At 42.8% G+C, this 144,179-nt stretch overlaps 2 protein-coding genes across 5 annotated transcripts in view; both read right to left on the bottom strand.

Annotated features, from left to right (window-relative positions):
• Window positions 1–1,526, bottom strand: part of EDN1 (endothelin 1) — a 5,009-nt gene extending 3,483 nt beyond the window's left edge. The window contains exons 1-2 of the mRNA XM_072329612.1: window positions 1,197–1,526; window positions 965–1,112 (exon numbers count right to left, since the gene is read on the bottom strand). Coding sequence (XP_072185713.1) covers window positions 965–1,112; window positions 1,197–1,260 — 212 coding nt within the window. The 5' untranslated portion in view covers window positions 1,261–1,526. The remainder of the gene's footprint in view (window positions 1–964; window positions 1,113–1,196) is intronic.
• Window positions 1,527–24,572: 23,046 nt separating this feature from the next.
• On the bottom strand, window positions 24,573–140,697 carry HIVEP1 (HIVEP zinc finger 1). 4 transcript variants are annotated; one of them, XM_072328686.1, is made up of 11 exons: window positions 139,851–140,100; window positions 138,253–138,399; window positions 78,062–78,115; window positions 54,345–60,277; window positions 48,017–48,150; window positions 46,552–46,727; window positions 44,039–44,143; window positions 34,968–35,488; window positions 31,121–32,194; window positions 28,333–28,441; window positions 24,573–25,404 (listed from the first exon to the last, which is right to left on the bottom strand). In XM_072328686.1, exons 2-10 carry the CDS (start codon window positions 138,290–138,292, stop codon window positions 28,433–28,435), a joined length of 8,046 nt encoding a protein of 2,681 aa, XP_072184787.1. In that variant the 5' UTR covers window positions 138,293–138,399; window positions 139,851–140,100; the 3' UTR covers window positions 24,573–25,404; window positions 28,333–28,432. The 4 variants fall into 4 exon arrangements, with proteins under 4 accessions (XP_072184787.1, XP_072184784.1, XP_072184783.1 ...); XM_072328683.1 differs by lacking the exons at window positions 24,573–25,404; window positions 28,333–28,441; window positions 139,851–140,100 and adding an exon at window positions 140,597–140,697 and having other exon boundaries at window positions 30,468–32,194; XM_072328682.1 differs by lacking the exons at window positions 24,573–25,404; window positions 28,333–28,441 and having other exon boundaries at window positions 30,468–32,194.
• Between the last annotated feature and the right edge of the window lie 3,482 nt (window positions 140,698–144,179).

Below are 144,179 nucleotides of genomic sequence, written 5' to 3'. Positions count from 1 at the left end.
CAAAGAGACAACATGAAAGTCAATTCAATTATTCTGTGGGTTTGGAACAGCAGGGTATATTGGGCAATCTTATCAATGGGATTGATTGCATGAGTAAAGGTTGTGGAATTGGGAATGCCTTGTTAGTCATAATTCCCATGCAAATACTTCTGATGATCCTGCAACATAGTAATTAGAGTGGCTACTAGCACAGCTAATGACCTTCTAATTGTGATTTCATAAGGCTGTTATCCCTGCCTGTGTGATAGAAAGCAATAAAGCCTCATCTCTTTGAACTTTGGTAACTGCCAATGCTGAAAGAAGCAATAAAAACACAGATCCTCTCCACTCAGAGTGGTAGTGCAGATCACCAAAGCCAACATTACAGAGGCTCTGGCTCCCCAGGTTTTTCTGGGGGGGAGATCACAGAATCATAGAATGGCCCGGGTTGAAAAGGTCCACAGGGACAATCTAGTTTCAACTCCCCTGCTACTGCTATGTACAGGGTCACCAATCACTAGACCAGGCTGCCCAGAACCACATCCATCCTGGAGATGACAGAAGAGAACACAGTTCATAATGCTGTGAGCACACTGCTCTGCAGCAAAGCGCTGCAGGAGATAGTGAGGAGCCACCTCGTGTACAAGCAAGCTTTCAGCCTGAGAAAGTGCTCATGCAAAGGCAGGCAGAACCACTCCGTAGGCTGTGAGGAGCATCCTGCACCCAGAGCTCTGGGGAGCGCAGGTGCATTGGGGCAACGAGAATTGCTTTGCTCAGCCTGGGTCCCCAGATCCCCTCTTTGTTCTCCTAGCGAACCGGCTCGCTGCTGAACTCAGCAGGAAAGCAGCAGGTGGGATGCAGAACCAGGAGAGTCCGTGCACAGAAATATCGCTTTCCCCTTTCTGCTGCGTTTCCAAACCCCCATCCCACTACCACAACCACCACCACCACCACCCCCTTTCCCCCAGCCCAGCAAGGCACTCACTCGGGGGTGTTGATCCAGATGATGTCCAGGTGGCAGAAGTACACGCACTCCTCGTCCAGCAGCGACGAACAGGAGCAGCGCCGGGCGCGGCGGTGCGAAGCGGCTGCGGGGGGCGGCGGGGATGCGGCGCTCACTTCGGCTCCGGGTGCTGCGGAGGGAGCGGTAGCGGCTCAGCACCCGGCTCGGTCCCACCGCCCGGCCCCGGTCCCCCGTGCGAGGTTACGGCACCTACCTGCCGGCAGCAGCGCCGGGCACAGCGCGACGAGCAGCGGGAGGAGCAGGCGGCTGCAATCCATAGCGGGCGACGGGAACGGGAGGCGAGACGGGTTTAAGAGAGAGCCGAGGAGCTGGAAGGGAGGAGGGACGAGGCTTCTCCTGTGGCCGGCTGGGCGCTGGCTCCCGCTGGCGGCGGGGCGCGGGGGCAGGCGGCGGCTCGGGGCGGCACGGCGCGTCTGGCTGGCGCGGCGGTCCCCGACGCCCTTTTATAGCGAACCCCCATGGAGCGGGTAAACAGCCCCGGCGCTATTTTATCCCGAGACAATGTTGTGCCGCTATTAGTCACCGCGCGGCAACGTGCGGCTCGAGATAAGGCCGGCCCGGGGAGGAAATCGCTTGCGAACTTCAGAGCGCCGGCCGCGGGCGGCGGGGGGGTGGGGTGGGGGACTGAGGGGGGAACCGGGCCGGGCAGGGGGCGGCAGAGGGCGCACGGCCGCCCCGCACTTCACATCCCATCTCACATCTCACACCTGCGGGCGAGAGCCGCCCCGCCCCAACGTGTGCTGCAGCGCGGAGGTACCGCGTGGATGCCCGTCGGACCCAGCTGTGGCACAGCTGTGATACCGCGCTGTCCGGGGTCTGTGTGCCTAACACCAGGGATGTGGGTCAGGAGGGGACGAAGCTTGGGTGCACGCCGCCGGGACCCGGCTTTATCAACAACTTCAAACCCACTGCCTCCTCGTCGGTGCAATGTCACTGTGAACGCACACGCGTGTGGAGCACGCCGAGCGCTGTGCGGGCTCCAAAGCCAGGCTCTGAGGAGCAGCTCGAGCTGCTGAGCGGAGCTGCAGCCTCGGAGAGCGTGCCAGTTCCACCTCTGATAAACAGATAAGGCCCTCTCGGTATTTGTGGTATTTCCTCGCACTGTGCTGCAAGAATAGGAGTGACCTTGGGTATCACAAAGAGCGAGGCTGCGAGCTGCCAGTCGCATTGTTTGACCTCAGGTGAATGCCCGTGGGTTTTTTTTTTCGGTTATGGTGTTGTTCTGTGCCGCTGTATCGTAGCGGACGGAGCGTCGGCAGCTGTGCTGAGTCAGAAGAAAGCCTGCGTTGCTGCTGAGCTTTCTCCAGCAGAAGCTGTTGGCACGTGGGACAAGAGCAAGAAAGGAACGCAAGTGGAGACGAGTCCTCCCATTGCCATAACCTCCGGGGATGAAATCTGGGGGCCTTCTGAGTAATACTTGACATTTCTGTCATGACATCGAATAAACTGAAACGTTAGCCAAACCCTCAGCTGAAACGCTTGTATGCAGCTCTCTAAAAACTGCTCTCTAAAGCTTCCGTGAGTGGAGGAATCTGAGCTATATGGTTGCTTACACCTTTCTGGTGTGGGAGTCTGTTTTTCAGAGGTGGGATTGTATCTGCTTATGTATTGTGTCGTCTTGTCCACACAGGGCAGTGCTTACCCGGTGGGATATCACTGTATCCGTGCCTGAATGTGCGAACTATTACAGTAATGATAAGAATCTACCAGCAGAGGTCACCTAGCTACAAATAAAAAACTAATCCTAGCCAACTGAAATAATGAACTTTATCAGTATTTGCAAGTTGGGAAAGAAATCAGGTGGGTTTTTGTTCTCTTCTGTTTGCTTGGTGTTAAGAGAGAAAAAAAAAATGCAATGCAGTTATGTGGGTTGAAAGATAGCAATCGTTTCTGTATAAAATAGGCATGGCCTTTCCAGGCCTGTCACTTAGGAACCGTGTTTCATGCCAGCTCTTATTTAGGAACTTATTTATTTACTTATTTTCCTGAGGTTTCTCTCTCTAAGTTGTGCACATAAAGCCAAAGTGACTCATGTCGCTGTCAGATATTTGCTTCTTGGTCAGAGTGCCTTGTTCGAAAGCATCTTGATAGGTGTTAAAAATGACACACGTTTGTTTCCTTTGAGTAACAGAGCACAAACATGGTATCCCGGGGAGCTCCAAAGGTGCTTGCTTTCTTTCTTTGAGAAAACAAAAACATCTCTGAGCACTTTCTTGGTAAGGATTCATAAATATTATTGTTGTCGGAGCTCCACATCCTCTGTTGCAGTGATTTCTGCTCTGCTTTCGGGTCTTGAAACTAACTGGAATCAAGCAAACCCGTTGCTTGTTAGAGGAATGCAAGAACTAATTTACATGCAGTTGTCAGTAGTGCAGAAGAGGGTTACCAGGGGAAATATGGCAGGAGATGGGCTTCCCCTGGAAGGGGTAACCCCGAGCCCTCCTTGGATGCAGGGAATTACCAGCTGTGTACCACACAGAAACACTGGAAGTTTTGCCAAAAAAAAAAGGAAGATCTGCTCATTTTGTAGCTATTTACAGTGTGAATCCTTATGAGTCACAGCAGGGATCTTACAAAATAAGCAGGGTAGGACTGAACTTCGACTAGCAGTCAGTGTTAGCAAAATGGAAGTGCAGAGTCACGCACAATAGTACAAAGTTGTGCTCAACGGCTTGTTCTGCTGCATGCCAAGCCAGTTTGTCCCAAAGCTCTGAACGTTTGCTCTGTGTTTGCGCTGCCGTCCATTTGGAAGCTACCTTTTCCCTTTCTAGTGCAAGTACCTGCCACAGCTCTGACACTTTGTAATGGTGTGAAAACTTAGCTAGCCTGCCAGGATCTGGCTTAATGTTCCAGCTGGAAAGGCCATCGCGCTGCCTGAGATTTCTGAAGGACATTTTGTATAGTGTCAGAAATGTGAAATGCCTGCTTATCAGTGAAACAATGAAAGGAGATTGTAAAACTGTGCCTTTCTGTCCAGAGAACAAGGGAAGCAACGTGCTGTTTTCTGCAGATTTGAAACACAATTCTAAATGAAGTGAAAGTTGCCTTAGCTGTCCCTTTACTTCACTGACTCATTCTCTCATAGTATTTTTCCCCTTAGCAGTCTCATCTTACACAAGAGGAAGGGGAAGAGTCCCCTCCCTCCCTAACATAACATGCAAATTAAAGAGCTAACCTAATGTCACCTTCTGGGAAATGGCCTTATTCTCATTTGTCACTACCAAACTTACAGAGTATCTAATTCCCTTCACCAGATACTTCTGCTGTTTGGGCCCCTTAGAGTGACATGTAATCTTCCTGAGTCACAGAATCATAGGGGCTGGAAGGGACCTCTGGAGATCATCAAATGCAACCCTCATCTAAAGCAGGTTCCTTGCAGCAGGTTGCACAGGAAAGCATCCAGGCTTGAATGTCTACAGAGAAGGAGACTCCGCAACCTCTCTGGGCAACCTGATCCAGTGCTCTGTCAATCACAGTAAAAAAGGTATTCCTTGTGTTAGCATGGAACTTCTCATGTTCCAGTTTGTGTCTTGTCCTGTTGCTACACACATCTGAAAAGAGCCTGGCCTCATCTGTTTGACTGCTGCATTTCAGACATTTATAAACAGTGATAAGATCCCCCCTTGGTCTTCTCCAAGCTGAACAGTCCCAGTTATCTCAACCAACTTTTCTTGTTTCCTCTCATCTGCAATTAGCAAGGTTCCTCAAAAGATGCAGATGCCCATCTTACATTATGGTTGTGGACTTCATAAAGCACTGCCACTAACCCAGCAGCTGCAGCCTCCCTGTTTAAAACACGCATCAGGACCCTCTCCTGTCACCAGTCCCACTCGTGGTCCTGTTCCTTTCCAAATTCACTCTTCATACTAAACCCCACTTAAGCTATATGACTTTTGATGCAGAAGGGCTATCAGCAGCTGGGAAAAGCAAGCTCTTCTTGACTATATATATCCTAGCAATAGGAGTCAGTACGAGATACAGATGTACCAGTTGCTAGATTCATGCCGCTAGAGCCCCAGCTTATAAGAAAGAGTTTTCCTCTATGCACTCCCCCTCTCCCCCATTGAGCCATTTCTGCGACAGGCTTTTCCCTGTTCTGCACACCTTTTGGATATCAACTGCTATATCTCCACGAGTGAGACTGCTGGCAAGCTGTTGTGAAGGTGAGGCTGAGGACAGGCTGTCAGACTTGTCCAAGTTTTGCTTCCCACCCTGGTTATGTTTATTTAAAATCAGAGGAGGTCGGCCCCTATGATTCTGTGACTCAGGAAAATTACATGTCATTCTAAGGGCCCCAAACAGTAGAAGTATCTGGTGAAGGGAATTAAATACTCTGTAGGTTGGGTAGTGAAGGGGCTTGAAATGACTTGATAAATTTAATTACAACAGTTATAATTATTGCAAAGCGCTGTAAAAGAAAGCAAGCAGCCCAAACGTGGTCAAAACAGCATAGAGCTCAAACAGGGGAGAAAATCAACTTTACTGAGCAAAGGTCACATTTTCTCCCAGGGCTTAAATTGCTGTTACTAGAAACACAAAAAGGATGTTTTACAAAGATTCAGGTGTCAGAGACACCCTTGTGAAACCATCCTCCTGCCTGTCATTTCCACAACAAAGAACTGGAAGTGTTGGGGAAACCTGTCACTGGAAGCCAGGCCAAGTTTTAGATAGTAGAGAAAAAGGATTCTTTTAGGTGAGAGTTCACAGGGACTTGCCCCTATTTTAGCCACCTGCCTCTGGATGTCATGGAAAGAAGTATGTCTACTTGCCACTGAAGTGAGCTGTGGGTATGGAGTGTGCTGGGCTGTCCCCTGTCCCAGCAAGCCGTAGGAGCTCCTCTTGCTCTGGACCTGTACTGAATCCTTTTGCTCTTGGGCAGGAGTAGCAAGTATAGTAGCAGGAGGCAGGCACAAGGTTAAGCCCTGTGGGTATAACATGGGGCAGGCAACCAAAGCTATTTCTCTCAGACTTTGGGTGTGATTGCATGCAGAGGCCCCAGAGGATATGGAGTCCTAGCTCTTTTCCATTATAAACTGGATCTGCCAGGGAGCTTAACTTGGATTTCATTTTCTGATCTGATGTACATTTTGCTCTTGCAGACATGCCTCACACTGTCTGTGTTGGACACAGTGTGCTGGGATGAATAGTCCAATCCAGTAGGACAGATACATATTTTCATAGCCATGCTTGGACTGTGTTTTGAGACAAAAAGAGATGCATTTCTATATAGTCTGGAGGTCCATCGCAAGTCAAAATACCAGCAGTATGACTTTTATTTTCTAAGTGTGAAAAGATGCAAAAAGTTACATGTTTTGATAACCAGCCTGTTAAGAATGGGCATGCAAGCAAGGATTTAACTACAGTAAGGATTGTCATCGGTAAATAAAAGAGATTTGTTCGAAGACTGCAACAGAAGGACTTGGTGAAGTAAAGGAAAATAACAGAAATTGTCATTTGTTCAAAACCAGATCTGGTTCTATATACAGCCTCTTCTGTGAATGCAGCAACATATGACAGAGTACTTATTTGCAAATAATGGTTAGAAGAAAATGTGCTTTTATAAGGTTTATTTACTTATGTCTTGGCACGTCTGGCTTGCGAGGAAGTCAAAAACAAAGCATCAATTATGAAAATCTTCCGAAGCAAATCACAGCAGTGCCCAACTATCCAATGGATCATCTTCGTCAGAGCATTTCAGGGTCTTTAATACATTCACATTCCTCCTCTTCTTGGCAAGAATTCGTCCCCATATTCAGAGCTGGGATTTGAAACAAGAAGACCAGCGCTCACTAGCAACAGGTATTCTGCTGCAGTTTCTGAAGTGGATGAATACCTTAGCTCACCTGAATTGCCCTCTAAAAAACTACTGGCTTTCCTTTGATGATAGAAAGGGGCCTAAGGTGCAGATGTCCTAAATTTAGGCATCATTCTTTAAAGGTCTAGAGTTAGCTGGGGGTGAGTGTGAGTCAGTGATCTGTCCGTGATCACTAATAAATCACTGGAAGGGTGGAGAAATCAACCAAGCTCCCCAGACTTGTATCCTGCCCTCTCCAGTAGTCAGAGGTTTGCTTGTCAAAACTCAGCTTTTAGCTCTTTTGATTTTATGCCTCTTGGATTTTATGTTGCTTTGCTTAGGAAGCATTTGCAAGATCTTCATTTCATGCAACTCACTCAAAGACACTTGTTTGGATCTGTGAGTTTAATTGGCTGTTTGTGGTTCTTTTCACATGCCTGGTGTTTTTCCACCTATTATGTAGCTTTGCTCCACCTTTGCATGGGACTGTCTCCAAAGACTCGACTCAGTAGAATTTTGAGATCTAGATGGCTCTACTCTTTCCTTTGTGTCTAAAAGCCTTGCTGAAATTAAGGCAATTAGCAAATGTATTGTTCCAAGAATGATGTTGGACTTCCTTAACAGTGCAGCCCTCTTGCCACAGCCCCTCTGGGGCTCTTTTTACACCTCCATTTTGAGTGGAGTTAGGTGTGCAACCTTGCCAATTCCATTGCTTGGTGAGACAACAAGCATGTATCAGGAAACACCCAGATACAGCCTGAGCCATAGGTATGGTCTTGTTTTTATTTTCTTACATATTCCAAATGTTTGCCTTACTCCCAGATCTGTTAACTCTATTGCTTGCAAGGTGAGTAGGAAAGTAGCCTCGTATACATACATACATACATACAGTACCAGAGTTCCAAGCACTAAAGCTTTACGCTGTCTATATGGGCAGATGCTTATGTCTGTCATTTTTTATTTGACCAGGGCCTACATTGCTGGTTAAAGAAATGCTGACTGCATCTTTCCAGCTGCCAGTTCCTAGTCTTTATCTGACCCTGTCTCTCCCAGAGAAGGCAGCTTTGCAAGGAAATATTACATTCAACACACTCCAGCTGTTTCTTGCACCCGGTTTCAGCTTGAATAAATTATATCAAAAGCTGTCTGAGGAGAAAAGCTGTAGATAAAGTAAGATAAACAAAAATGAATACAATTCAGAAGCTCTCCTGTTGTCTTGGACACTCTTACATTTAAAGAGACTGTACATATTAAAATATCTACTCCTTGTTTGTGGTAAAACATGGATTACACAGATCCAATGAGTTGTTATAGCAATTACTCAGGGGTGTCACTGGCCAAGGGAAGATTTGGTTACCTGACAGGGCCAGGAAAGCAGAAAAGGCAGCTTTTAAATTGCCAGTGCCATACCTCTGAGCTATGATCACTTTACATACACCACCCCACGTCTCCAGTTGCAGAAATGAGCCTGTTCTCAAGTTTGCATGCAGCCAGCAGCATTGGCACATCCACCAGCACAGAGCAAAGTGCCTGGGAAATGTAAGGGGGTGAGATACCTCTGGCAGGGGAGGGGCCATATGTAACTTCAGGTTCCTGCAACAACATTTGCTGTGCTTGACATACATGTACAGTGAGGCCAGCTGCCTTCATTCAGCATCCTCGAGGCACATCTCTATTAGGAGCTTTTCACCAGTGGACCCTGACATGGTAGTGCCAGGAACACCTCTGCAGGCTTGATGGCTGTGGCCAGACCTTCCTGCTGTTGCAGAATCTGCCCCAAGCAGATTTAATTGCCTTTACAAAAGGAAGCGATGCAGCTTCTTCAGTTTCCTATAGGTGTTCAGCTATTGCCTTAAAATTGCACCCTAGTGCCATCCTCACAACATTAATCAACCCTCCCCAGTTTTCACTGACATCTTTTTCTTATTTAAGGACAAATGTATTCCACCTTCTGTAGCAGAATTACCCTGTAGAACTGTAGTGCTGGTTCTGGTTTCAACAGAGATAGCCAGGAACAGCTGTATCCTACACAGGTTTAGGATGAGTCTTGTGAAAACAAGGGCTGTATAAATCACAGGATGGGGTTCTTGCCACCAGCTGACAAAGCAGTGCAGCTTTGCTCAAGTTCTTGCAAATGTATTTCTTTCTTTTCTTTCTCCCAGTGAAAACGCTTTCTGAAAAGCGAAGCTAGTTTTAAACCAGCTGAAACCAAGCGGGAACAGTTAGTTAGATTTTACTTTAGGAGGACAGAACAGTAAGGAAGGCCCAAACCTCAAAGCAAAACCTTCAAGCAAAACTTGAAATTTTATTCTTGATATATAACGGCAGTGACTTAACCGTGCAGTCTTGTTCCTGGCTTTAAAATCATGCTTTCCTCTCAAACAAGGAAATTCAATCTAGAGAAAGTCCAAGCCAAACAAAAGGAACGGCAGAGGTAAGGATTCAGAGGCCTCATATTTCAAGATTTTCTCTTGTCATCAAGTTCTGTTAAGTTTCTCCAGCCACCAGTGACCAGAACTGCTGTTTCCCAGAAGAGGAGCTGGCACTATATATTAAAATGTATTGTTTCACATGATGGAAGAAAGAAATAGAATTCCTTGCTTCCCTTTTTGATAGTTGCTCTTTGAACTGGGCCATATTAAGGCTTTGCATATTTATTTCTATCTGGCTTCTCTGGCGAAATGGATACCAAAAGCAGCAAGGCAAAGCGAGCCTCGTCAGAACCCACTTATCTTCACGGGAAGCCAGTTCTGAATTGGGTAAAACAGAAATCCTCACTTCCCTTTTCTAGGAAAGTTGTGCTATATATTAATTAGCAGATGGATGTTTCATTTTCTTCTTCTGCCCTTGTTGTAGGAAAAGGACAAGGCAGGGCACCTAAGGGCCCTTTTGCTGTAGTCGCTATTCACAGTTTTTCCTACCGCCACTCCTCTTTCTCCATAAACATCTCTCCAAACTTTAATGGAGGCAACATCCTGTTTTCCCTGCGGTGCTTTCAGGATTGTGTAAGATATCTTTTACAATAAGAAAGTAGAATTTCCAGCACTAGTAGTTGAGAGACTTCTTTTACTGGAAACAAGCCCCAAGCATGAGTTTGCTCTTCACGTGCCACTGAACGCATGTGGAAAAGAGAAAAGAGTGGAAACAAACTTGCACTAAATCAGGTGGCACCTGGGACCTTGCACATGTCACCGTGCAAATGAGATATTCTTGGAAAAGAGCAAAGACAGACAGCATTGCCCATCTCCAAGAACTGCTGCTGATGAGGAGCACCTTTCTATGAGAGGCCACTTGTGGAGCCTCCCAAAAGGGAGCTTAAAATGAAACACAGGAAGAAATATTAATTGCTGGGGCTTTCGAGAGAGACAATTCCTACAGTAAATCCATGCAGCTGCCAAAATTGCTAGGTGGGCTCACTTGAACTCCTAACCTGTGCTCAGCAGCGTTAACTGCAAGCCCAGTTCCATTGACACGAATGTCTTTAAGCACACACTCAAGTGGTTTGCAGAGCAAGGCTCTGACGTGCCTCTTGTTTTGTGGTGCCAGTATATGGCAGAGTGCAAGGGACAGAGCTGTTTCAAACTTCTTTATGAACACCAAGGAAGGAGGTTCATCTTTGTGGGCTTACATGTCTATATGGCCACCCTACTGTGACCTCTTATGAAGTACATCCCTGGGAAAAACTGAATAGCAACTAAAGCAAAAAGGTCCTTCGATGAAGGGGCATCAGGAATGTTATTCAGTTCTGTCAGAGGTGTGGTTTTCTCACTGCAAGGACGCAGTGATATTTTCAGCATGCCTGGAGATATTAGAAATACTACACAGGCCACTATTCTGGGTATTAAAGCGGGCACTGGAGTTTATTCTCAAGTGCGCGACTGTACAAAGAGACTAAGCATAAGAAAATACCAACTCGGAGGTGGAAATAGATCCAGGGATGGACTCTAGTTGTGATAATTACTGTTATGGAGAGCTACTGCATACTAGTAATGAGCTACTGCATACTAGTAACAGTTTTCAGAGGTGAAATAAACTTCATGATGCATACTCCAGGGCACAAAACAAACAAATGGAACTCTGCTTTCCCAAGCTTGGCAATTATTTCTTAACCTCTCTCTTGGGAGAGGCCAGTAACAGGTTTACAATGGAAAAAGAGGTTGTAAAAAGGAAAAGAAGAAAATGAGGAGGGAGAAAGCTAAGGCATACATATGTGTTTTCAGGAGGCATTTGCTCACCAGGTATTGGGTGGTGGATCTCGACAGGGAATTGATAGCTCAGTACCAAAGTGCCAAAGGAAATGGCTCGTGTGAGGAAAATGGCTCTTTGCCTCAGCAGTGCTATGATTCGTGTCCTCTCTGCTCTGTAGAGACTGCTCCAGCTATTCAAGAGGAAAAGGTTGTGTTATGCTGGGTGATGAGAACCAGCAACTGCAAAAATGGCATTTGTTTAATGCATAAACTTTGAGTCTGGGACTTTCACAAAGAGCCTCGGGTAAGCCTCCAGCAACATGAGCACTTGCCTGGATTATACTCCTGTTAAAGATTCCCTCTGGACTCCATGATGCTGGCTCACCTTCCCCTCCCAGCACATACAGAACACAGCTCAATCTCTCAGGTGATTCCAGGTTTGCATTTATTTTTCAAACTAATCACCTTGTTCGGACAAAATAAGAAATAGGAAAACGGGAACGCTGAGGCTTTTAGTTTTTGATTAGGCACTGTGCTACATCGTTGTTTTGGCAGGAAAGAGATGGAGCCTGCCTGTGCTTCTCTTCCAGCCTTACTGCAGAGCATATGCCTCTAGGTGGTGCCTTGCTCTCAGGTTTAATGCCGGGACTGAGTAGCAGCAGCCTCAGGCTGGCTTCTGCTGGGCAGCTCTGCTTACCTCTCTTCGCCAAAGGTCTGCTAGGAAAACATGCGTGCTTTAGACAAGGATCCACTGTGGGAACTAGAGGGATCCCACACAGCATCAGATATTGGGGTCTGCCAGTTCAGGGCATTATCCTGAGCCCACTGAGGCTCCTTCCTTTAAGGCAAACTGCAGCACAGGCCCCTAAACCCCAAGAGTAATATCAGCTGCTTTGCTTTGGTCTTGCTGAAAAGCCCTGGTGTCTGTAAGGAGGGGTAACAAAGATGTTGCCTTTCAGGATGAAGTGTTGGAGAAGTTAAATAGGCAGCCTTGTAGGTCATGAATGTATGTGGATGCCATTTTTCTTTCCTGCTCTGCTGTTTATTTTGGAACCCGGTCTGTGTTAAAACTGTGGGACAGGAGCAACTCCTGGAAGCAGCCGTGGAAAAGAAAGCCTGTAGATAGCGTAGAGCTGTTCTCTATCCTTGACTGTGAGGAAGGGCTGTGTAAGGTACTGGAAATGGAAGGGAGGCCTCACGGAGGCTGCAGCTTCTCACAGGGAGCGGAGGGGCAGCTCTGAGCTCTGCTCTCTGTGATAGTGAGGGCCCAAGGGAACAACATGGGGCTGTGTCAGGGGAAGGTGGGAAAAGATGCTTCACAAGAGAGTGGACAAGCCCTGGAACAGGCTCCCCAGGGCAGCAGTCATGGCCCCAAGCTGATGAAGGTCAAGGAGTCAAGGAGGAAAATGATGGCTTCCTTAAATTCATATGGGGCTTTAGATACCTTTAAAGGCATAAACGCTGCCTTTAAAGTTAGGGATACACTCGAATTTTTCTCTCAAGAAAGGTGGCTTAAGCATATTTGAATTGCAAAAGTCTTTTCCGCCCATCTTTCACAGTTGCTGTATTCAAAACCAAGTGAGGAGCAGTGTCATTGCCACAGCTCATCCCACACCCCTCTGCAAAGACACCCCTGCCAGACTTGAAAAGGCACAGTTATTTCCCTTAGCAGCCCAGAAAGCTTGTCCATTGTCTTTCTATAAATAAAAATGCCAGGGTCACAGTTTCTGAACAGATTATGCTCTCACAAAGTGTCTGTCCATGTGAGCAAATGCAATGACCACTTCTCACATTCATTTGCAAACCTATGAAGAAAGGTGGCACAGATCTACAGCAATTATATTGCACATCTGCTGTAGGACCGTGGAAGGGGCTTAATGAAACATCACACATGGTAGGTAGGGAAATGAGTTGCATCTGGATGAGCAGTGTGAAGGAAACTGTCTGCATAAGTCGTGCTGCCCAGTGACTTGTCTAATAGAAAATTAAGACCAAATTTATAATGGAACAATGTGCACCAGGTGGTCCTGGTGGAAGGCAGGATGCTTTCTTCTCTTTCCAGGCAGGAAGGGAAATAGACTGATTAATACCTGGGAATGTCTGTGTATGAAAAAAATTATGCTGCAGCCTCTCTACCAATTTCACATTAATGAAGCGTAGTAAATGCTATCCTGTGTGGTTTATATATATATAAGAAAAGAGGGACTGATATGCCATGAGCAACTCAGTGGCATCCCAGAGGGTTTGTGTCAGCCAGCAGTCAGGAAAGCTGAGGAGCAAAAGACACATGAGACTTTGGACCCAGTCCTGCCCAAGAAGATCAGCTCCCCTTGTTCATTCTTTCCCAAGGTCCAGGCGTACACTGCATCCCCATGTGCATCCATTCAGTTCCCTTGCTCATCCCATTGTGGCTCATGTTACTTGTCATTTAGTGGTCCTCCATGTGTTCTTATTCCTAAGAGTTACCTAGTTTTTGAAAACAGAAAGATTTTAGTGTGCGTAAATTTTCACGGTAAATTCCTATGGTTCAGTTGTGTTCTGTGAAGAAAATATTTCCTTTAGTTCGTTTCAAATCTGCTGCATGGTAATTTCATTATGACCCTCAGTTTCCAGCATGGGAGGTCCTTATGCACTATACAAACTCCCACCACAGCCTTGCCGTCATCCCTCATACTGGAACAGGTTTCCTTTACCTTTACACTGGGGTAAGCCAGCAGCAATTCAGTGACATCCACAGAGGCCAGGCAGGAAGCACAGGACAGAATGTGATCTTGAGGCTTCTTAATGTGAGCTCGGGCTTACCCCCGCAGTCTGACTCTATATCTAACACAAAACGTTTGCCAGCATCACATATAAGGTTAATTTGCTGCCATTAATAGCACAGCAATAAACCAGTAAGCCTTTCCCTCCTGCCCAGAGGGAAGAGAAAACAGGGACCCGACTGCTAAATTCAGCTTTCAGCTTTATCAGGATACTGTTTCTGGCCTGGATGTTTTCTGAGCATCTGTTTTAGCAGTGTTCAGATTTATATCCCAAGTGTCCATGCTCACCCAGAAACTCAATGAATTCAGAGGAAACAACTGGTCTCTGAACAGCTGTTAGTTTGGTTTTGAGAACTTCAGAGGATCTTATTAAAATAATAAATTTCCATAGGAACTGCTACTACAGCACTTTTATTGCTTTATTTATTTATTTATTCGAGAGGGAAGTTATGCAAGGCCTGCTGGATGATATCAGCACATCTGGACAGTGTGGAGACTGGGAAGCTTCAAGGGAAGGGGAGACAACCAGAGGAGAGCCTTTGGGTTTTCTCAGCTTGGGCAGGTAGGGGAATCCTGGAGGGAGAGCTTCAGCCTCTGCCACGCTGGGAGGACCCTGTGCAGCTCTGCTCTGAAGGTCACTGCCTTTGGCATCCATCACAGACAGCAAATAACTACTGATTACTGCAGTGGGAAATGCAAGTCCAAGCGATTTTGTTTGTTTCCAGCCCTAAATGTTTACGCCATCACTACGGATTGTATGTATGCTCTTAGGGATCTGCAGAAGGAGGTTTCCTCCCTGCTCTTGCCTAAGAAGTATTGCACAACAGGAAGGTGCTGGATGCCTTGGAGCAGCTTTTCTCAGTCCTGCTGATAGGAAAGAGGTAGCTTTGCAGGGCTGCCAGATCCAGGCTGCTCTGGGGCTCCCCAGAACCTTGCGGTTGCTGCACCTCACAGACACCTCTATGCAATCACATCCTTTTAGTGTCTCCAGATGTGAGACAGGGCCGCAGTTACTCGCTTTTTAATTGAGACACTCGTTCCTGAAAGTGCTGAAGAAGAAAAAAATATTGCTTTGGTTTAAGCTTCTGCACACATCGTCATGATATAACTGGTTTTCGATAGAGCCACCTCTTAAAAACATAATTAAAGGTCAAATATTAATGGACAGTACATGTCTTCAAATGTAATTAAAAGCACTGATACAAAGCTGCTTCTCTCCGGAAAGTTCCTGTGCTTGGCTCAACTTTCAGGGCTGGCCATTATTCTTAGTTGTTTAAATCAGGTTGATTCATAATCCTCTACAAGAGAAAAATCAATGCTGGAGTGCTTTGCTTGTGTAACAATGTACATTAGTGAGGCTGGAGTGCCTCCTCAGTGAGATAAAGCAGTTAAAATATGTAGAGAGAACCTCCTGAATTCATTATGAATTGATTTTCATCCTTTTAATATTCTTGCTTACAAAGAGATTCCTATATAACACGCTGGCCTTTTTCTCTGCCTGTTCATCTCCTCCTTGGTTTGGGGTTTGGTTCTGTCTTTAAAGACATGATCTGTCTTTAAAGGCTTAATCACATAACTTGGGCCATGTCTATGTTAGCTTGGTCTTCTTGGTCTGGTCTATCTATCTCTGGAGTTGGCTTCTAGCAGTCACACGGTTTTGTGTTTTATTTGTTGTTGCTGTTGCTTTGGTTTATTTGCTTGTTTGTTTTTGCCAGTCTAACATCTCAGCAGAATAATCAGTAACTGCAGGCTGTAGCTGCAACTGCAGTCACTTCAGGTTACTTTTCTAGTGCAGCTGTATCCTTCACCAGCTGGGCTGCTCTCAAGGATTTCTTCTCCCAGACTGTACAGGTATCTGGGATTGCCCCAGTCCAAGTGCAACACCTTGTACTTGGCCTTGTTAAACCTCATTGGGTTCACATAAGCCCTCTTTTCAAGCTTATCCAGATCTCTTTGGATGGTATTCCTTCCTTCTATCCCATCAACTGCACCACTCAGCGTGGTGTCAAGTACAAAACTGCTGGTAAGTTTCCTAAGATCTGGTTAGTAAGAAATGGGACTGAGACAGAGTGCAGTCATAGTGATTTATGGAAAACAGAACAGAAATTCACGCTTTTGTTGCATATTTTTCCCAACAGAGTTGTGAAGGACAGAGATTACAAGGAGATATTGCTGGTACCATGGTAGCACAGGAACAGCGAATCATCGCCAGAAACACCAACACAACTGGCTTAGTTTTCATAGATTCACTGAATTCCATAATCGTTAGAGTTGGAAGAGACTTTTAAAGACCATCTAGTCCAATTCCCCTGCAATGAACAGGGATATCTACAGCTAGATCTTCACCTGACCACTGTGACTTCAAATACATCCGAGAGTGGCTTGATGACTACATCAGTGAATTCCCTCAGGGCTCTCATTAGGACCCATAGACTTTCAGGTGGTTGTGAAGTTGATCTTCCCTTGCTCCCCCAGTCCCCACCTTACAACTCATCCACTTAAGGGGTCTATGAAAACCTTTAAATGTGTTGTGTTCCCTTGTGCTATTCCATCTTACTCTCTCTCCCATTTTCTTCCTCCCTGACCTGGGCGATCAGCTTGAGGCTTACCTTCAGGCCGTGGCTGCCCAGGTACACCCATCCTCTGAGGAGGTATCACCAAGTGTCCTGCCAAAGGCTCTGCTTCTTCCCGGAAGATGAATCACTGTGGAAGTAAGCCTTCATGACTGTGCTTTGATAAATACTGAAGCTAGATAAGGTTTCCAGCTGGAGGGGGAGGAATGCTTTTCCCACCAGAAAACCCTTCTGTCTAAAGTCCGTTTCTGCTGACGCTGTCTAACAGCCAGGATGCAGCTGGAGGAAGAATCTTGACACTTGCTTCTCTCCTACACTCACAGGTAATTCTTAGAAAAGCCATACAACTCCAGGCATAGCACACAAGCTCCTCAAAGCATGAAGTCTCATCTGACATCAGTTATTAGCAAGGCAAACAACATGCTGCAGCTACCTGCATGTGAAAGTTGTTACTCAGGGAGACCTCCCCTTTCCTCAGTCAATTTAATGCAGCATTAAAAGATGGCATTTATGCAAGCAGTCATCCTAGTGTATAGGATTTATTATTTTTTTTTTCTAAGTAAGATATGGAGATGCATCGTTTTGAGCCTCAGTTCATTGGAAACTGCTCATGTACTTCACCCTTAATGAGCAGGCTAGGGAGTTTTTCCCTGCTTCTTTCTTAATATAAAGAAAATGTTTAAGGCAGCCTTTTCCTTTTTGGCGATCCATAAAGCACTGTGTTTGCATTTGTGAACTCATGCCCACATCAGATTATTTTTATCATTACATTGTTCTCCCTATGGAATTTGTTAGCATGTTGCTGGCTATTTTCATCCTTCAGATGAAAATGAATCTACTGGGTAGAACAGAGCTCAGTCATTATGAGGTTTTTTGATGAAAGACTTAAATTGCATCTGAGAAATACAAATTACAAGGCCTAATGTTCCCCCAGAGATTTTAATTTAATACACAAAAGGAGCTGCTCACTCCCTGCTGAGGTCATTACGTGAAAATTCTTTTTCTACCGAACGGAGTAATTGGGACCACTGGAGCTTGTTTCCCCTCCACCCGCTCGCTCAAAAAAAAGATGGGTCAATTTTGGCTGCCTCAGAAGGCTTATGAGTGATCATGCTTAAGATGAGTTTTGTTGTTGTTTCTTTGCAGAACAAAGAGCGTGTGTGAGCTCCTGTCCGTGCTGCAGGCATTGCACATGGTGCTGGCTTCTTTCACCACTACAGTACGGGGCTTGTGGAAACTGCAGAGGTCCAGATCTCCAGGAACCCAAATACCCCAAATATGGAGCCAGTCTCCCATTGTGCCACATAACCCCTTCAGGAGGCAAAAAACCCTCAGAAAATGTAGCATGTCAGCAAGAAGGAGGAAGTTGTCCACGTCAAAGATCCCTCAAGGGGTTCCTAGCCAGCTGACGTTGGACAAAATCCTGGAGTCAATTCCATCCATATTTGCTTTTTTTTCCAGTGATTCCTCTGTGTAGGTGTCAACTTTTGGGCCAGGCCACCTAAGGTGGAGTCATAGAAGTCCCCGATATACTCGTTTGACTCCACGACAAACAAACGTGCTGAGGTCACACTCAAGTTATAGCATCATTGGGATGTCAGCAGGTCAGGCTGAGGGTCAGGGAAGATGATCCCACCACAGTCCCTGCTGCAGCCCCATTAACCTTTGTGGCTCAGCTCCTCTGCCTGGTTAAAATTTAAACACTTGCATAAGTGGTTTGCTGAACCGATGCCAGCAAGATCAATGTCTTGCAGGACTGAACACATTAATTCTTGCTCTCGGAGAAGTGGTGGGGAAATACAGACGAGCCAGAACACTAAACAATTTGGGAGTATTTGATCCAACGAGAAGGGCAAATCCCAAAGCTTAGGAATCCTCATGCACTTTGTAAGAAAAAGAGAAAGGGAGTTCAAGGTTCCCCCGCCTCAACTGAGCCTGGCACTGTGGTAGCCATGACTTTTGCTCGGATGAAGGATATTATTGCACACCGGAGAGAGCCAAGACGCTATTTGTCATGCTGGTTTGCAGGAACAGATTATGTATTCACCAGCCTCTTGTTCCTAACTTCAGAATAAAAAGTTTCCAAATATTCTTTTCTTCTGCTCGATCTTGTATTGAAGAACAAAGCTCTCGGGAGAATGGGCAGCTAGGAAGCACGTTTGTTCCTGGAGTGATACTAAATTCCTTCAACAGAAACAGATGATAACAAGTACACTGAAAGCAAAAATAAAAGATGCCTCAAACAAAAGCAATATACTTCCAAAACAAGGCTCCCAAGCACACTGGTTTCTCCCTTTGGGAAGAGGATGTGAGAATGAACACACGACACCTGTTAGTCACGTCACTTAACTGCATGCCTGGAAAGTACTCAGATCTCATGTTGATGATGATGACACTGAAAGACCCTATGCAGAACATAAATGCTGAGCTACAATAAAGGCTTTCAAAACAGCGTAGATGGAGCCATTATTTCCCCCCAGGGTTTTAGACACTGAATTCTTTCAGGAGCTATTTAATTATTTTGTTTTATTTTTGCTCAATCTTTATGGAAAAGCTTAGTAAAAGGACTGTTCATTTTGACAAGGTTCCTCGGGGAAACCTCCAGACAAAATAGCAGTAATTTCATCCTCACATAACTCACCAAGAAAAGTAGCAGAGGAAATAAAGGGGTAATAACAGAAAGGGGAAGATAATCATTTAAAAGCAATTGCTTGATACCAACACACAGTAAATGTATTTAATGTCATAAGCACAGGCTTACTTAGGGAAGACATGAATGAAGAAACATCAGGAGCAAAGAGACACAGCTAAAGCAACTGTAAGAAGAGAAGGGAGGGATGTGGGGGAGAGAATCCCGTTAGGGATGGTCTCATGGCTCTGATGAAGGCTTAGCGGTTGGATGCCAGCCTTATGTTTCTTCCAGAGATTGGGCTGCCGAAGCACTCAGTAATCTAATCTGGAGGCCTGCCGAGCCTTCCTTCTCCTTAGGGGGAGATGGTTGTGGTGGAGATCCATATATGTAAATATATGTGTATCTCTGGTGTGACCTGGTTTTCAGTGAGGAGAAAGGTCAGGAAGCCCCACTTCTCTGAAGATATGAGGGCTTTAGTCTGAAATGCATGGGCCTGCCAACCTGTGCTTTTCTTGCCCCACATGATCCTGCCTTTCCTCCTAGCCACGGGTTGTACTCCTGGCTCTGAGGACATCATCCATCCTCCGCCCAGGCAAAAGGTGGATGGTGTGTCAGCCCTCAGCCTCCCGCTGGTAGTAGTCTAATAGCAGTAGTTTAATATGCTGTTGTTGGTTTTTTAGTTTCTCCTGTTTGTTTGTTGTTTTTTTTATAAATTTTCAACAGCTCTTCCCTCACTCCTCCAGCACCAGGGTATAATCTAGATTTATAACTTTATTAAGAGACTGCAGCACCAGTGACTGCCCAGGTCCAACAGGGCCTGACAGTATCTTTATCCCCTGTACTTGTTCTCATCCTTCTAGGCCTTGAAACTTCATAACCTTACTCATGTTGCTGAGTTTTGATCATAACAGCAGTGACTTGCCCCTTTGACCTGACATACATTTGATTTTATGGCTTGGTGATCATCCCCCAGTCTCTTAGTGACATTTGTAGTGTGTCAAGGACATAAATCAGTGCAGGTTTCAGGCTTTAGGATGCAAAATATCCCCTTTAAAGCGTGTTGAAAATACTCAGCCAGGGATGCTTTTGACAGGAGGAGTGCAATGAGAGCAGTAACAACTTGGTGTCCAATATATCCACCTCTAGGTGGTACCCGTCCTTCTCCCAGGACAGGCAACCAACTGTGGTCTTACTATGAAAGGAAGCTCCAGTCCCATTAAGTCGTATGAACATCAATTTTGCAGCTAAGGGGGCAATTCAGACTCTCTCCTTTCTTTTGTTTAATACAGACCAGAAAGTCTCACTCAACAAATTCTGTGTTGGGCTCAAATGTACTGACTGAGCCATGGAGAAAAACATCAAAGCACTGACATAAAAGGAACGGGGAACATCCCACATGAAACTGTTCACGTATCGGCTATAGATCCTCATTTGCCTTCTATCTTTACAACAACGCGCATGTCTAACAAGCTTCCAGCTTTTGCATTTTGCTTCTTTGCTTAATGAAATAGCCCTTTCCTTTCTGAGACTCTCATATGATTTATTCATACAGTGAGCTAGTCACCTCTTAAGCATCTCCTGGAAAAACAACAAGCTGATCCTCCCTCATCTGGGTTCTTCTAAATCATTTTAATAATTGTTCAGTATTCCGAACTATGAACAGGTGTATTATATTTCCCTTTACTCTTCCTTGGGCTGGTTAATATTTTACTGCTGAAACCTTTTTTCTTTTCTATTTATTTCTTACTATTTTGTTTGACCATGAAAAACCCATGAGAGCCTCATGAAAAGGACAGCAGCCACTTAGGCTGTATGGGAAGGTATGTGACAGTTTCTGTAGATGAGATTGGCACACAAGGTGCACAAGTGCTTAGTTAGAACATTCATCTTCAGCAAAGGCTCTGGTCCTCAGCCCTACCTATGATAGTCACAGTTGTGCTCCTGCCTGGACATGGACCATCACTGACTCAGGCTCCAGTGTGTGGGCCATTGTCTTGGCTTGAGCTTGGACCTGCCTAGCTGCTGTGGACTTGCCCAGAGAGCTGAACTCTGGACTATCCCTTCTTATGTATGTCCCTGCCCTCCCTGCTTGGGGCTGTGGCTCTGTGCTCCTTGTCCATCAGTGAGGCTCCAGCACTCAGCCTTGACGTCATGCTTGCCTTGCTGTCCCTTGCTGCTAGACCTGTAGAACAGAGAGGTATCTAACTTTAAATGGAGTGACAGCAGGGACACAAAGTACATTGTGAGCACTATGCTGAGACATTGCCATTGCTAAAACAATAATAAAGAAATAATAAAGAAATAAATGAACAAAACAAAGGGAAAACAAACAAACAAGAAAAGCGATGAACTTCCTTTATAAACATTCTGATCCTTAATTTCAGAACAGAAAGAAAGTGGCAGTGAAACAATGAGTGAAATAGCTGGCAGATTTATTGTGGGTTGGTTATAGTTCATCCCGTGTGTTAGGAAAGTTCTGGCAGATCTGCTTAGAAGACTAGAGGCACCCCAGAAATCAAGGCTGGGGTCTTGCCGTTGCAATTGATGCCTTTGAAGACGAAAAATAAAGGGCTGGATTTATTTAGAGAAAATGCAGATCCCTGAGTCAGGCCATACTGATGGATGGACAAGAGCCCTACCTTGGCGCTTAAGGTGAGATCATCCCTACTTGACATTAATACTCTGCATTGTATTGCTATCTGTCATGTTTCACAGGGTAGAAATCTTTGGGAAGAAGAGAGAAAAAAGTTCTGAGGGAGGAATGTCCTGTATGGAAAGGGACAGAAGAAAATCCAGAGGCACCATTGCCTATTTGACAGGCAGCTGTGGGATCCTCTAATGAGGTAACAGCAGCAGGAGGGTCCTCTCCTTGAGATGCAGCTGGTCTGGCTAGCAAACACTGTGAGGAAGAGTAAGCAACATGGTAGGTGTCATAGCCATCAGGGAATATCCCGGGCAGCCCCAAGTTTACCTATATCTACCAACAGAGGTAGAAATCTCATTTGTGGATAGTACTTTCAATCTCCAGAATAAGGAACAGAGAGCTAACCTGACATAGATGGCCACTACGTATTGAATGTGAAACTGAAGGTATAAAGCAAGCAGCTGGAGTCAGGATGGTGCACCTGAGCTCCTGAGCATCACTACATGTTGTGCCAAAGCAGCATGGCTGCGTGAGCCTCTCTCCTGACTCTTCCTCCCACAGCTCTGTGCTATCAGGGCTTGCCCAAGAAAGAGCAGCCTGCTGTCTCCCTCCCCATAGTGTGCCTTGGTGCATAATACCCTGTCACACAGTCCACTCATTTCCAGACCTCTGAGCCCATCTCAGATCCGATTTCCAGGCTCCTTGCCTTTTGCAGGCTGCAGCCCATCAACACGGGTAAATCCTCTCCACGCTTTTCACACCTCCCACTGCTCCTCTCAGGGATGAGGTGACAAGCGTGACAAGCCTGCCATCCCTGCTGCCAGCCCCTCCTCCCCTTGCAGACATGGCTCACTCCACACGGTGCTGCACTCTGCAGGCCTGAGATTCTCTCTCCAATGACCAGAGAAGAAGCCTCTGCAGACTCCTTCTGACTCACATAAACCAAAAGGACAGCCTGCTGGTTTTTAAAATAGAGCTATCAGTTTTGCATGCAGTCACCCTGCCTGACTTAATGAGCCGTTCCCTCCAAATATCTCGTGTTAATGCCTTTCTGTGTCTGCCTGCCTGGGCTCCCTCGGGAGCTGCTGTGGGTTCGGGTGCTCACAGCAGACCACGCTCTGCCAGCTTGCAGGAAGGAAGCCCTCTGCTCCTTGCAGCTGTGTCCCCACAGCGAGTCAACCTTGTCTTACCACAAAAGAGACGTCCCATCTCGTTTCTCGACTCTTTGATGAAGCCTCTTTCTAGTTGATGATGCCTTCCTCTTCATCAAAGAACCATAGAAAATAATGAAAATCTTAAAGACTTCTAAGCCCATTTAGTCCAAGTGCCAACCCATCCCTTCCATGCCCACTAATGACATCCTCGCTGCCACATCCACATGGTTCCTGAGCACCTCAGGGATGACGACTCCACCAGCTCCTTGGGCAGCCCATTATAGTGCCTCCAGTGCCATCAGGCTCATCTCTGAGACTGCTGCTGGGAGATCTGCACATGCACATGCTCTTCCTCCCTCTTTTGCCCTTGTGCCAGGTAAACTTGAGTTTCAACTGCATGAGCAGCCACAGATAGGCAGGCGGGGAAAGTCTGCCCATCTCCTGTACCTTTAGTATTGGAAGCTTCCCGTGAAATTGGATTAGCACTTAAACATTGTGTGACGAAGCTTCATGTCCCAGGCTTTGTAAATGCTCTCAAGTAAAAAAAGAAACACTTGTCAAACTCTTTCTGTATCATTTGGGGACAATTATGGTGTTGCCGGATTAATTACAGTGCTTCTAACACTGCACTCCTCTGATTCTACTATTAAAACACAGCAGAAATCAGAGTCTGTTTTGACCTTTATTCAGAGCCTCCTGTTAAAGTGACTTTCACAACAGAACCCAATTTGTCACATTTTATTTGTACTTTAATTTTATTATTAACAGATTAATGAAGCTAGTAATGGGTTTCCCGATGCTCCCTTTGGAAACGTGAACTGTGTCCCTTCCTTACATCAATCTGCTGTCAGCAGATGAAGCGCCTTTGCAGAACGCTATTAACTGTTACCAGAAGCAATTAGTCAAAATAGCAAGTCAGCTGCAAACGGAGAGACTCCAAATTCCCTCAGTGTGTTAGGAACGTGAGAGAGCGGGATTTAGCCTTGCCAGCAGACACAAGCTTGTAGGGCCTGCAGTGTGCATCTGGGTTAATGACACGTAGAAATGCAAATGTATCAGACGGTTATTTGCTTGAAGGAGCAATGCCAGGCTTAAAAAATAAAAATAAAAAATCACTTTCCCGTGTCATTAACAGCAATCCCCATTGTGCCAGAAATTGCCATGTTCTGTGCTTGGATACCCTCCCTGTTTCAGCCTTATTGATCCGTGAGAGAAATCCTGGCCACCCTGCAGGCAGAAGGATGCTGCTCCCCACCACACCAATGTCAGGCTCTGAAAATATATTATTTCTAAAGTATTCAGCTTGAAGTATTCAACTCCATCTCCAAAGTACTGAAGTCCAACCTCATCCCAGATCTCATCCTGTTTTTGTTGGTACCAGAAGCTCAAAAGGTACTCAACAGGGATACGGACAAAGCTCAACTCCCCATGTTTGGCACCACAATTGTGCAGACAGCCTTACTGGAAAAACAGCTATTGCCCCTCTTTCTCTTCAGCGCTGTAAAGCGACGTGATGAGGCATTACTTCTGATGCACTGATAATTGGAGCAAGTTACTTAACTGGAGTAAGACTGACACAGCCTTTGGTCCGCCATTTGGCTATTTGCACTCACTGGAGGAACGGCTTCTAGAAAAAACAGCATGGATTGCCCAACACTCCCACAGAAATGGGCTCTCTCATTATCCAAACGCATCACCCGCTGTCCCAAATCACACGCGGCTCTTGTTCTTATAATAAGAAGGACCAAAAGGCAGATGTTAAAAGGGGAGCTTAAAATTCTATTGAAAAAATAAAAAAACACCCCAAAAACAGCAACCACGGTTCAGAATGTTAGAATTATTATTTGTGCAGACTGCAAGATCAAACACTGCTTGAAATAAAGACTTCACTGACTTAGCCCAGACCTGTGTTCAGACTGCAAGGGGAGGAGGGGCGATTAAGATAATCTATGTTGACTTGGTGACCCCAAGTTTTGGCGTTTCACAGGTACAGCATTTTCTCAGTCGTTCATATCATTAAATGGACCATAGAATAAAACCGCCATGAACGCAACAGGATGCATAAACTTCAGGACGCATAAACTTGAAAGAGACAGACGACGTGCTTTCATCTCCCTTTAATCTGTGGGTTTGCAGGCAAGGCCCAACACTGAGACTGGCACCATCAAGGCTTGTGCTGATGCGGTGCTCTCTGCTGGCACTCACAGGTGACATCCTCCATCAGAAGGAGCTCCCAAGTGCAAGGAAGAGCCAAGTACAAAATGCAAATACTTAGAAAGGGTGATTTGTAGAAGGCTCTGTGTAAACTAACATCATTTCCAAAGTGTCTCCTTTCTCTTGTTTTTCTCTTTGCTTCCCCCCCACCCCCCCCATCCCCGTCTACTGTTTCTATATCGCAAATGCTTTGCGTCGTGCCCATTTTCAGCAGGACACAAGGGAGAAGCTGGGATGCGTTTCTTTGCGTGTGCCTTTTCTAATCCGCTTGAGCTGTCTGATGTCTTCATACCGAATATATCCTGCGCCTTTGATCTGAGCTGGAGAATGTACTGAGGAGGAACAGTGATTCACAGGAGAACAGGATATCCACAGGGAAGCCAGGTAACCAGTGCAGCAGAATTCATCAGCGCCAGGTGTGGGAGCTCTTGCTCTGAAACACTGTAAATAAGAGAGAGTCAGAGGTTATTACAGGGATGGAAATAAACAAAGAAACACGATTTAAACCTCCATGTGTCAAAAAACGGTTTCTGAACGCCCACTGGCTCTGTTGGCAAAGCAAAACTCTGACGTCCAGAAGAAAAAAAGCAATATCTACATGGCAAAGAGCAGCTGTTTCAGCATTTGCTTCTGTTTTGGCTTCTGGATTGCTGTTCCAAACTGGGGACATGCCTGGCACTGACCAACGGGGCCAAAGCACAGGATGCTGCCTTCCTGTGCTCAAACACCCCAGCAACCTGGTCATCCCCAGCCCTCAGCATGGTGCATTGCCTGCAGAGTGCCTGGCAGCCCTGTGCTCCTGGCAGGTGGGTGGATGTGAGCAGCGACACTCCCTGCCATGTACATCCTTCTAATAAACATTAGAGAGCTGTTATCTATTGGATGCAACCGGCACCTCTGCGAAGTAGGCTTTTGTTTTTCCAGAGGAGGTACTTGGTGTTGATGCTGAAGAACCTTGCTCACAAATGCCTGCAGTTGGTTTAGGTGAAACTCCTAAAGCACAAGAAGGATGTTTTAAGCACCTAACTTAACAAAAAGAGGACATGGTAGATATATTGAAACTCACAAACAGCTTTCTGCAGGCCTATTTCCAGCATCAATGCCTCGTGCGTGGTAATGGATTTCAAATTCACTAAAGAACACAGCTACAAAACCAAACAGGCCTTAACATTTGACCTTCTTTGGGAAAACAAGCCTCCTGTTACCAAAGAAAACTAAGCATGCCTGGCTAATTTACTGATCTTAGGGCAAGCTTTCTTTCCATGACAGAACCTGAGGAATGTAAAGCCTGCTCATCTTTCAGCTAGCATGGTTTCCTTTGGTCTCTCATGGAGTATCTGCAAATCACCATTCATTGACCTGCCTGTGTGGAGGGGAGAAGCGGAGGGGCAAACATAACAACAGCAACATGTTTGCCATAAGGCTTTTTTTTATGATTCAGCATTTCTGGAACAAAACATGAACATCAAATCAAATAATTGCATGCTGTTACATCCTCGTTGCTGTTTGCTCATCCACCCACGGCCATTCCACTTAAGATTATCTAATAAACCATCTGAAGTATTTTAGAGTAGCCTGTTTTTATCCTCAGCCAAGAACAGAGTTAGCAATCCAGTGCTGTGCTAGCAATTCCAAGTCTATGACAGCAATCTGACCCTCGACACAAAAGCCATTCATGGTTTCTATTTGACCTAAGGCTCTCATATTTTATATATCATTAAAGATGGCCATCCATAGGTGTGCAGAGCCGCACTAGGCAAAGGAGAATCCCTCAAGGGTGTGGAAGGACTATTTTAGCCACATGTTTTTTTAAGACATTCCTGATTTAACATTCACAACTAGAGACTGACCATAACACTTGGTCTATGATGGCTGACACCTGGTGTTCATTTTATAAAGCCTGACAGCAAGGTAAGGACTCCCTGCTAGGGGATTAAAGGAACTTTCTTAAAGGAACTTAACCTTTGTCTTAAAGGAACTTTCAAATGCAACAGAAGTAGGGGCCCTGCCGATGAGTCTGCTGAAGGCTGTCTCAAGCAAGCACTCTTCATTGTAGATTATATGGTTTCCCTGGCTTTTGGCAAGTCAGTCACACTAAAACTGATCTTTTTAGGTTTTGATTTTGAGGAAACATCCCCATGCTAAGAGCATCTTTGAAAGGCTATTCATGGGTTTAAATTGAAGTGCTGATAAAACTCAGTGAGGATTATCGTCCAAAACTGAGGGCTTCTGGAAAAAGTATCATGAAATACAGCATATAGTCTTATTATTTTAATAGAATCCCAGTCCCAAAAGCAATATTGTCACATGGACTGCAAGGGAACAAGTTGTCTTCAAAATCTGATATCCACCTTACCAGCAGACATCACGTCCTGCAACGAGAAATCAATTGCGGTCCAAGCTGAAAGGAGAGCTCCAGGCAACTGCTCGATTCTTTTTCCAGGGAGAGCCCCTGGCACTTAACAGGGAAGCATCTGCATGTCTCTCACAGAAGCTGACTGTGTCATGTCCTTACTGTAGCTGTACTCGTGCCCAGTCTTTAGCCAGCACCTGTTTGCACCCTGTTTATACGAATAGGTTGTGTGAAGATGCCAGACTGTGCCTGGGTGCGCAGAGGAGAAACACTCACCCTGGCCTTTTAATGTTTGAACAGCTGTCCTGGATTTGCCAGAGGATGTCTGACAGAGTCGTTAAAAATTGATCCCTGAGTAAACAACCCAATGCTATTTACTCCAATTCAGCTGTGATAATTTACACCATCCGAAGACTGACAGTGCCTAATCCTGAACTGGCAAATCTCTGTGATGTTTGCTGCTAACTTGAACAGAAAGGATCCCTGTGGCAAGGGGAGTGCAACTGCACACTACCATTACTGTGCACTAGCATTGATCTGAAGGAGGAAAACGAAGACATCATGCAATTCAGACTGAAAACATAATTGCTAGCAGCATTCCCAGGCTCATGCAAATGATGGACAGCTGTGTGCAGGTGTACAGTATAGATACTGGTTACATGTGTGATTGAAATGGAACCGATGGGCACTGACAGAAGATATGCAGCAAGTGTAACCTTCCCTCTGCTCTGGTTATTTTCCTAGGATTTTTTTCCCTGTTGCCCAGTGCTACAGAAGTACCTCAATGAAAACTCATTTTGAAACATTTTAGAGGGAAGGAAAACAGTACAGTCGTCAAGGTGGCAAATGCCTATGTTCTAGGAAAGTGTGATGTTCTCCCAACCCCACTTGAGCCAAGTCAGATATATGAGATCTTGCTTCAAATGAGTACTTCCTCATCTGCTTTATATGGTGAAGTGTGGTGACTGCTCGCTGTCTCTTGGTCCATTTCCCCTGTTTTACTGCTGTTGACTTACCAAATGACAGACATCTGAACTTTCCTCATTACGACACTATCTGTTGTCTTGTCATTCCTGCTTTTCAAGATACAGCTTCCATCTCTTGACCTTGTCGTATTCAAAACACCTGGAACAGAAAAGAGACGCATGTAGATGGTCTGATTCACCAGGCTGAGTTTTCTGTTCAATTGGTGGCTGCCTCTCTGCACCAGTACGGTTTTTCCTGTCATTAATCCTCAGAACACGAATAATTGCTAGCTAAATAAATATTGAATATGTGTATATGGTAAATCTCTGGAGTTTCTAAATGGTTAGTAGAATGAGGACTTCAGGGCATGTGGAACAGCTACTTCTTAATCCTTCCTGATAAAATTCAGGGAAGTACTATCACTTGCAATTGCATTCAAAATGCTGGCGACAGGCTTAGACTGCTGTAAACCTGCGTGATCCAGCCATCTTTATGTCACGCTGTAGGTAAACGGCCTCAAATTAAACAGCATAGTTCTAGTTTTTTGGTAAGTGCTCATTCGAAGATGTCAAAACTAACACAAAGTTTCTAGGATTGATTAACAACAAACCCTCCCCTGGTTCCTGTAGCAAGGCTATCAAATTATGCGTAATGCAGCAATGGTTTTCTTTAACTTGGGTTGGTTATTTCACCTTTGGTATAAATGATGATGATGTAAGACACACTGACATCACCACACGCTTATAAAAAGCACATACAAAAAGCACAGTGACGCTTTACACAGTGGCTGCACGCAAGACGCTCACAACTTTGAAGTCCGATGCTGCAGAGCGCTGAGAACTCTGAACTCTCATTAACTTCAAAGCAAGTTGAGAGTGCTTCATGGTTTGGGTGCTCAGCCCTCAATGGAGGCTCCACACAATCAAAAACGTCACCAACGTTCAGGTCTGATCTGAGAGCAATTTCTCATTTCTCGTACATGCATTTCTAATAGCTGGATTAGTAAAACTGGCAGATGATCACAGTAATAGAAGTGATTTTCTGGTCCTGAAGTGCTCTGAAAGCTAATAAAGCTCACTCAACATTGCCTACGGAATCACAACACACCTTCATGGGATGAGTACAACGCAAGTACAGTACAAGAGCTGAGAAAAGGTTAAAAAGGGATCTTAAACACTGCCGTTCCTAAATACAGGCATTACAAGGTGCAAATTACTTCTCTGGGCCAGATACAGGAGTTGGTCTGTGAACTACACAGCTCAGCTCACATTCAGCTTCGCTCCTCATGTTTTTATACTTTGCTTCCCACCCTTATTTTCATTTAGGCAATGCTGCTTCTAATTGACATCTTCCAGTTTTTGACTGGAATTAGTTTCTTCGAATAGCTTTATAGCCTTTGTAATCACTGCAAGAATGTGAGGTAAGTGCCCGGTGTAAAAACCAGCTCTATGAAAATCACAGGTCAGCAGGAAACTTCCACAAATGCGTTTCCTTGCAGCATGCGAGGCTTCTCTCTTCAAGCAGCTTAACACACGGACATTTTCATGGCACCTTGGACCGTATTCGCTGTGCGCAAACACCATTTTATGCAGCTGCGTGACTCTGGGATCCACCCATGTCTTGTATGCCTGTAACGAGTTTGTCAACGCAAGGGCACACGAATCGTATGTGTAAAGCCTGTTTGTTTTTTAAATCCTCACTAAGACAAAGTCAAATTTAGGGAACAATTAGCTTGGTTGAGTTTTGCCACCTGCTAGGCAGATTTCCGCAATTACAAACAGACATAGAAGTATTCCTTTCTTGTTTAACAGCACTTTAATTTCGATAAAAAGTGGCTTTATTGTTCAACATTACAAAAATATGCCATCTTGACCCTTTTCCCTTGGGGAAGCTTTCAAATTTAAGGGATGAAGAGGAAAAAAATTGGGGCTGGTGGATGCTCACTGTAAAAGATAGCTGAAGGATTCCCTCCCTGCTTCATCATCGCCAGGTGTTTTGCAGCGGAAGCTTCTGTTCCAAATGCCTAAAGAAGGCTCCCTTTCTCTTACAGCAGGTGAAACCATGTGGGCACATGCCACAGCCAACTCCTTTTAAGCTGAAAGCAATTGGAACGATGCTAGAATGACTGAGTCGAGCGCTTCTACAACTAGTGGGTTGTATCAAGAAGGTACAACGTAAGCAATGATAAAGTCAGTAAACAAAATTTTACTGTAATATTTCATAACACAGATACTGTATTTCTCTTTGAAGTGTAAAGCTACCGTCTTACACAAGAAAGATGGACAGACCCTTTTCCAAGACTAATATGGATACAATAAATATGGAGTTTTACATACTAGATCTGTACACAGAAACTTTGTCCCACAGCCATAAAAATTTACATTTAACAGTGCAACATATAATTTAATCATTTATTTATCTGACATAAGATGTTTACTTACTAAACACAAGCAACTACCTGGGTTTAATATACATATTTTATATATATATATTTTATATATATATATATTCAACAATCTGTACAGGTTTCTAAACATAAAACTCCAAAAAGGCACAATCGTCTATACAACATGTACAAAAATGGCTGGAGCTGACAAGAAACAACAATTATTGGTCAAGAGTTCATGATTGCACAAAGATTAGTAATGGGTTTGTGTCAGAAAAATGTGCTTTAAGGAAAGGAAGGTTTGCAAAGAAACCTGTAAGTGTTATAAAAAAATAAACACGATGGAAAAACAAAATCTAGGTTGCTATTACGAGTCTATCCTCATCGTCACTGCTGCCATCGCTAAACTGCACCGTATTTTGCCTCCGGGGCAATGCTGCTGGCCTGTGTACCTGTCTATCCGGAGAGACAGTTCGATGGACCGGGGACTTGGTTGAAACGTCAGAATTCACTTTCGAGTGGGGCTGTACCGGGGAAGCTCTTTTGACCTGAACCAAAGAGATGTCGCCCTTTGGCTTATTGTGGTTGGCGAGGTCAGTCCTGTCAGCATCACCTTTCCCCAGCCCATTGAGTCTTTCATAGTCACTCGCAGGGGCAGGCTCCGCAAGGCTCTTCACGCTGTACTGCTGGCCAATGGCAACCACCTGAGGAGAAGCAGCCCTGGCCACATGGCCGACGTCGGAGAAGCTGGCAGGAGCTGGTTCTTGCTGGACATCACCAGCTTTGCTGCCTGCAGCTGGTGGCTCAGAGGCTCCTTGCCCATCAGTGCTGACAGGGCTGATGGAGGGGATGAGGGTGGGCAAGGCAATGTTCAGTATCTGCAAGCCTGGGATGTGCGCCTGAGGGCTGGGCTTGCCCTGGTGGGTAGCGCTGGCAGTCAGGACCTGGAGGCCCACAGCATTCAGAGTGATTCCAGGTGGGCGCATCTGCGGGGCTATGTTTGTGTTTGTGAGGCCTAAGATGTTCACCGTCTCCATGCCGAGGGGTGGGAGAGGCTGCAAGCTGGGCGCGCTGAGACCCTGGATGCCTGGCACATTGATCTGGCCAATAGGAATACACGGCACAACGCTGTTCACTTCGGCAACCCCGACGGGATTCGTGGTGGCACCCGAGGCGGTGCAACCCACCTCGCCGAGGCCGCTTGTAGTTCTGTGGATGACGCCAACAGCAGGAATGGTGAGTTGCACCGGCCCCGCTTGAATGGGTACAAAGGTAGAGTAGGTGGCCAGGCCGGCGGGGACCACCTGAAGCCCCCCTACTGGCACCATGCTGTAGGGCGCCTTGGCCTGCTGCTGTGAATGCAGCGGAAGGTGGCTGAAGAGGTGTGTCTGGCTAGGCCTCAACTCAGCAGAACGCAGTAGGGTGCTGGGCGGCTTTTCCTCCTGGATTTCAGTGTAGGGTGATGCCGTCGTGGTCCGCAGGCTCTGGTCCGCGGGTGATGAGGGAGAGCTGGCAGAGGGCGTGCTCTGGGAGAGAATGAGAGGGGATGTGTTAACAGGATGGCTGCTGTTGCCCCCAGGTTACATGGAATCGCGAGGCTGCCTGGCATGCTGCCCACCCTCTCACACTTCATTTTAGACAAAAACAACAACAAACTGGTTCACAGTAAATGCTGCCCAGCTTGAACAATGAACCGATTTCCTTCCTTTCTTTTTCCAACTCCTTCCTCTCCCACTAATTGAATTTTCCTCTCAGGATTATCCTTGCTCATTTCTCTTGAGCACCAGTACTCACAAACATTGCTGCATATCCTCTGTACATGGTTGGGTGTTTTTTTCCTTAAGGAGGAAGGCAGCTTTAGAGAGCTGTTTATTGTGAAAATCACCTCAGGCAAGAATGTTAAATAAGCTAGCACTTCTGATACACCAGGTCCGCTTACCAGAGGCACTGCAGCCTCTGGAAGGCAGGGATAGCATCACAATCTATTTGTCCATTTATTAACCTAACTGAGAAAAATGGGTGACAAGAGAAGGATGGTAACTGCAGCACTCACTGAGGCTGAGGTGATGGATGGACAATGGAGTGAGATGTGAGACCCACATCCCATGGCCACCCCATCTTTCCTTGGTTTGGTGCACAGACCTGGACAAACAATTATATCACATACTCTCTTTTCTTCTCATGTAGACTCTAGTACTGGCCAAGGTTGGTCCCTCCTTTCCTAAAAACACCTAAATCAAGGAGTCCTAAAGTGCAGTTGAAGTTAATTTATAATTTTAGGCCTGCCCATAATACACAAAGAACAGCACAACTTAACTTGCTTTACAGAGTCCTAGACTGCAACCCAGCGGATTTGACCAAACTCTCAAAAAAAAACTCCAGAGCAGGCTCAAAAACAAATTACTAACAGAAATATGTTTGAAAACAGCTAGTAGGAAATGTGCTGGTTAAAGGTGAATAGGATTTATTGACCACGCAGTGTCATCTATTCTAAATGGGTAGATGTGTGTCAGAAGGAAGTGAAAGTCTTTCTCAGGAATAAGTGCTGTCTGATGCTTCACAAGAAATCTTGTTAAGCTGGTACAGATACTTCTGAAGGAACACACAGCCTTCCTAAGATTGCTCTATGCTTTGTCTCAATGGCAAGAAGTTGGATCCACAAACATGCATTATGGGAACAGACTGCAGGTTAAACATCAGACCCACAGCCACCACCTCCTCAGTCTGGGAAAGGAGGAGGCAGTCTGGTATGGAATTAGTGCCTTGTACTACTTACATGGCTTTTTTATATTAATGTGGAGAATTGTAGGAGCTGTATAAGTATAAAACATTTTCACAATGTTATCTGTGTGAATATTTTCTTGAGCCTTTAGCAGTTCTGTTTATTAGAGAGTAAAATCAGTCAAATGGTCTTCTTGGTATCTATGCATAACAGCTGATACACAACACAAACATTATGGTCCTACCTTTTGTGACAGATGTCTGCAGTGACCACGATCACTACATCTTTATTCCCTGTCATACTACAAAATTGATCCAACTCATACTTGCCACATGGACTCACAGTTCTTACAAGCAGGAATGACGGCACGTCAAACAATGAAACGTGGCAACCATTTTCACTGGTCTTCCCTGCCAACAGTTCATTATCTTAACTCTTTTAAAAAGGAAATTCACAGTAGTATAGAGTTTCAAAGCACAAGCCGCTAAGTACCTAAACTACAATCAAATCTTTACTTACTGTTCATGATTTTGAAAACTTCCTGCCGCTTATCTTTCTGTAACTGAATCCATCTATGGGTTGTAAATGCTGAAGTCATCACAGAGAGGGAGGTTAATTCTCCTCTACTTAAACTATACAATATTTTGCATCATATTTTTTCTGGGCATTACTCTGGGAAGCCCTACTGCTCTCACGGTCTAAATAACAATTCAAACCTTTCAAGAGATATCATTAGGGTCAATGAAATATATGATTTATGCTGCCCCCGTTGAACTCCATTAAAATACGGCTGGACTATAAAATGCTCAACACCTGCTGGCTCCCTGTAGCTTTACAAGCACTGGCTGCAAACGTTACTGAACACACCTGCCGTCTTGCACATAGACCGACTTCATCTTTCCACATTCTTTCTACCTGTAATAGGCATGGACAAAACTGATCCTTTTCCTATCAAAATGCTCCTTCATTTGGAGAAAAACTGAGAGCAGTGGGAACTCAGGTCTCAGATCTGTGCTTCAGTCTCCTTTTGTTATTCTGCAAAGGCAATCCCTAGATTCCTTGAACATATGGTGCTCATTCTAAATCTACTGCTAAACATATTTGGGGAGAGATAAGCAACTGCACAATTTTTTTACAGCAATAAGGCAAAAACCTTTGGGACTAGCTTAGTCTTCCCTGGAAGATACCAATGATTCCATTGCCGTATTTCAGAGTAAAATGACTTCTGAATTTTATCACTTTCCACGGAAAACTTCATGACCCCCATCATACGTTCATTCTACATATCTCTAATATCCAGTCTCATTTGCAATATGTTCTACTGGCTCCAAACTTAACCTGAAGCGACCACATCCCAATTAATACTTTCAGAAATGATGCAGACGGAATAAAAGAATTTTAAAAAGCAGTGCCACTACAACACTGTTCTCTCTACAGTCCTACACATTCGTGCTTCAGCTATTTTCAACTCTTTTTAAAGCATGAGCCAACAACTCTAAAAATGAAGGGCAAGACCTATGAAAAATCACCAATGTGATCTTTAAATAACACTGTCAACCCCAGAGCTGGACTCCTACCTTTGTAAGAACTGTGGTTGCTGCTGAGGAGTGGGCCACAGTTGTTTCTGGATCGGGGTAATCCACGGACATATGGCGACCTGGAGATGCAGGAGCAGAGTCCACCAGCGCAGTACCTGCACTGTGGGGACCAGCTCCTCTCTCTTGGCCTTTGTCCTCATTTTCTTCCTGGTGGGTGAACTCTGCTGGTGGTGACCTGGAGGTCCTGCTTACTGACTGCGCAGCACTAAGGACAGTCATCTTTGTGAGCAGCGCTTTTGGGAGACCATCCATAGAGTCCGTGTGAATCCCACCAAAGCAGTCCGGTAGTCTGCTGTCCTCATCAGCACTTGTGGCATCCTGCAGGCCATGTCGAGAGGGGTGATGCTGAGGGCTGGCTGTCACCGAGGGGGTTGTGGATAGGACTGACTCAGCTTGGCTGTCTTCATCATCATCTTCGTTGTCATTTTCATCTTCATCTGCACCATCAGATTCCTCTGCATCAAACCCTGACCGATCACAGCCCAACCTTTGTTTCTCTCCTGCAAAAGCAAGAATCAGAAGTTAAGCCAATGAAGGTTTCAGATCGATTAGGAAAGAGGTAGGAGGGAGTGATTAGGAACACCAAAAAAATACAATGCCATGTGCATTTTTCAGTTTCTTCCCATGTCATCAAAGCAACAAGGAAGATTTTCACTTTTGTTTTTCAATGTACATATTAAATTATGCATTTACATAATCTTTCATCTCCGGTTTCCCCGTTGTTTTCCACCTTCTGGATTTGGTTGTTCTTTTAAGCCATTTATAGCCTTTCGCTCAAAGTCACCCTTCTCCCTTTCGCTTGGGGATAAGTGAGCAGATTCCTGCTTCATTAAGTTCCTAGTGACGACATGCAAAGCTCGTCTGCCAACCTTCGCAGTGGGATACTCTCTAGCTGGTTCTGACTCATAAGTGGGTGTCCTTGTACCCAATATGAATCACTGCTGCAAAAGGTTTTGAAAGATACAAACAGAAAGACTGGAGGCTGTTAGTCAGGAATCTGTCTCGTTAGCAGGCAAAAGAGACCAAAATTAGACCTTACCAGATTTCTCACTTTGTTCACGTTTTGAAAGAATTATGAGCATGTCACCCGAGATGTCCTAGGAGACAAGAAAGCCCTAATCCTATAAAAACTTACTTATGCATGAAATTTTACCCCAAAGAAGAAGCCTTCCTGACTTCAGCTCTTACAGTCAAACTGGCACAGATAACTTTGTGCTGTCTATTGGTAAATTTTTCTACATTAAACAGCTCTACTGAAGCTTTTCCCCTTCTTTTATATCACATCTTGGAAAGAAAGAATCTTCTTTAGTAAAGAGACAAAATCCCATCTGCTGTATCTGATTCCAAGCCAGACTGTCTGGGATCACATTTTATAAAAAGACAAAATGCTTTGGATGCACTAATATTTCATACTTGATTAAAGGTCTGTCTGCTGAGCTCCCAAAAAAAATATCAGCATAAAAATCATTTGGCTCTGCAAAAGCAGGGAGGGCTGGTTAGCTAAAAATGTATGAGATTCTGTTCTGGGGGGGGGGAAGGGGGGAGATCTGCACAGCAACTTACTATTGAAATAAACGACTGTGAAAAAGAATGAAACCTTTTCAAGAAGTAGAATGCATTACAAATACATTAGGCTGCTAAGTTACCAAAACGAAAATAAGCATCTTGAGCTGTAGGTAAAATAAATGGGTTTAATTGAGCTACCTCTCAACAAGCTACCTACCATTATAAGCCTTTATGGTTTCAAATGAGCAGTGCAATTAGGAACGAGACTAATAGCTTCTTTGAAAAAATCCCTCTGTAATGATTTTGCCCCTCTCTTGCCTACACAGTAATTTGTACATTAACTAAATATGGAAAATATAGATTTTCTACATTTTCTACAGCAGGCATGAAAACGAAATGTTATTAAAAAATACGTTAAACCCTCCAGATCACTGGAATAACACTAATATGCAATAACAAAAATATGGCTTAGGATTTTATCCAGTCTTCATTTATGATTCTCATCTACAAAGTCGTTCAAAGAAGAAAATACATAATTTGTTCAACTGCATTTTCTCCTCATTTCTGTCATTTCCGTTCCTCGTTTCTCGTTATTTAATACTTCTTGATAATTAATATGCAAAGCAAAACAATCTATGAACTTAGAATGCTCACATATGTTTGAGTTTTGAACGGAAACAAATTCCCTTGATGCCTCTGTGACAGCTGTCACAAATTTCTCTGTGTTTTACATCTAAAGGGTGACCTACGCATTTCTTGTACCTTTTTAAATACTGCATGGGACATCACAAAGGATTGGGTTTCATGCTGTAGTTTTTATTGGATCTCTCTGTAGGTTACTCTTCTCCTTACCAACAATACACATCCACCTCCTCTGAGAAACCGTACTGCTTCTTTTCCTTTTCCCCTTCTCTCTAAACAAATCACCTTTGCTATCAGGTTGGATGGCCATCACAAATGACTTTTTCCACTGGCAAAAGAAACTACTTGAAGTAATCAGACCGACACCCCATTTTTACAACAGGCAAAATATATGCTCAAACATGCCCCGATTTAAAGTAAGAAACCGTATTTCCAAAGCAGCACTTAGAAACACTACGAGATTTACTATAAAGCCCTGCTTATGCAGAGCATTTTCCGCATTCTAGAAGCCTTCTGGAAGGTAAACATGGAAAGGGAGAAGGGGAACTATGCGTGGGACACAGCAGTGCTCTGTGGGATATAATTTCCCTCTATTGTTTCTCTGTTTACCTCCACCCCTTATGAGTTTGCCAGCTTCTATTTAAAAGTAGTTACCTGGGGCCAGAGCCTGCAATGTAGGCGAGGTGACAGCAATGAATACAGCTCCCTTACTCCCACACTGCTTTGAAACATCAGATGTAAAAAAAAAACAAAGCATTCCTGACTTGCTTGCTTCGGCAATGTGAAAAGGACTGCTCTGCCTTCCATAACTGTGTGTGGGTCCACTGAAACAAGAGGTGCCCAAGCTTCTGTAACCAGTCATTCCTTTAAGCATCACTGTACATCAGCGGAGGTGTGGGAGGACCTGAATCTAGAGTTTAAGGAGGTGGCAGAACCAAGCATGGTCTACCTGAAAGTGGTATCAAGGCTGCGACCACTCATGGTTAAAGATTCTTCCTAAGTACCATCTTGTTAACCTAGGAGGGGTGGACCAGCTTCATTTTTATAATTCCACTCTGCCTGCAAGTTACCTTGCAGTTTTAATTAGGAAAAAAATAATCCTTTGCTTCCTGTCTTAAAACTATGTACAATTACAACCGTATGATTATGTAGCTAAAACATACAACTAGAACTCAGTTTTCAAATGGAACTACTGCTGTGTTCAGCTTTGTATGAGGTTGTGGGATATGTCATGAATTCAAGGGCCACTAGCATGTGAGGAAATGGCTTTTGGTGTGAAAAGTCACAGCCTTTCCTGAAACCAAAAGCAAAACCAAACAATAGCAACAATAATTAAAAACAGGAAAAAAAAAATAAAAAAGGTAGGAAAAACACTTAATAAGGAAGAATACCTTCCCTGTCTTCGGTGCATGCCTGATCCAAAGCCTCTTCAAGTCATTCTGCACATACCCTTCAGCATAGATGAAGCAGCTGCCATCAGTAAAGCATGCTCCCAGTGGGGCTCCCAAAACACCTTCCTGGCTGTGCTGTACTTCTCTCATTTCCACCCTTTGCTTTGAGAGCTTGCAAATATTACTGAAAATGCATATCCGAAGTCCTACGTGATCTCAACCTGTAATTCTCAAGTCTCAAGAACACCCAGAAGCTGTTATGCTCTGTTACACTTTTTATACTGATATCTTACCCCAAAGCAGGAAAGAAAAATATTGAAGTTCTTTAGCACAAAAGCATTAGTCGGAATGATCAGCATCCTAACATGTACATTAGTAAACTGCACTTTAAGTCCATGCACTGCTTTTTCTGTGATGCTATTAGGTAACTGATACAGGGATCTCTATACAATTCAAAGCTCTTCATTTTTTTTTTTTCTACAGGAATCTGTATTGCATATGGTTTTAACAGCAGGCATCTAGTCCCTGCTATACCACAAAGTACCAATTAGACAGGCTCTTCAGAATCTAAACTTACAACCTGCCATTTATATATATATATATATATATATATTAGTCCATCATATGACCTGGTTTATCAGGTCCTACAGACAAGCCATTTCTGCACTAGTTACAATGACAGTAAGTTCAATGGCTTGTAACTTGATCACAATCAGGTAGATCTTCTGGAGAAAAGTAAAATGTGCATTCTTGTTCTTTCATTGCCTGGAAGACCTGGAAACACACATCCAGATTCCTTATGATGTTTTACAAGATTATAAGGAAATGGAAGCAAGTATACAGACTAACTATAGGTATCACTATTAGCTCTGCTTATCAAGTTTAAAGACATGTCCTATTAAGTATCTGTTTGTTTGCCCGCTAGCTATTTCCATAATTGATTGTACTACATTAAATGGCTTTTAGCACCAGAGTAATTCAAAGCAACGCTTATCAAATCAAATTGTGTAGTTATCTTCAGTTAGGGATTAAAACAAAATGTATATACTCTATAAGCATATATAGTACCTAACAATGCATGCACTTGTTTTCTATGTACGTTCTTCATCAGACGTAATAAAATATACATACACTAGAGCAATGAAGGCAGAAATATTTGGAGTATGGCATCATATTACTGTTAACTTGAAAACCAAGGTCTGTATGTCTTCAACACACGCCTTGTTTTGCTAAAGAAATACAAGCTCAGACTTGCCTTTTGCTTACTGTATTAGTCTTGTAGTGGACCATTTCAGAAGCATACAAACAAATTAAAAAGAAAAGGGTAAACAAAGTACTGTTGGGTGAAACACCATTAGCACCCACATTTAATGCTACATCTCCTTGACTTTTCAACTGTGCTCATTGGTTTTCGCTGACTGATTTCAGTCTTGCATCAGCTACTGTCCACTGCCCATCACCACCACGCAGGACTCACAGTGACATCTACTGGGTTAAATTCAGACTGGTAATAGCCACGACTTCTCAGAGAAGAGGGAAAAAAAATAAAAAAGTGAGCTTTTGACTTTAATTCCTAAGAGTAAAGAAAGTAACTAGGCAAAACTCAACAAAAATAAATAAATAAGAGCAATCTCCTTTGCTTTAAAGAGATGATTTATACCTAAGTCCTCCTGGGTATCCTATGTATCGTAAAGCCACCCTAGCATTAGCTAGTCTATTCACAGGCTGTAGGTGTAAGGCTCCAGCATACTTAACATATATCTAGCTGAAGACAAGTCAGTGCTATTAAAAATTAAAGCAAATTAGTCATGTGAGTTCCGCAGACCCAGCCTTCCATTCTACTTGCAAGGGGAGGATATCACTGTAACAATTTCCATTTATTTTTACTTCTTATACGCAGGTGCAGTGAAAACACAGACTGAGTCATGATTAAGCTAATGAAGAGCCGTGGAAACTAATTTAAGATCTGCTATGAGAAGTAAGATATAGCTAATTAACTTAAGAAACACCGTATCTCTAGAAGGATCTATTTAATATTGCAGAAAATGAAAGTTTAAATATATACGTAGTTGTATATATGTAATATATATACGCACACACATATGATATGTACCTGAAACTTAAAATTAGGATTTTCTGCAGGTAGATTAGTGACTATTTCTAGACCATTCACATATTAGCTTACATGTGAAACATAATGGGCTCAAAGTTAATAACTATTTTAATTTGAAGACAAATTGTTGTTTTTAAGACTGAATAGCAACACGTCCAGTCACCATGGCAGAAGAGGATATCCCCAGTTGCAGTCCGTCACACTAAATAGTTCACCTCGCCTGACAGTTTAATTCAGATATTAACATTCCTTACATAGTAACCCTGTATTTTGGTGACAAGAACATTCCACAGAACAGAAGATGAAAGATAAATGGATGAGGAAATGGTTTTGAATACAAAAACCCAGGCCAGAAAGTATTTACCAATACCCAAATGATGACAAGTCCAAACACAAAGAACGCTATGTTAAAAGCTCTGATCACATGTATTCTCAGTTAGAGAGCATCTCTTTATTCTTCCCTAGATGTGACAGCACAACAAAATTTCAGCTTCTCAAATTACTGAAAAAGCAGGCTCTGTGTTCACACGCCCGCGTTCAGGATCGTGCACTATTCTGTACTCCTTACTCAATATGCATATGTTATTAATCTGAACTACGATCAGGTCAAAGCTATCTTCTGATGTCAATCATCATGACAGCCTGTGCTTAAAAAGCACGCGCAAAACACTCACAGAAATGCCAGATTCCTTAGCAAATAAAAGCCTGGTGGCTTTGTTAAATTTAAGGCCAACTCTCTGAAATTAATTATTTAATTCAATGTCTGCCGAAAGAAATACAGCTTAGCTATTTGAAGGAAGGTTGCTGACACTGCTACTGCCATGAGAATAACCACTATCTGGGTAAAAAAACAAAGAGACATTCTGTGGGTCAGGAAACCAGACAGTCTTGCACAGCTTATGGGAAAGAAGAAATTTTTATTTCTGAGGTCATTATTATTTCCTATTACATCTTCTGACCTTCCTCCACATTATCTCACATTGCCTTTCAACTAGGGAAAGACCCAGCAGACCTCTGGCTCCCAGGATAAGCTCCTTTCCCAAGCCCAGCCCTGCCAGAGTGGGGCTGCCTGGATAAGGGGAGCCAAGGGATGGTGAAAGGTACTCTATGCAAGGAGATTGCCTACACACCTCAAAAAAACCCCACTCGCTTGCATTTCAAATGTGGCCAATAAAATTAGTACGTACAGCATTTCAGAGAGCGCAGCAGAACCACCTACATTTAAAAAGCTCGCGTGGAAATAATTCACACTTCTTTTCTTCCTCTTCTTTGCCTTAAAGACAGGCCAACAAGCAAGTTTCTGAGTTACCCAGAGAAACACCCTCCAGCATGGCTAGGTAAGGTGAAATATTCAATCATATGTTTGAAATGTTGAGCTACTCATTGAATGTCCATGGATAATTGTAAATGCACTGTGTTGTGTGGCAGCTGGAGAGGCTGGACTGGTCTAGCTGGGATAGACATGTGTTTACCATGGACTTAATTACCCTGCCTCTTGGATGGGACTTTTTTATGCCAAGTTTTGTCCTGAACAGCTGGTTTTCCTGTGGGTATCATTTACAGAAGACAGGGACTTTACCATCAAGTTGTTTTTTGTTTCTGAGTTCTTAGTTTAAAAAAAAAAAAAGACAAAAAAGGAAGTGTTACCTGTTTTGTTCTGATAAAAAAAATGCACTGCAGCCTTACAATTCAATATCTGGAAGAACTTCGTGGATTCATATGGCAAATCCTGGTGATGGTTTGCCTTGTTTTGTGGCTTTTGTTTATTTCTCCCCAAAAGAGAATACTAACTTCTTAATTTCTGCACTGAAATAAAAATTATTTCTCAAGGAAAAAAGGTTTGTTTATGGAATAGTTACACACACCTGTAATAAACCATTATACTATATGTAAGGACTCCATGTCTTTCAGTTATGTAGTCCTACAGCCAAAGAAAATCCATCTTTCGACAACTGCTTGAAGTGTTTTTTTTTCTATAGGGTATTACAGATAATCTGTTAACATTTGGAGCGTTTACCATTATACTAAATAGCAAACGTGTGTTAACTTGGAATATCAACTTATTAATCAATACAATGTTTTCATTTCCTAGGAAACAGATACACCTGGTGTTATTCAAAACCCAATTAAACAAACCTACAGAACAGTGCTTAAAGGAGTCACGATAATTTTTCCCTCATGTGAAGGCTGAAAATGTTAATGAACACTGTCTGTGTCTGAGCTAAGGACCGCAAGCTGTACTGTTGCTTACCTTCTGTGTTATTCTTTTTGGTACCTCAATTGCAAAGGAGGATACCAAAAAGGAATATATCTAACAATGCTAAAAAAGGAAAAAGCAGATTTCTTGGTACCTAGTGCACTACTGAATCACACTAGTTGAGTCATATTCCCAGAATTATTTAGAATTAGATTCAAGCCAACTCGCTTATTCTGCTAGCAGTTGTCATATGGGAGCAAGTGCATTCATCTTTCTTGCCCTTTATTGTTTAAATGAAGATCGCCACTGCTTTCTCTTCTCAAAACCTCACCCGGCAATCTAATAAACTATTTCACTTAAAGAAGAAAAATTCAATGCAAAGCTCACACTGCTGCTGAAAAGCAGGAGCATGAAGAAAAATCCACCGCTGCACCGAGACGTGCCAAGACCCCCAAGGAAAGCGCTAGCACACAGTCCTGACATACATCTCACTGCATCTGGTACAGATACATTTCTTAACGTGCTGAGCAAAACCCACGTGAACACAGTGCGGCCCTCCTCAGCTCTCCTCAATCTCACCTCCATTTCAGCAGAGCTGTTTTGGTATGTAGGACTTACACAATTTCAGTTACTAGCAAATGATTTTGATAATGCTCTTGGTGCTAATGGAAGGGTAGAACAGATCCAGATGAAAAACTCCTGTTTCTTCTTATTGATTTATGCCCATTCATATTTGTGAGGCAGGTCAGCACTCTACACCAGGAGATCATCAGCCTCCCTAAAAAGCCTATGCAAAGCACTCAGCAAATATTTATAGTTCTGGGTAGTGAATTAGTGATACAATTTACAAAACATGTATTCAAAGATTTGACAATTTTATGCAAAACTATTTTACATTTTACTATTTTTTTCCTAGCCAAACAGCTGTTTTTCTGGTATTTTCAATCTTCTCAGATTTATCTGTGAAACGGGTAAAGTTAAACTGCATAACACTTTGTGAAAAATTCAGCAGCAACATATCTTTAGCATATGCTCATCATTTCTTTTGGGGAAGGTTTTTCCAGTATTTCTTGCTCCCTTTGGCTACATTCTAAGACTTTCCTCTCTGTATCTTTTTCCTGCACTCTAGAAAAAAAGGGTAATAAAGGGCGACAATGAAATAAATCCAACAATGCAGCAAAGAAAAGATTTAAATTCTTACCAAATTCTTCTTCTCCATCCTGGTCATCTATTAAGCCTACCGAGACTCCCAAATCCATGCACTTCTTGCTATGTGCCTTTGACTTCATATGTTTTGTCAAATTTCCTTAAGAAACAAATAAAAGCAAAAATGAACTGCTCTTTGCCTACACAAATGTATGGTGATATAAACACAGCATGTCCATACATCATTCAGCTACATTTACAACCATGTGTATAATTTGAGTTCACATCTGGCAGAGCCTTGCCCTTCAATGTAAGTTGACAAGGGCTATGGCAGGTTCATCATCCTCAGTGCTACTGAGCCTCTGGCTCAGTTCTTCACCAAGATAAGATAGAATAAAATGGAAATTATGGAAGATTATGCATTTTGCATATGTGTAAAAAAAGTCATTTGTTTCTGGCAAATGTGAAAGACTAATCTAGTCTTCAAAATAATACTGACAGAAAACGACTATGTGGAACTAAAGTTCATATCTTGCAGTTCTTTTTGTACTGTATGGATTCTATTTCAGCATACTTATTTCCACTGACAACTTAAACAAACACAATAATGTTATTCAAAATGTGAGCCCAAAAATGTTTGCTCTGAATTTCAGAGGTGAACTCATAATGCTTGGGGAGCTTCATGAGCTGCTATTCCCTCTTCCTTAAGAAGAAGAGACAAAGTATGGCAACATCATCAAGAAAAAGATAGAAGTTAAAAACAGAGTTTTAAATGATGAATATGTGAAACGTATGAGGCCCACTCCAAAAGCAATGCCTCCTATTTTATCCTGTTGGGCCACAACACCCTAGACAGATATTGGTGGTATGGCAGTAGAATTTGAACCAGAATTCCCACTGATATCCCATTGCATCTTCCTGCTATGGGACAGGTGGCAGCAAAGGGGCAGCCTGACAAAATGACAACTGACATGGAAGTGCAGATGAAGCAGAAGTGTGTCAATGAATTCCTCTAAGAGGAAGAAATCCATTGACATTCTTCAATGCTTGGCAAACCTTTATGTTACGAGCAGATTGTTACAAGCGCAACATGCAGGCTCTTGTTGGTCACTGGCCAAAACGCATAGCCAATGGTGGTGACTTGAAAAGTAGTGTTTTGTAGCTGAGAATTTGCTCTATAAAATATTGTGGCTGTGCTCTTTGTATCTGTTGTAGTTTCCATGGAAATGAATAGGAGGCAGTACTTTTGGGGCAATCTACGTATATTATCATAACTAACAGTCTACTTCAGACTTTACATTATCTTAAAGAAATCCAGTTTATCTGAGGTATTTAAATGGAAGAAATTATAGCAGGCGAAATGCTTCTATGGCTGTGGAATATTTAATTCCTACTTTGAAAGAAGACTAGGATTTCACTCCAGATTTTGAAATGATCGTTATGAAGCTATGTGGCATTGCTACTGGCTCACAAATAGCAAAATTCTTGGCCTTACTTGCTGTGTGAAATTATTGCCTACACTGTCTTTTCATGAGAGGTAGTATACCAAATGTCAAGCATCCAGATCCAGGTCCAACTTTGCTAGCAGTGGCAACAGTCATGGTTAGCAAAGGCAGAACATGTAGCAAGTACAAGTACCTTCTACAAATGAAGCATGTGAGAATTTTAAAAGGGCACTGCTTAATTAATGTAATAGGGCCAGCAAGCCTACTATGCAAAAATCCTCATCAGGATTTATTGGGTTCACAATCCTGCATTTAATTTTAAAGACAGTGCAACAAAGCAACATGATGCCCTAAGGTGTAAGGAGGCAATGTTAGTTCATCACACATCTGAAGACTATCAATCCTATTTTCTGCAGTCCTGTGAAGTTTTCTACCTAAATGCTGAGTAGTCTCAAACCCTGTAAATACGAATGTTACCGAGGTTAGAGCTGGGGAGAGCATACCTGAATGATGTTCAAAGCTGAAAAAAATGTGACCGCTTAGAACTTTTCACTAAGTCTTTTGGCTGTGTACATACCTCAGCTCTTCTATTTATTACAAGTCCTGGATCTACCATTGTTTAATATCCATATTTAAATTGGGATGTGTTTAAGTACTGTTGTAAACAGACTTTAAACACCATCTTTGGGTCTCAGAAGATTAAGGAGGAAAATAAACTCCATTCTTCCAGGGTCTAAAAACCATTTTAATACAATACAATAATTTGTTGAGTGCTAAATAGGAGCATAAAATATGCCCACGTCATATGTCCAAATAATCAGTGGGGAATTAAAATTGTGTTCCTATCTTTGCTTAGGATGAGACCTAGCTTTCACCATACTCCCGTATTTTCCTTTTCCATTTAAGTTTCTAACCTACCACAAATTGCCTCACAGTTTGTTCATATAAACAACATGATTATCTGAACAGGCAGACAAGGGACTGCAAACACTGGTAAACATTAGACAATAAAACTCCACAGCAAGATAACTTCTTTAGAGCATTGGCAGCCAGATTTGAGAAGAACTGGGCTGTAACACAGAAGGAAAAGAGGGGAAAAATGTACACAGAGAAGTGCCTCTACCTTTAGTTTTGAAGGAGAAGTTGCAGTAATTGCAGTGATAAGGACGGACATCTGTATGTGTGCGAATATGCTTCTTCAGCATACTGGGTTTCTTGCAACGTATTCCACATTCTTCACAAATATATTTCCCTCTTCCTCTCCCCCGAACATACACATAGTCTTCATTTGATTTGTACCTAGTAACAGCACCACAAGAATAAGGCAATTGTAGTTGGGGAAAAAAAAATGTAGTTAGAAACCATAATCTATCAAATTAAAGAAACTATAAAAAAAAAACAACATAAAAACAACCCATGCATTTATTTGTTAAACTTAACAATCATGAACTTGCTTAGAATCAATGGTGTATCTTTTGAAATAAAGGCACCATTTGAGACTAACCATTTCAAGATTTCAAATTCACAACACAGGATCGTACTTCTATAGAGTCAGCTCTTGGAAGTGAGTTTGAGGACCACAAGAGAGCCTTAAAGGAGTATATTTGAGGCTTCATGATGGATACAGAGAAGGAACAACATCAGTTGTGACTGTGGGAAAGTCTTTCAAAATCTCCGTTAATGCACTTCATGCTCAGCCGACTGGGACCATCTCTTGATGGAAAAAGTCCCTGATGCAATCCCAACGTTTCATCTCTCTGCTCAAGGATGCCAAATGTTTAGCTTTTGTAACCTGGTCCCTGTAACATTTGGGGCTGTGCAGAGGCATGGGGTGGCTGGCAATAGCCTACCTGCTGACCCAGACTGGGCTCAAACTATAAACCTGTAAATGGAAAGCCTTACAGACTGTTACCAATTACCAGAACAATAAAATATGCTCCATTTGTGCCCAAACTTTTACCAGTGTTATTGGCACGCCCTTCTACAATAAATCTCATTTTATAAGACGTTGTACATGGTACAACATTGCCGTTAAATCTAAAGCAACTATTATTCAGACCAGGCAACTGATTTAAAACTATTGCAGTGCATGGACTAGGACTCAGTAAATATTCCCATGGCACTTTTCAAATCAGGACTTCTGCAGCCTTCATATACCACAGCAAACTGCCAGACAGCAACTGAACTGCAGCCTGCTGCTGAGCCCCTGGACTGTGTCCTCTCTGGCTACAATTTCACTAGCTTACTGTAGAATACACATTATTTGTCACAGAAGAGAAATACAGGAAAAGAATTTACATCTACGGCTGTATCTAGCTGCCTTTACTGCTGATTAATGTTTGCCCTTTGGAAAAAAATGAATCACGCCGCCTATTGTTCTCTATTTCATTACTCTTTCCCAACTCTCATGGCTCCATGCTTCTGATGAATTTCCATTTTTCACAGAAGCATAAACCAACTTTCACAGACCACAGAATGGGAACTGCTGTTTAAAATAAATCTTAACAGGAAGCAACATCTCTGCAAGGTCTAAAATCACAATAAAGTATCTTCCCAGCAATATCTAGTATATAAAGTACAATACTTGCCCTCCATCAAAGATTTTCACCCTTCTTGGTTCGCTTTTGATAAAGGAATTTTCTTTATCATGCTCAGTGCTCGATTCGGAGCTTTCCTTATTGCTGAATTCAGATGCAGTTATTTTTTTCCTATTTAACGCTCGCTGAAAGAAAATGAGATATTCATACATTTATCATTAAAATTAGTATCTTTCATGCACCATTCAAATATGTAAAGCATTAGGAATAAATGCATAACTCCCTTCACAAAACACCATTATAATAACTGATTATTTTAACATATTTTAAGATACAAGAATCAAAAAACATCTTTCACTAAAATTCTTTTCTACTACACGCTGACTCTGTTAATGGAGTGGCAAATCTATATGGAGATTATGTACTGCTGGAAAACTGAAATGCTTTGAATCAACAGCAGGAGTTGCCTCTTCTGTCCTTTGGGATGGTACAGGTGACCTTTTTTTAGCTCACAGACAATTAGTGATGTTTTCTCCTCAAGGCTCAAGTTCCATGACATCTCAGTAGCACCCTCACAGCTCCAGCTGCCCATTGCCTACAAGGGACATGGATAGAGAAGGAAGCCCACCACTGAGGAACTCATTTCCCGTGGCCCAGCAATAAAGAAAAAGGGAATACTAATGGGAGGTACTAACTAGTAACATATTTGCTTTCAAGTATCTTTTACAATATATTCCCGTTGTGGTGTGGGTATTGTCTGTTTTGTTTGGCAAGGTTATTAATGAACAACCAGAACCCTTCCAGAGCAGGACTCCATGGCTAATCCTCACTGCCAGACCAAATTATAAGAGAAAGCATAAGAGTGGTCTAGCAGAACAAAAACATGTTTCTTAATTTTCTCTGATTATTAATGAAAATTTCCCCCCTTAAATATATATAAAAAAATAAAAATTGCCAAATAACATCTACTCCTTCCAGAGTCTAGGATATTTATAAAATGGGCAACAATGAAGGAAAGATCCAATTAGCCAGCAATTATTACTGCTGTATTTATAAACTGTTCTACCCACATAGCTGGCATACTTGCCACGTTTGCTCATATTGATAAGTGAATAAAATGATGGGAGAAAAAAGACTGGCCTTATGTTTTCTACTCATTATAAAGTCTAATGCTGCAAGCTTGAGAATTCTTGCCAAGAGGAATGGCTTCGTTGGCTGACTCGAAATGACTGATGCATTACAAGCACTGAAGTTCTGGGACCTGGTCCCTGCTCATCATCTACCCCAAGATCTCAGCATCCATCTTCCCCTCTGAGGTGCAACGTGGCTGATGAGGAATTAACACCAACTAAAGGAAAAGTGACTGCCTATCAGATTCAAAGACCTAGGAATATGCACAGGCTTGCATGTACAGCTCCAAGCCATATGCGTTCACATGGTTCTGACATTGATTTGGGCTGGATTTTCAAGCATATGAGCAGTCCTACCAAGGCATAAGTGACAACCAGGCTTGTGTGTAGGAAGAAAGAAATTTCACCCTACGTGTTTTAACAGTATTCATACAAAGTGGAAGGAGGTGATGTTTAGGATAAGAAATACCAGAAGATGAGCTTGCTCTAGCAGTTGAAACTCAACTATGTCATAGTTCCTGTAATACTATCTAGAACATGAATTGCTTTAGTTTCCACTGCAAACGAAGAGTAAACAGGTGATATTTATAGTTTAACAAGGAAAAGAGTAGTGTAAAAAACAGAACATACGCAATAAATCCAATACCACATAAATATTCCCTGAAGCTGGAATAATGCGATCATTAAGCAACTGATCAAGGCTAAATGCTAAACATTTTTTCCACATTTCAATTTCAATAATAAAAAGACAAAGAAAAAAATAATAATAATAAAGATTTCAAATGTATTGGGTTCGTGTCATTATATAATCTGAGGTGAAATACTGTTATAATATATTATGTATTCACAAAAGTACTTAGAGTGCAAAAGCTAACACCAGGCTAAATACCTCCAGGATTCTCTCCTCCCCTCCACCCACTTCTTTTTTTTTTTTAATACACACAATTATGTACAGAGATAAGACAAGCTAACATGTTCAAATTACTATCTACCTCCCACTGATGTACTTTAATTTACTGGTTATATGCTACTTTTAGCAGCCGTTTCAGTGTCTTCAACATGAAAAATACTGCCTTCCCAGAAACACTCCGATAGAAACACTGAGTTAACCAAAGAAATCTACAGAGGTGCTCACAGGTAACGAAGAACAACATGCTTAATTTTTCAGAAGATTTCCACATTGAAGAGGATTTTGTTCCCCTGTCAATCTCTAGGCGCAATCAGTTTCTAAGCAGCATGGGTTTCCTGCTTGAACATTCTTTATCATACCTCACCTAAAACCTAGGAACACCCCACACATGCCAGTGGGAAGGGCAGAAAAACGGCTGTGTTTTAAAATGTTCCTCTCCTCTCCACAACTGCTTACAGCTTCCATTTCTAGCACAGTTTTCTCTCTCCTACCATAGGGACAAAGACCATGATTCACTTCTACTTTATTCGTTTTGATCCAATTTCACAGTCTCCAAATACTGGTATAAAACTGGAAAAAACCTGCAGTTAGGGCTGCCCAGAGACCAGAGTTCAGTAGATACTTCTGGTACTTTAAAACATCCCTTGGAAAAAAAATAAATAAATAACAACACCAGAAAAGCCAAACATGCTTGGAGCCTGAATCACTGAAGTTAGAAATTTCAGATTATAGTATTTACTCAACATATATATATATTTTCCCACTGGCACAAAGCCACTTGAGGGAAATGTTTTTAATATCTTTAAACTTTTACGAGTTCACACATAAAAATCTTCTGCATTTAACTACTTTCCAGCGGTGAGCTGGACTGCTGCGGCTCATTATCCAAGAAAGGAAAGCTTTCCAGTCAGTAGAAACTTTCCATTCTTCAGCCTGTTTACACTGGGAGATCTTCATACTGGCATACTCCAAACTTTACTCACTCATCTCAGAGAGAGAAGCCAGAACCAATGCAGAGGCTAGAGAAAGAGCCCCTGATACCACGCCAATGATTTCAGGCAACAAAAACATTTGGGAAAGGGGAAAAAGAACAAGGAGATAAAACAAGCCTTTTCCATCCAGGTGAACCCCATGTTACAATTTATCATGCTGCATTCATTCCAGAAACTTCTTTCACCGAACCATTTTGTGCTTTGTTCTATGAATCACTGGAACGTGGCAACTTCACCTATTGCCTCTGAGCAGTGAATTGTGAAGAGCAAACAACATGCTGGGGTTCCTTCTTGTTTGCATTTTGCTCACATGTCTCTTCGTTTCCCACTGTTGAAAGAACTGCCTTGTTTGTGGCAGTGATTAGTAGTGGTTATGCAACAACGTGAGCTCTCAGTAAACACAACTAGGTTCTGGGGGCAAAACTGCTCATGAAGTCACTTTATCTTTGTGAGATCTGCAGACACAGTCACCCCAGAAGAATGTTGCACGGCGCACCGGAAAGGGTTGTGATTGTGTGAGAAGAGGTGAGGGCCAACAGCACCACTTTTCTGTTATTATTTATATACTGTATGATAACAGTATTTGGATCTGTCTGTCCAGTCAGGGTTAAAACTGAAAATCATTTGAAAAAACATCCGAACAATGGTCGCAAACCCCAGAAAACTGGCAGCCCAAACTGCGGTTCTCCAAGGATCTTGGTGCTCTGCCAAGCTTTTAAGCAAGAAATCAATCACATTTTTCTCTCGTTCTTCCTTTTCTTTTTTGGAGATAACAAGAGAATTACTTCGTTAATTTGTTTTCTTTTCTCATTGTCTTTTTAAAACGGAATATTAACTTCCCAAAGGACTGCCCATGTTGTCTATTAGAAAAGCCACAGAGAGAATTAACGGGCAGGAACAGGATAGGGAAGTTAGTTTTTGTTTTCATCCAGGTCAGCTTCTATGATGACACTAACTAGACACTTCCATGAGGGCACCTGCCATTCCATTGCCAGGTCTAGCTGGAGATTAGTAATACAGAGCTGCCTTCTAACAGCATATTCATCATCCTGGCAAACGGCTGAAATACTGCTGAATGAGTCACTGAAATAAAACGAGGCAAACTCTGGAGGTCTTAGGTCATAGTGCCTATCAAGCCTTTGATTTCTTTTCTTCCTGCCATTCTAAACCTTGCTCATACAATCTGAGATGCCATTTAAACTTTAATTGGTCATTTCTTCCTATGTAATGGGACTGAGGGAAACCTGCAAATCAGCCCCAAGCAGAGCTTCAAAACTCTTCATCTTCACCGTGCCAGCATGCTTCATTCAAAATGTCAGCAAGAAAGACTGAAGAAAGATTAATAACTATGGTTCTTTTGTGGAAGAAGCAGTATAAATGTACCTGACAGCTGCCTATTACAGCACTTAAGAACTCCTAAAGTGTTTAAAAGGCTGCTGTCAAAATATTTTTCAGAATATTGTTATCCATTATTTATATTCTAAACAGAATTTGTTTGTTGACAAAATTTATTCTTTGTGAAGCACGCAACAGCTTTGTTACATGAGAATTTCTACTAATAGACCATTCTTTAAAAATAAATGTGAGTCAATGACAAAACTAAAGAGAGCCTTGCCTTCCTTAGAATAAAATGCTCAACTATACATAAGGATTTGTTTTTTAATTAAGCACTATTTAAGTACATCTCACAGAACATACAAGGAAGTAAGCCGAAAAAGCTGATATGAGTTCAGGCAAAAGGAGACATGCTAATAGGGAACCAGTACTTCAGGTCACTAGCACCAAGTCAGCAGTCTATTTAATGTGTCATACAGAAAATAAAAGTTTGGACCTCCAGTATGAACGTTAGTGAAATCTCTCACTGATATCAAGATGTCCCAGATTTAACCCTAATGTTCTTTTGGCCACAAGGGTTTCTGGATATCATCTCAAATCTTCCTGTAATTCTGAAACTATTTCTTCTTCTTACACACAGTTTCCCATCTTGCAGCTCTTTTCCTCACTGACAACTCTATTTTAGCAAAGCATTTAGCAAACACAGGAACATTCTGCTGTGACCTGTAACAACATTGGCCTTCATCACTGAACATCATCAGGAACATACATCTTTTCCCAAGGCTCTGGTATGCTTCCTCTAGAGTGACTGCATGCCCTATGGGTCTTGATTCCCAGCCCGATGCCCAGAAAGACTTTCTGACAGCAGACTGCAAGCAATAATTACAATTGCTCTTACCTCCCAAATGGTTTATACATGGTTTATATGCCCTAGGCAGCCTCCGAGTGATTCTGAAGAAACAGTGCTCTGTGGCCTACCCTCAATTTTTGCAGGTTTAGAAGAGAAGCATAGAAACAAGCAAACCCAATGCATAGCAGAGGAGAAAGAAGAGCACAAAACCACTCTGTACACCAAGGCTCTCCTCAGTAAGCTGTATGGCTTCAACAGGTGAGCCACTGCAAGCTAGCACTTGATCCATTAGACACTGACACCCACTGCCATACTACAGGGCCAAGTTACCAATTCACAGAGGCATATCAATTATGCAAGAAAGCCAAATTCAACACAAATCACCACATGGCTCAGTAATGAAATCGTGCTGATATTCTTGCAGCCCTAAGGTGGTGAACTAAATAAAACCACATTTGACTGTGGAATTACATAATGTTTTATGTACATCACGAACATTACCCTGAGTATATTCCAATGCGCAAGACTTAATAGCATTTTTGGATTCATATTGATCTAAGAAGTTGTCAGTGTTTAAATGGAAGCTGCAATTTTGTTTTAAACTTAATTATTTTTGGCAACATTTCACACTGTCAGCTAACCTAGGTGGGAGAAAGGGAAGTGGTACACTGTTCTTCCCACACTAAATGATCAGCAATGGTGAAAAATATCTTTACTACGTATCCATGGACACCTGTTCACTCTAAGCACTCTCTTGTAACAGAAAATACCAGCAGATTTTTAAGGCAAAATATGCAAGTAACATCTGAAATTAACCTTTTTAAAATTGTGTTTAAAAAAATACTTATACCATAACTACTTTTGTTATATACCCTGTACTTAAAAAATAGCCAAATGCATTCCTGCCATAATAAATACTTCGTATACAGATTTATTTAAATCCAGGAACTAATTTCCATGAAAAGAGATAAATGTTTATGAAGAGGTTTCTTAATGGAATTACTTTGGATCTCCTTAGCGGTTTGATCCAGCATAACTGAAATAAATAAGCACATATATTATACATGTCAGGCATATTGCATTCTCCAAAATATGAAGAAGCATGATTTCCAAAGCAAATCCTCTGTAGATGATAAATAGACATTGAGCATAGATTAAGTACCTTGGTTAAGCCGTTCTTCCACTTGCTTGAGTAGACCAGTATATCTGACCTGGGATGAGTAGTTCTTGCTTGAGTGTATAGCGGTTTTTCCACTTTCTGTTTTGAGTTGAGGAGAGAAAGAGCTACCTTTGTTGACAAGCCTAGTGGATTGGGATTGCTAGGACTAATGGTCCACGTAGAGTAGGCTGAAATCTTCTGATCATTTTGCAGCAGGTGTAGTGGTTTCCTTTTCAAGAGATAACACCAGGTAAAACTTGTTGAGGTCTTGAGGCTTGGAAATGACAACCGCTGTATTTCTCCTGCATTCACCACAGCTAGTGTAGTCAGTAGCTTTGCTTGGCCCTGGCTATTGACTACCTCACTCTCATGACTATGACCTGGGGACCTTCTTTCTTGACTGCTGTTCACTGCCTTTAGGATAGAACTCTGGCTACTCGCTGGAGATGGTTCAGACGGTTTTCTAACAACAAACACTGGTGGTGCTGAAGATTTAAGGTCTTCTGATTCTGATGATTCCTTCAGAGTTTCTGAAGCTCCAGTTTCAGATGAATGACGGTTAGGCAACAGCAGGTCTGAAGTACTGGCTTTGCTGCTTTTTTCATGCTGTGCAACACCATCAGGATCTAAGGGGTGATTTTCAAGAGGTTCTGTGGTGCAAACCTGTCTCACCAAAACAGGTTTCTTTTGCTTACCAGCAGGGTCATTAGATCGAACATTCAGTGGATGCAGTGGCCTAGCTTCTGTCATGCAGGCAGCTCCATTCTCATCTTTAACACGTTTCTGTTGTTTTTCCATGGCAATATCTAAACTGTTGGCCGGGGAAAGCATTCGTTTACTTGAAGCCGTAGCTTCTTGTTGAGGGAAGAGTCCACTTACTGGCACTTTCTGAATAATATTCAAAGAGTTTGACAAAGGTGAGATTCTGGTTCCACTTTCTGGTAGTGGATTTTCAAATTCAAATGAATTTGGCAAAGTCCTTTTATGATCTTTGTGAGATTTTGGCAGCTGAGCTTTGCCCTCAAGCGTTGGCACGCTCACAGCATTTGTTTTGGAAGCAGACTGGCTCACCTGATCCTGAGTCACCAAAATGTGAGGAAGGGGTGTAACAGTTGCAAAGCCGTATGATGGCATACTACTGTGAATACGGACAGGAACTACGAAAGGAGGAATCTGATGTAACTGACTGTTGCAGTTGTTCGGGATAATTTGTTTTAGAGGAGGCACAGAGTATGGGTTAGACATGCTGTCAGACAGTTTAGCCTGCAGCTCAAAAGAGGGAATGTTCTGGTCTACCCCAACGTGGCTTGAGACAGACTGAGTTGATAGATTATTTTTTAGTAATTTTGAAGAGTATGTCTGACCTATATGTAATGTTTTAACTTGGAGTTGATATTTTGGAGCAAAGCAATCTCTCTTCTCATCAGGATGACAAGAAAGTGTGTTCGTGTTCACTAGTTCCCCCTGGGCTGATTTTTTGGTAGAGGTCTGGGAAAGCTGATGCACTGAAGATGTTTGTCCTTGATTATTCAAAACATGATCTAGAGGCTGCTGAACCAAAGACATATTACCTGGATTACAATTTTGAATTGCTGAGTGAGGCCTCGAGGGTGTCTGTGAATGCTGAGTACTTGAAGGAAACTTCACCAAGGATTTGCTGGAGGTCTGCAGCCTATGAAATGGCACATCAGTAGCCTGGGCTGTCTGAAATGAAGAAGTTGATTTAACCGGATTACTTTCTGGAGCAATATTTAAAGATATTTGTCTTACAAATGGCCCCCTCCTTCTTTCTAGCAGAGGCACGTGTCCAGTAACTCCATTTCCAGATGACAGTTTTGGAGCAGCTATCTCTGCAAGTGAAGCGGGTTTTGATGGAGATATGCTTCCACAGTCAAAAGACTTACTCCTGTAGTCTACCTCCATTGAGGGCTGCGTGCAGCTGATCTGCTCTGATGCAGCGCGCCTCATTTCTCTATAATGAGGGCCAGGCACACCCAGAACGTGAGAGCCTGCTGGGATCATAAGGAATTCTGCTGACTTACTAACATGCTCTGATTTGGAAGGATTCTCCACCTTTGAAATTTCGTCTTTGTCGAGTGAAGCTGAAAAACTGGAGGCATGAGACAAACTACTTTCTCGACTTAGACTTCTCGAAAGCGTGGAGTCAACACTGGATTCAGCAGATGAGTGCTCCATTTCAGCCAAGCGAATTCTTTTCTTCTTCGGTGGGAGTTTTTCTGTTGGCAGCTTGGACAGTGTTTCACTGCGCTGTGGCCAATTAAATCTTTCTGTCTTTTCTTGATCACTGCACTGGTTTTCTTGGTCCCTGTCCGGTTCTTCTGTGACCAGTATTTCAGGAACCTGGATGTTATGCTGGCGAACAAGTCTTGATGGCTGCACTGGGATGCTTCTCTCATTTGAAACTATTTGGCTTCCCTGCGCTTCCCCTCTAGCTGCTTCTGATGACAGTGGCTGCTGATGCTGGGAAGCATTCAGATGCGAGTGCCTATCCTCTTGGACTGCAAGTGTGTTCAAAGAGAGGTGTTTTGCAACCTTGTTGGGCTCTTGAGATGAAACCGGTGATACTCTCTCAAAGGACTCAGATTTCTCAAACGAGCTATTTCTGCTCAGAGAATTGGTGTGCTGTATTACTGAAATGCCAGTCCCTTGTCTTTTCAATTCCACCTTTTCTTGCAAAACTGAACTTGTCTGCTTTTCACCAAGTGGAGACACTTTTGTCTCGGCAGGCAGTTCTGTGCCTTGAGCCACAAGCTGAATTTGTGAACTCTGAAGTAAAAGGTTGCTTGGTTGTTGCGAAGTTAGTCCTACTGCTCCATGTTTTGACAGACTGGAAGAATTTGCTGGCTTACTTTGGCTTTCAGCATTCTTTGATGGCATACTCGTGTCATTCTGCTGCGGGTCATCATCATCTCCAACACTTTTCATTTTCCTTCTTTTCCTTATTTGGGGCGTCTGCTCCCAGACACCGGTTGAAGTAGTGACTCTGTAGTGCAGAATTTGAGGTTGTGTACTATTCGGAACAGTTTTATGCTCAGGCTCTCGGATTGCTGCTTTAGTTTTAGGTCCATGCAACTCTGAACAGTAAAATTTCTTGTGGTTTTCAAAATTTTCCAGTTTCCTATACCTGTTTCTGCAGGTTTCACACTCAAACATCGTTCCTCGTACCTGAGGGGTCTTCTTTGTTTTTTCTAAGCTTGATGCCTGTGCCAGGGACTTGCTCCTCTGCAATAAAGGGTCGTTTGATAAATTACATCCCAGGTAACTCTCTTCTACAGATCGCGCTGGTCCAAGAACTTGGCTTTCACCAGTAGAAGAATCTTCTATTGCTGCCTGTCTAACAAGAGTCCGAGGATGTCCACCCTGGTTCAGTGGGGTAGCAGGTCCAGATACAAAAACATCATCGTATAAAGAGCCTATTTTATCATCAAATGACTGACTTCCTCGAAGTGGATGAGAAGGTGGTATTACATTTGGAGGTACTGCTGAATAACTGGTGGTAGGCATGGAATTACTCCGTGTAATAGGCAAACAGTCGAGAGACGGTACAGAGAGAAGAAAAACTTGTTTTGATTTTTCAGTAGGCGTGAAAGGGGACTTTGGTATATCAGAGCTTGAACTAGTTCTTCTTCCCATGGGCTTCAAATCAAACTGGAAAGAATCCTTAAAAATGTAGGATTTTGGTGAATCTATGCTTCCTCTTCTTGAAAGAGACGTTCTTCTTGGTTTCACGCTATCTAACTGTTTGTCATCCACAACGGCTTCGTTATCAGAAATCAACTTCGAGATACGCTCTTCGAGGGTTTTTGTTGCCATGGGAGGTCGCATTTGGCCAGAAAGAATTAAATTTTTCTCAGCGCAAACGGTTTGCACCACTGAAGCTACCACTCCACTTGTTCGTGGCACAGAAGGCAAACTCTTATTTGAATCCTTCTCAGAGGTCAGCAGCCCTCTTACAAAAGGAGCAGGTGGGCTCATTGTTTGATCAGCACTTTCAGAACGAGAGAAATAACCAGAATCAGTACTACCTAAACTTCTAGGGCTCAAAAGACATTTTCCTTGCTGCTCTTGGGAACAATCCGTTGCCTGCTGTCTCTGAAGCTGAGCATGCACTGCTCCCACTGCAGATCCCAGCTGCTCCTCTAATGAGCCCGTTTCTGTTTTCTGATGTTGCTTTATGTCATTGTCTTTGAGTGACGCTGTATGTGTTAAATTTGACTGAAGATTAGTTGCCTTAAAATCTCCTTTTCTCTGTGCTGCTGCAAGCTCAGGTGCTGGATCTTTTACTTTGGGGCTATCAGCCCTTAATGGAGAAACACTTACAGGGTGAACTACTACTTTCGGTAAAGCTGCCCTTACTTGCGGTTCTGTATCACGTAACGAAGAATCACCCGGTATGCAGTCTGGATTGCGTAGTGGAATAGGGCTTTCTTTCTGTAACGTTTCTGCACTTGAAACGACTTTCACTATTTGTGCAGGTTCCAATTCCTGATCGTCTTGTCTTTCATCAGCAGTGCCTTCATCTTCACTTTCACCACTTCCTTCCACATCTGAATTAATGCTAAGTGCTTTGTCTGAGTCATGAGATAAGAAGAGACCACCAGAATCTGGCTGTAGGACAAGTCCAAGTTTGATAGCATGTGCATGAGATTTTTTGTGCTTGTACAGATTGCTTTTGGTTTTAAATGAAAATCCACATGTCACACAAGGATAAGGTCGCTCTCCAGTATGGGATCGGATGTGCTTTTGGAGAACACTGGGCTTGGCACAGGCCCGATTGCAATACTCACAGACATACTTCCCTAGCTTTTTAGGCTTCTGGTCTTTCAGGAGGTTACATATTTGTTCCACGCCATGGTTTACAACTGATGCTATCTGGGCTGAATTATACATGGGACCTATAGACAAATGTGTTGAACTAGACGTGTTAATCGACAAAGGTGAAGACGAACTTGTTACTAACTGGTTTTGAGGAAAAACCTGAGTTACTGTGGAAGATGAGGTGTGAACACCAGACGAAGTAACTGCTATGCTGTATATCTGCTGCAGCTTGGGGTTTTCTTGGCTCTGCTGTTGCACCACAGATCCAGTGAAACTTGGACACACAACAACCTGGTGATTTTGTTGACTGGTTTTAGTAACAAGATCCTGTGAAGGAGAAATGGTCTGGACCTGTGCCTGTCCACTCTTGGCTGCTGTTGCTATGCGCACGTTGTTTAATGTACATGGGAAATAGTGAGGTCCAGCTGCAAACTCATTCTGTGACAAAGCGGAGTGACTCTGGACGCTCACGGTATTGGACACGAGACTCACAGAGGTGCTTACAGTTTTATTTGGTCTCAGTTTCTCTACCTGCATCCCGTAAGGGGGACACTCTTGTGCTAAGGTGTTCAGTTCAGGCTCCATAGCTTTTAATAAGACATCAAAAGCAGTACGTGTACACGGGGATGATGTACTATCAACAAAAGTAATACATTCATTACTGTCAGTCTTTGCTTTACTTGATAAGGACTTGGAGAGAGATGACTTCTCTGGCAAGCCTAACTGGTTCACGTCAGAATCCTCCACTGTCTTCTTACTCGAGTTTAAGGACTGATGTGTTGATGTAAGCTTTGTCTGCATTGGTATCTCAGATTTGGTTGTTTCAGTGCTTATCTCACTACTAAGCACTCCCCCATTTTGTTTGGTACACTGATTTCCATTTTGCACAGGTAAGTGATCCTGTGCTGTGGCATGTTCTGAGGCATCCTGAAGAACTTTCAGCGGTGAAGGGTCTGCATTTTGTTTAACCTTGGCTTCCGTAGGGTTTCTCAAAGGCGATTTTGGTATTTTTTTTAGATGGTTTTCAGTCACAATCTTTTTTCTTTTCACACCCTTAATTGTATCTGGGTTTCCTCTAGTACCAGAATCTGTGATTTCTGTTAAAACACAAAGACAGTAAGAAAGAATATTAAAACGGAATAATGCAGTTACATTTTCATTTATGCCATTTTATTATCTCTAAGCTTCAACTGTAAGAGCAGTTCACGGAGTAAGCCCTGGGGCAACAGGATTGTTCAAATATCCTGCCTCCAATACTTCTTTAATTGTAAATGTATCTTACCAAAGGTCTATTTTGTTTTCATCTAGCAAGTGTAATGCTTTTTGATGCCATAAGACATTACAAAGGTAATTCACTATAGGAAAGGCTTCAAAAATGTATAAAAGAGAGGCTACTGAAGGAATATTTTAGTATTCATAGCAATTCATTTTTAAGATGAAGTAAAAAGAAATCTCTCTTCCGCGCTTGCTCAAAAATTGAAACCACTGCAGAAGGAAAATGAAGAACCAAGACACAAATCCATTTTCATGTTGTTTTTGTCACCTTTTCTGTCTATATCTTGCACTAGTCAAGCACTGCAGACGTCTTCCTCATAGTTATATTTGTAAGTAGATTTATCATGGAAATGACACAAACCACCCACACCATCTGTCAGATACTGTATTTCAGACCTCCAGTTACTGAACTTCAATAGCATTTCAGATGAGCAACTACAGCAGATAAATAAAATCAGTCACACTTCAATGATTTTTCTATTTGTGCATCGTGAAACAAAATAAACTAGATTTGAATTATTTCATTACTTGCTGCACTTGTTGCTGAACCTAATCAGGTATGCACAAGGGACTTCAGGAACGCAGTGAAGAGCAAACAATTTGAAATATTATTCAGCAGAATAATTTTGTAGCAAGCAGATGTATTTCTCAAGAGCCCAAACTCCCTATAACAAAAAATACATTTAGACTCAATTTCAGAGTTGATTCTTACAAACTTATTTTTCAGTAGCTACCTGGCATTACGTACCTTTAAATACGATGCTGCCGAGATAAACAATCTGTCAGTTGATTATGTTTAACCTACTTCCTAGCACACAAACACTTGATCACAGCCACTGTCTTAGCTAGCATCACTGGCAGTTACTGCAGAGAAAGCTAAATATTAAATGTGTGTAAATCCATTTTCTCAAGCTTTTATAACTGTTTGGCTGATAGTCAAAAAACATATTTGTCTGATTGTCGGAGTTCAACGCAAAGTAAAGATCTGATGGGACAAGAGGTCTGATACCTCTGAAATATTCATCTGCACACATAGTTTGGGAAGCAGTACTAACTCCACGTAGCATGGTTACTTGTGCACAGAGGTACTCAGGTACAGAGATTTACGTACACTCCTAGGTAAGAAAAGCCTTATGACTATATGCAAGTGGACAGATTCTCACAGTTAACTTCACAAGCAGATTCATGGAGAAAACTCACATTTCCCAATACTGATCCACCCTACAACTCCCTTTCAGTGGCACAGAGTATCCTCTTGCAGAAACACCAGCTGGCTTCTATACATGGTGGGAGGAAAGCCAACACACAATGCGTATCTGACAAGAGATACTGGTGCTGACAAATCCAGCATGAAATTCCTGCTCCATTTAAAGAGAATTCAGGCCATGCCCAAAGCCTGTCTAGGAATGAGAAAACAAAGTGACCAGTGAGAAAAGAAGGATAAGAAGATGACATGGCTACCTGGTGCAAAAACATAACACAACTGGACTGTGTGTTAAGGCCAGAGCTTGGGAAACTCAAAATCCTATTTTCAACTCACTGCCTACTTAATGTACACATACATTCAGGTAGACCAAATGGCTACTGAGAAGATTTCCCAGCAAACAGGAAGATTACTAAATAAACATTATACGTAATGGAGTGCGCATGTGGAAGTCCTTTGGAACCTGACCTATTGTTCTCCCAGCCCTACCAGAGGAAATTTAACTGTGAAGAGGAGTAAAACAGGGCTTTATAGCATTTTGCCATTATGTAACAGAGGTGCTAGAATCCCTTTTGAGAAATACTACCTCTGAAATGCTGGCTGTGGGGAATTCATGCTCATCTTGTGCACCCAGGAAGAAATTTCTGTACTGATTGTTCATTTGACCATTGAATGAACTTTGCAGTCATTGCTTTAACTTATGTGTATTAGTCTGGATTTAGCAAATTCAAAGCAGAGCTGTCTTCTATCACAATGTTTTGTACTTTCTACCACTTCCCACCTAAACGTGCATCTTACACTAATATTATTAGTGGCAATTTCTTTGAAATTGATGATACTCTACTGTGTATGTTTTTACAACAACAACAAAAACAATTTTACATGAATCAGAGAGAAAATAGCAAGATAATTATATAAAAAAGGTGCTTTTAGCCATGGTTTGGTGATCTCTTAGAAGCATGACCGCGTTAATTGACTGTAAGTAATTTGGTTCCTTTTATGCACATGCTGCAGCTTTTTATCCTGTCACATTCACGCCCCCACACCCATCACATTGCCAGTGTTGGTGCTGGACGGAGCACTAGGGAGAAAGCTGGGCGGATTACATACAACTAGGAAGATAAAAGTGCCACAAACAGACATATGCAGACAGACTAGGGTGTTTTATAATGAATTAATTGAACAATCAAATGATGTGCTTCTCCTCAGTGCCTCCGGCTCTTAAATAACTATCATGCCTGGGCTTCAGTGCTACAGTGCAGAGGAAAAAGCATACTTTAAAGCACCATGATGGAGACTGGAAGCCAACAACACGGCTGAAGGATGTGGTGTGGCTTGAAAACGCCTTAAAGACAGTATTAAAAAACAAAACAAAGCAAAACAAAACAAACAACGACCTTCTATCTTCAATCTACCAAGTGAGTAATTAAAAACATGAAGTCATCATGAAAATAACACCAGCATTTTCGATAACCTGATTTCTAGTTAAGTCTTCTTTTTGTACTCCCCATTTAAGCTGAAGATATTCCACTACGCGGTCATTAACCTGCAGCTAGATGGCTGCAGAGAGATCAGCTGCATCAGTATTTCTACAGGATTAGATAAAAGGTGCAGCAGAAAGCACGGGATCCCACAATGCTGAATGTTCCTGTGCCTTTGGGAGCCACAGGAGGCTAATATCTTACCAGGGCCACAAACCAACAAGGTGAAACTAAACAAAGGGAATGCAAAACAACCTGAAATGGAAGGTGGGGGGAGGAAAGCTGATTTCCTTTTCTTACTCCTTCCCACTCCACGCTCTGCCCTGCTCACCTCCCCGCGCATTCACAAAGCCCTTCAACTGGTGGTGAAGCTGCTACAGAAATTCTTCCTTTTAGGTGGTGAAGTAGTTTTGTTGCCAAGTGCAGTCACTTCAATCAGATGTCTAAAATGCACTTTATTCAGGTCATCAAACAGGATCAGGTCACCCAATCTAAGAGGAGAGGTAATAATGCCACTGTGCATAACATATCACTTTTCAGATACCAAAGCATCTCTTTCTCACACTACCTGGTTTTGCTTTGTTCTGCTTTGCTCTCAGGACTCTCTTCTAATTATTTTCCTTCAATATCAATTCCGCTCTCAAAACATTTCGTATTTCTAAACATGACTTTATTCAACTATAATTTCTTCACTGAACTTTGCTCTGCGCACAGTAAATAGAGCAAAAGAACACAAGTGTGATGGTGTCGATAGCAATTTAGAGAAGTAACTCATGCAGCAAACAAAGGAGAGGCACAATAAAGATCTGAGAGTTTCTTCTCTACCATTCGCTGGCAAACTAGGCATTGTCTTGACAAAACAATCTCAGTGGCTTTGTTTAAATAACTTTCAGAACTGCCTGTCTTAAAGCCTGTAAGTTATTATAACACACACTCTCTTTCTCTCCCTTCCAGTAGAGTTATGCGCTAGTACTTAAAGAACTGAAGCAAACCACCGAACTCCCTTTTTTTCCCAGTAGAACCCTGTGAAGCATTTAGCCAGCAACCACGACATATCCCTACAGTCCAATGAATGCCATAATTTCCGCCCTCTTTTGTGTTTACGTAATATTGCAGATTTTTTTAGATCACTGCATACAAAGACCAGACTTCCAAAATACGTACCTAAACTTCAGAGCCTAAACCTGAACTCCAGCCCCCAGGGAACCGCAAGCAGAATCAACCTCTTCTGAATGTGTTTAAATATTAATGAATTAATATTGTATCTTAAACACACGGCCAAAAGGTTACTGACAATTACCAACAGCAGACATTCAAAGATGGAAGGTTCTTCAAAAGAGAGAGACCGTAACCAAGGATCTTATTCTGATTAAAGCTAAGCTTCCCGGTGCTTTAAAATATTCAAAGTATTCTTGTATTTGACGCCTGATGCTTATTTAATTTTGATTTCAGTGAAACTATTGCAAAGCAGTCATAAATCACCACACTGCGCCTGTTTCCATGAATAAGTAAAAGAACATGGTTATGAGATAAAGAAATAAGTCTAACCAGCAAATTTAAGGCCACCAGAACTTACATTAAACGCAGCAGGGCATAACTAAGCTCTCATTATTATTATTATTATTATTATTTTTTATTAAATGACCTCCTTAGCTTCATACAAGCTAAGTACTGCCACAAGTATTTTTCCTGAAATTACAGTTTGTCCAAAGTGTTTTAAAAAAAAACAAAACAATAGCAAACCACAATGTGATTACATGTACTGCCCATATAACTATAAAAACATTCTCAGTCAACAGTAAAACGTGAACAAAATTAAGCCTAGTGCAATGTTTCGTTTTAAGCACAAACAGAGAGGATCTTAGAGTTAATTTTAAAGCCAATCACAGTTTGTATTTCAGGTGGTGTACTTCATACTTTCTGGGACAGTCACAAGGCAGTTACTCACCATTTCAGAGGTTAGGGTTCAAGTCAATGAACTTGGGGCACTCCAAGTCGGCAGTGACATCTGTGAATCTGCCAGCAGGCTTAACCTATGCTTAAGTGCTTTTATGGCTGGGGACAACAGTTCAAGCACATACAGTGCAGAATCTCAAAATCCATTTATTCTGTATGTAAATCACAACTTGACATTAATTCATTTCAAAAATGGGGGAGAAGAGCTGACATTCAAACACTAAAGCAGTCCGATAGGGATTGGATCAAAGGTTCGCCTATGCTGATGGCTGTCCTTTTGATCACATCAGCAAATACTGGATCATTCCATACAGAGTAGATGGGTAAAAGTGAATTTCTGGTTTTGTAATGTTTGTAAATATATGTGTTGTTTTTGTTTCTTGGTGTTTTTAAGAGACAACACTAAGCTCTGGGTTGAATTGTGACCCACCAAAGTTATCACACTGGCTCTCAGCAAGGAAAAGGCTTCCCAGCCTTCTTTTAAAAGTCATTTCAATCCAAGCTTTCATGCAGAAATAAGTCTCTCATTATCATATTTTTCCTTTGTTAACTCAAACAGTGAACATCCTGCCAACACAAGATTCAAGGAGGGTGCAGCTATGCTAATACAGCATCAGCAATCATTTGAATAGTTCCCTTAAGAACAGTGACAGTATTAATTTCTGCAAAGTCAAATTAAATTTTAGTGCTCCTTTCCATCACAGACTGATAAACCTGTAATATCAGTGTAGCTCAAGTTACACTCAAGAAACCTAGTGCTTCTACCACAAAAAATTTCCTCGAATATAAGAACTAGTATTTCAGACTATAATTCAGGTGGGAAGGGACCTCAACAGGTCTCTTATCCAACTTCTTGCTCACAGCAAGGCCAGCTCTAGGAGCCAGTCGGTTTGCTCAGGGCTTTGTCCAACTGGACCTTGGAAAACTGCAAGGACAGCACTAGCACAACATCTGACAGTAACCTTCAATTGCCTGGGGGAAAAAGTCAGTTATATTCCATGAAATACTCACAGTGTTGGCTACCAAAAGTAAGCAGTTGTTAAGAACGGGAAAATCTTGTTTAACAATGTTTAGCATAAATTGTAGTATTTCAGCTATCCAATCTACTGTTCCCAGTAAATCTATATTAATATAAAACATTAATATAGGACAGTAATTATATTAATATTTAATATTAATACAGAATTGATAATGTTACTATAGAATTAATTATATTAATATAATACACTAAGCAAATTGTAACTTTGAAGGTAACATCAGAGAAAAGGAGACACTTTTCTCACCTTGGAGTAACATCTTCCTGAAATACAAGCCCTGCAATACCTTAAAATTGCATGATGGAGAGAAGAGCTGGTGTGGGAGTGCTGAAAAAACTGACCAAATCTAAGCTACACAGACACAAATATTCCAATGGGTAACTGAAAACATGAGCATTTTTTCCATAAAAATCAAGAACATATACCAACCACGCAAAGTAAAGTGAATGACGGGTTTAAATGTGCAGCCACAGAGGAAGGTGTACTGTGGGCTTCTCTGCACACACTAAATGAAACACTGTGCAACCATTAGCAAGTGCAGAGTGGATTAGGTTTAGACATTGAGCAATAATACCTCAGCATAAAGAAAGCAAGACACCTTTGCCTCAGGCACACAACTTGGACTTATCAGGAAGCTCTGCTGTGATATAGTTTCATCCAGACCTGAGAGCCTGCCAACTTTTTTTTCTCTTTCCCCCTTGGGATAGGTAGAAAGTAAATAACATGCTGCAATCCAGGGCTGCCTGTATGACAGCATCTTTTCAAGTCCTGTGGCTACTCACATCAAGTTAGCCTTGACAGAGGTAGATCTCAGGAGTGTAAGGGCGCTATACTAACCAAGGTCATCTTCAAAACTATTGTGCAATTAACTTCTTGGCTTGGGTGAAGAAATTTAACAGCCAGCATATATGCTGGATATTAGGAAAGAATTCTTCTCAGAAAGAACAGTAATGCATTTGAATAGGCTGCCCAGGGAGGTGGTGGAATCACCATCCCTGGGAGCTGTCAAGAAACATGCAGACGTGGCCCTGAAGGTTATAGTTCAGTGGGCATGGTGGTGATGGGTTGGCAGTTGGACTAGATGATCTTAGTGGTCCTTTTCAACCTAATGATTCTACAACACCAGACAGTGCCCAGTGGAGGGCCAACCAGGTGATGAAGGGACTGGAGCACCTCCCCTATGAGGAAAACTACCAAGAACAAATAGCAATAAACATCTGATCGCTGAGGCAACGCAAGAGCTTCAGCTGAGAAAGGCCAACACCCATAAGGGAACAGGAATGAAATGTAATGTATCAATGCATCTGTGCTGACCTGACTCTGACCAATAATCAAAGTGAAAGCACATTGCTTATTTTCCCAAAAAAGTTAATTTCCTGCCCAGCATGAAATACATTAAATTAAACATGCTGCCTGATATTAGTCAAGATTTTACAGAATCACAGAACCACAGGGGTTAGAAGGGACCTCCAGAGATCATTGAGTCTAACCCTCCTGCCAAAGCAGGTTCCCTACACCAGATCGCACAGGTAGGCATCCAGGAGGGTCTTGAATATCTCCAGAGAAGGAGACTCCACAGCCTCCCCTAGGCAGCCTGTTCCAGTACTCATTTCCTAACATTATACATGTTAATAAAAAATAAAAAGGGCAGTGACTGAATCGCTGTAAAATGTCAGAGGATTTCAGCCTTAAAAGACAGACAAAAAGTAACACAGGAACAGCAATCCCCAACCATATAACCAATGGTCAACATGTAGCTATGCACAAAAGATGTCAACACATGAACAGTGTAGAAGGATATGCACTAGTTTTCAAATAAACATGCTGAAAAATTTAAAGAATACATGCTGTATTTTTTAGCCCCATGGAGTTCATGTATTGCTCTGCATTTCAGCTATCTGACAATTAGACTGCTTTCTAAACAAAAGACTTAATTAACGGTGAACTATGAAAACTAATCACCACTCAAATGCTGTTAAGGTAAAACAGATCAACTAGCAGGTGGAGAGGCAGTGCTGTGATAGGTAATGCTACCTGCAATCCCAGTCTGAGAAGTTCTTTGCTGGATAATCTGAAGACATGAAAAAAGACAGAATACCTGCCCCCATAGGCAAGTGAGTGGGCTCTCAAAGTCTAAGAAGAAGTCAGTTTCACCCAGTTATCCACAGAATAATAAAGATGTTTAAACGTAACTAGTCAGAGAAAGCATGCTTTTAGAAATGCCTGGGGGATAGGTATATGCTGGGGGAATATGGAATTTCCTGAGGGACACACAGAAATCTTCCCAGAATGTTATTCAATGTTACGAACAGCTTTACATATAATTTATGTTTGCAATTTAAGGATTATCAGTTATTACTGATAAGGTCGGTTTGGCTAATAAATCATTAGAGCAACTCCTACCCTAGCACATAAAGGCCATTAAAACAGAATTACAGACCAATGTATGGGTTATCAGCAAGCAGCCACTGTTAGCTGGTCAGATGAGATATTGAATATAAACTCCCCAAACATGAGTCAGAAGGGAAAAAAAACAGAAATGAAAGGAACAAGATGTTAACTACATTGACTTTGCACACAACAATGTTCAAACAGAAAAATCCTCTTAGTCATATTCTATGCATTTCTTTAACATCATCTTCCATTTGAAAAACAGGGATCAAATGATGAAATTTCCATACTGCCTATAGCAAATAAAGAGCAGTGAAGAGCTCAAATCTGACAACAGTACTATCTAAAAACACAGAACAGAGTAAGAGCTCTGGCAAAGTGAGTAGAAAAAGCCTTACACAACAGATCCTTCTTTTAGAGCTAAATGGTGTTGTTCGCTTGACAGAAACAGGAAAAGTTGATTTGCTGGAAATGTAGAAACCAGGAATGTCCCAACCCATGGCAGCTCATTCTTCTGTGCCAGAGATGGGAAGGTTGACCTCCTCCAGAGTGTGTTTGCTTTGGAGGTCTTCAATGGTCAAGCTCACTGAAGTGCTCAAAGTCCTTTCCCCATCCTTGCTTGCCCTTTTCCACAGATGTGAGAGGGTAAAAAGAGAATACACATGTGTACACACGCTTCTTGGAGATACCTACAAAAGACTCCATCAGGTCGGTCTAGAGCATACAGATACCAAAAATATATACTGTATCTAATTCGCTCTTCATTTATACATTATGTTTTTTCCTTTAGAAGAAGACTGAAGGAAATTTTCAACTCCGTGAACTGAAGGATTATCTGGAAAGTACTGAAAACACAGTCATTACTCATACACTAGAAAGACTACAAAGAAACTAACAAGCAAAAAATTTTGTATTTCCACAGCTGGCTTGCTCTCGGTTCACATCAGCTAAAATTAGCAACCCTAGCACATTTACAACGCACACATAGGTATGCCACTTGAATTAGCTAGTTTGTTAGCTCAGCATCCTCCCACCACGAAAATGAGCTTGTTCTGACCTCGGATGTTGCAAGAGATCCCTCCATTCACTATAGCTGGGCCATTCTGAAGATGGTAACGGTGTCTGTGTACATAGCTATCAATTTAACAACATACTGTACCTACCTTGGAACAGCCTCTTTCCATTTACTATCAGGAAGATTCTCTAAACTAAAAGTAATAACAAAACAAAGGAAGAGAAATAACAGATAGACATTGCCTCACAACCCAAGAGGATTACAGGAACCAGCAAACTCACTGGGTTAAGCTCATATTCTCATAATGTTTCTTAGTGTAAAGACCACATAGACATCTCCATTTTTATCAGTTATCCCACACAGGCACTATGGGGACATCAAAATGTATTTAACTATTGAACATAGAGAGAAATGGGGATAAATGATATCAGAGACTATATCTGCTCCCACAGAAATCAGCAGTCTTCTCATTGTCCTACCCAGGCACAAAACCATGCACTGAATGTGCTTGAAAGAACCTTTGAAGCCTTGCTATTGTAAGCAGAATACAATATTCCCTTAATGTGCAACCATCAGAGATTCTAGGAACAGGTTAGACTTCATGAAAATGTGCGAACTTGTATGACTTGAGTTACAGATATCGAGAGTTCCCCCATTAAGCCAATCACTGCCTGAGCTGCTGTAAATATTTGAGGAAGATAATTCAGTCTTGATTTAAAGCTTTACAGTTCAACGTACACAGAACAATTTAAACAAATTACCTCTCAGACACACGTATTGACATGTTTTAATGGAGATATAAACACTATGAAATCAGACGTCGTGTAAATGCACAACTGAATTGCATGAAATAGCACTGTTAGCTGTCATTTTGAACATTTGGAAGTAAAAGGTAGGTAGGTAGCTCTGGCATACAGCACACAAAAATAGCTAATCCTCTCACCAGCATTAAGTAGCAAACAGGACAGTGCTGTAACCCGCAACTTCTGAAGATTATAGCTTCCATTTAGAGTAACTACATTTCTAGCCCATGTGGTTGTTGACGATAAGGACAGAAAGATGAAAAGAATCAAAATACAACTTTGGATCTCAGTTATATTTCTTGTCCAAAATGTAAGGCTCAGTTTCATACAAATACAAAATGGAAGGAAGGAAGGAAGAAAGGAGGGAAAGGAAGGAGGGAAGGAAGGAGGGAGGAAGGAAGGAGGGAAGAAGGAAGGAAGGAAGGAAGGAAGGAAGGAAGGAAGGAAGGAAGGAAGGAAGGAAGGAAGGAGGAGGGAGGGAGGGAGGGAGGGAGGGAGGGAGGGAGGGAGGGAGGGAGGGAGGGAGGGAGGGAGGGAGGGAGGGAGGGAGAAGGAAGGAAGGAAGGAAGGAAGGAAGGAAGGAAGGAAGGAAGGAAGGAAGGAAGGAAGGAAGGAAGGAAGGAAGGAAGGAAGGAAGGAAGGAAGGAAGGAAGGAAGGAAGAAGGAAGGGAAGGAAGGAAGGAAGGAAGGAAGGAAGGAAGGAAGGAAGGAAGGAAAGGAAGGAAGGAGAAGGAAAGGAAGGAAGGAAAGGAAGGAAAGGAAGGGAAGGAAAGGAAGGAAAGGAAGGAAAGGAAGGAAAGGAAGGAAAGGAAGGAAAGGGAAGGAAAGGAAGGAAAGGAAGGAAGGAAAGGAAGGAAAGGAAGGAAAGGAAGGAAAGGAAGGAAAGGAAGGAAAGGAAGGAAAGGAAGGAAAGGAAGGAAAGGAAGGAAAGGAAAGGAAAGGAAGGAGGGAGGGAGGAGGGAGGGAGGGAGGGAGGGAGGGAGGGAGGGAGGGAGGGAGGGAGGGAGGGAGGGAGGGGAGGGAGGGAGGAAGGAGGAAGGAAGGAAGGAAAGGAAGGAAGGGGAAGGAAGGAAGGAAGGAAGGAAGGAAGGAAGGAAGGAAGGAAGGAAGGAAGGAAGGAAGGAAGGAAGGAAGAAGGAAGGAAGGAAGGAAGGAAGGAAGGAAGGAAGGAAGGAAGGAAGGAAGGAGGAAGGAAGGAAGGAAGGAAGGAAGGAAGGAAGGAAGGAAGGAAGGAAGGAAGGAAGGAAGGAAAGGAAGGAAAGGAAGGAAAGGAAGGAAAGGAAGGAAAGGAAGGAAAGGAAGGAAAGGAAGGAAAGGAAGAAAGGAAGGAAAGGAAGGAAAGGAAGGAAAGGAAGGAAAGGAAGGAAAGGAAGGAAAGGAAGGAAAGGAAGGAAAGAAGGAAAGGAAGGAAAGGAAGGAAAGGAAGGAAGGAAGGAAAGGAAGGAAAGGAAGGAAAGGAAGGAAAGGAAGGAAAGGAAGGAAGGAAGGAAGGAAGGAAGGAAGGAAAGGAAGGAAAGGAAGGAAGGAAAGGAGGAAGGAAGGAAAGGAAGGAAGAAGGAAAGGAAGGAAGGAGAAGGAAGGAAAGGAAAGGAAGGAAGGAAGGAAAGGAAGAAAGGAAGGACCGGAAAGAAGGAACGGAAGGAGCGAAATGAAGGCAAAGGAAGGAAAGGAAGGAAAGGAAGGAAAGGAAGGAAAGAGGAAGGAAGGAAAGGAAGAAAGGAGGAAGGAAGGAAAGGAAGGAAGGAATGGAAAAGTGAAGGAATCGACGCGAAAGGAAGGAAGGAATTCTTCTTCCCATGCCTGCCCTCGTATTCAGACTCATGGCGGATGTGTGCCAAGCCCGTGGCAGGGTGGTTGGCGCTTGCTGCTCCTTGCAGGTCCCTTCCAACCCAAGCCATTCTATGATTATATGATTTCCCATTTCCCCTGAATACTGGGATGACCAGAACACAATCCTGGTCACAGTTGATAAACTGTGAGGCAGGGTACATCACTAGCATGCAGTGTTCCCACCTGCTTTTTGCAGGGAGTACGGCAGTGGCAGGAAGCGGGATAAGGAGCGCCTGCAGGGATGGGAGAGAAGGGAAGGGACCTGGCTGCTCCTTTGAGGCCAGATGGTAGGCCAATAAGAGTCAGCTGTAAGCTGGGACGTGGCTACATAAAAACGGTACTCAATCTTACGATGTATGCAGCATTTGATTAACTAGAATGAAGGCTGGAGCGTTTTTTAATCCTGTATTTGAAACTCCCCCTCGTAATTTTGTCAGTAACATGTGCATTTAACAAGAGGGATGGTAAGGAGGTTTTGAAGGACTCAGAACATACAAAAATATGACTACAGTCCATCTGCAGCAGAACCTACATTTCTGAACTAATGTCTCCTGCTTCCATTTACAAAGCCAAACTTCCTCCCCTAAATCTCAATGCAGTGCAATTTACTAGCAAAAAAACCCACTCTAGTTAAAAAAAAAAAAATAGCAGATGGGCAAACAAGGTAAAGGGCATTTGATTTCTGTTGCCTCTCTTCCATGCCAATATGCTTCTTTGAAGGGGCTGTAAGTGTGGGAGGGGAACATATGTGCGAGTAGATTGTGCATCTCTGAGAATGCTTGCTGCTGGTAAGTAATCTTTATTATTTCCTTCTGTGGTAGTTCAAATATACCTTTGCACTGTGAATGGTTTCATGCTGCTAAGCGTCATCATAAGCCAGTAAACGGTGAACTACTGGTAAGCTACTACTGACTAAAGGACCACTACACCAAATGCCAAGTCAGGTCTGTTAAGGCTTGAGACTGACTAGCACCTATAAAAAGAGTGGACAGTGGCTTCAGGTACCTTTTAGACAAAAGCTGGAAGTAGAGGGTTTTCTGTTTTTTTTTCCAGTGCCACCAATAAATTGCTTGCACTTTGCTGAAGTCCAAACCCTGGCTTTGGATTGTTATACCTCTAGTTTCTCAGCAAATGTAGGTAAGACCCCTGCTGCCATTTATACAAGCACAGATCAAAATTAGACAAAACTCTTGACCAGTCAAGAATGTTTCTATGTCTAAGGCTTCACGTGCAGAGAGTACTACTAACATTGAAGCATGAGGCTCCAGAAGGAGAACTGATTTTGGGTGAAATTCCAATACAGACTAAGGGAGAAAAGTTCTGGTGACTCTGGAAAGGAACACTATCATCAAGACAGATGTGCTGCAACAGTTTGGACTTCTGAATGTGGCAAGGGCAAGTTGGAAATCCACCTTCACAGACCAAGCAGTGAGTAGCAATGCTAAGTGTCTAAAAGGGAGGATTCATGAGAATATACAGCATCGTATTCAAATTACACTATGGAGCATCTCCAGCAGAAGTAAAAAAAAAAAACAAAACTAGAACTCCTTGAGAAGCTTGAAAGCATTCAAGTGTGAAAGTATAGAAATGTGGCTGACTGCTGATAAAAAAGACTGAAAATTTGCCTTTTCCTTGAAGCTAGACAGAGACCTACCTACCAGTCCTGGGAAGAGATCAGGAGGTGAAGTTCGGCAGATGTCTGTGTACCATTAGAGGGACTGCAAGTCTGAGTCCAGGATGAATTTGATGAACTCTACACGAGTAGAGTTTCAAACAAGAACAATAGCTTATTTAAAGGGATGAATTTATACCTGACAAACCATGACAGCCTGCAAGTCTAAACTGCAACAAAGCTGAAGAACACACACACACATCCCCAAATCATCCCATCAGCTATCACCACAATGGAGAAGCAGAATAAGTACACCTATGTTCCCCGTGATATAACCATTTATCAATGATGCTTTTTTTCAGCAACGCAGCAAGCTATCCAAAATAACACAGCTTAGTCTGAAATTGTACTCCTAAGAGGCAAAGAGCTTATGGGAATGGTGGATACTGTGGAGTATCCGTTAGGCCACATCAACTCCATTGAGTTCCACTGTACCGAGTGTCTGTATGGGATCTGCAACCCCTCTTCGTGGCAAATCTTGGTGTTGCTGCAGTTTGTCACCAACTTTAGTTCCCTTAAAAATTCAGAAGCAGAGAGAGATTCAGCGGTACTAGCATCGCTGGTGCCAAGTATCAAGATAACTAGGTTAGTGCCACTAGCCCTAAATTAAAATCCTATGACAGTGCTTGTGGAACTGATGTCCCTAGGATGCAGCCTGTTGTGATAAGCAGAGAATTGCTGCAATGCATAAAGAAGAAAACAAATGCTTACAGTGCTTCATAATGACCTTCAGTGGCTGAACTGGTTCAGAGGATGACCATAACAGAAGCCTCTGTGGTAACCACAAGGATCTGAGAAGACTTGACTTTATCAGATAGTCTGGAAGGGAGAAGACAGAGAGACTTTCTTGGGATGGATTTGTTAGGAGGAGGCCAGCAGTAGACCAAAGCCAAAGCAGATTCAGCTAACTGCTTTCCAGACCGTGATACGTAGATGGGTCCCAATTCAAAGAAAGCTTTCATTGCCTTCACAAGGAGAAAATGCTGGTTGCTCAAGATCACCATCCCTTCCAGGTTTTAAAGGACAACACACAGAGCACTCACAAGAAACAAGACTTTCTCTGTCATGTCAACAACAATCACAGTTGAAGAGATGCTGAGATTCTCCTACTAAAAATTCATACTGGCAACTGGGCAATTACAAGAAGATGAAATGATGAAAGACTTATCCACCTTACACACTTGATGAGCAGGAAAACAGGGTGGAGCTGGTCCCTATAGAACACATTTCTGGTCTCAACTTGCAGGCCACTTATCTACAACCTGAATATATTTATGGACTATCACTCTCTCTCTCTATATATATATACACACACACACACATATATGTATTTATATATATCTTTCAGTTGCAAATTCATACTAACTAATTGTATTCTGCTAACTTCAACACCGTCTGTTTCTTTACTGTCTTTGTTTTTAATAGAGATCTATTTCAATTTGTGCTTAATTGGATTATTACAGCTAATGGCGAAATGTGATGCATTAAATATGTATCTTTTTGTAGTCAATTAAATTCGTCTTAAATCCCACACACGTATAAAGTTATGACTGATCAGTGTACAATACCAGTCAGCAGAAAACCCAGCATGACTGAATTTAGGAAGAATTCCTCCCCACAAACATGCTACGCCTTTAACAGCTCCAGTACTGACAGGGCAGTTTTTAATCTGCGATAAAAATAAACAACCACACTTAAGGTGAACCTGTATACATTGGATTGTGATTAAAATACCTTACGTGAGCACCTTCACAGTTTAGTTTACTGTTTAGCTCAAAACATACTTTCCTTCTTTTCAGTGGCCTTCAAACATATAATTTAATTTACTTCAGATAAAAAATAAAAATCAATTTAGACACTTAAAGTGATAAGAATGACATAATTTTTCTCAGTGGAAAAGAAAAGGTCCAAAGTAGCTGTATCATCCCAGTCATTTCTGTACCAATTTTATATATGTATATATATATATATATTTCCAACAACTAGCCATACCAATTTAGATTAGGAGACAAAAATTAAGCCATAATCTTTCTGCCTCCTGAGCCCCTGAGAGGTGTGTGCTATCATCATGCAAATCTTTACAACCCAGTCCCTTTCAGAGCACAGTGGAGAAGGTTTCTTCCTTTGTGTGGGATCAAAGATTGTACTGGTGCACAGCTGAGAAGAAAATCCTGAAAATAGAGGTTAGTTAATCTTCAGCTTGAGCGAGTCTATCACAAAATAAGTAAATCCAGAGAAATATTACTTCCTTAGGACCAACATCAACAAGAGCAGACAGTAATACTTCACACACTGAGCTTTTATGTTTGGTTGACAACGCTGCTTACCTATGATACACTAAACAAAACACATCACAAGCCTATTCAGTTGAAGGTCTAGCTTCTTGGAAAGTCTCTGTAAATGTTTAGAAGGCTTCTTTTATCCCCTAGCCACATATGTTTTTCTCCTTCACCTTTTACAGAGGCATAAAGCAACATCATAGTCTTGGTACCCGTTCAAGACTGTCTATATCAAATCTTCTTTTGAAAAATTAACTCAAACATGAGTCTGGAGAGAAGAAAGCTGAGTGGGATATGGACAAGTTTTATGAAATCACAAAAGCAGCTGGTAAGGTGAATGCTGAACTCTTATTGAACAAATCAGACAGTGCTTGAACCAAAGGACACTTGTTATAACTAGTAGGAAATTGGGAGAGAAGAAGATAAAATAACGTACTTTCTTAATGTGATTGGTAGTAAACTCCTGCAATTCATTGCCAGAGAATGCTGAAGGCAAACAGCACTGAAAGAAAAAGATTCACAGTAACACGTCCTAAAAGGGATGAGGCATGACATCCCAAGGGCGGCCTAAGGGGAACAGACTGCAGAAAGTGGCCAAGCTGAGATGCGATCCTCAATCCGTATGCCCTATTGCCTATGCTGGAGGCAGAATGATGGGTCACAATGGACCCCACTGGGATCCAGCAGGGTATTTCTTTTGTTCTGTAATGTTCAGCAAGTTTTTAAATTCATTGTTTGAAAAGGTAAAATGCTTTGAGTCCAGTATCAACAATTTAACAACGCTGTTCACAGACGTGCCAGAGGTCAGAAAGACAGATCATTAACATGAGCACAGTGAGTATCTGCCCAGAACGAGACAAACCAGTTAAATGTGGTACCGATAGAGGCAAGCACAGCACGCTGGACCCACCAGACTTAGAAAAGCAAGGCTGCTGCTCCATGACACCAGGTCCAATCACCCGTGAAGCTGAAAATGTATTCCCAGTAGACACAAACACTAAGAGCACACATATACACCACATTTATACACAAACCTGACTGGACACACAGATTTGAGCCCCTGAGTTGTTTCCCTGCATCTTCCCATGTGTCCCCATTCAAGTACCACACCTTTAGTCCAAAAGGTAACCCGCACAGCTACTCCCTACGGCTCATGGTGATGGGTTTCACATCTGGACTGTGAAAGGGTTCACAGGGGCTGTGGCTCTGCTGCGACGGCCCTGGGAGGGTACTGAACACTGAGTCTACTCTCTCCAAGTCCTTCACCAGGGTTCTTACCTTCCCTCATGCCCCTTTGCTCCTCTGGGCTTGTGGAGATGAGTCTTCTATGGCTTTGCCCAGGGGAGCCTGGCCAGGGATTATTTGGTCTTCCCATTCTGCTTCTCTTCACTCCTTTGTGGGTGCACAGATGAGCTTTATCACATAAAAACTAACAGGTACTCCTGCAGTCAGCCAGCCTTGAAATACAATGACTTTTCACCAGCCTTCTAAGCCCTAACACACAGATTTAACCTGTCACAGGTCAACTGCTTCTTAAAATAGCCTGTGAGGATCAATCTCCTTTCAGCATCTGTTAGAAATCATCACATATTGCTTGTCATAAACCAAATATGGTTATTAACGATTAGGTAAATCATATTAAGAAGTGAACTGTTAGTATAGGGCTTCAGTCAATAAACTGCGCAGCTTCCAGTGCTATAGCTCCAGCAGCCTTATCAAGGTCAATACAGCTACTCAAGTGGTTAAAACAAAGCTTTTATGTCTCAGCAAAATTGGGGTGTTACAGATCACAGCACCTGATCTGCAATACACGCACCCTGGGCTTCATCCAACGCCCACAGCCCAATGGGAGTCTTTTCACTGATGCAGGAAAGCTTTTGCATCAGCCTGTAGAGTCACAATGTGCTTTTTCTATTTCGTTTTGATTTTGCTTATTACCTCTTTGTTGGTCTTCTTTTCCATTAAGTTGTTTTTGTGCTTCTTCAATTTTATCTGCAAGAAAGAGAAGTAATTATTAAAACATATTAGAAAAGAAGCAAGTTTTGAGAAAGTCATTTGCCGAAGTCTGTCTCTAACTAGCTGTTTATATTTAGGAATAACACCATTCACACATAAATATGCAGTACGTTATGAGTAATACCGCTATATAAAATTTCATCATGTTTTACCAGGAAGGCTATTGACATGTTAAATTACACGGAACAGCAGTGAGAAAAGCAATGGCATCAGATCTGCAGTCAACAGCTAATCCCTCTGTAGTTTCATACCATCTGTAAGAATTTATGCAGTCAGGGGACTCTTCGGAATAGGTATTACCATGCATTACAGTGTATTTTAATATGTGCACGGAGTATTTTAATACGATTTTGAAAAATGCTGTTAGAACAAGACAATGCAGCATTAAGCATGGTGATATAAACAGCAAATGGGATTTGATACACGAAGTGGCCACATGGGAGTGGTGGAGGGGATGAGCAGCAGCCCAGTACTCGTTCCTCTGTGAAACCACCCATCGTTCATGCACACACAGCAGGAGCAAAAAGCAGCCTCCAGCCTTTACGCTCACTGTTCTTAGCAAAATGCCTGCTGCCCCCAAACTCATCAGCGTAGGAGAAGGAATTGTGTTCCTGCTGTTGTCGCACAGCAGATCTTGCCGGGAGGAGCAGCTTCATCCTGTGTGTGCGCCTGTGCTTATGTGTGCAAAGGAAGAAGCAATGAAAGGAGCAGCTGGAATGAGCTAAAATTTAAGAACTGTTTCTTTCTGGTAGCACACAGTTCTCTGAGAGGCATAAGGAAAAAGAGGTCACATTGACAAGGACGAGGAGCAGCAGCACTGTGGTGTGACAGACCAGGCCCTGAGCTTGGAACGCAGCTTTCACACACACATCACTGATATCTCCCCAAATGCCTGTGAAGTATTTTTTTTATTGGGTTGCAGTTTTTATGAAATTAAATGGAAGGAACAGAAGAGAACCGCAATCACTCTCAACTTCTCTGACAGTACTGCTCCAGCTCAGGAAACACTGGGCTTCCTGGCTGCCACAATGAGGAGGATAAGGATGGCTCCACACAGGCCTCACCTCTCTCTTCACCAGTGGGAAGGCTGTTACTTGATCTGTCCATTTACTCACCATTCTTATGTAATGCAAGATTACAGTCCTTTCACCGACATACTTGAAATAAGTGGTTTTAAATGACATCTCCAATGTTTATGAGCTGAACCACTAAAGGAAGTTGGAACCACTCGCTTTCAGTTAAAGCCCCAAATTGTTTTCCCATTATATTACAAGCAGAAATAAAAAAAAATGCAACTAAACCAAACTCTCCTCAGAGGTTTTAAGACTGAGTTCTCTTCAGCACTCCCCAGTTCTATGTTTCTGCCTTTGAAATCGAACTCCAGGTTCTCACTTGAAGCTGGGTAACTTCTCTCCTGCACACAGAGAACGAAACAAATACGAATGGCTACAGGGCAGAGTCCTGCAGCTAAGAGCTGAGCTGCTGATGAGAAAGAATACCACCACGATTTTAGAAGTCAAACTCCTTCCTTCCAGGGCTAGCAAAACGTATGTGCACAATGAAAGCAATGCTTCTTTTATACGTAGCTCCTTCTAAACCCACATACTGGCCACTGAACACAAACACCTCAAAAAGAAAACAGCCTTCTACTAGCTCATTATCAACGTGGTTATACAGATACACTTTAACCAATGAAGATTTGACATTTAAGAGCTTCCTGGATTGAACTACAGCTGAAATACTGTATGAATCTCTATGCAAGCTGCTCCAAAGGTAATGCTTCCTATTTATTTCCACGGGAACTACAACAGATACAAAGAGCACAATAACATTCAAACAGTGTTACTGCAAAACAGCAAATTCTCAGCTACAAAACAATAGTTTTCAGGGTAGTCACCAGCATGAACAAGAGCTGCATATCACGTTCTGGTAACCGAACCAGTGGAATTCAATCCTACGCCTTTGCTCCATACACACTTCTTCCGCATCAGTCACCATTCTGTCAGACTGCCCCTCTGCTGCCATCTGTCACACAGCAAAAAATATAATGGGTTATTGGTGGGAAGGTTCAACCTCTACTGCCATACCAATATCTGCCTCTAACGTTGTGGGGCAACATAGTAACATAGGAGGCATTACTTCTGGAGCAGCCCTTGTTTTTTTGTTTTGTTTTTTAACCGAGAAAGGGCTCGGACAATTTCTAACAAAAAAAAGGAGAAACAAACAAAGCATCTTTTATATACATATGTCACTAACGCTTTACCAACAAACTAACAAACAAACACGCAGACTTGTTATCAAACTAATTTCCCCTCTATTTAGAAATATATCTAATGCATTAGGGAGCGCCTGGCTCTTGAGAAGATGTAAAAGATTTGTCACAAAAATTTATACGCAGCTACAAAGACAAATGCAATTTCATTACTGAAAGTATTATCAGCATACCTCACATAAATGGCACCATAAATCCATGTGTTTAAATTCATAATCATTCTGTTTTATTCAGACAAAATTATTTACGTATTTTGGAAGTGTGCTACATTAGATTGCCAGAAAGATAAAGTACTTTGATCTACCAAATTGAATTCTCTCTTATTTCAAAAAAGATGAAAAAAAGAGAAAGAGTTTGTACCAGAAACTGCTGACTGCTCCTCTGTCAGATTAACTCCAAACAAAAAAACCACAGATAACCGAAACAATAACTAGGTAACCACATGCTTGGTATATAGCCAAAAAGTCTCCTATACTTCTTGCATTTCCTCAAACGTTTTCCTCAATGAGTGACATCTACCGTGTAGGTTGTTTTCCTATCTGTAGAAGCGTTTTTGTGTGGCACAAATATTACCTGCAAATGGCACTACAACCTTGTCATGACCCTAATTAGATGGCTGCCCCTTCTTGGGACATGGGGTGTGTTTCACAACCCAGCACTAGACACAGGTTGACAACCCACTGTATTTTACAGCTCAAGATACCATACAGGTGTCTGTCTCCTCCATGTGTGAGGATTTAAGCTGGAAGAAGAACCAACTTACCTTGAAACGCCACGGAACTGGAGCATGCAAGTGTGTGAGCCACTCAATGAAGTTAAATGAACTTCATTCGCTTTTTGCTAGGACAACAGAAAATAATATAACTAACAGAAATTCCTGGTATGCTGCAGTCGCGGATCCTTCTTTATTGCCCATACAATGACAGAATGTCCCTGGAGGCAATTGAGACAAGGCTGGATGGGGCCCTGGGCAGCATCACCTGGTGGGGGGGTAGCCCTGCCCATGGCAGTGGGCTGGAACTGGGTGATCTCTAAGGTCCCTTCCAATCCAAACCATTCTGTGATCCTATTAACAGCGTCTTGGTGGACTGTGGAGTCTTGTAAGACACATTCTAGCACCTCTAGTAGATGTTCTGCTGGAGTGGCACACATCCAGAGCAAACGATGAGCATGTGACACACAGACTCTTATTTAAGGGAGAGGACACTTCTCATCAAGTGCTCACTAGACAGGAATGATAATGAAATCATCGTGTATTAATGATGTGAAGAGACCAAAGATGCCACATCACATAACAATCATGAAGTGAGCTTGTGATTATCAGAGGCAGGTGCATACCACAAAACAGTAAAGTGTAGGTAATCCAGCGTAATCGCAATATATATAAAATACAGTGGCACAACATGAGTACAAAGAGGAGGAGGAAAAAAAAGCCAGCGAGCGCCTGTGAGATGTAGCAATTCCCTATTAAGCCTGGCTGTAGCTGCAGACGCCCACGAGCTGCAGCACTGCACCAACACCTCCCACCTACTCCAGCTGTCTGTCTGTCCTGGCTGCATTCAGCCCATCCTTCTGCAGCAAGACAGTTCAAGTACTCTACAGCAACAGTGCTATATTGCACTGCTAATATATTGCTAAACTATGAACGCAACTTGCTCAGGACCATCGCAGTGCCACTGCCATCATGCTTCATCCAAACGAGAAGACGTGCGCTTCTATGACAGCATCTGCAGCTAAGGACTAGCTTTTCTTTCTCTAGTTTTAAAGACTGTCATGCTACCGTCCAACACAGCTCCACCAGCTAATGTCTGCTGCACAGAAAAAACAAGTGAATTCCTTGGGGTTTTAAATATATAATGTAAACGTGCTTTCTAGGAACGTCCAAAAGGAGACTTAGACATGAGAAAAGATGGTTGCTGTTTTCTATGTCTCCTTAAGAGGATACCAACAGAATGCATTTGAGATGGTAGGGCTGCGATGGATGAAAAAGAAAAGCAAAAATAAATGAAAACTTCCACCAGTTTTATGTTCTCTATTTCCAACATTCACCAAGGACTCAACCACACGGATTTAAATGCATCGCAAACAGAATACAGCTTAAAAAGACCCGGAGATTTTTTGAAGGCATCAACACCTACAAACAGAAATGCGATTACACGTATTAGAATTTTCATTTCACACATGAAAAACTTTAAAGGCTTTGTGGTCAGCAAAGGAAAATAAAGGTTTAATGAAGAAAGGTTTAGGAATTTCAGCAAGTAAAGCAAAACTATTGAAAAGCGTGAGGTTTGCAGAATATGAAACCAGTAACTTCTGTCAACAATTTAAGATGAAGCAAGTGCAATCTTTCATTTGTGGGTCTGATTATGGCTTTGTTGTTTTTAAACAAATGCACAAAGGAAACAACCCCACTTTTAAGCCACCAGGCCATTTTACAAGGGAGTAGGAGGTGGTAAATATTCACTGATATTCATATATAACCTACTTCTCTATGGATAACTGGAGAATTAGCACTTAATATGAGGCAAATCTGTACCAGAACTTAAAAATAAGAAATTAAAAAAAAAATCTTTTTTTGCCCCAAAGGTTGGGTTTTTACATTCAAATATTTAACCGAAACAGCTGTGGATGAAAATGTCAGCAATTTTTTTCCCCTTCAGTTAAAGGCAAGAAGAATTCTCAGACCTTACGCCTGAGTCATCCTAAAAATACCTCCAGCAAAACAACTTCAGATGACAAGTGTTTCGTGCGGCTTTCTAAAGAAAACCCACTCTCTTACCTTTCTTCATCAGATGACATTTGAAACATAATTCTAAAAGACGCTTTGCATGTTTTCAGTGGACATAATGGAAGATATAAATTCAGTTTTTCTCTGTTGGATCACTGGGAGAGAACTGCTAAGGCCAAATATTCCTCGGTTAAAGTGCATTAATGTAATCACGCTACGTGCATTGGGAAGTATTGCTGAAATCAGAACGTTAAGTGGGATTTTTGTGGTTTTTAGCAGGGGCAGACACAGCTTGAGAACTCAAACAGTAAGTGACATGAGGTTGAGATGCTGTGCAGCAATCTCCATCTTCTGATTATCGAAACCCATCAGACTAAAACCACTGTGTCAGTGCTCTGTATTTGACTATATGAGAGTTGCCTGTGTAAGCATTAAGAATGCTACCAGGTTAGAAAAAAAATTAATAATTACATTAAAATAAAATACCCAGCTCTGCATGAACCTTGCACGCTGGCACTGCGAACAGCTTAGACATTGCATGGAGTGACCACAACCCATCTCCACACTCATGGGGAGCAACTCTCCACCTCTCCCAAAGAAAAACCTTGTGCTTCAGGAGTTTGTGTCCCAATGCTCACCCAGGGATGCAGGAGTCGATGGCTGGACTGAGCTTGGATTGCTGCCCTGGGAGGTGATTTCACCCCACTCCAGCAGGCCACAGCAGGATGCAGGGGATACTCATGAGCTCTTCCCTCAGCACTGCAGGCATCATTCAGTCCAAATGTTAAGTAGATGAATCCGAACTGAGATACGATGGTAGGATGAAGGATGGAGAAAAAGGATGGAGAAAATAGAAGCCCTCTAGTCTTCCTTCAACTCAGAGGTGCCTGCCAACACCAAAGAAGCCTGCCCTTCAAGGAGGGTGAGAAGGAGAGGTGGCAGCAGCAGTGCTGGTGCAGGATGAGCTCATCCCTGAGCAAGCAAAGGTGGGAGACCTGGCAGAACCCTATACCAGCTGTGCCAAAGACTTCTTTGATGGCCCTAAATTCCCACCGTCGCCTTTCTGCTGCAAAATTAAATCCTGCAAAGTTGGCAAACAGCAGCAAAAAGACATTTTGCAAAACCTATATGACATTCAAATTTAAATCTGCTTCTAATTAAAAACCATTCTTCTGTCCCCAAATGTTTCACTTCCCTCATTTAATGAGGAATGTTCAAGATTAAAAAGGAAAAGATCAGATGAAGCAAAAGCAGTCCCTAAGTCTTCTCTTTAATTTTACAGTGTGGGAATCTGACATTTTCTGGCACTTGCTTTGGTTTCTCCTTTCTACCTTGGGGGTTTGGAGAGTCAAAGCCCAGGGCTCAGTAGGTTACCAAACACTGGTATAAACCTGACAGCTGCTAGCAAGGCTGATCCCAGCCCACCGTAAACGCAACGTGAAACAGATTAAATCCCACTTTGTTGGACGGCAATAGGTTTGAAGGTTCCTCACGCAGCTGTAAGATAGGGGAAATCAAAAAACCTCCCTAAAAATTAGGAAATGTGAATTCAACACTCTTTCTAACTAGCACAAAGATGCAGGAGGAGTTATTTTTCTCTTTTCTTTCTTTTAAAACACATGTTAAATGAGATTTAAAACATGTTCGTAACCTTGACTAACGACCTATCTGATCAGCTTTTCAGGAACGCTTTATGCATTTCCATTCTAATGTCAACTTTGAATGCTCATCATGCTCCCTGCCATATATAATTATTTGTGTCTAAAAATGAAAAACCGATGACAGATACTTTACGTAACTCCCTTAAAAATAGAATATAAAAATCCCCCTTATTATTTTTCATGGTAACAACAACAAAAAAAAAAGCCTGCTCGCGTATTTGAAAACACAATCTGTACTCTAGAGATTAGATTAGTATCAGTAATGTATGGTTATACTGCATATACAATAAAACAGTCAATGCAGAGGTTTGTACATAAATTATGTATATGCCAGCTCTATCCTTGCCATCACACACGTATTACTTAAGCACAGCAGTGACTCCTGATTAGATTGACATGGTGTATGTGCATAAATTACACATACACTTTGCATACGAACCCAAGCTCACTATCTATCATCAACTTCTGACTGTGGAACCATCAGCTGTTTTGGATATGACTGCTGTTTGTTTTTGTTTTTTTATCATGTAGCATTTAGACTTATGAGAAGCTGAGCACAGGAGAGTTGCAGGGAAGGATTTTTGGATGACTCCTTCCAGGGCCAGGGGCAGAATACAGCACACAGTGAGGCACCTGTGGGCTGAGAAACCATCTAGTACAAGAACTGACATGCAGCTGAGGCTCTTCCTCAGACTGAGCTCTTGCTTGGCATCTTTCCACAGCCATATCTTCATCCCTATGCTTCTGAAGGCCAGTCCCTGCTCCTGTGTTTACTCCCGAGAGAGACATAAGCCTGACACAAGAGATAATTCATTTACACATTGTTTCAAACAAAGCAGGAACACAGGTACTGATTGCATTTACATTTGCCTAGCTTCTAATCAGCCATCTAGTAAAGTAATTACAACACTGCTATGCTGATGTTTAGAGCATTGTCAGCCAGGTTCTACCTATCCAAGGACAGGGTGATCGCTATCACTGCATTTTGTTTAATAATTATTTAAGAGCCACTTAAAACATTCGCTACTGCAGGCTTAATTTTGGCATTCTGTTTTTTCTATACTTAGCCCAGTATCGAGTTAAAAGTTGCCCTGAGCTCACTGCCTTCTCTAGGCTGCTGCCACAAGCACCTGCACGCCTCCTGCGCTGCCCCAGGGTCCCCCTCCTTCCTCGACGCTGGTCTATTTGCTGTCTTTTGATCTTATGCCCCAAAACTGGGGAAAAAAAATGTGTTTTTCATTCATTTCTTTAAGAACTGACACTGAAATTAAATAAGTGCCAGTTAAACTCCTGCAATCATTTCTTTAAAAAATAACAAAAAAACAAACAAAAAAACACAACAAAACCCATACTTTTCTGCTTATCAAAAACACAGATAAAAAAATAACAATACACGGAGTCCAAAGGATTCCTTTAATTCTTACACTGTCTCCAATACAGATTCTATGCTAAAGAGCCAAAGCAGCCGCTCGCCAGCCAAACATGGAACAACTTCCATTAATCTTTCTGGTACCCCCAAAATCACTTGTACTTGACACTTCAAGGCTATTGCAGGAAGGCTCACCAAACCCAGCCAAGTACCAGAACTGGTTCTGCAAGCAGAGCAGCATCAAGAGTCTGTGTTTCATCACCTGAGACAACAGGTTGGAGACTTTCTTCAAGTTCTCTGATGAGTCAAACTGCTCTTTAATTTCTCCTTCTATTTCTGGAGTTCCTCAAGCACAAGGAGTTTACAAGGCAGAAACCACGCAGGCAGATAAACTCAGCATTCAGGAACCTAAAGCACCAGCAATACTGTTGAAAACATCTTAATTTTCTTAAGATTAGCATACTTAAACAGTGATCTCTTCACTGAGATCTTAAAATCTTGACTGATACAACCGTTGAAATGATTAAATCTTCAGTAGGATGTTAGATACTAAAGTTGTTACAGTGATCAGATATTAAGTGAATAAGTAGTATTGCTAGCTATGAAAATAACCAAAGCACAGTTTTGATGAGACTCAAAAAATAAACAGAAGTGCAAAAAAGCCCCCTACAATTAAAGCCCAAAGTCCAACCCAATATCTTGCTTCCAGCAGCCACCAAGAGCTGGAGTCAAGGGAAAAACCAAGCTGAGCAAGTGGTAAGTCACAGAATCACTAGGGCTGGAAAAGACCCCCAAGATCATTTAGCCCAACCATCCACCCAGCAATGATATTTCCCTACTAAACCATGCCCCTTACGACAGCATCTAAACATTTCTTGAACACCTGCAGGGACTGAGACTCCACCACCTTCCTGAGCAGCCTGTTCCAGTGCCTGACCACTCTTTCGGTGAAGAAATACTTCCCAACATCATCCAACCTGAACCTCCCTTGGTGCAACTTGAGGCTGTTCCTTCTCATCCTATCGCTGTTACCCAAGGATAAAGGCAAACCCCCACCTCACCACAACCTCCCTTCAGGTAGTTGTAGAGAGCGATACAGCCTCTCCTGAGTCTCTCCTGAGACTGAGCAATCCCAGCTCCCTCAGCTGCTCCTCGTAAGACTTGTGTTCCAGATCCCTCACAGCTTCACTGCCATTCTCTTGTGGATGACAGTCCCGGACTGCAGAAAGTCAGCTGTGGTGCAAGCCCCAGAAGCTGTACTCACATGCAGCAGGTCCCACAGATCATTCTTACATTAATTCTCCTCACTTGTTCTGAGGCAAGGAGCTCCGCAGCTAAGCTCCTGCCATGAAGAACTGCCTTTCTGGGCTGGCCTCATCCTGCCACCTCCCACTCCAGAACATCTTTACCTCCAGGGCCTTCGCACAGCTCTGCCATGTCCTGAACCTCCTACCCTCCTCCTGCCCATCATCTCTTCTCCAGACTGCAGAGCTGCATCTACTTCATCATCCCTCACGCAAAGGCTGTTCAATAGCCTTTTGCGTGACCGACAGCTTTTGCAGTACTATTTTATGCTCTTTGTAGGTGGAAGTGAGGAAGGAAAAGAGAATTAGGAGAAAGATGTCAGAATCAATCCCACCATTCAAGATGAAGGCACATCACAGATGCGTACTGTGACAGATACGTTTTTCCTCTATTTTTCCTCTACGGTTGCCATAAACATTGCTAATGTTTTATTTGCTTTTTGACAGCTACTGAGTATACAGCTGACATCTCCACACAAATATATGACCTAGAGATCCCATGCCTGATTGTTAACTAGCAACTCAATCTAAGTGAAAAGTTGGAATATTTTTTTTTTCCATGTGGACATCGCTTTGCATTTATCTGCACTGAATTTCATTTGTCATTTCATAACACGGTTGCACAGCAACCTAATTGCATTTTGAAATCCTTTGCATTTCATTTTGCATCTTCATCTTTACTACCACGGCCGAGTCCATCAAACCAGAAACACTGTCACCTCGCTACTGGTGCTCTGCCCCAAATCACTCGGAAGAACAGGAATTGACAGATGCACATTTTTATTAACTGCAAAGTGACAGGCAGCGTTTGCCTGCTAAGGAACAGGTATTAACTGCAAAATGTGTAAATATCAGCCGTGTGATAAATTTTGTTTTTGGGGGTGTGAGCTTAGGGAGAGCTCGGTCAATACTTCACCTTCTTTGAAAATCGTGCTGTGTCAAGAGAAGTGCAGCCAGTAGGTTGAGGGAGCTGACCGTGCCCCTCCACTCTGCACTGGTGAGACCTCACCTGGAGTACTGCATCCAAATGTGGAGTCCTCAGTATAGAAAGCCCACAAAAATGATCCTGGGGATGGAACATCACCCCTGGGAGGACAAGCTGAGAGAGCTGGGGCTGTTCAGCCTGGAAAAGAGAAGGGTCTGGGGAAATCTGAGAGCAGCCTTTCAGTATCTAGAGGGGGGCTGTAAGAAAGGAAGGGGAAGGACTCCTGAGCAGGATATGCTACGCCAATTGGACATAAAAACTTTTTACCATAAGGGTAGTGAGGCACTGGAACAGGCTGCCCAGAGGGGTGGTGGATGCCCCATCCTAGGAGACATTCAAGGTCAGGATGGACAGGACTCTGAGCAACCTGATGTGCTGTGGATGTCCCCATACACTGCAGGGGAGTTGGACTAAATGACCTTTTAGATCCTCTTCAACTCCAAAGATTACAGAATCACAGAATGACCTGGGTTGGAAGGGACCTCAAGGATCATGGAGCTCCAACCCCCCTGCCTGGTAGAGCCACCAAACTTCCATGTTTATTAGATCAGGTTGCCCAGGGCCCCGTCCAACCTGGCCTTGAACACCTCCAAGGACGGGGCATCCACAACGTCCTTGGGCAGCCTGTTCCAGGACCTCACCACTCTCCTAGTAGAAAGAACTTCCCCCTAACATCCAACCTAAATCTTCCCTCTCTCAACTTAAAACCATTTCCCCTTATCTTACTATTATTGGCCCTTTCAAAGAGTATACACCCCCCCTGATTATAGGTTCCCTTCAGGTACTGAAAGGCTGCAGTGAGGTCACCCCGCAGCCTTCTTTCTCCAGGCTGAACAAGCCCAGCTCCCTCAGCCTGTCCTCATAGGGCAGGTGCTCCAGTCCCTTGATCATCCTCGAGACCCTCCTCTGGACCCTCTCCAACAGCTCCGTGTCTTTCTTGTACTGAGGGCTCCATACCTGGACACAGTATTCCAGATGGGGCCTCACAAGAGCAGAGAGAGCACCTCCCTATCCCTGCTGGCCACTCTCTCCTGATGGAGCCCAGGATACCAGATTCTATGGCTCTTTCCATTGTCCCTTGTCCCCTCATCCCCAGCCACACACAGAACACTCTCATCAGCTCTTACTAGCACCACAGCATCTGCATTAATTGGCCTTATAACTGGGCCAACCCTAACACAGTCTAGTGTCCTTTTGAATGTTCAGTTGTTTCTGCTCCACCTTTATTTTTTCCTGCCTGACCTCTACACTGATTGGAACTCAACATGTCAATACTTGCTTCTCCAAAAAGTAGCTCATTTTTAAATCCTATGCTGTTCAGTAAATCCACTTTGAACACTACTACAGAATCACTTTTATCACATTAATCTTCAAATTCAATCCCTCTTTAGTAAACTAAATACCAAATGCAAATTTAAAGCTTTCCATTATTCAAACTAATGCATCTCATTTTTTGATTGCTTCTTTTTCCGAGGATTTAACAGGTTGCCTGCTGGAGCGTGCGAATAAACTCTATCATATGACACTCAGAATGGCATCGGTGGGTCTTACTGCTGAAAACAAAACAACCCCAACCACCAAAAACTCACAATCGGTGTCTTACACTGATCTTTTCCTATGGACTTTTCAAGTTTGTCTTTCTAAAGTGATCTGGTTTTATTTTTTTCCACTTCCCTTGCCTTTAATATGCTGAATTAAGTGTGATGGGATGCCGCTTTCTAGAAAAACAGTGAACAGATACTGGAGTGACAGAAAGCAAAATACTTTGTAAAACTGTTGAGGCTACAAGGTGATGTAGGACCAGGAGCACCTGAAACACAACACTTAAGCAGAGGCACAACAGCTTGATGCGATGTTCATGTCAGCTGGGTGCTCCAGCCATGGAAGTGGGATCAGTCATTTGAAGGGACTTGCAAACAACCCTGACATACACATTTGCTTCTCCGGGTAAACAGTTACATCGCAGATGGGAATTCTGAGCATGAAAAAGTGACAGCCTCTTCAGGAATACCGTGTGAGCAGCCTGGGTTTAGGAACACAGACAACAAAGAGCTAGGGGCAATATGGAAGTCTGGGCATGAGAATTCCTGCAGACCTGCAAGGAGGATGTGAGGAGCAGCAGCACAGCCTACAGTGTCCTCCAGTGCTGTCTGGCAATGCATTTCTAGGGGCAAAACGGCTCCCAGGGGAAAAGTACAACACAGGTAGGGGAAAGATGAGGGAATTAATCGGAGAAAATTAAAATCAGCAGGAAAGTCGTGGGCAGATTGGCTTAAATTGTGCAACTCTACCAGATACTTCCCAAGCTGCTACTCTGAGAAGAAAGGGGCAATTTAGCAGACAGGCACAGAGGAAATCAGACATATCAGGGAGGAGTTCGGCGCGGCCTGATTCAAAGCAGAAAGGAATTAAGAAAGGATTAGTCCGTACATTCACCAATATGCACCCAGCAAACCAGGATGATCTGAAACTACAAGCAGTGCTGCAGCTTTTTGTTTCACTACCTTCAAAAGAGCTTTTAGGAATGAGTTCTAAAGTTACAAAGCCATCAGTTACCAATGAAAGCAGAAACTGTACGCTGGTCTTGCAGAGTGCCCGCACCAGATGGCAACAGGTCCTTCACCACAACATGGAGGTGCCTTTGTCTGTGGGGCTTTAGAAGGCATTGTTGGTATTGCATATTTATATATATGTATATAAAAGAAAATCCTCTATAGCCTCATTTCTAATCAGGACCAAATCTGAAGAAAACCAAAAACTGTTTGCCCTCCTTCCCTCCCCAAGGAGAAAAAGGAAGTAGGCTGAGGAATCTTCTCAGCATTCCTTCATTGATGATCTCAAAGATATCCCTGAACAACAAACAAGCACTCGGGCAAAAAAACATTCTGGAACACTGACACTGCAAATTTAGTTCATTAATCTATTTATTTCTTTAATACAAAAACCAACAAAAAACTAGGTTTTACTTAGTAAAGGAAGGGAAAATGTAGTCATATACGTTATAGTTATTTGAGTACATCTTTAATGTGCTATTTCAAACAGAGGTCTCTTGAAAAACACAGATAAAACTCTACAGAACTACTTGCATCGTTTACCTCCTTCACCATTCTATACATCATCCCATGCAAAGCACACTTCCTGCTCGCATGGAACAACAAACTACTATGATTTCCTTACAAAACAAGAAAAACGTGAACGGAAACAAAAGCTTACTCCTTTCCCAGGTACTCTGCTGGAATTTTCTTTATCTACTTGCGAGTTTGGAAAGGTAATTAACTAGCTGCTTCTCAGACGCCCACAGACTGATGGCACTCAGCAATCCGAACACCACCCCATGTGTTTTTTTCCCCTTTCTTATTTAGAATTCACGCTCCGTTTTGCGTTGTCTGGTTGAAGATGAGGGGGCGGTGAGTGGCAGGAAGCCATAGCAAGCTGCCACACACCCAACTCCAAGTCGCATCGGGAAGCGAACAACAAAGCCTGCAGGGAGATCGTTCGATGAGCCCTGTGCCAAAGTGTGTGGCCAGGGATGCATGTCCTTGAGAGCTTTGTCCTCCAGCAAGAAGATTTTACCCACGTAAACCCTGCGCCACAACGAAGTAGAAAGACTCGCACCCAACTTTATTAACTCATTTATGGTAAGAATTAGTATTTTTGGTTTTGGAACGATGACTTCTAAAAAAACATGGTGAGTGGGAAAAGGAATTAGAACACACTACTTGACTAAATGAAAATTCAGAGCTAGTATAATGGCCTGGAACTACTTTATGGGTTTGTTTTTAATATGCCCGTTCAGCCATTTCCTTGGTAGCACTAAAATTAATCACTTAAGAAACAGGCTCAAATGCAAAATACTATTAGGCTTTTAAACGGCCTTCTTCCCATATCTATCCTAATGTGTTAATTTCAGGCTTAAATACAAGACTTATTACCTATTTACAGCACTACATTTCTCATTTTTTTAAGATTTCTTTTAAACAGCTTGGATAAAATGAATGTCTGCTCAAACATTTCACATTTCCAGCCAGAGGAAGGGCAGCGGAGACAAAAATTCTGCTTTGTAAATAGGAAGAAAAATAACATCGGAACTGAAAATAACATGAAGAACTGAAGGGTGAGAGAGGAAGGCCAACCAGACAACGCTGTGCTTTTTAATTTCTCCAAGGAGAATCACACTTGCCAATAAGCAACTGGCTCATCAAGGCTCCCTGACCTGGAGCTGCTCGTTAGTAAGAGTGACTCAGGCAACCCCTTCCCTCACCCAGCGGCAGCGCTGGGCCTGATGCACCCCAGGGCATGGCTGTCCCCTTGGATTGCCAGGGCATGCCGTTTCAACCAAACCTAGACTTCACTTTCCACTGACACATGCAGCTGGTCGATGGCAGATCTCACAGTAGATGCCATACCCTACAGTATGGCTGTTATTCTCTCTTGGATTTTTTGAACTCATCAATAATAATCACCTGCCAAGGACCAAGTCCTGCTTCCCTAATAATTAGTTGTCTCCAAATAATCTTCTCCGTAACACCTGTATCTTCTCCAAATCTGCTCCTGTAAATCCACCACACACTGCAGTAGGCCAGAGCCTTCTGCTGTTTCCAACGTGTTACACACAGGAGGGACCTTGGTTCCTTTTTATGTTTTCTTAAAACAGCAGGGCAAACACTTTGCTCTGCATTGGAATGGGTGAGGGAAAAGGAGAAAGAACAAAAGCAGGAAAAGAGGCTGAAGTACAAAACTGATAAGTGTAGTCTACACAGCAGAAATTACAATTTTTGCCTCCTCCTAAGAAAATCATAGATCAGCTTATAGTTTTAGGTCCCTGCTTAGGAAAAGATACAGAAAATAACCACGTGATTTCCCTTGGAAATAACCATTAGATACTATTTTACTGGTAAGCAGAAGTTAACCTGAAGATACACTCTCACAATGGATGCCCTGAAGATTTCACACCTTTGGCACTTTTTCTGTCCAGCTTCTCATTTTCTGTAGTTACATACATACATAATCACAAGCCAAACTTAACTGCTTATTATATGATTCAAGATAACCAGTTTCATAGGTAGGCAGGTATTCTGCTTCTGGCCTCGTGCTACAGAATGAATTTTAATTATCTAACACCTTTCCTCCAAAAATAACCAAACCAAAAAATAACAGTACCTCCAACTCAGGTCAGTTTATAGTTCAACTGTTCAAATATCTTAGTTTTCACCTGGGTTGTCCCACTTAGTAATCGCTTCCAGCTATGCTAAACTCTGACTGTTTAAACTTTTCTACTCAAGAACTTCCCGAAATTAAGTTTTATTCAAATTAAATACTTAGCAGGTATTCATTATCAACTCAAGATAACAGAATCTGACCTTAATTACTAATTACCAGCTGGATAAAATTTACACCTTCACACTCTCCTAAGCAGATGATTTTGAAGACTTTGGCGACTGCAATTTCATTAGCTTACATGTTATGGTAAATGATTCTATACCGTTGCTCCAAACGTAGCACAAAAGCAGAGGTAAACCCAACTACACTCATTAGAAAACCTCCAAAAAGCAAGACTGAAATAGGGAAAAATAGATACAATTTTCAAATTATTAACAGAATACAGTTCTCAGTATGCAAACAGTTTAAGCATCTAACTTAATCCACCATTTAAATACAGTCTATTACATGACACCACAGGAGTCACCTCCTTATAAGACAGCATGAGCAATGCAAACCAACCAGCACATTAGAAGCCCAAAATGTGAATTACAGAAAAATGCTTTTATCCAGAAGGCTGCCTTAAAATTATGCTAAGGGATATTAAAAAAAATAAATAAATAAAAAGAAGAAAAAAAAATAAAAGATGAAAGCACTGAAATAGAGAAGGAAATGAAGATATCAAATCCCTTATCTGTTTCAACTACTCACATAATTAATTTATAACCTGTTGGTGTACGGCACTGAAAAATTGACCTGCAGTTCTTGCCAACTCTCTGAAAACAGTCATTTAATGCAAGAGGTTCACTTGTCTTGTTGTTTTTGCTTGTTTTTATTAATTTTGGGGGTATATTAGGAAAAAATACAGGCAATAACAATAATCCAACTACTGCAGTGCTGTAAGAAAGGACCTTGTTCTATGCTGATTGCCTCATCTTGAAAGGAAAGTACCAGAAAGAGGAAAAGTTCAAAGGGCAATAAAATTACTGAGGAGACCGCTGAAGAGTCTGTATGAGAAAAGTCCAAAAGATCACAGCAGTTTAATTTACAGAGAGGTGGAAAATATTTGACTTAAGACAAGTATCTAAAATAATAAATGTCTTAGGGAAGGTCAAGCTGAGCACTACTGGAAAAAAAGACCAAATCGAAAACTCATAAATCTTATTTGTAATATCAAGATGTAAGCCTTAGCAGCTGAACTTCCCACAGGCTTTGTTTAACCAATTTATCTCAACTCTCATTTCCTCCCTGCTATCAGGCAGATATTTATAATATATGTGTTTTAGACGTAGCTTTCCCACCACAAATGAATTCATTGATCGATTCTGTCTGCTGACATTGAAAAGAAATCCTTTTAAACACAACAAGGTATAGGCTCTTGGGCTTTTGTCACACAATACTGAAGGTATGTACGGGAGAATCTCAATGCTCCTATTAATAACAACAGACATTGGTAAAGGCAAAACAGACAGTGTTCCTGACAGAGATCAAATGTGATTTTCAGAACACCAACCAGCTACTAATTGCATGGCATGGAAAGCTGAAAAACAGCCACAGCAAAACAGAAAACAAAACACTCGTGGGTCTACAGCTGTTTCTTTACTGTAAAGCTGCCCACTGAAACACTTGCCATTCTCCCTCCGAAACACTTTGCTTAACTCATTGTTAGGATAGGGATAAATCAGTCCGGTTTGGCTTTGAAGAAACAAGGAAAGAGTTAAAAAAGATTCTGGCTGCCTTAGACACTGAAATCCTTTGTTTTGCTTCAGATGAAATAACATTACATGCGTGCAATACAGTTTAGACTTGCCACCATTCCAACAACAACTAAAGCTATTCTGAGAAACTACCACCCAAAAAGAGGTCACTGCAGATTTACTGTAAGTTTGCTGTAGCAAAGTTAGGAGTCCGTGCCGAGCCAGCTCCTGCATTCTGCAGGGAGCCCCGTGGGCAGCAGATGGCTTAGAGGGAAAGCAAACCCATATTCTGCCACCTAGCCCTGCTCATGTAAGCAGAGCTCAAGGGACCTCACCAGGCAAACCAACAGTAACATGTTCTGGCACAACGGCGCTTCCGAACACCAATATACAGTAAATGATGCAACATATGTTTGCTTGTTCCCTGACTTAGGAGTCTCAGCTATGTGAACATTCTGGAGACTGTCCTGACTCAAACTAAAACTAAAAGCAAAACAAAGCTCAGCAGCTTGCAAATGAAACTGCCATTTCTCCCTCTGTATACGTGTAGGAATGCACACATTTTTCATGACGCTGAATTAATGGTAAGAAAATAGTTCCTGTGGACCAGAAAGCTGCAAGTTTGTTTGTTTTAATCAAAAGCTGAATCTCTCACTTTGTTTGCACAAATAAAGACACTGAAGCTGCTGGCTTCTTACTGAGTAAGACCAACTAGCAAATGTAAATCAATTAAAGCAGTCAGAAATCTACAAGTTCTGAACTTTCTTTAAAATTTTTTACAGGTCTTTACAGATTGAAAGTCATTGCCTTCATCTGTGGAAACAATACAGATATAACATAGTTTTTATTGAGGCCATTTAAAAGCAGAGGAAGAGTACTCAATTTCCAAATAGCATTGCAAGGGTGATTTGGAGGAACTGGAATGGATGAGTGCAATGGGGAATTGGCCTTATTGTTTCAAATTCCCTCCATCCAGTGGGTTCTAGATGGTCTGTTGTTGGGTTTTCTTTGGGTTGGTTGGGTTTTTTTTGCTTCCAAATCTTGCTCTGTATTTATAGCCATAAAGTGACTTGATCTGTGAGAGGCACTACAATCAGACAGATCTGAGATAAAAATAAGACTCATTATCTACAAGGTTGTTCTCAAAAGTCAGCTAACCCACTGGCATCATAGGAAAATAATTCATCAGTGTATTTCTGACAAGCACAGTGTTTTTCTCTGAAAGGTCATTTTTCTAAATTAAGCAAAGTATTAAATATCTTTGCTGTTCCGCTCCACATCCCAAACTTAACTCGTGAAGTGTTTCCACAGTCAAAGCAAATTACATTCGAAATAAATATAAGAAACACATGAAACAGTTCCATATTCATTTAAATCTGCCATATGTACCACGAGCAACATAAGCAAACAGTTAGGCTCTGTTCATATGTTTCACAAACCATGATAACTGAAAATATTCATACTTGTTAATGTAGCATAGCCTGGAAAACATATATATATATATATAAATATATCTTTTTTGCCCCAAACTCTTTCTTCTTTCAAAGCTTCTCTAAACTGCACAGGTAAGAGTGTAGAACTGCTTGTCCTCTACTTAGAATTTGTGTGGGTCTTCCTTTCTGCCCTGGGAACTGACACATCGTGCTGTCCCAGGCACTGCCCCTAAACCCATCCTCATCTTTCCCTTCTCCTCCCCAGGCATCACTGGGAAGGCAGCCAGAGCTGCTGCCCAGAATTCCATTTCCAACTACCACCCTGCCTCCGGAAAGACCTTACCTAGGTCCTGGCAGCAGGAGACTGGTGCTGAGCTGTGGAAAATGCCCGCCTCTCCCCTTCTGTGATGGGGAAGGAGACAGACTCGCAACTCCAGCAAGAAGGAGCAGCTCCCCAGGCTAAAACCCGGGACTCCTCCAAAACCAAGCAGAGATGCCAAAGACAACAGCTCTCTCTGACGAAACGCAACACGAGCGCTGGAACTTCCCCATTTTCCAACCTACCAGAGTTCTCTGGCAATGAGTGCGTTTTCTGCTGCATCTTCCTGCCAGGCGAGGGTTACAGGAGTGTCTTCACTTATGTAACTTCATTTCTTGAGTACACAATTACCCAACACACCCAAAGCACTCCAAGGCACTTTTTTTTCCTTTTTTTTTAATGTTTTAAATTTAAAATATATATATTTATATATATGGTTTGCTTCCAGTTGGAACTTCTTTTCAAACATAGGTCTGTAAGCAACATTACAGGAGGGTTCTAATGTGCTGTAACCAAGACCCCCCCAGAAATGTGTAAATTAGCTTATTGGCAGTGCTCCTCTCTGTGTGTATAGGAGTGCAGGCCAAGCTCCAGGCTTGCAAGAGACCTTGACATTCACAGCAATCTCCTCCATTTTCACCCCTGCACCTTCTTCCTCCTACAGCAGGTCATCAAGTTTCGATGGAACATTCATCTGTAAGCCATAAAAGACAGTGAGCCATGCCAGCAAGCCTCACCACCCAAAACAAATGCCCTGGCTGCCATTTCACAGAGAAGAAAACCGCACCAGCTTTCTGACCTATCCCATTTTAAATGAAAGCCCTTAACTCATTTTACACAAGAAAGTGGCGAAGGGCAGGATACCAACAATTACAGGAGTATTTGACCATGAAAAGCCAATGGGACACTGTGTTGGGGAGTAGTAAGACAGAAGATTGCACCCTGCATTTAAATAGTCATCAACGAAGCCAAACCAGTGAGGCACCTATACACAGGCCACAAGAGTCTTCCTACAAGGATGTATAGTTCCCCACAGCTTCCTTAAAGTACATTTTCCCTTCTGAACTGGTTTTCAGCCGAAGGCCATGCAAAAACTATGGAAATCTTCAATTTGGGTAGATGTTCAAGAAAAGACACAGCACACTCAGTGAAGATACACATCACATCCAACATCAACAGATCTCTGCATGGTAACATCTAACAGATCTTTGACCATTTTTAAGTAGAAATGGGAGGTGGTGACCTGAGTATTTAAAAGTATGAAGGAACCCAAATCACCCCAATGCTGATGCATGATTATAATGGAACAGGTCTGGAGACTACAAATGGGAATTACTATTAGTAGCACAGCTTGCTAACTAAGCATCAAGACCTTGCTTATTGAGCACGGCACCAGACACTACAAAAGGGGGAGGGAAAAACAAGTCAGCCCTTCTTCTCCCAAGAAGGTTAAATTAAATATAGCCTTAAAAATAATAACTGTATTTCATAAGCATTCCAGAATCCTGAAAACCATCCTTAAGGTCTTAAGTACCATGACAAAATCATCGTGGCTGAAGTACTATTCATTCTTCCATCCAGAACACTATTTTTAGTCATCTTACGCAAAGGCAAATCTTATAAACATCCTATATTTGAAAGTATTTAAGGTTTCCTGACTTCATCTCTAAGCTGTCACAGCCAACAGGTCTGACACAGTACAGCACTGCATGGGGAGAAAGTAAGACACAGTACATCCCTGTCTCTTGTAGTACTCCTCGCCTATTCCACATTCTGCAGCAGAAGGAATTCTATAAGAACAACTTCACTTCCACAACGACTCAAGAGCAGCCACCAGACTGTATAAGAGCATACAGACTGGTAGAGGAGAAAATGAAACTAGGAGGTTTCCACACAGGCTAAACGCAAGCATAACTGACTGCTCAGGGATTGGCAGCAAAGCACATCCTGATACTTTAATTATGTCTACCTTCTTCCTACTTCCCAGCCCTGTGACATGCCGTCCATCACCAACTGCAGCTATGACTGCTGCAGGGCTCCTCTTGGCCTCCGAGACACCAGTGGGACCAGCAGGTTGAAGAGACATTGACAAATATCTATTTCATCTTTGGCATCACTTCAAGTGGAAGAAAAACATTCAGTTGTCTGAGGGAAAACAGACAGGAAGGGGAATAAATATGAAGTCATCAGGATTTAAAGACGCGGCCTTCCAAAAGCTGTTCATGTTTTGATCCAGGTGACCAAGAGATATACACTAAAAATGAACGTGCTGTGTTTCTCTTCAATGCTGTGGAGCTCAAGATCTACAGCAAAAAATAAAATAAAATAAATAAATAAAATTTAAGTAACTCATTAGATCCTTGTTATATTACTGACGGCTGAAGACACACAATGGGAAACTATAACTCTTTATTGCACCATTTAACAAGACTCAGGCAAAGAAAACAAAAAATTTATTGGCAGTATATTATTTCCTGTTCAGATCTGAGATGGCTGCCCACATTACATTTAGAAAATGTTGCTTTATAAATATATCATGTCTGATTTACATTGTAAAAGTAAAACTTGAAACCAAATGGTCCAACGGTAAAGCTTAATGCCAGAAAAACCCAGAAGGCTGCAGTAAAATGCACTAATAAACACATTTTGGGAATACCCCGTAGATGCCAATAAGAATTTCTGCTCTGTATTATCAAAGGAGCTTTAAATATTGTACCACAAATCCCGTGTAACAAGAAATAGATGAGGCACATCAAACCATACACTGCCCTCTAAGATTCCTTTGTAAGAACTCGTTTTCAAAAAGATCAGATTGATATCTTAGTACTGGAGAGTAAAATGCATTATATGGCACATTGTCCCCAGAATTATCCCTAAATCAAGTAACGCATATCCATAAAATGATAGCAAAATAAATTGAAACACGTCATGGTTGGTAAGCGCACTGTTAAGGTACATGCACATCCTGTAACTGAGCATTATGAACACAGGAGTCAATACTCATTACAGGATTATGGTGTTTCAAAACCCTAAATGAATTTAAATTCTATTTAGTGATCTACTGGCTATTTCTCCTATACTGATATTACCAGAGGGCACGGTTAGCACTGCAGAGCTGACCAATTTTCTACAGCACAGGAAATGGCATAGGCCAGGCTGATGTCCTGCTTCCCCAGGAATACTGTAGGCTGTTATGCTGATAGGAAGATGCTGCTTTGAGGAAATCTACCTAGAAACACTTTCTGTCAGAAAACATGCTACCGAAATCTAAACTGCTTGTGGACTGTATGGGCTTCTGCAAGTTCTGCATTATGAAGCACTTTATCCACAACAGTTTCATCATTTCCCAACTGAAGAAGGAAAAAAATGCGTCATCCAAAGCTCTGTATTGTTTGATTAACTTACTTGAAGAACAGCCATGCGAACTTCAAGAACTGAAATTCGAGTCCAAGTGTTTAAAGTTGATAACAATTTAGTACTCTGCATGCATTAATACTTACTTCTACCACAAACTGCAGAAGCACGGCAAGTTGTTTTCTTTTTAACGTGAAAATTAAAATCACCAAAGTTGTAAAGAATAACAAAAACATGTTTCTAAAGGAAATGTTGTCAATGGTCTGTGAACATAATCTCAGTGTATTTTAAGTGCGGATTAGAAATAGATTCCACATCTATTACTTCAGTCACCTGATGTACCCACAAGGAAAAGTTTGGCACACACTTAACAAGAGTGGATTTAACATCTATTGTTCGTTCAGTTCAATTAACAGATATACCGATGTTCAGAGGATTCATTCTAGAAACGCTCAGGTTTTAAGTGGTTTAGTAGGGCTACGTTTTGCTTTTTGCACAAACAGCACCATATGCATTGCAAACCTACAAACTTGATGAAAGATGCTGAAATTCTGAGCTTTTTCTTTGATATTTGTACACATTCCATACGCTTGTATGCAGGTAACTCTATGCTGAAAGGAATAAATGAGGTGAAGCTGATATCCCACCCCTCACTCACTTCTAGACACTGCTCCTCCAGCAAGATGTTACCAGAGGACCACAGTGATCCCATGCGTAGAACTGAAGCATCTCCAGAGCAGAGGGAATCCTAAGCATCAGAAAATTGTTAACTGTGCTCCTTCGCTGAAATTCAGACCGTGCTCAGGCCAGCTGCAAGGCTCTGAACGATTTTAATAGAATGAAGACTTCATCTCACAGGTTTATTAGGAAACCAAACTTCCTGGCACGGTCCCACAATATCCATCCATCTGTGGGAACTCCCTTGTTATTACTTCCACTCCCCTGTGGCAAGCGACTCTGTAAAGCAGCCAAATCTCACACAAAGGTTTGCTTCTTCACAGCTCCACTGGAATCCCAGGGCGTAGATGAAAGCAAGGACTTGGCTGCGTTGGAAAGCATCCAGGAATGGAGCAATGAAAACAGGTAGCAATATGCCTACCAGCAGCACAGTGTTCCCTGTCAGATGGAGAACAAGGAAGAGGATGCTTGCTTTCGTACAGTTCAGTGAGAGAAATGAAGAGAACATGCAGGATGAGGCTGGGGAGGTGCATAGAGAATATTTATGAAGGAAAAATCCTGGTCTCAGAGTTAAGGAACTTGCCTTGGATCAGGCGGGTTTGGTGCTGGCGCCAACCCCAGCCTTCCCGTGCATCTCGGTTCGCAACAACATTTCCATGCTGCCGTGATTTATTGTAATGATGAGTTATTGGATGTTTCTAAGGAACACATTTGCTGCAGAGACAAAGTCTCACAGAGATATTTAGATACCTTATTGCCAAGAGCTCACATAAAACATTCCCTCAAGTTAACCCATTATATGCCCTCCTTAGCATCTTCTCATTTAGCGCACAATGATTCAAAGGAAGCTTGAGTAGTTACTATTCCATCACGTATGGCAGTCATATCTAAAGTGGGGGCATGAACTCCTCCTGCCCTTAAAAACTCTGGCAGCGCTTGCTAAATAGTTCAGCCAATGGCTTTCAAAGCAGCTGGTGGTGAGTGAAGGTGAGCAACCACAGTTCTCCTAAAACAGCTTGATTTTCAGCAAGGGACATTGTAAAAATCAGACCCTATTACATTATTTTCAGTCAGACTCACGCAAAGTAAGCTGACAAAACCTCTTTTGCAAAAACACTTGACTCCTGTGTGCGTCTCCTAAATACAATGTAAGCTAATTATTGCATGCACAGCACAAAAATTAGCATAGTTAGAAAACATTCTCTTCTTCTGACCTGCAGCAATTACTTCTACGATCAAAAATCTTAATATCGTTGAGGATCTTCAAAATCCTAGTGATGAGCTTTAACTAATTTTCCCAAGTTTTTTTACAACAGTAAAACTCACACCAATTAAAACAGCGATCATCCATCTCAACTTCAAGGAGCTCCTGATGATTACACTCATAACTTCCAGGCGTGGTTATGGCCTACTTCAATCTCTTTGAGAGTGATCTTTAAAGATAAAACTTAATTATGAAGTAATAAAAAAGTGCCATTCTAACTCACAGTGGCAATAAAGACCTCATACATAAAGGCATGTTCAACTGGAATCAAATCCTGCCGTGCTCCACATGAGCTGGTTCATGATCATTCACCCACAAGACCCAGAGAATCAAGATCTAAACAGCATGGTACATCCATAAAGAGTCTCAATTGGACACCCAGACCGCACCAAAAGTGGGAGCATTGCTTTAAAGCCCAACCTCCACCAGCCCAGTTAGCAGAATGATGCTGGGAAAGAGAAAGTCTGCTTCTCAGCTTCCCTGTAGTAACCCACTTCCTAGATGAAAGCAAGCTTGTAGTTCGTATTTGGTAAAATATGCCTCATGAACTTACCCATCAGATTTGATATTACAAAAAGATCTCCAAATATATTAATGGAATATCTGAGCTTGGGTTTTCTTGTGGCTTCTCCCTCAAAATAAATCCCACTGTTGTACTGCAAGGCGCCTTCTCAGTGTCTTTTCATAATCTGAGCCAGGAACGGATGAGCTGATATTAATAGCTGACTCTCTACATCATACTGTGTCCTGTCATCTGTCATCTCCAGCACCATCAGCACGGCTGGGATTAATAATCAAATCATAATACATAACAGACAAAGGAGAAAAAACTCTTCCTAATTTAAAATGTCATGAACTCCCGTATAATTATATTGACTGTACTAAACATCTGCCGTTTGTAAGTAATGCACAGACACTTAATTCCCTGTGACAAGCATACCTATACTAAGACAAAGATCCCCGACACTAGCTACGTGTCACTGCCACACAGTTCAGACATTTGCACATCTACACAACTGTGCTGAAGACTCTGCCAATCCTGGGAGCTTCAGAGAAGCTCCAGGAGGAAAGCAGATGACAGGGCAAGTGTCACTTCCTCCGAGGAAGGAAGTACTTGGTGAAACACTACACTGTCAAAGGTAGCTGCCAAAACAGCAGCAATTCATTCCTTCAGCTGTGTGTGCCCAGCCTATCCAAAGTAATATTCAAGCTTCATCCATCTTCGTTTGTTTTTAGTTTTGCCAAGGTAACCGCGATTAACTTACTCAGTTTCGGTCTGAACTGCTTTGGGGTCAGGGGAGGCGAGGGAAAGAAAGGTTAATGCAAACGCATATGTTTGTCTTACAAGCCTAAATAAATAGCTGCTGTGATGTGAAGCAATGCTGTCTTCTAAAATAAACGTGTTAAATCCCTAGAGCTGAAACAACTACAAAGTTACTTCATCTCTTGAAAAGTAGTTGCCAATACTAACGAGCATCAGAGAAATGAAAACGCTAAACTAAACACAGAGCCGCTTTCTCATAGACAAGCACCCTAAGGAGTATCTTCACTACCCAAAAAGAGCAGCTGTATGCTATTCGACAGTCAACCAAAAGCATGTAAACGTCAGCATTGGTTCTACAGGCTTCTTCAACAGGTACTGGGCCTGTTTCACCCACCAGTCCACATCAGCTAGCTCCTTCCTGCTTTGAGACTGCAAACAGCACTGACCAGGAGTAACACACACTCCCCTGCACATCCCTGGGGCTGAAACACCCAGCTTCCCTACCACAGCACTTCAGCTTCCAGCGTATTTCTCTCCTTGCTCAGCCCAGAGCCTGCTGAACTCTTGCATAATACTGCAGCAATAAATGTGAGGCTGGGCTTCACCCTGCTGCTCGTGTGCTTATATCTTGGAGCGACGTTACCCGGCTGGATGCACTGCAAGCTCTGACTTCACTGCCAGCTGCCCATGCACGCACCTGTAGCACACAGGCAACGTTTTGCTAATGGAAACAACAACGCTGTTTTGAAATGTCTTTTGTACAACGCTCAACTTCCTGAAAATCGGTTTTGTGGGGACTTTGCTTCCCCCTCCCACTTCAAGCAGGGAAACAGATACTGTCCCAGCTGTAAAATCGACTGCTAAAGCTGCCTTACAGCCTTTGTCTTTTTCCTACAAATAACGTTTGTGACAAGCAAAGTGCCTTTACTCATGCACACCAACGGAGCCTTTTCCCTCAGTAATAGCTCAGGAGCTAATAACTATTTTTGAGCTGCTCCAGCGCAGCCAGACGCTGTTATTGGCTGTTTATGTAACAGGGAATTAACCCCCACCGACACCTTTCAGGAATCCATCCCCAAAGCGCACAGAGCAGCGCACAAGAGCTCGTTAATGCCATAAGCCCAAAGCCACCCGCTCTGGAGGGCTGTCTCGGAGCGAAACACGCTCAACCCGCAGTTTCAGTCACGGAAGAAATTACTCAATTAATTGCAGACAACAAAAACAACAGGGTTAGAACTAATGTACAGTAAATGCTCCGTGGGTGTAATGCAAGAGTATTTCCCAGTAGCACGCTCTCACATCCTAACGCCTTTCTCACCCCTCCGCTGGAAAACAGCTTCAGCAAGTTAAATCCACTTCGGTTTTCCCCCCTACACGCGTTTGTTTTCTGGCAGCGCAGCTCGACACAACGGCGCTATTAACCAGGGCAGGGTTTGCGCTCCTTACACACGTTTTTAACCGGAGAACGCTCCGCAGCGCAGCACTTCTACTCACTCCCAGACGAGACATCCCCTTTTCCCAAGTTACAGCCCGGCCGGGGGCACGCCGAGCCGCCGCCCGCCCCGGGGCGAGCTGGGAGCTGTCCCGTCCCCAGCTGCGGGAGGAAACGCACCCAGCGGCACCGAGCGGACTCACCGGAGCAGGCGCTGCCGTCCCCCTCCGTCATGCCCTCCATGCATGGTGGAGCCGTCCCGCCCGGGACCCCGGCACACGACGCCGGCGTGCGGCTCGCGGCGCAGCGCCTACGCACTCAGCGTAAGGCTCCCAGAACCGGGCACGCTCCTCAACGCGCCCGCCCGGCCCGACGCGCCCTTCCCCGAGGGCGGTCCCCAACGCCGCCGAAGCCGCGGGGCCGCCGCCTGCTCCGGGCTCGGCGGCCACGGAGGCGGCAGGGAGGCCGCGGGCCGGCCGCGATCCCCGGGCCCTCCCCCGCCACTGCGCCATGGCAACCGCGGTGCGGCGCGGCCGGGCCCGCCTCTTACGCAAGAGGAGGGCGCAGGAAGCGCCGCCGCCGAGAGGCCCCGGGCCGGTGCCCGACCGCCGGAGCAGCCCGGGCCGCTCAGGTTGCCGCTAGAGCCCTCGGGAACGGGCCAAGGAGTGGAAAAATCGACCTGCTCAGCAATAGCTCAGGAGATGAGAGGGAGGGCAGTGTGCCGCGGGTAGCGGGATTTACGAGGAAGGTGCACACAGCCGTAACACAGAGCTTGCCAGGAGACTTAGGTCTTCCTTCAGGAAAACACTTAAGCCCGCCGCTACTCAGGGCAGCCCGTAAGCGTGTGCTGGAGGTTAAGCACAGCGTTCTCATACAGCACTCCTGCAGCACTGCGTTGACTAAGGGCACACAGTTTTTCCCTAACTCCATCCAAGTCTCTGTGAACCATCCAAATGAACTGCCCCCGTGTAATTTTAGCACCCTCCCTCTCTGCCTTCATTCAAATTAAACCAGAGAATGAAAACAGAAAAAAGTTTCACTTTCCGTTAAGAGGACAAACCCAACTTCATATTTTGTCCTTTTTTCCCCCCTTTCTTTCTGTAGGACCAACAGGCTGCATACTGCCCCACATCCCTACCAATAAGTACCTGAAGCCGGCAGAACCACCACTTCCCACAACAAGCCCCACAGTTCCCTTAACGCACAACTGCAAGCCAGGAGGGATCACACAGAACGATGCATGCATGTTCTTTATCTACTGATGATCCCTTCCAAAGCCAACTTTAAAATGCTGCTAGCTGGAATGTGTTTTTGCCACTAACGGCCGCAGATAAGACGGCTGCTTCTCAGTTCACATGAGGTTACAGGCACAGGCTGAGGTCTTTGTCTGTTGCACAAGTGACACCCACCTGCCCTCGATGCCCCCAGAACTTCTGACAAATAGCATAGGGAACAAGTTCCATACCTTACATACAAACATTACAGCTCATTAATGTTCGGCAGTGAGGTACAACGGCTGCAGCTGTGTCAGTTCCTCTTTCACAACACACCACCAGCGCTCTCAGCTGCTGATTTTCTACAAAGAAATGGTATCCACTGTTGGAAGAAGAGACTTTACTAAACAGTGAATCCATGCCTGTGGCTCTCCTTGCTGTCATTTAGTAATACCGTGCCCCACATACTAAGTTATTGCTTTATTTATCTTCTTTATACATGTAGAAGAAGGGACTTTGGGAAACTGCAAGTTTTAGACTCAGCTAGGCAGAGTTTTGGATGAGTTTTATAACAGATATTTGAAGGCAAACATTTTTTTGCAACTCTTCTGTTCCTTTTTCCCTTTGGGAGAGATGGCCTTGGGAGGAAAGCTTGTGGGAAGCAGACTGATCTAGTGCAGGCCTTGAGACAGGTGGCAAAGCACCCTGCCAGAAGGTTATGTTAGAATCAAGGTATCTCCCATTCTTGTTAGTTATATCCAAGCACTATGGCATGCAGGAGCACCTTTATTACCCTCTTTACCTCTTCTCACCTGCAGTAATTAGCACTGTTCAATCCCAAGCTAAAGGCTCCATTACCTTCCTGCAAACCCTGCTGTCATAAATGTGTAGGGACAGATAAATAAAGAAGAATCTCAGGCATCTGTCCCTAAGCAAATTATTTGAGTCACCATCCCTGAATGTGTTTAAAAACCATTTGGATGTGGTGCTCAGGGACATGATTTAGCAGAGGGCTGTTAGACTAGTATGGTTAGGTTGCAGTTGGACTCGATAATCTTTAAGCTCTTTTCCAACCTGCAAGCTTCTCTTCCCTCCCCCAGGCAGGGGCACAACACCAAGGATGCCAACTGTTTCCAGTCATTAGGCACCAGGGACCACAGCACTGCTGTTTCTCTACATCCCTCTCGGAGTAATGTCAGGGCGTATTACAAAATTAACCAGTAATCAAACAGACTGTAAAAGTAACAGTCTCCATTTTCAAAGTTGAACATCCAACCTATTCCACCGGAGTGAAAGTCCAAGTGATGAAATAAACCTTGAACTGTGTCCCGCTGCTGATCTACTCATTGCTTTTCGAAACAGATGAGTGCCTCATCCCAGACATGCAATTTAAGCAATTTAATCTGTACACGTGTCCTGATGACAGATGTCATGAAGAGAGAGCAGAAAGCCTGCAGAGAGCAAGCGGCCAAACAAGAGTTTCCCTGATCAATGTCACTGACTAGAATTGCCATTGAAATCACAGGGGAAGCCAATGCTTACTGGAAGAGCCCTGTAATGCAATTCCAGGCAGAGCCAGAAGCAGCAGCTACACAGTTGGTAGTCTCCCAGAGTGGGTCTGATGAATATCAAACAGTCATCCAGATAGCAAGTAAGGGGAGTAACAAAGAGGAGGAGCTGTTTACCACCTACTCCTCCAGCATAATTCTGCCTGCACCATCTAGTTAGCTGTGCCAGTGGTTTCCAGTGCTACACGAGCAGGAGAGATGACAGAGAAGAGCCCTGAACTGCAACTCACTGACAGGGAGAACAGGGATGGCGAGGGCCACAGTCCTTTTACTTTCTGAGTTTCCTCATATTAAACACAGGTATCTTTCATATACATTTTGGTCGTCAGTCTCACCTCAGTTACTTCATCTACTGCCAAATTCTAAATTCTGTTTTCATTAAAAACCGAAACAAAATTAGTGCATTTCTGATGTGTTACACACAGCTGTCACGAGTGACAATGCTACAGATACAGGAAGAGAGCTCATTAACTAAGTATTTTGTTCCCATTTCCAAATAATAAATTCCAGAAATAAAAGCTCAGTCTGACACACAGCCTTCATCCTAAGTCAGCTAGCAAGACGTGGTAGAAAAACTGCTGTAAATATGACTAAAATGTTTTACCTGGCTTTGAAAAACAAATCTTGCATAGTCTATCCAGTGGTTTTGTCCCATTACACTATGATTAAAACCGGGTACCATGCAATTTTGAGCCATGCTCAAACTAAGTATCTCAACAAGTTTAAACTATATTTAAACTGCAGTATTTTTTTTTACTACTAGAGAAACCTAACAGAGGAACAACATGCTTGGAACATCTGTCGCAGTGATTGAAAGAAGCCTATGACAGGAATAGCAAACACTTATTTTCTTTTCTGAGATGCTGTCAATCTGTTGAAGCAAAGTATCAGTAAAGTAGACTGTCTAAGAGCTAACTCACATTGGCCTGTCTCCTCCCAGACAAAGATGATTAAAATATTCCCCTGTTGTATAACCCTGTCTGGTTGCTTATTATTATCTGCCATCTCTGTCAGGGTGGAGGGGGGGAGGAAATCTTTGTCAAAACTGGTATGCATGCTACAGTGTGCTGTGTAAAAAAGAATTCACGTGTCTACATCTAATACCCTCACCTAATAAAATTCAGATTTTTCAAGCGTGTCAATTATTACTTACATTTAAATAACCAGCAGGATGACTCAACAGAATCCCAAAGACACAGCCCCCTAAGCAAGGCAGTCTGTCAGGAGGCATTCTGCAGAGCCCAAAGTCACGTGTATTTATTACACGTCTTTTCAGTAACTTCATGGGAGATGACAACAGAATGGCTGCTCACCCCATGCTGATGCTGGTTCTCCGAGAAGGACTTCTCTGGTGCTCATCCCTGAGGTGGCCAAAAATCTTTCAGGGTATTTCATGAAGGTGTACAAAAGGATCTTTTATACCACAACAGTCCCCTGCTGCACAAACTAACTACCATGAGGTGCCTTCCTCTTCCATAAAGATGAGGAAGGGAAGAGCTGTGTTTGAGCTCCCCGTGAGCACAAAGGTAAAGGAAACAGATTCACCAGAAAACAACACTGTCTTATCAACAGCATCAGCACACAGCTAAGGTGGGCACATATCTCTTGAGCTCTGGAAGAATAAGCCTTGAAGCTCAGTTGGAAGATAGGCCAGTAGGCTGCTAGTACAAGAAAATGCTTGAAGTGAGCAATAACAGTATCCACTGACATGGGACAACGCAGCCTTCAAAGGGCTGGATGTAGATGCATGACCTGGATAGTTTCACTGAGCTTTGTGCTCAGCGGGGTTCAGGAGAGCTGACCATAAACAATCCGGATGTTCTCAGACCAGCTGCTCACCAGGTCCCAGCACCACCACAGTACTGCAGGCTACAGCACTGGGATGTTCAGCCAAAGTTGGCAACATCACCAGTTTAATAGTTGAAACCATGAGATGCAAAATGATTTAGGAAATGGCTGTGATAAATGCTAAGAATGGGATTTAAAAAACGAATGAAAAAAAAAGGATACGAGCTGAGCAGTTTCTGACAGTGAATTTGGGTGTAAAAGCTTTCTGATGAACTTCAGTATTTGACAGGTAAGATAGAACTAAATATCAGCACTCAAGAAGAACTGAAATTACTGTGAGAAAGGCATGAAATACCAAAGCCTTAAAGTTGTCCGCTGTCCATTTAGAAAACAAAAAAACAGGGCAGAGTACTTGCATATTCAAATAAATAGCTCAAAATTCCATTTTTGTATGTAAAATATGTAAATATTCACGTTAACTTACGTTGCACTAAGAAGACTCAGATGACATCTGTATACAAAATACAGGCTTAAAACCAGAATGTTTTCTTCTGTTTCACGTTTCCTTCTAGATACGGGGCTTTTTACTTTGAGAAGTACTTTGAAAACCTTCAGATTCTGTATTGAAAGCACTTAGTACACAACTCCGAAATAGTTCACAATGAAGGCACAGCCTGCAGTTCATATTAGGTTCTTTTGCAAACTATGTGGAGAAGATGGTTGTGGAACTTGCTGAGTTGACACCCAGTGCCCACCTTTCTTTCTTTTTTATATCCCACCTCCTACTTGCATGTGGTGCCTTTATCGACTCTGATGGATGCAGATCTCATCTTACTTAGATCAAAGTCTTGATCTCACCTCACATCCACTGGTCCTTTCCAAATGGCCTCTGAACTCTCTATAAGAAAGCCATCTTTGTTCCAACTCCTTCTATCCCTTCTTAAACATCAACATAAGAACTCCAGCCATGCTATCCATTCTAAACTGCTCCTTTAGAGACCTAGAGATACATATCCGGTACATTAAAATGGCAGGACTGAGTTTTCTCTGCAGTTCGCAGGCAGGCAGAGCTCCTCTTCAACTAATTTATTTTAATGCTGCTGTGGTTTTGTTGTAGCATTAATTATGCAGTAGGGCACCCACAGCTTTGTGTAAGCATCTTTTTGAATTATTTACAACAAAATAAAAAAGAATCAGTAGTTACTCAGCATCTCCAAGAAAGGCGTAACTCTTCAAGTTCAGCACTGATCACAGAACGTGCTAAAGAACAAATAATGTACTTAATGTGCAGGTACTGCAAGGCATAGTAACAGGTCAACGCTACAGCCAACACCCCTTTACCTAGAGCCAAAGACACCTTGTGCAAGCCTTTAGAGCAGTACACTCATTCAAAGAGAAGAGCAGAAATTTTGGCTCAGAAGGACCCAAAGCAAAGTATCAACAGAGAAATTAAAGCTCCCGGATTCCCACATTACCAGTTGGGTTTTCTTGCCATCTGAAAGGCAGAAGTCAATGAGGCAGCAAGTCTCAACCCAAACCTTTCTCCCTTGTGTTCTTCCTGCCGCTCCCTGACCCCGGACCACCACCAGTCCCCTATCCAGCACTACTCAGCTGGGAACTTTCACTGTAAGACAACGTGCAGGCAGCAGGTTTCAGGAGAGCTCCCTCAAGGCTAATGAGGCAATATCAAAATGATCTACAGTGTGCTCATGGCTGCATGCATCTCCAAAAGCAAGCATTTAGAGGCAGATCCATAAACAATGGGATTGTGCCTGTCAGTATGAGCTTAAGGCCCATAATCGGGATCAGACACTACGACTTGAACCGCAGCGCTCACCACAGCAGTTGCTCCACTCCTGTCCATTTTCCAACAACTTCTGCTGATTCAGTTGCTAAAATTGCTGACATCCCTCCCCAGAGTGCTCGTGCACTAAGCAAACTCCTCACACACACATGCACACACAAAATAAATAATGTAAACACGGACAGAGGTTTGAAACAAGCAGTATATGTGAACTTCAAATATATGTATATATATTTTTTCCTTGCTTTAGCCACCTCTCTTTTTTTTCTGAGGTACTCATATTAAGTGCTATTCTGAATAGAAGCAGCTGAGCAAACAATCTTCGGATTACTGGAAAAAAATACAGTGGTGAGATTTTGCAGGCTTTTAGCCCACTACAAAGACCCACAGTTTTCTGCTTAATCTGAAAGACAAATTGTTTCAACGAGTGAGGATTTCCCCTCCCTTCAGAAAGCAGAAACTCACCACATATATGTAGCACAGCCTAAACAGCCAAGAAGATTCCATTCTGCACCCCAGACCGTAAGGCAGCAGTAACACTTCGGCATTCCAAATGTGAGACAAAAACGATCAGGGAAAATTGTCAAGTACCATTTCTTCATATGTACGAAAATTAGTGTTCCCATTCAAAAGAAGATACGTGCAGATAAAGCAAAGCAAATTTCTCTAGTACTTTATATAAAAAAATTACTTCAGCGGAAATTTCTTTGAACAAAGGGTATGAAAAGGTCAAACTACTTGGGCTATAAAGTGACAGCATTCAGGCACACAACCAAGGAAACGTTAACATCCATACTTTTAACGCTAATACCAATAATAGTACTGTCTTGTACGTACAACAAAATCAGATTCTGTTGGCTATCTCCTAGTCTCAGTCAGGTCATATCACTTACACCCAAGCTAAACTGCAGCACATCTATTGCTGAAATCCTTTTGGCATCAAATTTAGAGACCATGAAAAACATATGAGTGAAGTCTTCCAAGCTTTGTCTTCTTTTTTTTCCGTAAACGAATACACTGAAATAGCAACAAGGGTCTGTGAGGAAAGCTTTCTGCTGTACCCACTGTTGTACTCAGGGACATGGTTCAGTGGGAAACACTGGTGATAGGCAAACAGTTGGACTGCATGATCTTAGAGGGCTTTTCCAACCTTGATGATTCTATGAACGTGGTGCTCAGGGATATGATTTAGCAGAGGGTTTTTAGAGTTAGGGTACTATGGTTAGGCTGCGGTTGGACTTGAGGATCTTCAAGGTCTTTTCCAGCCTGGGTAATTCTATGATTCTATAACTGGATGTAAGCAAAAGCATTCTGGTCAGCTTTTGTTGCTGTAGTCAGAAAGGCATGGACAGATCACAAGATACATCGAGAAGGGGAGAGAAAAAATAAGTTAATTATTTAATCTAAACAAAAGAAAACTGAAGGGAGCCAAGGTAACAAGTCTTCAATTGCGCAGAAGGACAATGCCAAGAGGAAAGAAACTTTTCCTCATCCATGGCCAGCAGAACAGCAAATTACAATACCAAAGACTGTACCAGAACTGAGGGAAAATATTCCTGACAATGAAATGTACTTGAACAGAACATAAGTGTGTGATATTATAAATTGTATGGGGTCAGAGGGAGAGAGAGAGCATCCATGCTGCTCATTTCATAAGTTTTCTTCATTGTGTATACATATATATGTGATGAACAATATACACTTATGTAGGAAGATGCTAGATGCTGTCAGAAGTGATCGAGCCCTAGCCAGCTTTGTTTCAAGGCAAGCTGTTTATATCATTTCTTGGGGTTCTAGTTCAGCCCCCGTGACTCTGCATTTATGTAGACCTCTTCACTCAGACACACTCTTCACTGCAGACCCAGCAGCAAGTGCCCACCAAGAAAAGAGCAGTCCCTTTAATTTCAAAATACACAAAGAGGAGAGGCTTTGGTCTTGATGTCCCCAGTAATCCTGGGCGAAGGTCAGGTACACCCTGGCCCAGAAGTAAGCCTACAGCTGAACAGTAAACAGTGACATAGCGATGCGAGTCCCACGAGTCACCTGAACCAAGGAAAAAAACAAAGTCCATGTAACATAGTACAGAGAAAACAGAATGGAGCAGTTCACAGATACCACAAGGTCCAACTGCAAAAATCTACTGGAATATCACCTCTGCCTTCTCTACACTGTACCAACAGAGAATGCATATTGTTTGTTGAAATTAGCTTCTCTGCACCCTGCTGCTAAGTTAACAATACTGCTTTCCCCTCTCACATGTGTATTTTGTCTACACAAACTATTAGCAGTTGGGGGCTAAAAACTAGTTTGCTTCTTTATACCATACCTAGCAAAACAGAGTTCTCTTTCTGTTGGAGCATAGAAATCCATCACCCATCAGATGTTCAAACAAATGAGTCACATCTCTCATCTCAAACTGGTATTCAGCTTGGGTTTATCCCATGAAGGTTGTTGTTTTTTTCTTCCTATCATCCCACATCTAAGCTTTCTTTCTGTATTTAATTGTTATCATTTGAATTCTATTTTCCCTTTATTTTTCTCAGCTCACTCTTCTCCTTCCAACCCTTTCTGGTTTCCACCAGCTACTCTTAATTGCTGCTCCTAATTCCCCCATGCCATACAATGGGGGAGACAAGAAAGGTGTGAAGGGTCAAGCAAGTTGAACTCCAATAAAATAGGGACCCTCCCAGTGCCTTCCTGCTCCAAACAAACATCTCCAAACTTCAGTGATCCATAAAGACAACATCAAACTTTGCTCTTCTATCAAGGTTGAGTAAATTAAGTAATACTTCATATACAGAGAGAGGGTGGAAAACAGAAGTAAGACTGAAGGAGCGATGGAACATACAGAACGCTTAGTAAGACTAGGTAAGAAGGCAGACATTGCAGCAATGGCTTAAAAAACTGGGATACAAACTACTGCGCCTCTAAGGCGCAAAGCGCAGATCACAGAACAATGCAGGTGTCTTCAAATACCATTCTGTATCCACCTGTCTCTGCACTGCTCTAGGACTTGGAGGAGTCCTGCCATCACCTGGATGCCTGGAGCTCCATTTTATGGAGATTTTTCTTTACTAACCATCACGTGTAAAAGGCAGGAGTACTCTAACACGTGCTGTCTTTCACAGTGCAGCTTGCAACATGAGTCCAGAGATGAAATGTTCTCCAAGCCTGGGAGATTACAAAGACCCAGTTAAAACTACTTTAAACTAGCTTTATGAGAAATCTGTAGGGCTACAGCCTTTGTGAAGATCTCAGCCATAGCACTGACACATTCTTTTGGCTCTTACTGACAAAACAGTGAGTAGAAGGGTTTTAAGAACTGTAGCCTCCCAAGGAAATAACACAGAACACCTCAGCACCTACAGTATTACCCTACTTTTCATTTACCAAAGCCTTGTTCACAGCACATGCATCACTATCATTCTGGACTCGCATCTCATGCAAAGCAATTGCTGAGTTTAGATACAACAGCTTCTGCCAATTTATTATAATCACTTTTTGTTTTGCAGTACAGACAGCCTTAACTGAGAAGGTTATTTCCTTTTGTTTTTCCATGGAAGTAGATTAGGATTGTTGTAATACTGGGCTTTGCTTGATGGAAAGTTTCTATATCCCACACATGCACATATGCTCCAAAGCCTAAGAAAAATAAACAATGTTAAGCTGTGGTCATACTTTTATTTGTAAGTGTCACATCAATCCTCCTTTCTCTTGAAATATCCCAAACCTTATACGAGTGCATGGCAGATACGGCCTTTGGCTTCACAAGACGTACTTGACAGGGTAACAACAGCTGGTACTGAGTGAGATTTGTGTTGGCTAGCTAAATGAGATATCATGATGTACTCATTCGGAAAGTACCTAGGAGCCATGCTTCAACTCATTTTGAAACAAGAAAGGCGAGCTCTTTCTGGTGTGTATAAGGTTATATATCAGAAAACCACAGTAACTTCCCACATCAGTAACTATAATTTTCTTAGCTGAATAAAATGTATATATATTAGGGTATGCATGCGTATACAAAGCTGTTTAATTAGGTACAAAATGGAAAAACAAAACTGAACTCTGAAAGATGGGTAGATGTTCCACAATAGCCACTGTAATCAAAAGAGGCAGCTAAGTTACCTTCTATTTCCTAAATGGAAAATGCACTAATATCAACAAACTATTGAGAAACTAATGGCAAGGGGGGAAACAGGAAGATGTGGTTCAGATCAGAAGTGCTGACCATCTCATCTTACAATTTCCACTTACCAGAACTAAGAGTGCTTACATAAGCATCTCAAAGTTAATATGTATGCATGATTACACATTATTCTACAACTGATTTTTTTTTTTTCCCTTCTACTTGGAGCAATAGGCAATTATAAAATGTATTAAGTTCTCTAGTTATGTCATAAACCTTGGCAGTGCTTGATAATTTCTCAACAGGTTTGACGGAGGAATCAAAAGGTTACAGAAATCTCACGTTTTCTTCTTAAGTTCTTGACTTTCACAACAGTACGATCATACGGAAGAAGCAAATGTGCAAGTAACAGATGAAAGAAGGCAAATAAACACATCTCAGGTTCCTTCCTTCTGAAATGTCAAAAATCACATAGTTGAAGCCAAGTTCAGAAAGCCCTGGCTTAAGACTGAGCCCCTGAGGTTAAAAACACTATTAAACACAAGCCCTTCGTAATCAAACCCCTAATTTTGTGCTGTGTTCAAGCTAGCAGCTGCTAGCAGCATTAGCTCCCTAACTCAGCGCTACCCAGGATGGGCAGCAAAGAACTACAAGCAAGCTCAGCCATTTGCCGATGGAAGGAATATTTGCTCTATCCAGCATGCTCCTTTCCCAGCCTGGGTCTGCTCCTCATCTTTTCCAAGAGCACCCTGCAGGTGGAATGAGGAGAACAAGGGATGTCATGATAGTAGCTTGCAGTTCCCCCATCATACAGGCATCCTGCCTTATCAGGGAAATATATGTACAGCAACAAGCAGGTTATTTCCCCAGATTTTTAGCAAAGTAAAGCCAAGAGGAAGAAGCGGAGTCAAGAAAAACTCAGAAGGGGATTTCTCCTTCAGCTTTTCTTATGCATGAAGTATATGCATGTACAGCAATATTCTTGTTTTAGCAGCTCTGATATTTGTTTTCCATTAGGCATTATGAAACTTACTTAAGAAAATATGTTTTGTGGGTTGTAATCCATAGCTTGTTAACCACTATATTCATTTAGGGACTACACATATGTTTTGTTTTTTTTTCAAATATAGACATAAGGGGAAGTTAAAATCATGCCAGAGAGCATTGGTTAGTTCCCAGGAAAGATGGCATCTAGAATTTGGCAGCCTTCAGAAATGGGATGAATACACACACATTCAGGCTCAACAGTTTCAAGTAGTTTGTGTGCACTGTTGCTTCTGTGTTGGTGAACCCAAGTACTTACTATGTTACAAGCACAACTGGTGTCTGTAGAAAGAACATTCTTATTACCATTTAAGAAAAGAAAAGGTGTTGATACTGACATTACAGAAAAAAAAATCTTTGGAAAGAAAAGCCTTCAAATACATTAAGAGCATTAAATCAAAATTAAGAGTTTATTCTACAGACTGTGATTGCATTGGAGAAGGGAAACAATCACTCCATGTGCCTCCTTCGGGTTAAAGAACGTAAGTACTGTGCAGATCACAATATTTAACTTGACTCAGTCTCTGGAAAATAATTAGAGACACAGAGGGACACGATCAGAATTCTGATCTAGTCTACACAAAACCTACTTACAGGAAATATTAGCTGATATACATTGCTGAATCTCTCTGCCAACACTTGCTGATTATCCCAGCAGTCTTCCCTCTTATTGATGTATGAAAGAAACAGTCAACTAATTCATTAAGCAGGAGGTGCTGATTACATACATTCTGCTATCAAAAGCATAAACTACACTTTTTGCTTCTTTACTCTCAGTTACAGCAATTTCAGGGGCTTGCAAAACAAGCGAACTCAAAATATTCAGCCTGAAATCTGATAAGTTAAATAATGCTTGAGTATTGCCTCTTTAGGAAGCCAAGCAAGACGCACAAATTCCATACACAAAGCCTAGCTACTCACAGCTAGAAGCTACTCTTGATTAAATACTTTGAAAAAAAATGAGTAATGCTGAACAAACACAGAGGACTATTCTGTCCCAGTATAAACACTGCCATGAAGGCGGAGCACTGTGTTTTACAGTCATGTCTCCTTTACATTCAAATTAGTTCCCTAACACAAGAACTTCTCATTAATTTACTTACACATTGCCTAAGTACGGAAGACTCGATTCAGCTGAGTATTTTCAATGTTACCATCAAATGAAGAAGCCTCCAAAAACATCAAGATGACCTGAACTTTGTTATCAGCATTCCTATCCACCTCTATTTATGAAAGCAAAAAACTGTAGTGACAATGAAACTAGGCTCTCTAATGGTATTTATAATTCACCATTGCGATGGCCAGCCCCCAAAAGAGGCAAAACATAGAAGAGGCTGCAGTTGAAGACAGTGTACGGATATGACCCTCTAAGGCCAAGTCTTGTCATCGACTGAACACGTCAGGTTTGGTCTTGAAGTAAAACTAACAGCGCATGTTAATGTCATATATAATCACTATGAAGTGTGATAGCTCTAGAAAACACAGCGGTACATAAAGCTAGTTCCTAAGAGGTAAAACATAGGAACTGTAAGCATCCTCCTACTCATCGTGAAGTCTTGTTCCCAGATAAGCTTAAAGAGTAACAAACCACTGCTATCCTGGTTGCCACGTAACTAAAGACAAGAATACAGGGGGAAAAAAGAAGAGCTCAAACAGATCAACAGAAACATGATCCAAAACTTTCTTCCTTCAATTCTACCTTTGAAAGTGAGTGCTATAAAAAACACCAACACAGAGATGAACCCTCAGGTTTCTATAACTGAACACGTATATACACTTATATACTGGAACACAGTATATAATCTCCCAGTCTACGCTTGGTTGTTAATGCTGATCATTTTTTGTTTGTGCTTACTCAGCAATGAACAAATTAACCCATCACTTGGCTGATAAAAAACTGCTTTTACTTGAAGCATCTCCACTTTGTAAGAACACATTGAGGACACGTGGTAACAAATGCCAAGAAAAATAAACTTTCTTTTTTGCCCAGCAGAACACATCCAGTGCCTTCCCAGCAAAGTTCAGACAAAACAAAGGCAATCTCTGAGTCTGGGAAATGCCTGCTTTTATTTCTTTATTTTCCTTCAAATCACAATGCAGACACTCCTCACCTTAACTGAAGAGTCACATGCCACATTTTACCTCTTTGTCGAACAGCATTCAGGATAGCAAAGCAGTTTTTCCAGTATCATCATCATCTGATGTATTTTAAGGGCTCTTTTTAAACTTCTTAGCATTGCCTTCCCTCGCAGTCAAAAACATTCTACTTCATACTGTTTTGCATGCTCAGAATGCTAATTGCAAAAGGCAGGTGGATTTACCTTCAGGACAAACAGTGTCTAATGGCAGCAACCTTACATTGCTCAATGACAAAAATTCTTATTTGCTTTGTAGTTCCTACAGCTCCACTAAAACGCTGCTGTTACACCATGACACTGGTAACTCACAGTTATGTATTTCCAGGATAAACTCCCTCCTACCTGTCTATTCCATCTATTCCACCCGACAAACCACCTACACTGGCAGTAGGTTCATGAAGGGTAAAACTGTATATATTCTACAAGTAGGACATCGATTGCACTCGCACATTACATTTGCCATATAATGCTGCCAAGGGAATGGGTCAAAGAATTTCAGTTCAGCAAATGTTTGAAAGCCTATCCTAGAGCGCACCAAGGTTTTTTTTCCCCAGCTCAATAGCACAACAACTAGATATTCATGCCCAATATTATGCTGTGTGATGTCCCAAATTATACCACAAATGGCTTATGCAACAGAGGCACCATGCACAAAGCTAAAACAAACTACTCCACAACAATGAATGGGGACTTTGTTATTCAGGTCTTTGCCAACTGCATGCATCATTGTTAGTTCTGCTAATATTGAATAAGGACAAAGGATATATTCTGTCCTTCAAGGCAGCATAACACAGCAATGATCCTATAAATTAAAGAAAGCACAACACACTGACAACAGACTCATTACTACTTTCTTACTCTCAGTTCCAGTATATGAACATAGGAGGATTCCTCACATTGTGCTGCAAATAATGGAAAACAGAGATAAACATTGGATGGTCTTTCTGCAGCTATACAATATAGATCCCACTTCCTCCATCTGGATCCAGTTGTGCTGTGTTTGTATTTTGTTGTTTGATTTTGTTTTAGGGGAGATTTGCTGGCTTTTATTTATTTATCATCGACTGTCTGTCCTCGGTTCTTAGCTTTTTATTACATATTTCCAGATCTGCTGTTCAGTCACACCAATAACTTCAATATACGTATATATTTTCTTCTTCAGAACATGACAGTCTGTACTCCTATACGAATGTATTCCATAATCTCTGATAACATCATATCTCTCTCCACTACCTTCATTTCAAGCAAATACAATATTCAGGTTTGCAAAAAGGCCTTTGGAAGTTTTATTTATACACAGATGTGGACATTCCCTGTACTGGAAAGTAAACTGCACAGTGCTGATTCCTCCACAGACCCCTGCCGTGCTCCTGCCCCCCTCTATCATTCCCACACATATATATGACCTGGGCTATCTTGCTTCTAGATATGACTTCAATTATGACTGCAATATCAAAGATAACCTAATTGGAGAGTTCAGAAAGCACACATCTGATAAAGCTGCTTTTCAGAGAATAGTACAAGCCTAGAAGTATAGGTACATATAAGGAATAACTCAGAACAAACTCAATGCTGATGTCCCATGAGAAAACACTTGTGTCAATACTGTGTTTGCCTTTGGAATTTGTGTTCCTACCAACTTCATTATCATATTTGGAAAGAAGATGATGTTAGCATTCACAAACCTCTGACTATTTTCAATGAGTTTTACCAGGACTAAACAGAACAGCATTAGCCATCACAATGATCAAAGGCACCTGACCACCTCCAGAGTAGCCATCAGTGCCTTTGACCCAATAGCCACACTGCCCCTAGCCCAGACGTGACATTGATAGATGAATAATAAAGAAAAACAGCAAACCAACACCCCTCAAAAGTGTCTCTCATGAATGACAGCCTGACATCTCATGAAGACTATTACAATCAGATATACAGATTAGATCAACTAACAGACTTAGAAGAGGGGGGGAAAAAAAGCTGTTCTTCCCAACAAGCAAGGAGAAATACTATAGGTGGCAGAAGCACCTATACCATCATTTCTTAATCACAATAAACAGCTTCTCTACATCACTTTCAGCTATGGTCACTTGACTAGGATGTTTCCAAAGAAGGCACAGTAGGGCAAAACAAATTACGGTTCTTAATGCAGCACAAATATGCTTATGCTACTACTCAACATAAACACCAGCAAGTACCTGAACTCATAACCCCAAAGGTTTTCACACTGAGCTTTGTGTTCCAGATTAGCAGGCACCCAAATTTTTGTCACCAGTTCAGGTTTCCTTTCTACAAGATTTTGTACTAGTCGAGAAGAAATTCTGACGGCCCTGTGGAGTCCCTTTATTCCCTTCAGCTCAGGCATGCCCTACCAGCAGCCCAGATGAGGTCTAGCATGGCTCAGAATGCAGCCATTCCCAGCCCCACACTATAAAGGCAGCAGCTCTCACTGCACATCATCTACAACAACCCAACTGTCGGCGTGCAAAGTGATGGCAAATAATCGTACACACGTTGTCCCACAGCACCAGAGGCAAATGCTGGTGCTACAGCAGTAGAGGTTGAACCTTCCCACCAATATTCTGTTACATTTTGTTGCCATTTGACAGACAGCAGCAGAGGGGCAGTCTGACAAAATGGCGTCTGACATAGAAATGCAGATGAAGCAAAGGTGTAGAATCGAATTCCTCCATGTGGAAAAAATAGCACTCAATGACATTTCATCGACACCTGCTGAATGTTTATGAAGACCAAACAGGGGATGCAAGCACAGCAAGGCAGGAGATGGTGCATTTCAGTAGAGGCAACAGTAGGTCACCTCCACTGGTGCGGATGTTTACAAGCATAGCATGCAGACTCTGGTGCAAATGAGTGGCTAATGGTCACCCGTGCCTTAGCTCTATCTCCTGAATTTCCTTTTCTAACTCCAATCACATTACAGAAGCACATCATTCACACACCTACCTCGAAAAGAAGTCTGACTACTTTTGTTTACGTGCCTTATCTTGCTCATTTGCATTCTGCAAAATATTTTGAAGCCATTAGGGGGAAGATACCATGTCACATCTATGCCACGCAAAAGCCTTCCAGTCCCACAGCAAACAGTCATTTCGTGTCACTAAGCCATGTGATTCAAATGCATCCGGATTTCTGGTAAAATCATACAACCAATAATAAAAACTATATATAAACAAGCTCAGCTTGGACTCCTGCATTCATTTGGGAAATTGTCAGTAGAAGCTCTCTCCTTATTGTAACCGTATTACTCAACATGCTGTGCACAGGAATTGTTTGTGGAAACATTCGGTATTTTTAGGCCTGGTCTCTCAATGGGAATTCCACACTTATGAAAGGCATAATTTATACACTCAGACCAATCCTCGTGTCCTCCGCTATGAATTTACATACAGGGAATAGAAGGTGAATTGTTCTGCGATAAGCTGGAACTTACGAATGTGTTTAAGCACCTGCTGAAAACAAGCAGGAATTATTATGCTCTTGACATGAGTACACGCTTCTTTTTTTCCTCAGAAAGTAAGAGGAAAAGGGAAAAAAAGCCTCAGCTTAATACAGGATAGTAGCACCCAAAACAAAGCGACATTGAATAAAAAGCCACACATCTACTTCCCTGATTTCCAGTGGTTCTTTTAAGCTAGCTTTCAAGGTGCATATTTTTTCCATGATTTATGCTAAGCTAAACTCCTCCCCCCCAAAAAGCAAATAAAACAGCATCTAAGGAAATACACAGCATTTCCACAGGCCTTAAGCAGAAATGGGAAGGGATAACTAGGAAGGAGCAAGGACAACTCAGCTGGAATACTTACTCACCTCTTCCCCTTAGCTGCATGTTCCAACATCAGCTGCTACAGACAGGTATGGACAGAACTATGCTCCCAGAGTATGTTTATCTACCTAACCTCAAACTAATACTTGTTTTGTCACTGTATCAAGGGTGATGGGGTGAGTTCCAGAGCATTTCTTCACTTCCTCAGCAGCACAGCATCAGGGTTAGTATGGAGGGGGTGAAATGAACGTTAACTTGGAAAGATATTACTGTATTAACGATCCCTAAGATGTGATTTCTGAACAGAAAGAAAAGAGGTGGAAAGATTGGATGCATCTCTGGAAAAACACTCAGCTTTTTTTCCAATGGGCTTTTCATATAAAAGTCTGTGTTGTTGTTACAATGATTGTTTGGTATGATTTACAACAGCTCCGAAAAAAGCAAAGCCAGGTGTTATCTATCAGAAATCTACCAGGGGAGCAAAGGAATAATGCACCAGGAGAGGTTCAGCCCCCATATCCTCCCCACCAGAGGACTCCTGAATGGTTTGCTAACAGCTGTGCAGCACAAGGACACAAAAAGCAGGAGCATGGTTTCACTCAACTCGTACAGCATCACCGTTAGCCCTGTACAGCTTCCAAGTGCAAAGCCAGCCGATAAGCAGTTCCCACATTTGGATTTACATATGAAACAGGAGAATATTATAGAATTCATTTACAAAAGCACCCTTCTCTCACACAGGCACATTAAAAAACAACCAACTCACAATAAACTTCACCACATAGCCACACTAAGTTCCTTCACACACCTGGGCACAAAGATAGCAACAGCAATGAAGAAAACCCTTTCCCACCTTCAAGCAGCCAGAAGCCCTGTTCCCTTTATCTTCTTCAGAGGATCTAATCCCTATGATTCATGTTCTGTGGTTCCTAGGCTAGGTGAGCACAGGTCCCCAGGCACAAAGGGGAGGCTGCAGCCAGATGGGAAACCCGCAGCCCACACTCCCAGCACTTGCTTCACAAATTGAATGAAGAGCACGAGCCCGCTGTATGCAAGGTCCAGTACATTTAGAGAGATACTTGCCATGCTCCTTGCCATAGATCCAACTCAGCTGAAGAAACACTGATGTAGTACAGGGACACAGAGGAGGACCTGGGCACTACTGAAAGGAATTAATTCTCAGCGGGAAGACATCCAGCTGTTAATTACTTTTCAGCATGAGCTGAAGCCTAACTGTACCTTCAGGCACTTCATTTTAATAATTCATTCACCATGAAGAGCCTCCCTCAAACGAAAGGCAATATAACCCGGCCACGGTCAGAAGGAAGAGCATGCCAAATAGGTGTCAGAATGCACAGTACTTTCTGCCTGGTCATGCCCTGTGATTACAAAGCAAATAAAAATAAATAAATAAATAAATCAAATTTGTAAGGAGAGCCATGTTGTTCAAAGACTTTAGGAAAGGGCTCTGTGGAAAACAACTGGTCAAGTGGAAATGCAGCTGCCTGGGGATAGCCAGGAAAGACCCAGCTACAATCTCCAGCATGACTTCAAATGATCACTGCAGGAACTGATCCAGCAAAGCCCTTGGTCAAAGCAGCTCCTCAGGCTTTAGTGGCTAGGAGGTATCCACACATCTTGGTCAGGATCCTGTTCAATTCTTCCGCATCTCATCTTCTTGCCCTGCAGTGGATGCAGCGGCATCACCCTATTTTGCAGGGCCATCTAAAAGAAGCACAACATAAGAACAGCAGAGCCCAAATGACAGATGGTGACAAATGTTACTGTTCAATTGTTGTTGATTTTGGATCACTTTGAGGAAAATAAGGAGAAAAACGACAGGATAAATGCATAAGTCAGTTCTGGTGATTTTCTTCATTGCTCTCTGGCAGAGACAGAAGAGAGCAGGCTGTATGAATGGTTCAGTACCAACAACAGTGTAACAGTCAAACGCAGAGCACTGAGAAGTTTGGATATTGCATATGCAGAAAGATTGACAATTGCAAATTACTTATTTTTGGTACTGCTTATGTCTAACAGTTTTAAAAACATTTGAGGCAGAAAGGGAGGGAAAAAGAAAATGCTTTCAAAAAGCAAAAAAAAAAGTTGGCAAGCTCAGTTATAGACTTGCTTGCTATGAAAGGCGATTGTTTTGTTTGTTGCTTGCATGTGTTTTCTTTTCCACTCCTTCTCAGTTCTCAAAACCTCTGCCAGTTCACCACAAACAACAGAAGCCCTTCTATACAAACAGAGGAAGCCTCTGCTCCCTAAGCCCAGGAAGAAGGCAGATTCCAGACCTTCCATACAGTTTCAAAAGTAACGCAACAAAATCATACCTGGGGACAGGTGGGAGACTGAGTAGTCAGAAGGCACAGAAGTAAAACCAAGCCTCCTTTTGGAGACCACGCAAATAAGCTAAGACATTTGCAACAATAAAAATAATAAAAGGATTATTCCACATGGGACTTCTCTTTCTGATGTGTTAGTACAACGTGTTTTCTCTTTTTGGGTAGTTAGTGAGCAGAAAGGAAACCATGTTTGTTTACCAGCAGGCCTCACCTCCCCAAAGCTATCTCCATGTGAACATTTCCCTTCCAAGTTCAAACATTTTGCCTCAAACTCTTTGACGAACAGTTGAGTATTTGCAAACTATGTTGATTCCTTTTAAAAAAGAATCATTTATGATGCTGTCACGGGTTACCTAAATCTACCTGTGCCCATGACAGGGGGCAGCCACCACATAGGGCCCCCAGCCCGGAAAGGAAGGGAAGAAGATGAGAAGCAAACAGTGCAGAAAACTGATGGAAGAAATGAGGGAAAAAGCCCTGGGTTTGCCTCTCCAAAGGATTTGTTTTGATACAGTATCCCTGTTGCATGAATTTTCCATATGCTTTTGTCAGATCCACTACTTAAAGCCACAGAGCCGCCCAAAGCTCATTTCTTACTGCCTGCTTACGTGGCAGGCCAACCCTCCGCTCAATCCCTCAGTCTCCCCCAAAGCCAGGATCTGTAACCCAGAAAGATGTACGTGTGAAGTTGAGGCTTTTGGCCAAAGGAGCAACAGGAGCGAGTCAGCAAAGCAAGCCACAATATTCTGGTACCAAAGAACTGTGCCTTCACAAGAAAGAATAAAACATTACCAACAACATAAGAGTAACTATTTGCACACACATGTAAAGCAAATATCACTATGAAAACACAGATTTAAGTGAGCAGATGCTAAATAATCCAGAAAATCTCCAAGTTTTGTACATGCTTGACTTTCTTTGGCAGTAAAGAGAAACAGAACACTAATAACAACATCCTACCTCCACACACACACACGCGCATGAACTTTCTTATCCCTTATCTGATTAGGAAACACCCATCACCCCCACAGCTAATTGAAACTGTCAGTCCCACAGGTACTGTGCCTAAGGACTGGTATGGGGGGCAGGTGCATCTCCTGCACCTTTCTACCTCACATGCTCAGTCTTCAGCATTCAAGAGGCTCTCTCCGTTCCCCAAGCACCACATTCTGTTTATACAGAACTGCATATGTAAATGCAGCAAACAGGCTGATCGAGGACATTTAAGTCACTGAATGCAGATCTGTTAATCAACACTGATTGCTATTTTTCCTTCCATTTACTGAGGTTTCTTCTGGAAGACATCATCATAGCTACTGCCACCAAAAGTGTATCTTCAGAGCTTCATGGAGAAAAAGCTGATCAGTTATCCTGTTGGCTCAAGAGAACAGTTCTGTGCCAGCATTTTCTCTTACATTAACTTGCAGGTAACAAGTACCTAACTGTGCACGAACCTTAACCCCTTCTGCTAGCTCCAAAGCAGACTTCTCTGCCTTTCTTTCATGCATTGGTGAATTTGAAAGCATTTCAAAGTTCTGCATGCCCTCACAGAATTAAGTGGTTAACCAGAAACTTTCAAGCTCGGGAAAACACTGACCACTACATGATTGTCGAGCCATTTTCTTCTGCCAAAAGGACATTAACTTTCAGACTCCTCCCTGTTCCTAGGAATTTTTAAGTAGTTTTTTCTTTTTAATTACCATATCCAGCTACAGAAGCCCAACATCCCTGAGCTCAGACTATCCCAGCCCAACTGAAAACAGGATATTCGCAAGCTGCATGCATAAGCTTTTAATGACTGGCCACAGGCAGCATACTAAGGTTCCCTAGAAAATACCCAAACAGGTTCAATACCTCTCTTGCCCTTGATATTACAAATATACATTGGAAAAGGAAGCTGTGCGTGGTGCACAAACCCGCTCATCACACACTCTCCTTTCTCTACCCAAGTTCTTTTGACAGTTCAAGGCAGCAAACAGGAGCTATCTAGTCTGCAAATCTGGGCAGCGTTTCACTGAAGCACAGATGCCGGTTGTTCAGAATGGAAGTTTGCTTAAGTGTGGACCTTCAATTGAATGGAGAACCGAGATCTTTTGCACAAAATGGAAGAAAAGCACAAAAAATTACTGAGTGTGTTGGGAAGGTGTTTCAATATTTGTGCACCTTTTGCACTCCCAGCAGTTCTAAGTGTGTTGATACAGACATGCCAAGAACATAACCATCCACATGCTCTTTTATTTTGAAGAGACTGCAAAACTACTGCTTAAAATAACAGGGTCCGCTTTCAGATATAATGAAATCCCTTTACTTGGCAATGCTTTCAGACAGATATCACAGTCTCCAAACCTCTGAGCCTTGGCTCTTAATACACCATGTTTCTCTACAGTGAACTCCTTGTTCTGCTTTCTCACTGCACTGTGTGATGTTCCTCCTCAGGAACACACCTGCTTAACTGAAGTCTTAAAGCCTCATCATGTAAACTCAGAGTCACTTCCTCTGAAGTGTCTTTCTATCTACAACCCTGATCAGTGAGAAAACCAGAATGCGTAAGACGTCAGCAGTATCAAAAGGCCTGTGAAATTTAAGAATAGGAAGAAAAGTAAGGGAGGAATAAAGAGACAGTTTGGTTTTCCTGTTTTTAAAGCTTTCACTTGATTGCGAGGAGGCCTAACAGCAACGAAGCAATATCTATAGACAGAATTTGTTAAGGAAAAACAGAGTAAGAGAAGGAAAAGAAAAGCACGAAGAAGGATAAAAAGAAACTCACGAGTTGCTAAGTTTAAAAAAAAAAAAGAAGCTGAACTGCTAGTCTTAGAAAAGAATATTCTATTCACTTATTGTTGAAAAAGCACAGTAGAAAGCAGCCATAAGATACTGGAAGAACATTACAAGTTAAAATCTGGTTTGTGCCCTGGCCATACCCTGCCTGTGAAAGTCTCCCAGGAGCACTGGGACATGCCCGGCTCTGCCTGAGGTGCCCTCCCACCCACTTGGGCAGACAGCATCCCACAGGCAAAGGCCCCCAGAGGGAGATTCCTCCTCCAGCCCACAACTTCAGAGTTTGCCTGGGGAGCCTTCCTGCATACGTTAATAGCATATTGAGGAAACTGAAAGCCTCAGAAAAGGAGAAGCCTCTAGATGGGAGAGCTTCAGAGCCAGCCTGACTAGAAATACATTGTGTTTTCTTTATTTTGGGGGTTTTGTTTAAGGAAAAACACCATAAGAAAGCTTACTGAAATGTTCCATAAATCAGCGCCGTGAAGAAGAATACACCAACAAATGCGTGCAAGACAAATTCACTGTGTACACTGCACAAAGATTTACTGGAAAATTATTAAATCATCCCTGTAATAAAGTTTTGTATTTTCACAGTTCCTAATCTTCCTCACAAAAGCATTGTCCTTATACTGAAGGAGGCAATTCTCTTTGAAGACTCAATGCATTAAACTATCACAACACGCATACTTAGCTCTGCCTCTTGACAACTGAGAATTACAGGAACATTTTGACATAGGATGTATTTTACTAATAAAAATTATAGAGTAAAATATTTTAAACACAATCGCTACATACACGCCACTGAGTTTCCTTGATAGAACTGGGACAGAAATACAAACACTTCTTGCTGTATGAAATCATGATGGAGGGAGTAACAACCGTACGTCTGCTGTCTGAGATGCGCGCTCCTCTTCAAAGGACACAACTGCTAGAGATTCCACAGAAGTAATGGAATAGCAAAACCACCAGAGAAACTATACTTTACGTGCCATTTCTAAACATTTTTCTTCTTCCTGGCTCGGTATCACAACTGCATTACAATCTTTAGGATGAGAACAAGCGTTCAATCTTCCATCTGATTTAACAGCACACAGTAGTTAAATACAATACAGTTCAACATTCACTTCTACTTCCTAACCCCCAAAATTAGGTCAAAAAAAATATCAGAGGAAATCATGTGGCATGCTCTGGATATTCCATGACTACCACTGCTTGGCAGAGCTTGAGCCACATATTTCATAGGTAACTAGGAACACATACACAGTTGTTTTGTAGCTACATTAGCCCACAGGATCCTGCTCAACTACCACTTTTTCCTCCCTGCACCTCTTTCCAAACTTTTTGCAGTTTTAGCCCAAGAGAAGGATTTGCAAAGGGGACTCAGCAAAACTTTTAAACACACAGGAATCTGGGGGAAAAACAGTTCACAGGGTGTTTTAATGTACGAGTTCACGGTCCGCATTCTCTACTCATGGCTTCAGCTGTCAACCAAAGATGTTAAGCGGAGTTTATTATACAAACCAAATGTGATTATGAGTATAGACAAAATCTGAAGTCAAAGATTGAAGCTACACATACACACGGACTTTCTCAGCTCCAGTCTTCCACTCTTCACACCTGCGGGTCATTACAAAGCCATTTCTTTTTCAGTCACCAGAGGTCATAAGGGAAATTCTATGTCAGCACATTCCGTGAGCTGTCTCATTCTGAGACAAACTTTACAGACATTTTATAAGTTATTATACAGAAACAAACAGTCCTGCCCAGCCTTACTAAACGAGAGCTTCTCCACTCCCTCCACAAATGCGTCACAGAAGGCTCCAAACAGCTGTTGCACTTTTTTCCCCCCCCTCTCCACCTTCTTAATGTAAATATTCTGAGTTATGGTACACTTAACAAGTAGAGGGGAAGGCTGCACCTTGCGCAATTTGGAAATGTAAAGTCCGGCTGATTCATCTCCTTTAATACAGAAAGGAAAGTCTTACTCTTCCAACTGAGCAAAGAGCCTTAGTTTCCCTCTTCAGGATCTCTAGAGCCATCACTGAGCTATAATTTTTGCTACAGAAGGCCGACATACCAAAGAACAAACAAGCCTAGGAAGCACATACTTGTAGAACTAGCTCCTCAAAAACGTGCAGCTCTGGAAAGTCTCATTTATGTTTCCTGGCATAAATATTTAGAGCAGTTTGCAATTTGAAATCAAATTGTCTGATCGCAAGTAATTCAAGCAATGTGCCTTCTGCACCAAAAGGGAACAATTTCACGATTCAAACACAAACAGAATGGAAGCCCAAAACCAGAGGACTATTCTTTACAAGTCAGACTACAGGGAGATTGTTCTGATGATAACAAATGTCTGTGGCTAGAACAAGAGTTTTCACCTCTTCAGCAATTGAATAGTGTTCTGTCAGACAGATGCTACTCCCCACCATCAGCCCTGCAAGCAGGCAGCAGAGGGAGGCCCTGAACACCTTTCCCCCCTGCCAAGGACAGGAAAGGCATCCCAGAGCCCAGGGGTGCTTGCCTGGAGCAGCAAGCAAGTACTTCCCATACCATTCTTTTCAAGCACCATGAAGTAGGATCAGGGTACAGTTGGAAGGAAACTGCTGCAAATTCCTGTGTTACCCCTTTTAATTACTGACAATTCATTACAACTGAGTTTTAATTAAGCGCTTGCAATGTACTTGGAAAGTTTATTTTGCTAGATACAAGAGGAGATCCGCAATAAAGCAGCACACAACTATACAGTCTGGGACACTAATGTATACAGACTTTAAAAATACAGATGCAAGTGAAAACTTGCACATTTTTAGAGCAAGAAAAAGTTAATTTGGGGAAATGTGAGACCATAAGCCTGTCTGTCCTCTTCTGTAACAGATAATTCAGGGCGTCAGCAACCATAAAACCATGAGGAGGCTCTGATAACAAAATCCTGGATAGGCTGGAAGAGCTCAGTTATCTACCTGCTATTTTCTAAAGGTGACATCCTGAAAGCAGCTATTACATTGTTGTTTGTTTGTGTGGGCAAGTTCACTGCCTACAAAGGACGTTAAAGCAGTTATGCTACATACACATCCACGGCAAACCAACATCTAGTCTGAGCTGTGAGGATTATATAGGTTGGCAAGGCCTCTTTCTTAAGAAGTTCTATTGTTCTAAACGCTCACCAGAAAACTTGTCTCTCACAAAATGTCATTGTTTCAGAGCCCCCAAAAAATTCAGTTTCATCCCAAGCAAAATGCCTGCTCTAATAGAAACATTTGAAAGAACAACTGTGGAAATCTTATTTTTTCCTCTTTTCACAGCTGCAATTACATCTTTTTTTCCAAAACCCTCTGAACACACCAGAGCTCGTGCTCCAGCAAATGCCCAGTGCCGTAGCATTTCATATGCTTTGCTCAATTAACAATCAACAGAATACCAAATCAAGTCAGAAGCATCTATCTGCATTGCTTCCACTTCACTTTCTAAGGGGGATAAAGCTCCCTCTGAAAGCACCTGTTTTTGCCACTGTCAGTCCAGCAGATTCACTCTGCATTATTACCTTTTCCTAATGTTTACCATGCGACAATCTATATACAGAAACATTTGGGGTTAACAGCAACAACTACATTTAAGCATGCTTATGTTTCGATTACTTTTCACTTCACTTTTAGTCATGCCCTGTCCATGCTGCATGAAAGTCATACATCAAATTTTAGGAGCAGGCATTTTTTGTTATATTTTCTTGTTTTCAATTAATGTGTTGGCTAGGAGAAGTTCAGTTTCCTCTTGGCTTACCGGTATACTAAAATTCTTCAACACCCCATTAGAAACTTCCATTGCTTCTCAGTCTTGAAATGTGCCAAAAGAAGGTTTTGCGAGGAAAAGCAAACAGCCCAGAAGTAAGGAACAGATCTAATATTACCCTGATAAAAATATATACTCAACTTTCAGCAGTTTAAGACTCCCAAAAAGCCTGCTGCTTCTGCATGGCAAATAACATGTTTCCAAGCATAGTTTCACAGTAAGTTCAAGATGCAGTTCAATGCACTGAAAGAAATAAGGCTTAGGAAAAAGGCAATTCAGTAATGCTACCTGCATCAGGCACCTTTTTTTTGTTCCCCATTCCCCACTCTTAGACCAGCACAAATGCTTGTAAACCCAAGCGACGTGGAGCAAGGAGGGTTTTAGCTATGGCTGCCTCTAAGCTGTCTCTCCCTGGACATACTCCTGCAGCAGTGGGCTGTGTGGGACCAGAGGGAAGCTGATTCAGCCTAAAAATCACTCCCTGCCCTCAGTGTTAGCACAACTAAAGCAACCTCAGAACCACTTGGGAAGCTATGACCTTAAAGTTGTTCCTCTCTAAAGGCTCTCCCTGCACCCAGGGGCTTTCTCAGGGACATTATGCCAAGCACTTGAAACGGGCTATTACAGAAAATGGTACAAACATTTAAAACCCATAAGCCTTATTCTCTCCGAAGGCCCTAACAGCTCTTAACACCAGCACCAATTGCCAAAAAGCTTCCTCCTCCATCCTCATACCATGCTCCATGAGGGCAAAGCCTATGTGCTGAAGGCCTGACCAGTCTCACAGGGTCCCAGCACGGCACTGACTCACAAGGGATTCAATATAATGGAATTTCTTGGGGGTTTTCTGTTTTTTTTTGTTGTTGTTTTTTGGTGTTTTTCTTTTTCAAGTTTGCTATTTTGACAGCTAGGAAGTAACATTTCAGAATATATCTGAAATGCTAAGATGATGAAACAGAGCACTGAAGTTAGAGAGTAACAAAAGTAAGGTTGCTTACCCAGTGGAAGCCAGCTTGGCTCCAGGCCTTACTTGCAGCACACCCCAAACACAAGACGAGCAGTTTCTCCATCTTTTCCACTGTTTAGGAACAATAATAACAACCTTATCCTCTAGGAGCTTAGAAACTGATGCATCTCCAATTTGAAGGTAGGAAACAGAGATTAAGAGATGTACCAGAAGTGTTGGCTAATCTTGGGTCTTCAGCTTGAATCACCTAGGCCCCGACTGAATTAATTCATATTTTAGGGTGTTCATGGCTACAATTTGAACATAAAACACAAACTGCAGTTACTAGAACTGATAATCTGTGCCGTGGCATCTCACCTTTGGCAAAACACAGAACACAATTAGTAGCTGGCTGCAGAAGCTTGGTTTTTAACAGAATCACTCAACCTCACACTAGAAGCTTGGAGAACAAAATGCAGCTCCCTTAAGGCAGTGCAATCTTATCCATCCTGCCAGCCTTTCCTCTGTTGCAATCAGCTCTCAGCAGACATTTGACCATCACCTGTGGCCACTGACAGAAGGGGGGCCCAGCCATCCTGAGCAGTGAACATGATCAGACCCTGTCAAAAAATGCTTACACAATCAAGTTTGGGGATGATTACCAGGTAAAGAATGGCAAAACAGAGCTTTAAACTCAGCCTTTCTAACACTACATAGTATCATAGTTTTTCAAATGTAAAAACATATGTATTATTCACATTACAACAGATAGCAACAATAATGGCTGCAGACAAGAAGCTCTGTTGAAGTATATCACCTTAAATATATAAAACCAAAAGCAAGAGCGAGAGAAATTCTATCACTCCACATCCAGGGTGAAGAACATGATCCACAGAGAGACTGCTTCCACAGTCTACAGGAAACACAGACTACACACTGCATTGAAAGCAGGCCCGGCCAGCCGATATCTACAGAACCAGGTGATCCTCCTATCTTTATGAGGGAGATTTTAGTTTGAAGTGAAATTATTAGAAACCATTCAATACACAAAAACAACACTTGCTGCCAAATCAATGTGTATTTCTATAACAGAATCACCGAGACAAGGCTCTGACTTCTTGTTCTGCCTGTGTCACATACGCTCCAGAAATTTCAGCAAGATACACATTTGAGCTTTTCCTACAGCAAATGCCCACAGGCACACCACAAAGTGCAGGCTACCAACACTTCTGATGTACCAGCACTGCCTCAAAAGCACCTCAATAGCTTCCATAACATTGTGCATTATTTTTGTATCAGAAACAGTACTATGACCTGAAAGTCAAGTGTTACACCTGCAGATTCCTTTTACGTAAACCAGGTGCAAGTTACAGATGCGACTACTATAAAATCTGTTCTTTTTTTTCTTTTTTAATGCAAATCACGAGTTACAGCACAGCACAATGATCTGTTCTCAAGTCTTACGGACAACATGACTAAGCACTAATATGAAATATTAACAGGTCAGCTTCCAATGTCAACAGGCTTATTTCAATATTGAAAACACATCATAATTTTGATCCAACTTTCAGAGCCTTTGCTAAATTACACTTAAGACACAGCAGACACCTCAGTCTCCTAGAAATCAGACACAGAACGTAACCAGCTTCCCAACAACTTTAGCTATCAGGCTATTGAACAGAAATACTTGTATTATACTTGCACTTCCTTAACAAACACAGTGTTAAAAAGATTTAGACACAGTTCTTGAAGTTTATGGGCCCATCCACCATTTGTTTCAAATGGAAATATTCGACTGAGAAGAAAAACCAGAAACAGCAAGAATTCGTATTTGAAAAATAAAAAGCTTATCTAAGAAAAAGAAGGAGTTCAAAATATTTGCAACAATCTTATATCTGTGCATTACAGCTCTGCTAAACAGCATACAAAGAATATATAGCTTCTCAGTTTAATCTCTGCAATTGGGTACACCAAAGTGAACAAAAACATGAGCTGTTTTTCCTCCTATATCCTCACAACCATCTGACAACAAACCAAGCTCACTCTGTACTGCTAAAAGCATGATTAGAGAATGTAGCTGTACCACTGGGAATACATTTCTGCTTCTGTGAGATGTTTGCTCCATCCATGTATCAATTGGTCATGTAAATATATAGTGTGACTACACGCAAAGCAGTCTTCTACCACCTGCCTAAAACACGACACACAAGGATAATTCTAAGACAGACAATGCTCTGGATGTCTTGTAAGCAGTAAAGACTGCAATAATCCCACTGTTTCCAGCCCACCTCCTGAGCAAGACAGACGTTTTCCTCTCTGACAGCACACTCATTTTCTGGAGGATAACAACACTTTTGTTAGCAACGCAATAAATGGCCAAGAGGTCCAAGGGGCTAAGACAACATCAGGAATGTCTGCTTATGAAATCCATTCTGGCTGCGTAGCTGACAGGTAACTCAGATATCTGGTTAGTGTTTGATTATTCTATTTTGGTTTTTGCTTTTATTTTTTCCTCCTTAAGTCTGATACTACGTGCGATTCTTCACCAAAGCAGTCCCCAGCTAATGCTGATGCTTTTAAACCTAAGGACCTATTTGCATTGAGAAGCGTGGAAGACTGACGCGACAAAACAGAATAACGAAACAAGCATAGCGTAGCTGATGCCTTACTGACATAAGGCATCAGATAGAACATGCTCATTCAGCTGCAGTCGAGCATTAAAACCATGTCACTAGCACATAATCATGAAAACAAACGGCTGACTTATTCTGTTGGTTTTATACACATATGTACATATATATGGATAAATAAATTTTATTTGCAAAATAATGCTTCCCATATCCTGCCCTTTTGACACAGGTTCTTTCCTGCTGTAAAAATCAGGTTAATATGGCACTACACATTGATTCCTCTATAAACAAAAGGTGGAAACCAAGAGAGAGGAAGAGGGTACAGGACCTTATCACACTCCAAAACAAAAATCAAACACACTCAATAAATAAGCAAACAAATTTGATCTTTACAGAGTCTACCAAAGGCATACAAAAGAAGTAAAATAAAGCCATGTCAAAAAACAAAAAAGAAGAGCCTTCATGTTTCTTGCCAAAACCTTAAATTTAACTCTCTCTATTAAACAATGCTATTTCATGTTCCCCAGACAATAACATTACTTACAGTAAACAAAGGCAACATTAAAACCTTCAGAACTTATTTCTATGCTGCAGAAACCCACAAATTAACTTTTTTTTTGGGGGGGAAGTGAAGTTATGGGTTTGGTTGCTTTGGTTTTCTTTTGCTTCAGAATTTGTATACATATTTTAGGTTCTTGGACTTGGTTGTTTATTCTTCAGGCTGACTTGGAAAGCAAGTGCCATTGCAGCAACTCATCCGACGCGCAACAGAGCAGCCAAGGGTTGTTAGACAGTGCTCTCTCAAAAGTTAAACATTGATGGACCCCAGACAAACGCAGGTAAAGCTGCTGGCCATTCAATGGCTACAGGGCAACCAGAGGGGTTGAGACAAGGAAGAAAGAAGCCAGGTGGGGGCATGGGGCATTCTTAGCACATAGTACAGGAGGTAATAATTAAGTTTAGATAATGTGAACATAGCTTTTATCCTCAGAACAAAAGCCACTTAATAATACATCTTAATTTCATCTTAGATCACAGCCACGCATTCTTTTTACATATCTAGTTATTATCTGTACCAATAGCCACGAATTCAACAGCACAGACATAGAACACATTTGTTTCGGTTTTCTTTTTTATTTTTAATAGTTAAAACTCTCAATTTGAGGCTGGTCCAACTTTCCATACACAAAAATAAGCTGTGGGAGAAGAGGAATACAAAACCTTTCAGCCTCTTCCAATTCCATCAATACCTGATGTGTTCAGCAAACATCTTCTGATATGTTCTCAGAAACAAGTAAAAAGACTAAAGAAACCGAAATCCAGCTTTTCCTCATTATCTAGACTAAAAATGGAAATAGGGCATAACTAATGAGAAGTAAACTGATTTTTCAAATCACTTCACCTCTAATAACCCATTTAGTAGCAATGTACGCTGACAACATGTTGAAGTGTGCAGAAACTGGGTAGCTTCAACAAACGTTTCTAACTGTCAATAAAAGGTGTCGCTGTCCTTTCAAATCATGGGCTCATTCTACACCCCTATTTCTCTTCTCAACATTTAACCCCTCTTGATTTATTCGAAACCTCTGTTTGTTGTGGAGAGAGATAAATTGATGAAAACTTCTATAATAGAGGCGGTAAAAGCTAAGCGACTGGGGAAATTACACAAGGAAAGAAGAAAGTAATTATTTTCTTACGCAATTAGGAGTTTAATTAGATTATTTATTTGAAGCATTTACTGAAGCAAACACAAAGCTAGGAAAAAAAAACTACACATCAGATTCAACTCCTTTTCAGCTGGAGAGCGTAATACGAGAGCAGATAACAGAGCACTGAAATCAGATCACCTTTACATTTGATCGGGAAACATAACATCAGCTGTATCAGCAAGCTGGTAAGGAGCAATATTAAAAACAGGGGTCTAATTTATTGCTAAGAAGGGGAAGCAGCACCACCACTGCTGAGTGCCCACTCCTGCTTCTTCCCTCACAGTATCCGTGATGGAAGTTGATCCATCATGCTGAACAACACTACTCAGCGCTTCCTGAATGAAGACACTGCTAAAATGTCTTCTACAGCAGAGCTGCCACGTGGTAACAGTGATACAGGTCACAAACGCAATGCCTTTGGTACAGCTGCATACACCAATGCTTAAAAGCCTCTCAACTGTACGTTAAGTGAAACATCTGCTTACATATGCTAGGCGCTGCTGTTTAAAAACCAAAAGAAACAACCACCCCACAAAACAAAATACAGCACAAAAACAAATGCTCTTCCTCCCCCTAAAACTTCACATTGATATCTGTGGTTTGTCATTGCTTTTATTTTCTAAGGGGATGTTTTCCTACCGCAGCTGTGAAACTCACCTTAAAAGGGCTGATCACAGCCACACGTGAGGGTGCAGGTGGAAGCATGATCTCCTCCTGACTGCTACTGATCAGAGCAGCAGTGAAAGAGTGCTTTCCTTCTGCACATACATCTCCTCTTCAACTAATCTGTATCTTTCCCCTTATTTATTTCCTCCAGGGACACTCTAAGACAGCAACAATCACAGGCTGGTGTTCACCTGCCACCCCTGGCTCTACGCAGCATGAATAGTATCCCAGCAAGGAGATGCCCAGTTTATAGGGAGGTCACTCACACGCCTGCTCCTCTCTGAGCTCAGCTGTGCGTGAGGGAGGGCAGCAAGGAGACCAAGGTCAAACCCAGAGAATCCCGAGGCAGCAAAGTGACAGAGGTGATAAATAGTGTGGGGGCATGGCTGGGAGGAGAGCCTGATCCTCCCACCCCCCAGCAGTAAGACACACTGATTGCTATTAAGAAAAACAACCCCTGGCTGACAGCTCTCACACTGCCCCTACATTACACACTCACTTCCCACCTCCTGGTATATTTCAGCTGTAAATTCTTCAGTAAGAAAACAATGCCTTTCCTTTGCATTTTCCATGCTCGAGCTGGCTATTGCTCTGAGCATAACGAGAGTGCTGCCAGGCACATACACACTGCAAGAATAAGAACAGATTCTGCATATTTCTCTCAAAATCAGAGAGCCCTCCTGGGTTACTCCTCGGATTGCTGGCAAACAGCGTTTGGATCAAAACAACCTCCTTAGGCATAGATTCCCTTTAACCTCCCATAGCTGGAAGTGCACCTCAAGTCTCCAAAAAAGCCTTTTTCCTCAGCAGACAGCAACATACCTCTGAGATTTCTGGGATGTATCTGCTTTGTCCGAGGCATTTTCCTCTAATCTCATACACTGCTTTCTCCTCCCAGAAATGAAACGTACAGCAAGCAGAGATGTGGCAGCTCCATAAACTTGTCAGAGGGGTCAGTTAATCCATATGCTAATAAGAAAACAACAACAAAAAAAAGAGAAAAGATACGTGAATTAATAAGGAAAAATAAAGGATATCTACCTGTCTTTATCAGCTATGGAAATGAATGAGGAGCACAACATATTCCTGTACCTATCCTTTTATGGAGCAGCGCATCCAAATACCATAAGAAAATTAACTAAGGGTGACTCTCCATTTGGGATCTCTCAGGAGCCATGAGAAAACCAAGATCCTTTTGCATTTTCCACATTCATCAGCCGTTTCCTAACCCGAAAACGACTTCCAGCAACTTGTGTCCCATGCAAATAAAAACCAGAAAACTAAACTAAACTTGACGTCAGGCTTCAAGCTAAAGGATGCTCATCTGCGGGGGGGGGGGGGAAAGGCAGAAAGGAAGGGCAGTACACCCCACTGGCACACACAGGGGAAAGCCACAGTTGCAGAGTGCAAGTCCTGGGGAAGCACTATGCATGCAGCAGGGAGCAGAACGCTCACATCACTTTCTCCCTTTCCCAGTGATCTGCTGGTATACTTCCAGCACGCTTCGTTATCTGAAATCCCTTACAGACCTATGGCAAAGTGCTTATAGAACTTATAGAGAGAATAAGTGGAGCTGTTGCACCGTTCCAGCTCAAGAGAACGAAACGCCGCTTATTTTTACAGTCACTCTACCTCGAGTCGAGACATTTTCTTAGTTAATAGTAGGATGAATTTATTTGGATTTAGATAAACTTCAGAACAGCTCTTAACGTAGGCACAATGACTGCTGATAGGAGAGAGCACGTAGGGTTTTTCAGCATTTTCAAGCCGGACAAACGATGTTTCCGTAAAAACCGAATTCAGAACCCCTACAAGCACTCCGCTCGAACCCTTCCAGCTTAGAGAAACATTAACGTTTAACGCCGCTTTTGTCTGCGGCCGCCGCACGGACCCAACGAGGGGCAGGCACGGACACAAAGGGAGCAACAAGCGGGATCGGAGATCGGAGCGGGGGGCTCCTTTGTGCGAAGGACGGAGGTGGTGGTGGGGAGGGGGGGGGGGGCACCGCAGCACGGGGAGAGGAGAGAGGGAAGGGAAGGGGGGGGGGGAAAGCATGAATGAATGCGGAGGGCGGAGCCTGGGAAAACCCCTCCGCAACGCCGCGCCGAACACCGAACAAAGCGCTGCGCGTGTACGCGACGGGGGGGGGGGGGGGGGGGGAAGGGGGGGCCGGACGGCGGCGGGGCCGAAGAGGGTGAGGGGGGAGAAGGGTCAGCGCAAGGGAAAAGAAAACCAAGAAAAATATATGAAAAGAAAATAAAAAATAAATTTAAAAAAAATTAAAATCAGGTTTGGGAAAGCACTCGCTTCCCACAGGTACGGTGGAGAAGCGCCCACCTCCCAGCTCCAAAGCCTCCTCCGCCACCCCCCTCCTCCAACCCCGGCCAACCCCCCCCCCCCGCCCCGGGCCCACTACAAACCTGGCGGAGGGGCCGTGGCGGCGGCGGGCGATGGCGGCGCGTGGGGGGGCGGGCGGCAGCCTCCTTCCCCTGACAGCCTCCAACACAAACATGACCCAGCACCACCGCCGCCTTGCGCGGCCCCGGCCCTCCTCTTCTCCTCTCCTCCCCGCGCCGTGCCCCCCCCCCACCCCCCGCCGCTCCCGGGCCGGCCCAGGCTCCGCCCCCAAGCGCCGAGGGGCGGGGCGTGTCCGGGGGCGGGGCGGGAGGCCCCCGCCGGGCTCCCCTCGGGGAGAGCCGCGCCGTGACCGGGGCAGGGCGGGGGGGGGGGAGGGAGGAGCCGGCCGGGGTGGGGGGAGGGGGCGGGGGGGGGTGTTTTACCGTCCCTCACTTTCTATTGCAGGAAGCCGGGCCGGAGCAGTGACGTCACCGGGTCTCCCGGCCACGCCCCCACGCCCCGCCGCCGGCCCGAGCAGGGGAGGGGGGTGGGGGAGGGGTCACCGAGGGGGTTTCCGTGCCCCCCAGCGGGCGGTGCCCGCGCTCCCTCTCCCGGAGTCCCGCTCCGCCGCCGTCGGGCGCCGTGAGCGTCGCGCTCCCCCCTGCCGCCAGCCGGCCCCCGGGGCACCGGCACGGCCACGCACACGCAGCGCCGCGGCTTTGACGCGGAGATCCCGGAGGTTCCTCCCTCCCTCCCCTCCTTCCCCTCCCTCTCTCTGTCCGTCTCCTCCCCGCCCGGGCTTCCCCGCGGCCCCGCCGGGGGAACTCACCGCCGCGCCGCGCATCCTGCGGCCGGGAACTTTTCATGCCGGGCGGCAGCCGGCGGCGGCAGCGAGCCCCTCCGCCGCTGGAAGTGGGCGGGGGAGGAAATACGAGGAGGAGGCGCGTCGAGCTCGCCGCCGCGGCGCCCCTTTTTTGGCCCGGGCCGCGGGGATGGTGGGAGGGGGCCGGGGGCTGCGCTGCGCCCATCAGCTGTGCGGGGCGGGCGGTCCGCGGTTGGGAGGGGCTCCTCGGGGTCTGCCCTGGGATTAGCGCCGTGCCTGGGTTGGGAGCGGGCAGCGCTGTTTAAGGAGGTGTTGAGTTTTGCGGAGGTCCCTTTATCTAACGGCATTGAATCGCACGAGGCGTTTGTGAGAAAGAGAGGTGGGAAGGTGCGGAGCAGCGGGGCTGCGGAGCTGCGTGCGGGAGTGAGACCGGCCGTTGTCCGCGGCCTCGGCCATCTTCCCTCTGGAGCTCGCTTAATCCATACCTTGAAAACGCAGAGGCGCCTCGGTGGGCTCCCTGCCTCCTGCCCGGGAGCGCCGTTCCTTCCGCAGGAGACAAAAGCCCAGGGGGACAGCCCGCCTTCAAAGCACCTGGAGGTGGTGCGCATCACCATTGCTAATGAGAGATTTATGGGAGGATCAGACCCTCAGGGAGCACCCCTAGCAGGAACGTTCCGCTGCTCCTTGTCAGACGAGGTGAACTCCCCGGCAGGGGCTTTGTTCGTCTCTCTCTGGCTTTCAGATTTCAGGGCTGCTGCTAAAGAACGGAGTTGCCACCGGGCTGATCATATTAACGTGAATATGATCCGGCAGGTGCTGTTAGCTTAAACTAGCCCTCCCGATCTGACCGGTTGCTAACCTGAGATCAAGTGACCTCTGAAATTATCTCCAGACTTGGACTTGTCCTGTTCAGCTGTCCTATTGAATCTGTCCCACTGGCCTTTGCAGAACGCTGCAGTCTTCCCTTTCTACCCACTCCCTGAAAGCTTCAGGTTGCCGTCACCTTGCCTTAATAAGGGAGGAAGCACCAAATGCTGCCCTTCCTCATACAACGCATGAGAACAGGGACATAGTGCAGCTGGTGGTGAAGGAAGTCCCCAGCCACATTCTCTCTTTGAGGTCCCGAGCAAGTTCAGAGCAGGGCTCCCATCTGCAAGATGGAATGGTGGACAATAGCAACCCCACTGGAGCCAGCAGGAAAGTGTTCTACTGAAAGGAGTCACCTGGCAGTGTGCAAACCCAGTCCTCTCAGCTCACCATTGTGTACAGGAGCGTTTCCTCTGCAAACAAGCACTACTGTCTTACAAGAACAACTCAGTGAGGTGGCAAAGAGGAGACAGGTCCTTGATAGGGGAGAGGAGACAAAGAGGACAATGGGATGATAGTCCTCTGTGGGGCCAGGAGTTGAAGTTCACAGTCCTCATGAGTCCCTTCCAGCTTGGGCTGTTCTGTGATTCCGTATCAGATGGTGCCAGCTCATACACACTTCAGCATGCAAACAGCCATCTGCAAGGCACTTTGGGTCAAAGAACACAATGCAAAGCCAAGAGCCTGGCCCTACGAGGTTGTTCCCACCATGAGCTGAAGAAGCAGTCAGAGAGGCAGCCACTCCTCAGCCTGGACACCTCATGCGGGCAGGGATAGGGGCCAAAGAAGGGGCTCCAGCTCATCTCCAGTGTGGCAGAAACTACAGTCCTGAGGGCAGCCCTGGGAAAGCTCCAAGAAGGCAACCTGACAGGCTGTGTGTTCCCTGCCCGTGTCTGCTGGGCAGACCAGACCGCTTCATCCTTCCCAGTCTGTTTTTCCATCGTAGAAAGGAAGTGCATTAACCACTCGGTCCAGAACTGTGGGGAAAGTGCTATGTATGCCCGCTTGTAGAAGGCACGGAGTAATATTATCCAACCTGCAAATGAGGGACGTTTGTAAACAAGTTTTCAGTCACATCTGAAGTGCCACATTGATGTGCACATCAAGAATATCTACCGTGGCAGAACTGAGACACCTTTAAGAGGTTCACCTACAAGATACGGATTGCTTTTAAACGACTCCGTGCGTATCCGAATGGGCGAGATTAAGGCTTTTTTTTACCTCCTAAAACTCCGCTGCACTTTCAGGAGGACACCTTTTTTTAAACATCCTCTAGATTTACACTTGAAACCCCTACGCTCAGAAACCGGTATTCTATAATGGCTCACAGGTATTTTATGTATAAGTATATACACACGCACACATTAGGCTCTCAGGAAACCATGATACATTAGGTACTCTTAAATAATTCATTGTTAAGCACCCCATGATAAATCTCTCATTGAACAGCATGTGATTTCGCTGGAATTCTCGGTATATATTGAATGTGAAGCACTGTGGTAAATTTAACTGCGCTGAGCATCAAATGTAAAAATGTTATATTGTACATTACATCCTGGCACACAACAGACAATCTTTATTATTAAGGCTTCGGGGAATTTCTTTTTTTGAGGTAACTTTTGAAGTTCTGAAAAGGAAAGAGGGGGAAAAAAAAACCCCACCAAGCACCATTTCTCTGTAAAAGTTGAAATTTTCTCAGAGAAGGGAAATTCTGTAAGTAGTCTGTACTGAATTAACGTAGAAGCTTTTGTCAAGGAAATTGCTATCTAATAGCTTGTGCTCTGAGGCTCCTCATTCAGTGTCATTCAGCTGGAAGGATCTTGGCTTACCTGGTGCCGGGTGTTGCTCAAAGAGCTTCCAGGGCTCACCGCACTTGCAGCCAGCCAGAGGGCATGGCACTACCTTCTGTCTGTCCTCACAGGCCATCCTGCAAACTGATTCACTTCTGATTTGGACAAACTGGCGCTGTGTGTTGGAAAAATGCTCCGCTGAGGAATTCTGGTCCAACCTTATTTTCTGCTTCTCCTAGGTACTGTATCTGTGTGTTGTGGCCATCAAGAGAAGTGTGAGTCTGTCCAGCTCCATGTTAACAAAGTGATATGGAGTACAATTTACTGACAGAGCTTCAAACTCTATTGGGTATTATTTACCAGAAATTCAACTACAGGGCAGTCAGTGAGCTTCACAGGTGCCACATCTGGTTATTTGTACCACGTTCATCATTAGTGTGGGAGTGCCTCAAACGAGTACCTGTGTTTATGATGCCGTGCTAACATCTGTTTGGGTCAGCTTTTATCCTTTTTCCTCAGAAGAACCATGACAGCTGGGCTACCTCCTTACATGTGTTTACAGGAGAGCTTCCTGGCTGGATATTAGGAAAAACTGCCTTCCATAAAGAGTGGTGAGGCACTGGAATGGGCTGCCCATGGAGGTGGTGGAGTCACCATTGCTGGAGGTGCTCAAGAACCGTGTGGATGTGGCGCTGAGGGACATGGTTTCTTGATGTTGTGGGGATGGCTTGGCAGTTGGACTACATGAGCTTAGTGGGCTTTCCAATCTTAACTATGACTCCCAGCTGTAGCTCCTGTGGGCAGGGGAAGCAATGCCCTCGTATCCAAACTGTCATCACAGCGTGGCATCAGCCCTCTTTCCTGTCAGCATATCAGGCCTCCAGTGTCCACAGTCACAGCCACAGAGCAAAGCAGTTGCTGAGGAAGATACC

Source organism: Excalfactoria chinensis, chromosome 2 (genome assembly GCF_039878825.1).
Source record: "Excalfactoria chinensis isolate bCotChi1 chromosome 2, bCotChi1.hap2, whole genome shotgun sequence".
Taxonomy (NCBI): Eukaryota; Metazoa; Chordata; class Aves; order Galliformes; family Phasianidae; genus Excalfactoria; species Excalfactoria chinensis.
This window is presented reverse-complemented; position numbering and strand designations above follow the sequence as displayed.

What these genes read in the sequence shown, in the direction of transcription:
- HIVEP1 (XM_072328683.1), bottom strand. Translation starts at nt 138,292, where the DNA reads ATGCCTCGGACAAAGCAGATACATCCCAGAAATCTCAGAG. An exon ending in GGAAGAACGGCTTAACCAAG is followed by an intron (nt 48,151 to 54,344) that starts GTACTTAATCTA and finishes ATTTTCTTTCAG; the next exon opens with CGAGCGTTAAATAGGAAAAA. An exon ending in CTTCTCCTTCAAAACTAAAG is followed by an intron (nt 44,144 to 46,551) that starts GTAGAGGCACTT and finishes TTGTTTCTTAAG; the next exon opens with GAAATTTGACAAAACATATG.